General features: G+C 46.3%; 1 protein-coding gene across 5 annotated transcripts; it reads left to right on the top strand.

Annotated features, from left to right (window-relative positions):
- Positions 1–35813: 35813 nt before the first annotated feature.
- On the top strand, positions 35814–133055 carry LOC308272683 (transducin-like enhancer protein 1; the record flags this gene model as incomplete). 5 transcript variants are annotated; one of them, XM_080709585.1, is made up of 20 exons in its annotated part: positions 35814–35837; positions 36539–36639; positions 38076–38139; positions 38255–38299; positions 69883–69945; positions 71842–71916; positions 86399–86600; positions 87324–87340; positions 101344–101460; positions 105279–105332; positions 106233–106385; positions 107023–107167; positions 108158–108348; positions 109692–109768; positions 124293–124542; positions 126303–126550; positions 129309–129456; positions 131523–131673; positions 132774–132850; positions 132948–133055. In XM_080709585.1, 20 exons carry the CDS (start codon positions 35814–35816, stop codon positions 133053–133055), a joined length of 2310 nt encoding a protein of 769 aa, XP_080565711.1. The 5 variants fall into 5 exon arrangements, with proteins under 5 accessions (XP_080565711.1, XP_080565712.1, XP_080565710.1 ...); XM_080709586.1 differs by having other exon boundaries at positions 86396–86600; positions 107023–107122; XM_080709584.1 differs by having other exon boundaries at positions 86396–86600.
- Positions 133056–143398: the final 10343 nt, after the last annotated feature.

The raw sequence follows: 143398 nt of genomic DNA, 5'->3' as shown, positions 1-143398 counted from the left end.
ATGAGAGATCTGATCCTGGCAGGTGGCCCCCAAGGCGCTTTGGGCACCATGGCCAGCTCCTGGCCCAGCATGTTGACCAGCTGATGCCCGTGGTGACGGCCGCTCTGGCCCAGCTAGGGATATGAAATGCACAGGCAGGGGGCGCACAGGCCAAGTGCAAGCCATAGTAGGGGGCGAAGGCTCTCAGCAGGACCAGGACCCCAAGTCACCGAAGATTAAGTCGGGAGGAAAAGAGCCTGTGAAGGTCAGCCACAGGCAGCTGTGGTTTGATCGGTTGGCGGCAGGATTGGGAAAGAAAATAAGATGCCAGCCCAACAACGTGTACCCGGCGCTCTGGTGGCAGCTTCGCTCAAGCCAAAAGCACACCCCTTTTCCTCTGAAAAGGCCGAGGGAGTAGCTGGGAAATACATGTGACTCACTTTCTCCCAGATCAGGGACTTGACGGGGTCCCCAGCTGGTGCAGGAACTGGCTAACCTGAGACCTCATGTGGAATTAACTGTGTATTAGTCCCTCTTCATGGGCAGTGTGTCCTGGCTCCAGCTGATACAGGAGCAGACAGCACCCTCCTCTTACACAACCCAAGCAGATTTGCCGGACCTAAGGCTGCCAGAGAGGATTATGGGGGGGCGCCTCACGATGTTTCAGCGTGCCCCACTGACTTTGGGAACCGGAGGTCTGCCTCCGAAGCAATCTGACCTGTATACATCCTCAATATTCAAAACATAAAAATAAATGAGCAGCCACGCCACACCGGGCGTGTGTGTGCTACTACCTTAGGTAAGGTAGTAGCAGGAATGCCCCACACTTTGAAGGGAACAGGAAGCTGGGGAACCCCAGTTGTGACCAGAGGAAGGAGCCTCTTACTCTGCCCCTAAACCCTTGGCCCCGGGGCAGCAAAACATCTGGGAGTGGCCCTGGCACCTGCAGGTGTCTCAGGACCTCTGGGTGCATTCCTGGAGCCATGGGGCCAGGACAGAAGGCCCAGTGACAACTGGACCCATGGATACTGCCCGGCCCTGCCCAGTACAGGTCACACCTTCCCCACAGTGGAAGGCGTGATTGTGAAAGGCAGGCAGGTAATGAGCTGTGGCCTATCAGGTTGTATACTGTGGAGACATTTCTAACGCCTTCCCTCCTACGAGGGTGCCTTGGTGTCGTACTATCACCCTGGAGCAGCCACTGTTCCAGCCACTGCTCTCTCTCAAGACAAGCATGGTGCCTGTATCCTCCCGAAAGAGGACTTACCTGTGATGGTCTCTCTTTCTGCCCTGTCCTACAGTCCAGGTTAATGGCAGGGAAGAGCCAGCTTTCCTGGGCACACACCTTTGCGAGACTGCACAATGCCCCCATTGCTGAGTCTGCACTGAGCTACCAGTGGAAGGCCTCCCATGGCAAATGGACCCACAGCTGCCAACAGCTGGATGACCTTATGAGCCTGGAACCACAGCAGCCCAGAATGGGGTGAACAACGCCGTGTCATAGAGGACCCTGCACTGAAACTGTAATAACGCCTCCCCTTTACTGGGATAAGCCTAAGAAAATGGGTGGGGCTGGTTAACAGGGGAACACCTAGAGCTGGGGAGCATAGCGCCTTTTTGTATAAAATAGGTGAACCAGTCTGTGACTCATCAAAACGCTGGATAGTTGCCCCCAAAACTATGTCGGGACATCACTCATTTACCAGATACCAACTGGTAGTGGAGTGGGTGGAAACTAGAAGGGACCAAGCCCACTACTTTCCTCCCAGATGGTTATCTCTGGGTTTGCAGGCATTATGACTGGCCATACCGTGCCTCCCTGCCGCTGGACAGGAACATGGACAAGGGAAGGACCAACACACTAAAACAAATGCTCCCAACTCTTCTCCATAAGCCTAATAATTGGGACCCCGTATATCACCTGGCACCGTGTGTGCTGGGCCACATGGTGGTTTCCCCTTACCCTACAGGGAGAAGCCTTAGCCGGACATGTTGCTGAAGCTTTAAATATATCCCATCAGGCTCTTTCCCTTTTCATGACGAGACCACTCAGATGGGGAAGGTGGTTTTGCAGAATAGCAGGCACTAGACGAGCTCAGTGCTGCCGAGGGCGGAGCATGTGCTCTTCCCACGTAGAGCGCTGCGTACGCATTCCAGACGACCGCACACTGCGGCGAGCTTTAGTGGAGATGGATGTGGAGGTGCAGGCTACGCAGGCCTTTCAGGAGGAGCAGCCTATGACCCCTGCAACTCACCGGGCTCCTCCTGGAGATGGGTGTTGGTGTCCTCGCCTGTGTGCTGGAGGACTAACAGTGAGCGGTTGCACCCTCCGCTGCTGGCATGGTCTCTGGGCCCAGTGCAACACCCTCTGGGTCAAGTCACACACCGCCATCCTGTGGGGGTGGAGTGTGGGGCCAAGAGGAAGTTCTGGCCAGCGGTGGAGACAGGACCCCGCTCACCCCACACAGCCACAGACATATGTAACTATATGCACGTGGTCATGACTAGGCAAGAAGAAACACGCATGCGCAGGTCACACTGGTGTGGACTTGCACCCCCAGCCCTATTTTTTATTCTTTATTGTATTATGAAACAGGGTCTCAGTGAGTTGCAAAGGGCCTCGCTAAGTAGCTGAGGCTGTTCATGAACTGCGATCCTCCTGTGTCAGTCTCCTAAGTACTGAGATTACAAGTATGAGCTACCACACCCGGCTCCCAGGACCTTATATAGTGGGCGAGTCTGTAAAATAAAGCTGCTGTCCTCTGGATGGTGACTCTGCCTGCTTTCTTCTCACTGAGGATCTCACTGTCAAAACCGCCCCTGCAGCCTCAGCTGGCCCCCAGCCCGGCCTCTGCCAGGGGGTGTGGTATGTGTGCTGCGGCTCCACTCTGCGTGACCTACACACCCACTGTCATCTCAGTGATATCCATATTGTTTAAGTAAACACAGGGCGATGGGACAGAAGATCAAGGCTATTAGTCAGAACTCCAGCCCCGAGTAGCACAGGCCACACGAGGAGGCACCTCTGCGACCATCCACCGTGCAGTTGTTGGGAGGCCATTTGTAACCACGGTGAAACGCAGCGGACGGTATCCAAGATGATCAGTGACCTCCTCCAGGATCCAGGGCTACCATCATCCTTGGAGGCTCCTGCTTCATTAGTGCTCATCAGGGGTTGCACCCACAGATGAACTGAGGACCTCTTGAAGGGGAATTTGTGATGAGTGTAAGGAAAAGATTATTTCTAATCAGGCAAGCCGAAGGCTCTAACAAGTGTCAAAAGCAAAACTGAAAACAAAACAGCAGGCCCCTGAAGTGGTGTGCTTTTAAAACTCATCCTCCCGCTCCCGGTGCACGCCAGCATCCCTGCCTGAAAGATGAGCTTTCTGGGAACAGCCCGATACATTGCTCTTCCCTTTCACATTCAGATGGGGTCCTCTGCAGCTTGGCTTCTGTCCTGTCCACACCAGGGCAGGTGCGCAGCTGATGGGGGGAGAGAGGGCTGGGAGGTAGCTCGGTGGTAACGCGCGTACCTTGCATGCCCAACACCCTGGGTTCGAGCCTCAGTATATAAAAAAAGCAACAACAAAAAAATCAAGCCAAAAAATGGGGGGGGGGACTCGAAGTGAGCAGCAGGAGCACACCATCTCCCCCTAGCTCAGCAATGCTCCCTCCTGTGTGGGAGGTGAGGAGTCCTAACCACTTGGTTGTTTTGAGGCAAGAGGTTAAGGGCATGTGCCAGGAGCCAAAAACCTTGAGTTTGAATCCTGGCTCAGCCATTTGCCTTGGATAATCAGTTTAACCACTCTGTCCCTCAGCTTCCCCATCCACAACTGGGGATAATAATAGGACCAATGAGTTAAGTCCTGGAAAACACAGAAAACGGGACCTAGCACATACTATCTGATGAATGTTAGCAATTATCACCATGGAATATTTCCAATTCATAGTTACAGTGCAACATTATCGTATTATATTGCCCTCCATCAAACCACCCTATAGGAAAAAATTGCCAAAGCCCTTTTGTTACTGTAGTTACTTAATATGTTTCTATAAGAACCAACACAAAACCCCTTGGGCTGATTTACAATTTTTATTTATTTATTTATTTATTTATTTATTTATTTATTTATTTTTCTGCAGGTCTGGAGATGGAACCCAGGGGCATTCTACCTCCAAGCTACACCCTCAGCCCTATTTTTGATTCTTTATTTTGAAACAGGGTCTCACTGAGTTGCAAAGGGCCTCACTAAGTAGCTGAGGCTGATTGCGAACTGTGATCCTCCAGTTTCAGCCTCCCAAATGCTGGGGTTACAAGTGTGAGCCACCACGCCAGTCTTGCTTATTTATTTATTTATTTATTTATTTATTTATTTGTTATTAATGTTATTATTTTGCAGTATTGGGGATTGAGTCCAAGGGCTCTACTTTCAAAGCCCTATTTTTTTCATTTTTATTCTGAAACAGGGTCTCACTAGGTTGATGAGAATCTCACTACTTGCTGAGGCTGTCCTTGAACCTGTGATCCTCATGCCTTCCAAGTACTGGAATTACAAATGTGTGCCACTCTGTCCGCCTCTACAGGATTCAATTTTACCAGTAAACCTACTTCTAGAAATACGTTGTAAGGGCAATTTTCAGATATGCAAAGAAAAGTTAGGACAGCATTATTTCTAGGGTGAAAAACTGTACACACTCAAGCCAAGTGTGGCACAATCTGAGGGTGATTAAATAAGTTACAAATACTGTCTAGCCATTAAGAGCAGAGCTTCTGAAGAATATATATATGATTTTTTTTTTTTTTTTTGGTGGTACTGGGAATGGAACCCAGGAGCCTTCTACCTCTGGACTACACTCCCAGACCTATTTTATATTTTATTAGGAAACAGGATCTCTTAAACCAGCTGAGGCTGGCTTCGAACCTGCGCGATCCTCTTGTCTCTGCCTCCCAAGTGCTGGGATTACAAGCATGCACCACCACTCCCGGCTTCTGCAGAATTTTTAATGTCTAGGAAATGCTCAGGAAACCCGAGTAAGTAGAAAAAGCAGGCTTCAAAGTTCTGTGTACAATGGGATCGCATTTGGTAACTACAATAAGCACATTTCAGAGAAAACAAATCCCTCCAGAGAAACACATGAAGATTTTACAATGGGGTTTCTGGGAGCAGAGGGTCATATACAAAGTTTCTGTTTAAATTTTCTTATTTTTTGGTACCTTCTACTTTTACAGACAAGCACAATCAATTTTTACATTTATGGAAACATTAACTTAGAAAATGAAACTTTTTTTTTGTGGTACTGAGGGTAGAACCCAGGGGCTTTTCTACCTTTTATACACCCAGACCTATTTTATATTTTATTTGGAAACAGGGTCTCACTAAGTAGCTGAGGCTGGCTTCGAACCTGTGTGATCCTCCTGTCTCAGCCTCCCCAAAGCGGGGATTACAAGATTAAGGCACCATCCCCCCGGCCTAAAATGAAACATTTAAACAAAGAAATGATCTTTCAGAAGACACACAGAAGGCTAACGGGAACAATGGTTTCCACCCGCTTCCTAAATTCTTTCTAGTTTTGTTTTGTTCCAAGCACAGAATATTTCCACATAAGAAAGGCAGGTGCTGCTGTTCTTCAATTTAGCTTTGCTTTGGAAAGAAAACCTATGCGAAATCTCTTGGTTAAAATATAAGCAGCCGGGCATGGTGGCGTATGCTAATCCCAGCATTTAGGAGGCTAAGACAGAAGGATTGTGGTTCGAGGCTAGCCTCAGCTACTTAGTGAGGCCCTTTGCAAGTCAGTGAGACCCTGTTTCAAAATAAATTTAAAAAATAGGGCTGGGAGCATAGCTCGGAGGTAGAATGCCCCTGGGTTCCATCCCCAGTACAAGAAAGAAAGAAAGAAAGAAAGAAAGAAAGAAAGAAAGAAAGAAAGAAAAGAAAAGATAGGGAGAAAGGAAGGAAGGAAGGAAGGAAAGAAAAAAAAATAGGGCTGGTGGTATAGCTCCAAGATAAAATGCCCCTGGGTTCCATCCCCAGTACCAAACAAACAAACAAATAAAAAAAACAAAAAAAAAAAAAACAAAATATAAGCTGGGCATGGTGGTATACACTTATGATCCTAAGACCTGGGAGGCTGAGACAGGAGGATGGCAGGTTTGAGACCAACCTTAGCAATTTAGCGAGACCTTGCTTCAATACAAAAAATAAAATAAAGCTAGAGATGTAGCTCAGAGGTAGAACACCACTGAATTCAATTCCAAGCACCAAAGATTACACAGATGAGGATAAATAGATATATCTAGCTAAGATAGATGACAGATATAGCTAGCTAGATGGAGTTGGGTGTGGTGGCAGACATCTATAATCCCATTACTTGGGAGGTTGAGACAAGAGGATCACAGGTTTGAAGACAGCTTCAGCAACTTAGAGAGCCCTGAGCAAATTAGCAAGACCCTGTCTCAAAAAAAAAAAAGGTCTGGGGGTATAGCTCAGAGGCAGAATGTCCTTGGGTTCAATCCCTAGTACCAAGTATAGATAGATAGATGGGATTGACCATAGTGGTACATGTCTGTAATCCCAGTACTTAAGAGGCTGAGATAGAAGGATCCCATGTCTGAGGCCAGCTTGGGCAACTAAACAAACCTAGGACCAAAAATAGATGACAGACAGACAGACCGACCGACAGACAGACAGACAGACAGACAGACAGACACGAGACAGTAGAGAGGACAAGAACCTCTTGCAGTTTGCAGGAGACAATTTAACATTGACTAATCATAGCCATTTGTTTTCACAACATTGGGAAGAAGCATCCTTGGCCCACAGCAAGATGGAAAAGAGCCATCCATCAGCTCTTTTGGAAGAAGTTAAAAGACAATGTGGTTATAAGAAGAAAAAGATAACCAACACAAACAGTACATCAGACAAGTCTAAATAGACAAGCACAGAATTCCCGAATTCTCACACCTCTGCACACAGAACCTTGGTAATAAACCCGCTCCAAGTTCTACACCGAAGGAAAGAATACTAAGAAGAACCCACACTTTGGAGGGCTCGGAACACATTAGGAATTCCAGTGTCCGCTGCAGGCCACCCAACACCGTCGGCCCTCGTCCCCTGCGGCCCGGGCCCCTTGTGCCCTGGATGAGAGGCTTCTTACACAAGTTATACCTTGGCTTGAGAGGCAAGAGTAATCAAAATAGGATCGTATATGATGCGGGAGTGATTTAATAATATCGGTCAAGATCCTAGAGGATTTATGTAGAGGAGCTGCTGTTTTAATAACTAAACCCTTTTGGAAGAACTCCAAGGTGAACCAGACGCCTCCTCTGGCTTCTGCCGGAGTCCCTCACCCTTCCCCTTTCCAGTGTCTCTTGGCAACGATCTCCTCTACCTTACTGGAGGGCGATGCTCAAGGAGACACCTTCCTGGCTGCTGCTTTATAGACCCAGATCCTCTCCAAATATCTATCTCTGGCATCTCTCTGTTCCTTTAAATCAAAGGAAGAGAGCTGGGCGTGGTGCGCATGCTCAAAAACCCAGCATTGGGGAGGCTGAGACCTGGAGGATCACGGTTCGGTGACAGCCTCAGCTACTTAGTGAGGCCCTCTGCAACTAAGTGAGACCCGGTTTCAAAATAAAAAGAATACAAAATAGAGCAGGGGGTGTGGCTCAAAGGTCAAATGCCCCTGGGTTCCATCCCCAGACCCGCAAAAAAAAATTAAAAATATAAATAAATAAATAAATAAATCAAAGGAAGAGTCAGGGAGATTCAAGAAAGATAGGACTCTCTCTCTCTCTCTCTCTCTCTCTCTCTCTCTCTCTCTCTCTCTCGGGATTAAACATTGAATCCAGAGGTGCTCTACCGCTGAGCTACAACCCCAGTCCTTTTTAATTATTTATATTTGAGACAAGTTCCCTGGGTTAGCCTTGAACTTGTGATCCTACTGCCTCCGCCTCTTAAATCGCTGGGGCTGTAGGTGTGCTCTACCTCAATCTTTTGCATTTAAAGCCGTGTAAACTGCACTTTAGAGAAATGAAGGGTCTGGCTCAAAGGTCCATTGCTGCAAGCAGTAAAGTGGGAGCTGACCGGGAGCCCGAGGCCGCACTGCTCAGCTGCCCTCTCCTCTAGTCCTCCCACTGGAGGTTAGACCCAAGGGCATGCCACCTCCAGCTGCACCCCAGCACCATGTATGTATGTATGTATGTATGTACTGCAAAACTGAGGGTTGAACCCAGGCCATTCTATCTCTGAGCTACACTCATCCCTGTGTTTTATTCTTTATTTTGAAACAGGCTTTCACTATGTTGCTGAGGGCCTAAGTGCAAACCTGTGATCTTCTGTCTGGGCCTCCCAAGTACTGGGATTACAGGTGTGAGTTTCCACAGTGTACATCACCATGCCCAGTCTATTTTTATTTTTCGCTAATTTGGTGAAGCTGGCTCATACCTGAAATCCTCCTGTGTCATCCTCCCAAGTGCTGGGATTGCACACGTGAGCCACCATGCTTCCCGCCACCCTACCTTTTGAGGAATAGGTCCTCATTGGACCCATCTAGTTCAGCCCTTCTCTCCCTGCTGTACCCCGAGATGGGACCCAGTGGGGTTTGCAGGGCTCTAATCCCGGTCACAGAAGGCATTCCAATGGGCCCAGAGTCACTGTCACGGCTCGGGGTAATCTGTGACTTGGCATTTAGCGAACTTCTGCTCTAAAGGACCAGACAGTAAATGTCATGGGCCTCCCAATCTCTCTTGCCAGTCATTCGACTCTGAGGCTTTAGCAGAAAATCACCCAGAGGTACAAATGAGTGGCATGGCTGTGTTCTAACAGCGCCATATTTATGAATTCTGAAATTCAACTTTCTTATAGTTTTACATGTCACAAAATCTTTTCCCCCAACATTTAAAAGAGGTTAGCTGCCGGGCGTGGTGGCGCACGCTTGTAATCCCCGCGCTTGGGAGGCTGGGACAGGAGGATCACACAGGTTCAAAGCCAGCCTCAGCTACTTAGTGAGGCTCTCAGCAACTCAGTGAGACCCTGTTTCCAAATAAAATATAAAATAGGTCTGGGAATATAGCCCGGAGGTAGAAAAGCCTCTGGGTTCCACCTCCAAATAAATAAATAAATAAATAAATAAATAAATAAATAAGAAAGAGAGTAGAGCTGTGCCCTGGTGCATGCCTATAATCTTAGCTACTCAGAAGGCTGAGGCAGGAGGCCAGTCGGTGCAACTTACTGAGCTCCTGTCTCTAAATAAATAATAAAAGGACTGGGGATAGAGTGCATGGTAGAGCACTTCCTGGGTTCAGTTTCCCAGCACTGCAATAAAAATGATAATAAGCAGACAATCGAGGTAATTCCAAGTGAAGCTTTTACTAGCCTAGATGACTAGAATTTTCCTGTATTCAAATCAGTGACTATTTCAAAGAAGGTTCGACTTTGTTTTTGGTTTAGTTTTGTGGTACTAGGGATGGGGCATTCTACCTCTGAGCTACAGCCTCAGCCCTATTTTCTTTTTTGTTTTGAAACAGAGCTTCATTAAGTTGCTGAGGGCCTCACTAAGTTGTTGAGGCTGTCTCTGAACCTGTGATCCTCCTGTCTCGGCCTCTCAAGTATTGGGATCCCAGGCATGCACCATCACACCCGGCTTGTATGGGTTTTAAAACAAGATTCATTCTTGGCTGTCTGTCTCCACCAGGCTTGGGTGTGGTCTTGTTGAAGGCCAGGGGGTTGGAGGATATAACCCTATAGGGTTTCTTCCAGCTCCGAGTCTCTGCTTCTAGGATATTTTTTATGCTCTGAAAGAAATCTTAATTAGGGAGCAGACATTATTGCCAGGGGAGTTTGGGTTCCAGCCCACAAGGAAGTATAGACTTTTTTCCCCTGTTCCTGAGTCTTTGCCAGTTTATATTCATAAAGGAGAAGGGCAGGACCTTTTCAGAAAGGTAACTGTTTGTTTTTAGGTCATAAAAATGAATCCTTGCTTTGTTTTCTAAGGAACTGCTCTTCATGCAATCTATACAAACTGCAGGACAAGCAGGTGAGGCTCCACATTGGACACATAAAACCTCACTTGTGGATTTGGGGCCCCCCGCGCTGAAACAATGGGACAAAGGAGTGGCTTGCGGCCTAAGCGCTCTGAAACACCACAGTATGAGTCATGTACACAGAAGAAAATAGGAGGGGCTGAATGAGACAAAAGACAGCAAGCCTCCGTGTTGGGATTAAAATATTCTGATTAAGCAAACACTCAAAGGCCCAAAAGAAAGGATAAAGGCAACAGTGATAACTTCAGATTGAGAAAACAATGGGTCCTTCTATCTGGACTCAGTTGACAAGGCCGGCTTTCAGAGGACCGCCAGCCAATAGCAAACGCCCATGAAGATCCTACTTTCCATAAAAAAAATCCTATGCTCCCATCTAATTGCTGGCACACAAAACCACACATTCTTTTCTTCCTTATTCTCTTCCCCCACCCTGCCCTTAGAATTGCAAAGCAATCCTAGGCCTGGGAAGGGAAAAATGAAAACACTCAGGTTTCTAACTCTATTTGCATTCTGAGATTTGTTGGCTTCTCTGCCAAAGTGTGAAAGGGCCACTGCTCTCAGGCCTAGGGAAAGAGCCATCTTAGCAACTATGTACCTGCGTGAACAGCAACTTTTTCTTAGCTGTCTGTATGAGGGCCTTTGCACAGCGGAAAGGGTAGCTCACAGATCAGTTCTGTTTCAACCAGTTGGGCTACTGGGTCTGGAATCAGCCTTCTATGGTTCTATATTTGTCTATATTAAAGTGTACATTACAGTGGTGAAGAATTCTTTTTTCTCCAAAATAGGATGGAAAACTTCTGAATGGACCACACTTCCATAAAAGTCTAGGCAGTGGCAGTAAGTGCAAGGTTAAATTCCTAGTATTAAATATATGATGAAGTCTTCACAGGAAGCTGGGGGTTGAACACAGGGGCATTCTACCTCTGAGCTACACTTCCAATCTTATTTTTATTTTGAAACAGAGTCTCCCACAAAAAAGAAAAAAAAATGGGTAGAGGTGTATGCCCTGAATTGAATCTCCCGAACTAAAAAAAAAAAAAATTAATTTGTGCTTATGGGTATATGTGTGCTAATGAGAATTTAGCCAAGAGAATTCCACCTTCGAGCTACACCCCAGCCCTTTTTATATTGAGACAGCATCTTGCTAAGTTGCTGAGGCTGTCCTCAAACCAGCAATCCTCCTGTCTTGGCTTCCCAAATACTGGGATTACAGGTATGACCGCCATGTTCAGCTATTAATAATAGATCTTATGTATTTATTTATTTATTTATTTATTTATTTTTACTTGTAAGAATAATGAAAAGTTTAATATAAAGAGACTGAAGTCACTTGTGAAATCAAAAGTATGACTATAAAAGCATCTACTAGGGAAAAAAGTGACTAAGAATGCACCGGGCATTTTCCCATTTCAGGTTTCCTTCTTCCTTCGCTTGGCCCCACGTGCCTTCAGTCCCCGGGAGTGTGCCCTTCACTCAAGTTCCTGAGGGACATGAGTGTTCGTGGATGAGAGGAGGTTAGGAAGGTGCTGGAGGTGAGCAAGCACTGAGGGCTCCAGAACAAGACTGAGCGTGGGAAAGAGTTTTATCATCTGAGAGAGCGCTGAGAAAATGTCTAAAGTCCTTGTCAATGGAAAATGCAAATTAGTGGTAGGATCTTCATGGTGGTCTCATTCTCAGCATATTTCAGAAGGTCAAAGATTTAATGCCTAAAAGTAGGCAGTTTACACCGTTAGCCATTAAACTTGTTTTAGTTTGTTTGCTTATTTACTCAAATGGGGTTTCTTGAGAAGAAACACGGTGTTTCCTTACCAGATTCTTGTCTGTGGCGAGCAAAGAATGACACCCACAGACGGCAGAAAGGGGGCAAGAGTTTTATTGGAAGCAGCAGGGAATAGGGAAAAGTGGCCGAACACCCCTAAGGGCTGTCGAGACTATGATGTCTAGCAGCTGCCTTCAGGACAATACTTGAGGGTATCCCAAGCCAAATGCCTTCAGTTGCAAGCTGCTTTCTCCCAAAGTCTACACGATCTGCCAGAAAAGAAGTGCAGGTCACCCCTAGGGACCCTGGTCGGCCTTGGTGTCCAGCAGAGGCCTTCAGGTCACTACCCGAGTGTAGCCCGGGCCAAGTGCCTTCAATTGCACCCCACCTTCTCTCAAAGCTAATGCGACCTGAGAGAGAGAGAGAGAGAAACTCCCCAATGGGGAGGGGTTCCCAGAGTGGGTAACCGTCCTGGTGACTGGTCTAGGGGTTTATATATCTCTGTATGCCCTCTGTTACTTGGAGTCTGGGAGGCAGTTCTTAAAATTTGCATAGGGTATTTGCATGTCCTTTGAGGGGTCTCCTTTCAGTAGAGGTGTCAGGCTTGCTCCAGGGATGTCTCCTGGGTTTGTTGATTAGTAAACAGATGGTTATGTGAAGCTTTGGTCATTCTTATCTCTGAACCTTGGAAGAGCTGGTCTCTTTTTAGGAGCCTTGGAAGTTAATTAGTATTCCTTGCCCCTCAGGAAATTAAGTTTTTTTTTTCTACCTAGGCCTCTTCCCTACCTGCCTACTTCTCTTCTACCTCCTCTGTACTAGGAATGGAACTCGGGAGTAGTACACCTTCAAGCTCTACCTCTAGTGTTTTTTTTTTTGTTGTTGTTGTTTGGGTTTTTTTTTTTTTTTTGGTGTGGGTGGTACTGGGGCATTCTACCTTCAAGCTACACCCCCAGCCTGATTTTATTTTTATTTTGAAACAGGGTCTTGCTAGATTGAAATGAGTCTCACTAATTGCTGAGGCTGTCCTCAAACCTGCAATCTTCCTTTCTCAGCCTCCCGAATACTGGGCACTCCCAGCTTTTTTATTTTAATTTTAGAGGAGGAAAGATTTATTGGGATTCATAAGTTTCAGAGGTGTCAGTCCATAGGGCCAGCTCCAAAGCATAATGTCAGTGGTCACGGTGATAAGTCGTGTGGAGGGAAAACCACTCACACCCTGGAGGGCAGAAGTCTCTTCCGCACCATGAAGGATGGAAGCCGCTCTCACATCATGGAGGCCAGAAGCTACTCTGACTTAAATAATGACAATAATGATAATTATTTTTGGGGGGAGGGGATTGAGGATTGAACCCAGGGGTAGTCTACCTCTCAGTTATAATCCAACCCTATTTTTTCTTTCTTTCTTGCCTCCTTCCTTCTTTTCCTTATTTATTTATTTTGCAGTACTAGGGATTGAACCCAGAGGCACTCTACCTCTGAGCTACACCACCAGCCCTATTATTTTTTTCTTTATTTTGAAGCAGGCTCTCAGTAAGCTGCAGAGGGCCTCATTACGTGGCTGAGGCCGGCCGGAAACCTGCGATCCTCCAGTCTCAGCCTCTCAAATCCTGGGATTACAAGCGTGCACCACCATGCCCAGCATAATAACTTTTAAAATATCAAAACTAAGCGGAGCACAGTGGCGAATTTCTATAATCCCAGGACTTGGGAGGTTGAAACAGAAGGATCGCTGGTTCGAGGGCAGCCTTTGCAAGTAGTGAGACTCTCATTAATCCCGAGAGACTCTGTTTCAAAATTTAAAAAATAAAAACCGGGCGTGGTGGCACAGGCTTGTAATCTCGCACATGGGAGGCTGAGACAGGAGGATCGCACAGGTTCGAAGCCAGCCTCAGCTACTTAGTGAGGCTCTCAGCAACTTAGTGAGACCCTGTTTCCAAATAAAATATAAAATAGGTCTGGGAGTGAAGCCTGGAGGTAGAAAGCCCCTGGGTTCCACCCCCAATACCACACAAAATAAAAAATAAATAAAAAATAAAATTTTAATTTAAAAAATAAAAAAAGAGTGAAGATGTAGTTTAGAAGTAGAACCTCTCCCTCCATGGGTTCAATCCCCAGTACCAACAAAACAAAACAAGCCTGCACATACATACACATTTTGGTTTATTTCATTCCACAATACAATATTTGTGTGTGTGTATATATATATATATATATATACACACACACAAATATTATCCAGTTCGATACTGTATTTACTATTGTGTAACCTGTGTTTTTTCAATTAATGATTATAAACATTTCTTGGTAATAAATTTTTTTTTTTTTTTTTGGTGGTACTGGGGGTGGAACCCAGAGGCTTTCTACCTCTGGGCTATACTCCCAGACCTTTCTTTAATATTTTATTTGGAAACAGGGTCTCACTAAGTTGCCGAGAGCCTCACTAAGTAGCTGAGGCTGGCTTCGAACCGTGCGATCCTCCTGTCTCTGCCTCCCAAGCGCGGGGATTACAAGCGTGCGCCACCACGCCCGGCTTGTAATAAAAATGTTTAAGTTTGCAAATTGGTTGCCAATAGAAAGGCCTGATTGGCTCACACAGCGTCCAGCGGTGTAGAGCTGGGGAGCAGGGATTCTGTGAGATGGTCTGGGTCTCCACTTCGCTGCAGGCCCCACCACACCCACCCGAGAGTGTCAGAGGCTATTAACAATTTCATTTAGGACTTCTCCTCCCTCCCTTCCCACTTCTTTTCCTCCTTCTTCTTCTGTACTGGGGACTGAAGCCAGGGCTGTTCTACCTCCAAGCTACATTACCAGGCTTTCTTATTTGTTTGTTTATTTATTTTTGTGGTACTGGGGATCGAACCCAGGGGCATTCTATTCCGAGCTACACCCCCAGCCCTATTCTTTTTTATTCTTTATTTTGAAACAGGGTCTCACTAAGTTGCAGCTGAGGCTGGCTTTGAACCTGTGATCCTCCTGTCTCAGCCTCACACGTATTGGCATTACAAGTGTGTATCAACATGCCTGCTTTATTTTGAAACAGGGTCTCACTAAGTTGTTGAATATGTTGCTAAAATGCTAAGGCTGGTCTCAAACCTGTGATCCTCTTGTCTCAGCCTCCTGCGTACTGGGACCACAGGTGTGCACCACCAAGCCTGGCTCACTGCTTTGTTTTTTGCTTGCTTTTGTTGTGTGTGTGTGTGTGTGTGTGTGTGTGTGTGTGTGTGTGTGTGTGAAGGGGTTAACTGGGAATTGAACCGCAGGGGCATTCTACTTCCAAGCTACTCCCCAGTCCTTTTTCTTTTTGTTTGAAACAGGGTCTCACTAGGTTGCTGAGAGCCTCTCTAAGCGGCTGAGGCTGGTCTTGAACCTGCGATCTTCCTGTCTCAGCCTCCCAAGTACTGAGATTGCAGGCGCGCACCACCATGCTCGGCCCCACTGCTTTCTTTTTTAAATGGTAGAAATAAGAAAGTGAAAAGGTGCTTCTCGCTCTGTCTCCACTTCACTCATTTCTGTTATTGTTGGCCATCCAGGTATAGAAACCTTTTAAAAAACAAGTTTTTGTTGTTTTGATTTGTTTCTGAGGCACTGGGGACTGAACCCAGGGGCATTCTACCACCAAGCCATACCCCCAGCCCTTACTTTTTGTTTTTGATTTGAATCAGGGTCTCACTAAGTTAATGAGAGTCTCACTATATGCCGAGGCTGCAGTTCCCATCTCAGCCTCCCAAGCACTTGGATTATAAACGTGCAGTCACCACGCCTGACTTTAAAACAAGTTTTATAGGCCGGGCGTGGTGGCGCACGCTTGTAATCCCCACGCTTGGGAGACAGAGACAGGAGGATCGCACAGGTTTGAAGCCAGTTGTGCTGGCTTAAGAAACCCTGTTTCCAAAAATAAAAAAGTATAAAATAGGTCTGGGAGTGTAGACCGGAGGTAGAAGGGTTTCCAGGAACCCCAGTACCACCAAAACAAAACAAAACAAAAAAAACAAGTTTTATAAAATACAGCCATATTCAATTTCCATAATTTATTTAGCCAAATTGCTGCTGTTGGACATTCAAAATGTTTCCAGTTTGTTGATGCCACCAATAATACAATAAATAATATCTCTTAGGTAAGTGTAAAAGATAAATTCTTAGGGCTAGGCTGTAGTTCGGTGGTAGAGCTCTCACCTAGTATGTGAGCCCCAGGGCTTCCAAAATCCACCGCACCAAAAATAAAAAAAAGATAAGTGCCTGGCGGGGCGTGGTGGGCCATGCTTTTAAACTCTGTATTTGGGAGGCTGACACAGGAGGATCAGGGTCAGGGCAGCCTCTGCAACTCAGTGAGACCTCGTTTCCAACACAAAAAAGGAGAGCTGGGGGTGTAGCTTAGAGGTAGAATGTCCCTGGGATTCAATACCCCCCAACACACACACACACACACACACACACACACACACACACACACACACGATAATTACTTTTAAGCATGCCAACTGCAGCAGAACTGTTCTCAAATGGTAAGTACTTTAAAACTTTTGATACATACTTCCAAATGTCTTTCAGAAAATATGTAACAACGGCTGAGTGTGGGGGCTCATGGTTATAATCCTAGCAAAAGAGAAGGCTGAGCAAAGAGTGTTGCAATTGCTAGAACAATCTGGACAATTTAGTAAGACTCTGTCAAAAATAAAGAAGATGTAAAGCTCAGTGGTACAGCATCCCTGGGTTCAATTTCTATACTACCCCCACCCAAAAAAAAGACACTTAAACTAAAAAAGACATTTAAACTAACAGTGAATTAATTTGCTCATTTTCCTGGTTCTCTATGCTTTTTTTTTTTTTTTTTTTTTTTGTAAAACAGTTGCCATTTGAAAAGTTAAAACTGGAATTTCTCCTGGTGTGATAGCACAGTCCTATAATCCCTGCACTTGGGAATCTGAGACAGGAAGGTCACCGGTTTGCAGCCAGCCTCAGCAACTTGGAGAGACCTTCTTCAACTCAGTGAGACCCTGCTTCAATATAAAGAATAAAATAGAACCAGGGGTGTAGCTCAGAGGTAGCGTTCCCTAAATTCAATCTCTAGTATCAAAAACAAACAAAAAACAGCCAGGCGTGGTGGCGCACGTTTGTAATCCCTGCACTTGGGAGGCTGAGACAGGAGGACCGCGCAGGTTCGAAGCCAGCCTCAGCTACTTAGTGAGGCTCTCAGCAACTTAGTGAGACCCTGTTTCCAAATAAAATATAAAATGGGTCTGGGAGTATAGCCCAGAGGTAGAAAGCCTCTGGGTTCCACACCCAGTACCAACCAACCAACAAACAAACAAACAGCATTTCATTTCATTTTTGTTTAAGAAATATTTCAGCTGGGCATGATGATGCATGTGTACAATCTCAGTATTTGGGAGACTCTTAACAGGAGGATCACAGGTTTGAGGACAGTCTCAGCAAGTAGTGATATTCTCATTAACCTAGTGAGACCTTTTTCAAAACAAAAATAAAATAGGGCTGGGGTGTAGTTGAAGGTAGAATGCTCCTGGGTTCAATCCCTAGTACAAATACACACACACACACACACACACACACACACACACACACATATACATACATACATACACACATAGATAGATAGATAGATAGATAGATAGATAGATAGAGACAGAGATATATAGCCAGGCATGGTAGCACAAATCTGTGATTCCAATACCAGGGAGGCTGAAACAGGAGGACTGCAGGTTTGGGGCCAGTCTTGGCAATTAATTTATTTTTTTTAATTTTTTATTGGTGCACTGTATTCATACATCATAGTGGGATACAAAAAACTTTTGTAGACATACATGCACACATCGCCCAGTCAGCCCCCACCGGATCCCCACCCCATTCCCTCCCCATCCCTCCTTCCCATGCTTGGCTTAGTGGTTGACATCTAGTATTATAGCAATTTATCCAAAATTAAAAATGATAATCTCACATAACAGTTTCATTTGTCTGATACCAAGCTTTTGATAACTTAAAGATAACATTTCAATATTTCTTTTTGCTTTCTTTCTTACCAGAGAATATTTCTTTTCTTTTCTTTTTTTAAAGTGAAACTATCATATATTTATATATTTATTTTTCAGAAAAAAAATCTATCCTAATATAGAATATGGACTCTAGATACCCAAAACAATCTCGAAAATGAACAAAGCTAAAAGATATATATTTTCTGATTTCAAACCATATAAAGCTACAATAGTTGAAACAGTGTAGTACTGTTCTAAAGGCAGATACATAAACCATTGGAGTTAAATAAAAGCCTAGAGTTAATTCTTTCATATATTGTCAAGTTATTATTGACAAGGTTTCCATGAACATTTGGTGGGGGAAATAATAATCTTTTAACTAAATATTGTTGAAAAATAATAATTACATGGAAAAGAATAAAATTGGACCCTTACCTAACACCATATACAAATATTAACTTAAAATAGGTAAAAGACCTAAATATAAATCTTAAGACTATAAACTTTTAAAAGAAAATCTGGGTCATAAAACCTCACAACATTAAAATTGGCAGTGATTTCTTGGATATGATTTCAATGGCACAGGCAACAAAAGAGTATACAAACTCCCTAAAAAAAAAAAAAATTGTATATCGAAAGACAATGTAAACAGAGTTAAAAGTTACTGATTGAATGGGATAAAATATTTCTAAATGCTATATCTGAAGGTATATTAATATTCCAACTAGAATTCCTAAAAATTAACAACAATAAAAGCAAACAATACAATTTAGAGATAGGTAAAAGACTAACATAAGTAATGAATCTCCACAAATAACTAATCTTAGTTGTCTGTTGGATGGAAAATCTTGTTTCTCTGGTTCTAGTGTGTGTTACCTATTTCTTCTTTGTAGTTAATCTCTTTGAGTATTTTCTCTAGTGCTGGTTTTGAAGACATAAATTCCTTCAGTTTCTGTTTGTCATGGAAGCTTCTTATTTCTCCATCTAATTGGATAGAAAGTTTTGCTGGGTAGGAAATTTTTGGCTGGAAGTTGTTTTCTTTCAGAGTTTGGAATATGTTACTCCAAGCCCTTCTGGCTCTCATGACTTGGTTTGGGAAGTCTGGAGTGATTCTAATTGGTTTGCCTCTGAATGTCACTTGGCCCTTTGTTTTTGTTGCCTTTAAGATTCTTTGCTTGGCTTCCACATTGGTCATTTTGACAATTATGTGGCGTGGGGATCCTCTTCTCCGATCCTGTCTAAAGGGAGTTCTATAAGTTTCCTGTTCCTGTGTATCAACCTCTTGCTCTATGCTTGGAAAATTTTCTGCTATTACTTCCTTGAAGAGATTGTTGATCCCTTTGATTTCACCTTCTTTTCCCTCCTCTATTCCAATTATTCTTAGGTTAGCTCTCTTAAAATGGGCCCATATTTCTTCAATGTCAGATTCCTGCTGTCGGATATTTTTTTCTAGATTAGAAACTATGCGTTCATTTTTGGATTACTCATCTTCTAAGAGCGAGATTCTATTCTCCATGTGGTCCAATCGGTTGTTTGTACTTTGAATTGAGGCCTTTACTTCATCAATTGCATCCTTTATCTCTTTTTGGCTCTCTCTGAATTCTTTTCGAAACACCTCTATTATTTCTAGTTATTTTCCTGATTTGATCTTCTAGAAATATCTGAATTTCTGTTTTATCGGGTTCTGATGTTGTGGGCATTCATTGCTCCATTGTTATTCCTCTTTCCCATGATTTCGGAAGTTTGTGCCTTCTCTGGGTTCTTCCCTTGGGTCACTAAGACTTCACTTAAAGTGCTCTGGATCTCGAGTCTGTGGTATCTCAGATCCCACTACTCCTTTACTGGGTTGTATCACAGAGTTTCAGACCCAGGGAGTCAATAGAGGCTGATTTAGACTATGGGGCGTGCCAGGTTGGGCGTTCTCCTATGGTGTGATATCTCTGCCACTGCCACTTCCCCACTGGGTCAAGTCCCTGGGAGTGCAGTACTGGGATTTCTCCTCTGGGGCCCGCAATTTCACTCACTGTTGTTGAATACGCAGATGGGGCTGTCCTGGACTCAGTGAATTCGCTGCTGCTGCCATTAGTGGCAATATGGCGCTGCTGCCACGCCCTTGGCCGTGAGGCTGGCATATTTCTTTTCTATTTTTGAGCTCTGCTGTGAGTCCCTGCAGGGTGTGCTGATCCCAGCCACTGGGAGCTTTAGATGCTCCCTGCGCCGAAAAATCTGCTGAATCCCACCGGGCTGTTCTGCAGCGGCTCACCTCGGCTCGCTGTCCGCTGCTCCTCTCTGGAGCCTGGTGGGCTGTAGAGGTTGCTGCTGCTGCTGGCAGTATGATGCTGCTGCTGCATCCTCAGCCGTCAGGCCGGTGTATCTCCTCTATGGCTCTGAGCTCTGTTATGAGACCCCCTCCTCTCTGGGGCTGGTGATTTTTTTGTTTCTCTGGTGATGGTGTTTTCTGGCTATGAAAGGCACTGATTTTGTGGTAATAGAGATTGGTTGTTAGCGGGGCTCTTAAGCCCCGCTTTTCTCGGTCACCATCTTCCCGGAAGTCCCTACCCCATGACCTTATTCTTTACTTTTTTATTTTTATTTATTTATTTATTTATTTATTTATTTATTTATTTGCGGGTCTGGGGATGGAACCCAGGGGCATTTGACCTCTGTGCTACACCCCCTGCCCTATTTTTTATTCTTTATTTTGAAACCGGGTCTCACTGAGTTGCAGAGGGCCTCACTAAGTAGCTGAGGCTGTCCGCGAACTGTGATCCTCCAGGTCTCAGCCTCCCTAATGCTGGGATTACAAGCGTGCACCACCACGCCCGGCTTATTCTTTATTTTGAAACAGGGTCTCACTAAATTGCTGAAGGCCTCACTAAGTAGCTGAGGCTGGCAATGAACCCATGATCCTCCTGTCTCAGTGTCCCAAGTATTGGGATTATAAACAGGTGCCACCATACCTGGCCCTTTATTTTTATTTTGAAAGAGGGTCTTGCTGAGTTGAAGAGTATCTCCCTATTTGCTGATGCTGTTCTGGAACCTGTGATCCTCCTATCTTAGCATTCCAAGTACTGGGATTACAGGAGTGAGCTACCCATTTCCAAATATGTAATCACTACCAAGACTTCAAGTCTGTTGTTGCCAGCATCATCTCAAAGCAGTATTAATCACATTTTTAAATGTCTTCCTTCCTTCCACCCCTACATATTTTCCTTCTTTCCTTCCTTCCTTCCTTCCTTCCTTCCTTTCCTTCTCCCCCCCCCCTTGTATTGGTGGCTAAACCCAGGGACATTTCACCTTTGAGTTATGTCCCTATCCTTATTTTATTTTTTATTTCAAAATAGGGTCTCAAGCTGGGTGTGGTAGTGTACCCTTATAATCCCAATATGTGGGAGGCTGAGACAGGGGGATTGATCACAGGGTCACAGCCAGTCTCAGCAACTCGTTAAGCCCTCTTCAATTTAGTGAGACCTTGTTTCAAAATAAAAAAGTTAAAAATAGGGCTGGGGTGTAGCTCAGAGGTAGAACCTGAGTTCTACCCTGGGTTCAACCCCAGTACTCCAAAAAGAAAGAAAAGAAAGAAAGGAAGAGAGAGAGAGAGAAAGAAAGACAGACATTGGGGAGGCTGAGACCGGAGGATCGTGGTTTGTGGATAGCCTCAGCTACTTAGTAAGGCCCTCCGCAACTCAGTGAGACCCGGTTTCAAAATAAAGAATAAAAAATAGAGCAGGGGGTATAGTTTGGAGGTTGAATGCCCCTGGGTTCTATCCCCAGACCTGCAAAAAAAAAAAAAAAAAAAAAAAGAGTAAATATTATATTTACCTGCCCTCTCCCTAGAGCACCTTACATGCAATTGATGTTCACAGTTCTAGCCGACTTTTATGACAATGTACAGAAAGGCTAAAGACAGCACAAAGTGAAGGCCCAACAATGTCATTAGTGGCTTAATTTACTCACTGGATGTAATAATGTGTATGCAATCTATACAAATGAAACAAGATTGTGTGAGCTGACACATATGTCCAAGTAAATTATACATTAGAAAATAAAATACTTACTTCAAAAAAATTCACAGCTAAAGTAGGAATGGCTGAATAAAATAAAGAGACAATGAACACTGAATGATTTTTTCCTTTATAAATAAAAGCTTATTGTTCAATTTATAGCATATATATATATATATATATTTTTTTTTTTGGTGGTACTGGGGGTGGAACCCAGAGGCTTTCTACATTCGGGCTATACTCCCAGACCTATTTTGTATTTTATTTGGAAACAGGGTCTCACTAAGTTGCTGAGAGCCTCACTAAGGAGCTGAGACTGGTTTCGAACCTGCGCGATCCTCCTGTCTCAGCCTCCCAAGCACGGGGATTACAAGCGTGCGCCACCACGCCCGGCAATTTATAGCATATTTTAAGACAGTACTTCTTTCTAGCTGTGGGTGACAACAGTTGCTTCAGCAAGGAATCCAGATAGATTAGGTCGAGATGGAATCAAGGGTCACCATCATTTCAGGAGCAAGAAACACATTATATTTTGCCAAATTTCTGAGTTCCACTTCTGGCCAGGAAACTTTATTCTTGGCCTTCCCTTCTGCTCCCCTTTTTTGTTTCTGCTTGGACTCCTTATCTTCCTAATGTATCTACTTAGCCTATTCCTTGGGCTGTTTCCGGGGCTACTTCTTGCCACATGTGTGGCTGGCTTTGACGCCTGCAATCCTTTCCCCAGACCCTGTTCCTTCTATTTATTTTTCATGTTTCACCTGTGAGCTCATAATCACTGAATTCGGTGAACTTGGTTTAGGCCTTTACTTCTTCACTCAGAATATGCCTTTACCCTTGACGTTTACTGAATTTTTTTTTAACCAATAGGGCAGTGTTTAAAGTTCTCCACTTTAGTTTTCTTTCAGATGCATATAAAAAATTCAGATATAAAATTATAGCAGAATTATATATTATAAAATATATAACAATTCAGTAAAGACCAAATTGTTCTTACAGATTATCGAGTTTTTCCCTCCTATATGAAAACTCCAAATTTAAGAAAATTAAGACAGTAGCATATTCTTATTTACATTGCTTTATTTTTTATATTCCTTTTTATATTAGAATGCCTTATTAAACTTCTAACTTACTTTCTCATCACTTTTTTTCATTAATTTCTCAAAGTTAAAGTTACACTCACCTGCTGTGGGCACATTCCCTTCAGATAAAGGCAGTTTGGGTGCAAGCTGCCCTCCGAATAATCTCATTTAGTTTGTTTCTGATCATCTTTATTTCTTTATTAAATGTGTTATGCTACACACACATACACACACACAAACACTATATTGGAAACTATTCAAGATATGTGTTACTCTACATTTTAAGTAATAAAAATGAGTGTGCTAACAAAAAAGAAAGGAAGGAAGGCCGGGCGTGGTGGCGCACGCTTGTCATCCCAGAATTCGGGAGGCTGAGACCTGAGGATCGCGGTTCGCGGACAGCCTCAGCTACTTAGTGAGGCCCTCTGCAACTCAGTGAGACCCTGTTTCAAAATAAAGAATTAAAAATTGGACAGGGGGTGTAGCTGGGAGGTCAAATGCCTCTGGGTTCTATCCCCAGGCCCACCAAAAAAAAAAAAAAAAAAAAAAGAAAGGAAGGCAGGAAGGAAGGGAGGGAGGGTTGGTCTCAAGTTGCTGAGGGTCTTAGCTAAATTGCTGAGGTGGACCTTCAATCTGCGATCCTCCTGTTTCAGCCTCCCAAGTACAGGGTTATAGGTAAGTGCCATCATGCCCAGCTAACATGTAGACCTTAATATGGTATATGGTCAAAGATAATTGAAATCAACTGATTCCAAGAGGGCTTTGGAGGCTAGAAACACATTCTTTCACATTCAAGAGGCCATGCATTTCTAAATAAGTTATCACTACCAAGTCTACAAGTCAGTTGTTACCAGAATCATCTCAAAACAGTATTAATCACAGAACTACATATATCATTTCCTTGTTTATTTCACTTTTTGCATTTGGAAAGTTGTAAATCAGGACAATGGCTTCTTTGCCTTCTTTGTGATTAAGACTTGCTGTCCGGCAGGGTGCGGTGACGCATAACTGTAATAACAGTACTTGGGAGGCTGAGACAGGAGGATTGCAGATTCCCAGGCAGCCTCGGCTACCTAGTGAAGCCCTGTTTTAAAATAAAATAATAAAATAGGGCTGGGGGCGTAGCTCAGAAGTAGAATGCCCGTGGGTTCAATCCCCAGCACAAAAGACTTCTGCTCTCCCCCCATCTGCCTGCTTTAACTGGCTAGGGAGCCCTTCCTTTATTTGCTAAAATGCAGTTTGGGGTATTGATTGGTTGGGAGCTGCCAGAAAGTATATGCCTGAAGGTGGCTACATTTTCCCATCGGCAGACACAATTCCAGAGCCCTCAGGCAGTGGTTAGTTCCTTCTGCAGGAATATAAATTTTTAAAGTATCACCTTCACTTCAAAACTACCAAGAGAAATAAGCTATACACACGTGTTTTTCCGATGAGATGGGGCTCGTTCAGGGTGGTGTGGCTGTATGTACATGTGTTTCTAACAGCAGATCTGTAGGGTGTGTGAAACAGCAAGGAATGGTACTGGATGGTAACTCAGCTGTGAATAACGGCTCGGCTGAGTCTCAGGAGCACTGGGATTAGAAACCAACTCTCTCACCAGTGACTCTGGAAGAGCACTAGGACTCCAGTCAGTACCTTTAAAACAGGGATGATGACGGTGTGGTGGCATACGCTTGTAATCCCAGTACTTGGGAAACTGAGACAGGAGAATCACCGGTTAATAGCCAGCCTGAGCAACTTAGTGAGGCCCACCACCACCAAAAACAATAAATAGGGATGATTAGGCAGGTATGGTGGCACATATCTGTAATCCCAGTACTTGGGAGGCTGAGACAGAAGGATCATAACTTCGAGGTCAACCTCAGCAAACTGGCAATATTCTCAGCAACCTACTGAGACCCCATTTCAGAACAAAAAATAAAAAGGGCTGGGAGTTTAGCTTGGATAGAGAATGCCCTGGAGATTATCCCAGTACACACATATACCCTCCCCCAAATGGATAATAATAGTTCTTACTTAATGTGGGGATCAAATAGGTTAACACAAATGTGAAAGGTATTTAGTAAGTGCTCAGTACAAAACAATGGTATTTACAAGCTTATGAAACAAATAGGAGAAAGACCAAAATAAAAATGGCAGATGAAAAAAGAAACTTCTGTTGGCTATTTATTTTGTAAAGGGGATGAAAACTAGGGGTGTTCTATCTCCGAGCTGTACCCCCATTCTTTTTATTTTTCCATTTTTAGATAGGGTCTCACTAAGTTGTCCTGGCTGGCCTCAAACCTGGGATTCTTCGGTCTCAGCTTCCCAAGTGCTGGGCTTCAGGTATGCATCACCATACTTGGCTTCTATGGACGTAAAAAAAAAAAAAAAAAAAAAAAAAAATGTAGTGGAGCCAGGGGCGGTGCATACGTGTAATCCTTAGTTCCTGGGAGTCTTAGAAGGGAGGACCACAGGTTACAGCCCAGCCTCAAAATGTGGCAAAAGAAACTTTTGGTGACCTATTGAGACCATTTCAAAAAATAAAAAACAAAAATGGCTGGGGGTGTAAATTCAGAGGTAGAATGTCTCTGGGTTCAATTCTGAGCACCAAAAATAAAATAAACATAACAAATCTTAGTACTTAACTCGGCTGAGTTTTGTTTTGTTTGTGATACTGGGGAGTGAACCCAGGGGAGCTTCACCACGAGCTCTACCTCCACCGCTTCTCATGTTTTAGTTCAGTCTGTGCTGACCTATGATCTTCCCGTCTCAACCTCCAAAGTACTGGGATTATCAGCATGCGCCACTGCCTGGTTTCTTGTGTGCGAGTGTGTGTGTGTGTGTGTGTGTGTGTGTGTGTGTGTGTGCGCGCTACTAGAGATTGAACACGGGCATTCTACTTCTGAGCTCTAACCTCCAGCCCTTTAAAATTTTTTTTGGAACAGGGTTTCATTAGGTTGCTGAGCCTCTAAATTGCTGAGGTTGTCCTCAAACCCACGAACCTCCTGTTTTAGTCCTCAAATACTAGGCTGATACATGTGTGTCACCACATCTTGTTATGTTTTTTAATTTTTAATTTTAATTATTATTGTTTTTTTTTTTTGCAGGTTTGGGGATGGAACCCAGGAGCATTCAACCTCCGAGCTACAGCCCCTGCCCTATTTTTTATTCTTTATTTTGAAACCAGGTCTCAATGAGTTGCAGAGGGCCTCACTAAGTAGCTGAGGCTGTCTGCGAACTGCAATCGTCAGGTCTCAGCCTCCCGAATGCTGGGATTACAAGCTTGCGACACAGCCTCCTGAATGCTGGGATTACAAGCTTGCGACACCACGCCTGGCTTTTTTTTTTTTTTTTTTTTTTTTAAAGAAAGGCAGACTGCCACACGCAGCGCCTCATTTGGATGTGTCTGGAGTCATGGAAGCCTGACTACCCTGCATTCTCCTACAAATGGACCTTGAGAGTTTGTTTGGAGGTTCTAGCAGGGGAGCTCAGCTACTCGTATACCCCTGACCGAAGACCGGTCCTCCTCTATCCTCTATCCTGGGAAGGTCCTCCTCTTCCTCTTCGACTGAGGGCGCAGCTTTAGGAGGGACACACATGGAGCCGTGAGGGAGGAAGGGGACACCGCCTAGCCAGCCAGATCAGCCGAATCAACCCTGGTGATCAATGGGGTGACAGATGTCGCAGCCAGATCACCCTCACATCCCCTCGTTCTGCTTCTTTCTTTCTTTCTTTCTTTCTTTCTTTCTTCCTCTTTCTTTCTTTCTTTCTTTCTTTGATACTGGGGATGGATCTCAGGGCATTGTACATTAATACATCATAGCCTTTTTTTTTTTTTTTGGTACTGGGGATTGAACCCAACTGGTTTTACCTCTGAGCTACACCCCCCGTCCTATTTTATATTTTATTTTGAATGCTAGGTTGTTGAGAGTCTCACTATGTTACTGGGGCTGTCCGTGAACCTGTGATCCTCCATCTTAGCCTCCCAAGAACTGGGATTACAGGTGTGTGCCACCACGCCTGCCTGGCACTCAGTGGCAATAAGTATATTTCATTGTTGGGATTTGTAATTTCAAAACAGAACTGCTTTGTCTTGCAAAATGGAAACTCCTTACCTATTCAACACCCCCAAAACACACACACACACACACACACACACACACACACACACACACACTCCCTTCTCCTATTCCCTGGCAACTCCCATTCATACAAGTGGAATCATCCACTCTCGTCTTTTTCTGACTGGCTTATCTCACTTAGCATAAACTCCCAAAGATTCATACACGCTATAGCACGTGTTTAAGACCTATTTTTCTTTGTAACTTGTCAACTTCTTTTTTTTCAAATTTTCAAAACTTTGACATGTCAGCCCTCTTTCTCCAGCAAGGTGAAGGACTCCTGCAGCCTTGAAGCCTGGAACTCCCTGAAGATCACGTCTCCGTAGAAATACCGATTGGAAACCCGTCTTCTTGAGAAAGGTATATCCCCGAGGCAAGCCGTTTACAGTCATCAGTGTTTCTCTAATGCTAGTCAGTGTTGTGTAACACTCTTTCAAGTACCAACTGTGGCTGCCAGTTCTTCTGAAGTGTGTAGGCTGCGGACGGGGAAGCCAGAATGGCAACTCCGTTCCCTCGGGCTGCTTCTGTCACCGTACAGCTTAGGTTCTTTTGATCCTTTTCACGTTACATAATCATTAGTTATGTGGATGATGACTCAAAACATTGGGCCAGCTGATTGGTCACCGTGTGCGAAGACTCCGGCCCACACTGTGTTTTCATACTCGCTTTCATTGAAAGCAACCCGCTTTTCTTTTTTCTTTTTTGGTGGTGCTGGGGATGGAATCCAAGGGCATTCTACCCCGAGCTACGCCCGCAGCCCTATTTTATTCTTTTATTTTGAATCAGGGTCTCACTAAATTGCTGAGGCTGGCTGCAAACCTGCGATTCTCCTGTGTCAGCCTCCCAAGTCCTGGGATTACAGAAGTGTGCCACCACGCCCTGCTTGCAATCACATTTTTCATCGAAAATTACGGGATTTCATTTATTTACACACAAACTGCAATCTGTTTACCAATGTCAAAGAAAGTATTCCCTTAGAAGGGCATGGTGGTGACACGCCTACCTCTAATTCCAGGACTTGGGAGGCTGACACAGGAAGTTGGTGTCCAGCCTGGGCACTTCAGGGAGGTCTTCTGCAATTTATAGTGAGACCCTTTTTCAGAATAAAAAATAAAATAGGGTGCTGGGTGTGGTGGTGCACACTTTCTAATCCGAGTACTTGGGAGGCTGAGACAGGACTGCAGGTTCGCGGCCAGCCTCAGCTACTTAGTGAGAACTGTTTCAAAAATAAAGAATAAAAAATAGGGCCAGGAGTAGAGCTCAGAGGTAGAATGCCCCTGGGTTCCATCCCCAGTACCACAAAAATAAATAAATAAATAAGTTAATTAATAAAAGAAGGCTGGGGTTATACCTCAGAGGTAGAATGCCTCTAGTTCAATCCCCAGTACCACAATCAATCAACCAATGAAAAACAATAAAATGAAATAAAAAAGGGGCCAGGCACAGTGGTGCATGCCTATAATCCTAGTACTTGGGAGGCTGAGACAGGAGGATCACAGGTTCGTGGACAGCCTCAGCTACTTAGTGAAGCCTCCGCACCTTAGTGAGACCCTGTTTCAAAATAAAGAATAAAAAAATCCTCAGCTTCTGTCTTGCTAAACATAAACTGACTGACAATTCAAAACAAAAGCATAGGGTGTAACGTTTCGTGTGTTTGGGTGTGGGGAGGAGGCTCGCTAACTTCCTTGAGACCCATTATAAGGGTCTGAATTCCAAGTAGTATTTGATAAAGTCCCCAAATACTAATTTTGCTTTTTCAAGACTTTTTTCCCCTTGTGCTGGCATTGAACCTAGGGGGTACTCTACCTCTCAGCTACATCCTAGCGCTTTTTTATTTTTTTGCTTTGAAACAGGGTCTATCTTGCTATTTTGCTGAGAGTCTCATTAAGGTTGCTGAGGCTGGTGTTGAACCGTGATCCTCCTGTCTCAGCTTCCCATATACTGGGGTTACAGGATTGCACCACTACGCCCAGCTTCTCCAGGACATCTTGCTGGGTATACCTGGAAACTTCTGACAGCCAGGCTCTCTACTTAAACTATTTCACAGAAACTAATCATGAATCTATTTTATTGGTGTGACAAATTCCAAATATATGCAAAAGAACATGATTCAATTGCATTTATATCTGCACCTTGATGACTGTTCGTAAAAACATTACATACCTGTAATCCCAGTTTTTGGGAGGCTGAAACAGGAGGATGACAGGTTTGAGGACAGCTTCAGCAAGTAATAAGACTCGCAACAACCCGGTAAGATCAAGACCCTGTTTCAAAATAAAAATAAAATAGGGTTGGGGCTATGGCTCAGAGGTAGAATGCCCTTGGATTTGATCCCTAGTACCACAAACAAACAAATAAACAAACCGCAAACATGTTATTTGGGCTTGATACTTCTTTGGAAGTATCATCTTCAATAAATAAAAGTTTAGCCCCAGCTGAGGTGGCGTTCTTTTGGCCTCAGACACAGTGGGGCGCGTCTAAAAACAGGATTGGCCGGCTAAGAAGTTTATCCTCCCATTGCCTCAAATTCTCAGTTTATTTGAATACCGAGTGAATGGCTAATCTCCGACAAGTTTTGGGGCTTTAACAAGGTAAACAAATGAATGGGCGGAGAAAGCAAACACTGTATTTCCTCCCAGGCACATCCCCCTTTAAAAATTCCTCTCCTCCCCTATCGGCATCCACGGGATTCCAGTTCCCAAGCTCGGTCTCGTCTACTCTGCAAAAATACTGAAATTGCGAAGGAGACATTTTTAATTATAAGTACTACAGTAATGAATTCAAGTATCCTCATTTATCATAAAGGGCTTTCCCATCTGTCTCTAAAGTATACTTAAAACTGCTGTGTATTTGATAACATTAGCGCCGAGCATCTTCTACATGTTAATGTTTCATGGTTTTCGATGTTCATTTCCCCCTCCCCACCCCCAAAGACAGCACAATGGTGGTCCCAGAAAGGGCGCGTTTATCTCAGCGCTGTCGAGCGCCTGTGTGGTCTTCTCCTAATTTATTTGCACTCCAAACCTTGGGGATCACATCACAATCCCTCCAGGCAAAGGGAGATTAGGGAAAGGGCCAGCGAGCTTCTCCCCACCCTGCCAGAGAGGAAAACAACTTCCCCAAGTCCCATAAATTCTCCTGGCCACTGTACAAACTGTTCTTGAGCGTGGAGAGTTTCCAAAAGCCCTAATTAGCAAGTCACGGCAAACATTTCTTTGCATTAGCTAATGATCCGGCTACACTTGTAAGCAAACAGAACCAACATATCTAATCAATGCTGAAAAACCAACCAAATGCCTATTAAACATCTGGATGCAATTTTCTAGTTAGAACAAAATGAAAACATATGCAGGTTCCTTTGATCTGGGTCTTAACAAAGAAATTGTTGATAAAAAAAAAAGCACACTGGTCAGTCAACGTGTCATTTTCATAAAGTCCGCTCGGTTCTCTTCAAATGGTCCCCGTTTAATTTAGTTGGTTTCCTGCAATCTCTAATTTTACCATATTGTGTGAAACCGCAAGAGATCCTTTGGATGTGATTTTATTTGAGGTTTGACTGCGGCATGGATCTGCTACTGATTTTTTTCCCTTCTCTGCCTTCTCCCCTCCACCTTCCCGCCTACCGCGTCCTTTTCTTTGGTAATGGAGTGGGGGAGGAAAAGGATATAAAGCAATGCTGGGAAAATTTCTTCTGCACCCTACATTCTTAGGTCTAAGAAAACTAAAAGTTTCAGTTAAAAAAAAAAAGTCAAATGTCTGAGTTATAACTCTCAGTGAAAGAAAAGAGAAAATGAGCAGGTAGGGGGCGGGCGTGACCAAATCCAGCTACTCCAAGCTGAGGCCCAAGGATCGCAAATTCGAGGCCAGCCTGGGCAATTCAGCAAGATGCTATTTCAGAGTAGAATACGAAAAGGACGGAGAATGGAACTTAGTGGTAAAACCGGCACGCGCAGGGTCCAGGGTACAATCCCTAGGACTGCAAAAACAACAGTAACAAGAAAACTATAATTTTTATGATTAGCATCATATATTTTTCTATTGTGTCTAGTAGCTACTGAACGAAATTTGGTTTTTGTAATTACTTAAACTATTAGTGAGTTGAAATTTTGATAATCAGCAACAGTGGAATGTAAATATATATGCATCAAGACAAAAGCAATGTAATACTAGGCATGGTGGAGCATGCATGTAAGACCAGTACTAGGGAGGCTGAGACAGGAGGATCCCAGGTTCACAGGCAGTGGAAGCAATGTAGTCAGACCTTCAGCAACTTGGTGAGGCCCTGTTTCAAAATAAAAGTTAAAAAGAGGTAGGGATGGAGCTCAGAGGTAGAATGCCTTGGTTTTAAATCTCCAGTACCAAAAATAAATAAATAAGCAAGCAAACAAACAAATAACCCTGACAATCTTTCTTGTTTTTTCTGCAAGTGATAAAAGTAGTACTATTGATTCCGAGACAATTTCCTATGGAAGCAGGGTACAGACAGAATATTATCTCCTGTAAAAGCGACACTGACATATAAATATGTTAAAGGTAAAGAGGACTATGATTAGCTGGGCATGGTGGCGCATGCTTGTAATCCTAGAGTTTGGGAGGCTGAGACAGGAGGATCACGGTTGGGGGCCAGCTCAGCTACTACTTAATGTGGCCCTTTGTAACTCAGTGAGACCTTGTTTCAAAATAAAGAGTAGGAAATAGGGCTGGGGGTGTATCTGGGAGATAGAATGCCCCTGGGTTCCATTCCCAGTACCGCAAAATAAATAAATAAATAAATAAATAAATAAATAAATAAAATTAAAGAGGACTATGGTTAACAGACTTTAAATAGACCAAGATTATAGATTTCCATGAGTAGGACTATTTTTTTAATAGGCTGTAGGCAATCTGCACATATATTATTTATTTAAAACACAAGATTAAAGCTACTTGATTGTTTAAACGCCATCATTTGTAACACAGTTTGATGAGTTTTGTGGTATAATTATTACAGCATGACAATCATGACCGTGGAAAAGAACGGTGCTTTCCCCCAGTCTCAAGGAAGATGCTCTGAATGAAAGGAGCCTTCAAAATCCAACCATCTTGCTGGGCGTGGTGGCGCACGCTTGTAATCCCCGTGCTTGGGAGGCTGAGACAGGAGGATCGCGCAGGTTCGAAGCCAGCCTCAGCTACTTAGTGAGGCTCCAGCAACTTAGTGAGACCCTGTTTCCAAATAAAATATAAAATGGGTTTGGGAGTATAACCCGGAAGTAGAAAGCCTCTGGGTTCCACACCCAGTACCACCAAAAAAAAAAAAAAAAAGAGACCCAACCATCTATATACACTCAATTAAAGGCCTTCCAATTTTAATATCATTATATGCTTCCTCCCCCCCCACACACATACTACATTATAAAGATATCACAAGGCCTAGCTAGGTTTTAAACTCTACTGGTAAGGAGGAATTATTTAAAAAAAAAAAAAAGAGTATTTCCAGTTTTTCCTCAGAGCAAATGGGGACTACAGTGAGTTGACGCATATTTTTTGTACAGTGATTAGAGAATATTTAAAGACAGAGTGTTAGAACTGAGTTTGAAGATGGTAGAGTAAGCTTAGGAGCAACACTTCTGCTCCCGTCCCCTACTGCTATGTTTGTGTCTGTTTGTACGTGTGCGTGTGCACGTGTGTTACCATGGATTGAACTCCGGGCCTTCCGCCTCGGTGCTACACCCCCAGTCCTGTTTTTAATTTTTGTTTTGAAACAGGGTCTTGCTAGGTTGCTGAGAAATTCTCTTAAATTGCTGAGGCTGGTCTTGAACCTGTGATCCTCCTGTCTCAGCCTCCCAGTTACTGGGATTACAATTGGGCACCACCACACCCAGGTCAAACACATTATTTTAATTTTTCTGTTTAATTCCCAGTGTTTGCCAGATAGTCAAAGCACACCTCACCCGGTAAAGCTTGGGGGAGCAAGGGAGGACTTTGGTCAGCTTTGGTTGTCTTAGCCTGAGCAAAATATACTTGTAGCATCCAAGCACCTTCTACCTGGTCCTGGAAGATTATCATCCGGCCATAGAGAGGCCTATGTGGCCCAGTGATGATTTCCAGGGATAACAGGCTGTTAAAGGACAACCCTTTGCTGCCCCTGGATAATGTGATTTCAAAATGTTCCGAATGTGAAGCAAGCCGGCTCTCATTATGACTAATTCCCCCAGTCCCCTCCATACTGAGGATGGAACCCAGGGACCCTCTAGAGCTGCGCTACCTCCGCATCCCTTTTTATGTTGAAACAGTCTAAGTTCCTAGGCTGGCCTCGAACCTCCGACCCTCCTGTCTCAGCTTCCTAAGTATTGGCATGTGCCATGGTGCCAGGCAGCATTACCAAATTTAACCAAGGAAAGTGGGGTAGCGCTTTCTTCCTTTTCATTCTGTTTGGTTACGAAAATAAAATGAATAACATAACTTTCCAATTCCACTCAATGAAAACATCCCAAAGCTACTAAGTCAAACTTGTTTAAGAGTTTACCAAAGCCTTGAGACTAGCTAAAACTGCTTTTAGTTCTATTTGTAATTGATATTTGGGATTAATGAGATAAGCAAATATAACAAACCAATAAATCAATACCATACATATTTAAAAACAACTCCAGCAGTGAAATGCATTATCTAAATGATTCTCTTAGCAGTTCAAGGAAAAAAGATCTCTGTAAGCGCACATCTTATAAATACGTAGGGCTGTTCAAATAAGCTTCTTCTCATAAGTCTCTTGAAGGTAAAATAATGGGAATGGGGGAGGATTAATAGCAAAAATGTGTCGAGGAGGTTCTAACATAAGATGAATGCTGGCCGAAGATAATGCTTTTTTTTTAGGAAGAAGTTACCACCGCTGGGCTAGGACAGCACCACGCACTTACTGCTTACTTGAAAATAGCTCCGACGAAGTGTTCTTTAAAGCAAAGTATACACGCGGCAACCCCGGAGGCTTTCTGCTGCGTGGTTTAGAGAAACATGCGAAACAGGGAGACCCTCACTATGACATCTCCAGCATGTTTCTTTGACTTAAAACCTCAGATCCCTGTTAACTCAGGTCCCACCAAGCCAGAGCCTCGGCCACGTCATTACCAACTGCTCCCGCAGCCCCGCGCGGCCGCTCGGGGTACCCCCGCACCCCGATGGGCGGGACAGGTTTTTCAGGTCTCAGTACTGGCTGATTCCATTGTCTTTGTTCCCAAGAATTGAAAACAGACTCCCGCCGAGGAGCCCCGAAGCCCGCGCCGCCTTCTCCTGCCCGGCGCGGCGCAGCCAGCCCTCGGCGTCCAGGCCGGGCCGGGGTCCTCGGGCAGGTGGGCCGGGGGGCGCGCTCGGCCTCCGCTCCGATCGCGTCCACCACGTGCACGGTCCAGTCCACCTCCGGCGACGCGGCGGCCGAGGTCTCCGAAAGCAACCGCGCTTTCAGAGAGGCGGCAACCCAGGCCAGCCGCGAGAGATGCCAACTGACCGGGAGGCGCCCCGCTAAGAAGCCGAGGCAGTCGGTCTCCGAGTTACTTTCCCCGAGATCTGAGGATTTGCATGACAGGAAAAAGTGAGCAAGTGGCAGGGTTTCTGCAAACTCGAGCCCCGCCGCCGCCGCCGCCGCCGCCGCCGCCGCGCGGGCCGGCCCCCGGGCTGGGCGCTCGCTCCCCGCCGGCCCACGTTACTTTGATTGACAGGCGGGCCCCGCCGCTCTCCTTCCCACCGACCTTCCAATCCTCCGTGCCAATCTCCGCGTCTCGCCGCTTCCCATTGGCTGGCCTCGGCGTCCCGCGGCTCCTCCAGGCACTGTTCCTCGCCGAGCCCGGGAGGACGCGGCTGGCGGAGGAGGGGCGGGGTGGGCGGGAGGGGGCCGGGGGAGACGGCGGGGATGGCGGCGGGCGCGGGGTGGAGAGCCGGGGGAGGGGAGCGGGCCGCGCGGCGCGGCGCTGCCATAGGCTCCGGGGAGGCGCGCGTCAGCGCCCCACGTTGGGCGCGGCGCACCCTATTGGCTGAGGCGGCCCGCTCGCCCCGCCCCGCCCGGGCCCCGCCCCCGGCTCCGCGCTCGCCGCCCCGCCCGCGCGCGGCTGGGCGGGGCCGGCGCTGGTTAGCTCGGGAGTGTGAAACCGCGTGTTAATGTAACCGGCGCGAGAGGCGCGGGCGGCGGCGGCTGCAGGCGCAGCGGCGGCGGCGGTGGGTACCCGGTGCCCCGCGTCCCCGAGGCGGCCGGCTGCGCCACCCCACCCCCGCTCGGCCGGGCGGGACCTCCGGCGTCCGGCGGCCAGCGAGCCCGGTCCCGCCGCGCGCCCCGACCACTCCGGACTCGCCCGCGGAGTTTGCCGGCCGGAGGGAGGGAGGCGGCGGCGGCGGCGGCGGGCGACTCCCGCTCTTCTCCCCGCCAGCTCGTGGATGTCGTCGCCCGCGGCGTGAGCGAACTTTGCAGCGGGCTGGAGCGCCCTCGGCGGAGAGCGAGACGCCGGGAGGGCGCAGAGAGAAGACCGAGGAGCGGGCGCTCGCAGGCGGGGTCCGCGGCGCCCTGATGCGCCCCGGGCGCGGGGAGCGGCGGGCGGCGGGCGCCCGCGCGCAGTAGCGGGCGGAGGAGGCGCTGCGGGCGAGCCAGCCGAGCCGAGCCGGCCGCGCCCTCCGCGCTCCCCGCCGCGTCATCCCGTCCCGGCCGGGCGCCCCCGCTCCGGCGCGACCTCGCCCCCGCGCGGCCCGAGACCCCGCCGGCCCCGGCCCGGAGGCGCGGGAGGGAAGCCGCGCGCGGGGCGGCCCCCGCCCTGCCCGGCCCGGCCGCCCGGCGGGATTAAAGTTGGAAATCGAGCGGAGCGTCGAGTTGTCCGGGAACCGAGCCGCGGCCGCCGCCGGAGCGATGTTCCCGCAGAGCCGGCACCCGGTGAGCGGCGGGGCCGGGGCACGGCGGGCCGGGCAGTGCCGCTCCCGGGCGGGAAGAGGATGGGGGGCTCCTGCTGCCCGGCGAGACCCCCGCCCTAGCGGCGCCAGATCGGGGGTGGGGGGGCTGGGCAGGCAGCGGCTGAAACTCAGTTTCCCTCCCGCCGCTCCGGGCCCCCTCCTACTTGACGTCTAGACTGGGCGGACGAGGGCGCCGGGGGAGGGGGCTCCCCTCCGCAGCCACGTCTCCCCCTCCCCCGCGGCGGGCAGGGGGCCCCCCTTTGTTTCTCGTTTCGTCCATTTACATGTCAATGCCGCCCTCGTTCCGGCGCGCCCGGAGGTGGCCGGGCGACTCTGGGAATGGGGCCGGCGGAGTTGTTTTCCTCCGCGGGTCCCCGGGTCATTATCACCCCTGGGGGAGGGGCGCGGCGGCCTCGGCCGTCCTGGCAGCCCCGGGGCCAGGGCCGGGCGCCCGGAGGCCGGAGCGGCTTTAAAGCCTCTTTAGAAGGGGGTGGGGGTGGTGTGGGGAAGGTTCATACTCTCCAAAGTGAATCGTAAACTCGAGCTTGGGGCTCGTTTTTCCACCACTTCTAACTTTTATTTTTTGTTTATGTCCCACCCGTTTCTCCCTCCCCGGACTTTCTGTTCTCTTCACCCGCCGGCATCCTCGTCCCTCGGTGGTGGCCCCTCGCCGGCCGGCCCCAGACGCCGCATCAGGCTGCAGGCCAGCCCTTCAAGTTCACTATCCCGGAGTCCCTGGATCGGATTAAAGAGGAATTTCAGTTCCTGCAGGCGCAGTATCACAGGTGCGTGTCTGGCCGCGCAGGTCGCCCGGGCGGCCCTTGGCCCCTGGTCTCCCAGCTGGGTGGCGGCGGCTGTACTTAGTACTTGCGTCCAGGCGGTGGCGTGTGGAGTCGCAGTTAAGACCTGTCATTCATGTTCCCCTTTCCCGGCTCTTCCCGGGCCGCCTCTTCTCTCTCGTCCCCTCCTCCTCCCATTGTTTCCCTTTTGCCCGTTTGCTGCTGTTCCAGAGAGTCCGTTTTCGTGTGTTTAGGAGTTGCATGAGAACCGTCAATATTTGCACTTCATTTATTTATTTTGCAGCAGGCTGAGCTGAAACATTGGTTCAATCGATGCCTCAGCCCTGGAGTGCGGGTTCAGGGAAGCAAGGCCATGTTGAAATCACTGTTTGTCATTCTAGAAATTGGGTTGTGTGAGGCAAAGTCCAGGAGGGGAGGCAGGATGCTCTTGGCTGTGCCTGCCCTTCCTTACTCACGATTGGGAGGAGGTGGGAGTGAGCAGGGGAAGGACACCTGCTCTGGTCTTGTTCTGGGTGGTTTGGGGGCAGGGCAAGGGAGTGGCATCGCATGTCTGCCAGTTAAGTTTCTTCTCGTTTTGATTCCTGCCTTCAAAGGACTTAGAAAGGGAACTTTTGGTAAAGTACCCTGGTCATAGTGAGTTTTCCAGAAAGGTTAGTCATTTGCCCTGAGTTCTGTGAGGTTTTGGCTTATTGGAGCTAATAAATAGCTGCAGTGACTACTTTTTACTTTTGGCTTGCTTGAGGAAGCGTGCACAGCTAAGGCTGAGTGGCTTGGGTGTGAATCTTCTGATTTTGTCCAGGGCTTTCTGATCACTGACCTTTCGTCGACTTGTATAGCAGCATCTCCAGAGCCCCGGGATGCTAGCACTCACTCTGCTTAGCCAGCAGGGAGAACTTCATTCAGCCCACTTCACTGCAGCAGCTCCTTGACATGTTTTGGCAGGGATTTAAAGCCCAGAGGTTTTGAAAGGGGCTAGCCATAGGAGAAATCTTTACAGCTGAGGTTTCCAAATGGCGAGACCATCTAAATTGGCAGAGGTGGTACAGCCTAGCCTGAACACCGAAGAGCGTGCCAAGGCCAACTTTTGGTGCAGTCTAGAGACACAAACTTTGGTGCAAGGACGTAGGGAACAGATGATCAGGAGGAGGGACCTGTGTTGACAGATTTTCTACTCTTGGCGTCTGACCAGGTATGCACCAAGACAGAAAAAGAATGGTAGTCGAATGGCTACCCTTCAGTGTTCAACTTTATTCTTTTTCGCTGTTCAGTGTAGGGCAAAGCTTTTGGGTGTTTACCTAGATGGATTATGGCTTTTCCAAATTGATCTTTCTTTGTTTTTACTTGAAGTGCAAATAAGTGAGGCAGATGTTAAAAACGAGTGACATAATGTTTACATTAAGTTGCCTGTTTTGTTTTCCTAGCCTTAAATTGGAATGTGAGAAACTGGCAAGTGAAAAGACAGAAATGCAGAGGCACTACGTGATGGTAGGTATCAAAGATGGGATGTCGAGCCTTTTCATGCAAATATTAGTGAGTGTGTTCTTAGCGTTGCCAAAAACGCGTGTTAATGAAACGCTGGGTTCTCTTTTTCTCTTTACAGTATTATGAAATGTCATATGGATTAAACATTGAAATGCATAAACAGGTAAGCTTTAGTTAAATCTCAAGCTGAAATGAGCACTCACTTAACATGCTTTTATAATACTGGCTTTGTCCTTAGTTGTGGGATCTGGGGATGGATGTTTGCCATATCTCTTCCTTGGTTTCTCTTCTTGTGACTTGGTGGCAGTATTCAGAAGAATTGCTTTTTGACCTAGGGTTTAAATGACTAGGTGGATGGGGTTTGGAAATATGAGCTAGCCTGTTATAGGCAGATAGGAACTGAGACTCAAGAGTTTACTTTTCGTCTTGGATAGATTGATTCTCTTGAAAAATCTGGGGTATCTGGTAGAATTATTGAAGTTCAGAATGGTTTCGTGCTGTTTGGGAAGAAGTGTGGACACGGGGTGGGGGCAGTAGGGTAGTTAGGGGTCTCTTCAGTCAGATTGAACAAAGTGTAGGACTAACTGTAGCTCTGCTAACTATAGAGTACCCTTTATGTTTGGGGTTGTATAAAGTGGCACTCAAGATTTGTGGATTATTAGCAAACATCTTTTTGCAAACTTTCTCAGTTGAGGCAGGTTCGAAGGGGACAAAAAAAGCATCTTTTTATGGCTACAGCATATGTTGGGAGTTGCTTCAGTCCTGGTGGTTTTAAAAGCATGAAAAGATTAGTGACTGGAAAGCTTTAGCTATGACTATGAGTTTGCAGGTTCCCATAAAATTCACACTTATGGCTACTATAATGCTGTATAAAAAGAGTATTGAGCTGGAACAAGGCACTAAGGACCTCATAAGAGAAGAAAAGCTAAATGATTGCTCAGCCCAAAGGACCCTCGATTGAGTAGTCATTGTCTGCCAAAGAAAGCATTAATGGCAGGGTGTAAGTATGCTGGAGATATGCTGACATTCACTTTTTCATCAAGACGCTGGTACAATAAGTCTTTTAGAAATCGATTGCCTCTTAAAAAATTATCATCAGATGGAGTTGCACAGTTGGACACATTTCAAAGTGCAACAATACAATTCTTACTTGATGTATATGTGCTATTTCATCTCAAACCCTTGTTTCATTAAATTAAAGAGCATGGCTGACCGGCTGGGGCACAGCGGAGAAATTGATTAGTTCAGCCTTCAGATCTTCCTTATATTCAAAGACTTTCATTAAGCAAGTGTGTTTCAGAGTTGAATTCTGTTTTTGTACCTCTGCACTCTTTGATTTTTAATTCATCATAGATTTCCTAATGTTAAGTTAGCATGTACATTAGATCTGTCCTCAGATACGTGTTTGGAAAGAGATGGCTTCGTTCAGGGCCTCTCTCATTAGTCATATAATTGGGCCTTTTAAAAAGTACCGATTCTACTCTTGATTTGCAAAGTTAGCGGCCTAGTTTGTATTGGGTTTGTGCCTTTGTTTTTGTGTGTTTCAATGGCTAGTGCCTTATTGAGGCAATTGTAACTTGTTGAAAGATAGTAAATGGACTAGAAGGTCCACGGCAGATGTCCGTGGTGGTCGTAGAAATTAATTATGTGAGTGAGCTTGGCCTAGGAGTTCTAACCTTTCTACATTTTTAAGTTACCCTGAAGGGCATTTTTTTTTTTTTTTTTTTGAGAAACAGTATTCTGGAAGAGTGAGAGAAGACTTTTATTTTCTTAAACCCATAAACTGGAAGGATTTGATAACCTCATAGAGTCTTTTCCAAGGGAACACCACCTCAGCGTGATGTTGTATGCTTGTGCTGTGTGTACTGGGGGAGCTAAAGAGGGGTGTCATTCTCCTGGGTGCCCGTAGGTTGCCTGGCAGGGCGACCTTTACCATGCAGGACAAAGGGAGAAGGCCAGAGGGGGTCAGGAGCCCCATGGTGTGAAAGCGGTTTTCCACTGAGCTTCTGTTCTGTGGTGGGCATTTGTGAATATACGTATATAGCACGTCCACGGGCTCGTATGCTTTGATAATATGCTGTGTATAATTGGCTCGGTAATTTGAAAAACGTGAAAAGCTCAGAGGCACCATGTTCTTCATAGTAGGGTATTAAGACCCCTGAAATTCAGTTTATATTGTAAATGGTGACAGACCCTTAACTAGAGTGGTGTGCAGAGGAGCGCCGTAATTCAGTTTAAAGTGGTCTTACATTTGAAAAACATCCTTCTGACTGTCACACATTAATAATAAGTTCTGAGGAGGCATTTGGTACAGCTAGTAATCATAATTCTTATTAAAACTGGTGACGTCTGGCCCCCAGGGTGTAGCCAGGCTCAAATTGATGCTTTTTACCGCCTGATCACCAGCATGGCCTAAGTGCTCATTATATTGTAGAGAGGGCCTTTGGAGTTCTCATTAGATTTGACAGGAATTCTCTCTAGGGGGAAACTGGGCATTAGCTAGACTCCTGACAGGCTGAAATTATTCCTGCTTTATGGCTTATAACCAAATGCTAGCAAGGCATCATCAGGGGACACAAAAAATTGTCATTTCTGACAACATCTTTGTTACCGAAAGAAAAAAAATTGCAGTGATGGGGAAACTTTCCGTGGAGAGAGCTTTAATGCCGTTACGATTTATCTCAATTCTGACGACCGCTCTTCCTTCACACCGTTCAGCGGGGACTGTCGGAATGAGTGAGTTTTAGAGATTCAGCGTCAAGTCTCCCTACCAACTTCTCGCGTCTGGATGTTTTAAAGTGGAAGCGTGTCCAAACCCAGAGTGGTATCATTGTGGTTTCCTTACTTGGTGTGGCACCCCAGTCCATGTTTGCGCAGTCAACACTTCCAGATAAGGTCTCACCTTATTTCCTCTGCTCTTGTTTGTGCTGGTTACCAAGACCTGGGGGCATTCTGTCCCCACACTGCACCCCAGCCCTTTTCATTCATTCATTCATTCATTCATTTTTGCGGTACTGGGGATTGAACTCAGGCACTCTTCTGAGCTTCATCCCTAGCCCTAATTTTTATTCTTTGTTTTGAAACGGGATCTCACTAAGTTGCAGAGATCCTCAGTAGTTGAGGCTCTCCACGAACCTGCAGTCATCCTGTCTCAGCCTCCCAAGTACTGCGATTACAAATATGCGCCACCATGCCCAGCTATTTTTTTATTTTGTGTGTGTGTGTGTGTGGTTGTGTGTGTGTGACTGAAGAATTGAACGCAGGGGCATTCTACCTTCAGTCTTCACCCCCAGTCCTATTTTATTTTTATTTTGAAATGATCTTGCTAGGTTGATGAAAGTCTCACTACTTGTTGAGGCTGTCCTTGAACCTGCGATCGGCCTGTCTCAGCCTCCCAAGTACTGGGATTACAGGCGTGCACCACCATGCCTGGCTTACTTAAGTCATTGTAGCATTGAGACATTTTCTCTGCCTAGGGCTTCTTTATAGTGCCCTACCTGAATTCACCTCTGTCCATGTAGATGGTGAGTTCTGGTTATTTCTAAGGAGGAGAGGTAAAGACTTGGCACAAAAAGGTGAGGCGGTTCTGACAGTGTTGGAGCACATTGACAAACAGCCAGCTGGCGTGAGTAGTTTCATGGCTGCGCCTCAGGGCCTGTGGTAGCCTGATCCTTAAAAATTGTCTGTCCTATGGTCTCGTATTGCCTCATTTGACATTTTTGGGAAGGGGATGTATTGTAAATGCATATATAACTTATTTATCTCACTCGTGTTTATTTTTGCATGCTGATAAAGCGAGGCTATGAATTGTCGTTCCTGGCTTCGATTTTACAGTGTTCAGGAATGCTCTGTCTCCTGGGCCCTCCACCGGCATCCTGCAGGGTAGGTGGGTGGCCGTGGGTCGTGATGAGTGTCTGTCTGGGTTTGCTTGAGGCCCAGCATCTGCTGAGATGAGGACTGCCTGGCTCCAGGCTACCAGGGCTGCCTCGTCCCTGAATTGCTCTTGGGCCTGTGTCTCGATCCTCATCTACCTACTTGTGTGTCTTGCGCTTTGTGTTCATCCGCTTCATTTAAGAGAAACATCCAGGCCAGGGGCGTGTTCTGGGAAAAAGAAAGAGAAAAAGGAAATAAGCAGTGCTGGTTTTGTGACCTGAGATTTGTGAGGGTCACAGGTCATGGGTAGGTAGGAAGTGATAGCCCACTGGCTGGTATTGTCCTATAGTTGCAAGAACAGAAGCAACACGTTCGGAATCCTGATGGAGACCCAGAGCTGGCATGAGTTGGAGCACTCCCTTGGGTGCCTGCCTTCAGGAGGGTGGGTGGGCGGGCAAGCACCTGCCAGGGTGTGAGGAACTGGAAAATAAGTTTAGGACTACCTCTGGAATGAATGCAGAAATGTTTGGGATTGGTAAGTAGAAAAAAGTTAATGTGTCTGAGCCCCATGTGATGTTCAGTGAGAACAGTATAGTGTCTCAGACCATATATATTTTGGAGTTAAACTGCGTTCACAGTTTTGATGTGTGCTTTAAAATTTCTTTTAGAAAATTAAATTGTTCCTTCCCTTGGTATGTGTGGGCGCGCACACATTGAACCCAGGGGTATTCTACCTCTGAGCTACCCCTCAGTCCTATTTTATTTATTTGTTTATTTATTTTTTATTTATTTATGTTTTTGATGGTACTGGGGGTGGAACCCAGGGGCTTTCTACCTCCGGGCTATACTTCCAGACCTCTTTTATATTTTATTTGGAAACAGGGTCTCACTAAGTTGCAGAGAGCCTCACTAAGAAGCTGAGGCTGGCTATGAACCTGCGCGATCCTCCTGTCTCAGCCTTCCAATCGCTGGGATTACAAGCGTGCGCCACCATGCCTGCTCAGCTATTTGTTTATTTTGAAACAGGGTCTCAGTAAGTTGTGGAGGGCCTAAGTTGTGGAGTGGCCTCGCTCAGCCTTCTAAATACTGAGATTACAAGTGTGTACTACCATATCCATCCTTTGGACATTTTAAAAGAAATATTTAGGTTAAATAATTCCCCTGAAGGTTAATTTCTTAGGTGTGAAGTTTTACCTTTCTTCCTTTTTTTTCCATGTTGGGGTTGAACCTAGGAGTGGTCTACCTCTGAGCCAGATCATTGGCCTTTATTTTATTTTATTTTGAGACAGGGTCTGTATAAGTTGCTCAGGCTGGTCTTAAACTTGAAATTCTCCTGTCTCAGCCTCCTGAATACCTGGGATTGGATTATAGGTGTATGCTACCACTGCTACCACACTACCTTTTTTTTTTTTTTTTTTTTTTTTTTTTTGGTGGCACTAGGGATTGAACCCAGAGGGATTCTACCTTTGAGCTAAACCCCCAGCTTGATTTTATTTCTTATTTGGAAACAGGGTCTCACTACGTTGCGAGGGGCCTAAGTGGTTGAGACTGGCGTCACACCTGGGTCCTCCTGTCTCAGCCTCCCAAATACTGGAATTACAAGCGTGTGCCACCATGCCTGGCTACACCACCTGTGTTTTGTCTTTTTTGTCTGTAGTTTCTCAATTTGAGGGTTTTTTTTTTTTTTTTTTTTTAATTTGGTGGTGCTGGGGATGGAACCTGTGGCCCCTTGACCATGCCAGTGCCTGCTCTGGTGGGGGAGCTGCACCCCGGCCCTGAGGTTTTCTTTCCCTTAAATCAAAACTCAGTAGCTGGAGTAGGAGCACTTAGAATTAGGCTCCACTAGGTGTTAGGTGCCTTGTAACTCAAAGAAGGCAGCTGTCATCAGGATTGGAGTGGTCTCCAACTTTATTTTCATTAGCTAGGCCTGGTCTTCACAAGCATAAGTCCAAAGAGATAAATATAAATAGCCCAGTGTTTTTAAAGCCTAGCTTTAAAAAGCCCCTGTTTTTTTCCTTTACTTATCAATAAGCAGGCCTGATTTTTCGCTACTTAACAGTCCTCTCCCTAAGCTCTTCAGTAGTTGGCTGATGGCTGGCCGATGTTGGGCCTGCCCTGGGGTAAGGAGCCTACAGAAAACTCAAGATTTAATAAATACACAACTATGTTTCTGCTTTCCTGGGGATTGAACCCAGGAGTGTTTTAACTCTGAATGACATCTCCAGCCCTGTTTTTATTATTTATTTGGTACTGAGAATTGAACTCAGAGGTGTTCTACCTCTGAGCTACACCCCCAGGACCCCCTCAAATTTTGAAAGAGGATTTCACTAAGTTGCTGAGGCTGGATCCTCCGGTCTTTGTCTCCCAAGTACTGGAATCAGGTGGGCTACCACACCTGCCTTATTTTTGTTTGTCATTTTGAGAAAGGATCTTGCTTATGTTGCTAAGGCTGGCCTTGAACTTGTGTTCCTCTTGAGTAGCTGGGATTATAGGTGTGCTTGGTTATGCTTGGCTTAGTAATAGTCCTTCACCTTCCCTTCCTTTCCTTTTTTTTTTTTTTTGATGACACTGGGTATTGAGCCCAGGGGTATTCTAACTCTACACCACACCCTCAGCCCTATTTTATTTTTATTTTGAGAGGGGTTTTGTTAGATAACGAGAGTCTCGCTACTTGCTGAGGCTGGCCTTAACCCTGCGACCCTCTCCTCAGCCTCACAGTTACTAGGATTACAAGCATGTGCCACCATTCCTGGCTCCACCTTGATGTTTTAAGCGGAGTCTGTGTGTACGTACATGTGTGCACGTGTGAGATTTTCTGAAAAATTTTCGGGTTCGACCTAAAGAATTAAATAAATTTATACCCAAATTTTAACATCAATGATGATGTTCATGTATTACCATTTACTTGACTTAAAAATGTTTCTAAAATTGTTTGAAAAGTGTGTTTTCACAATTGCTTAGTTTGTAAACTAGCCAGTTACTATGTTTTTGAAATGTTAATACATTGCTTTATCAAATAATGTGTGACTTAGCAAAATGACATATTTTTATTATTCAACATTTGTATCCCCCACTCCTGTGCTGGCTGGGGATTAAATGCAGGGCCCTTGCCGGGCGTGGTGGCGCACGCTTGTAATCCCCGCGCTTGGGAGGCTGAGACAGGAGGATCGCACAGGTTCGAAGCCAGCTTCAGCTACTTAGTGAGGCTCTCGGCAACTTAGTGAGACCCTGTTTCCAAATAAAGTATAAAATAGGGCTGGGGGTATAGCCCAGAGGTAGAAAGCCTTTAGGTTCCACCCCCCAGTACCACCAAAAAATAAATAAATAAATAAAATAAAAAATAAAAGCAGGGCCCTGCATATGTTAGGTAAGCCCTCTGCCACTGAGCTATATCCGCTATATCCTCAACTGTGTGTGTGTGTGTGTGTGTGTGTGTGTGTGTGTGTGTGTGTGTGTGTGTGTGTGCTGGGGATTGAATCCAGAGTCATTCTATCTCTGAGCAATGCCTCTAGCCCTATTTTGTTTTTTATTTGGAAACAGGGTCTAAGTTGGTGAATCTCACTTAAGTTTCTGAGGCTGGCCTCCAACCTGTGGTTTTCCTGTCTCAGCTTCCCAGGTACTAGGATCACAGGCATGTGCCAGCCTTAACCCTTTATCATTTATTTTGAGCCAGTCTCTTGCTTTGGCCTCCTGAAGTGCTGGGATTTTATGTCCATGCCCCCATATCCAATATAATATTTCTTTTTTAATAGTTATTGCTTTACTCTGTTTACCTGTTTTGAAGCAATATAGAATTGTAACGGTGAACATAATTGTTCTTACTTCTGCAAGCTCTCATTAGGTATAAAAACAATTCTTACTATTTTTTACTTTTTGCCTTTCTGGAGCTTGTGAACCCAGAGCCTGGGGCTTGCTACGCTAGTTCTCTACCACTGAGATACACCCTCAGCCCTACTTTGTCAGTTTTTTATCACAAAATCTGTTCGCAGAAGGAGGGTGGGGGTACTGGGCACTTGATTTTAAGGGAAAAACTGGGTGAACAAATTTTGAAGATTGTATCAGCTGAAGTAATTTTTATATCTACCTTATAGAAAAACTGTTACATGGTGGACGTGTACCAGTGGGTACGCAAGAAAGCATAGTGTATATACATACAACTTGCAGAGTATCCCTGTACTAATTCCCAGCATAGAAAAAGATTCGGTGGGGTCATTATGTTTTAGGTGAGGTGGAGTTAGTCTTTGAGAATGTAGGTGCCTTTGAACTTGTTGCATGCCAAGTCAGACAAAGGTTAATGCTGCTGTCTGTGCACTGTTAGACTGGTCTTGATATTACATCATTATTCCATATCTGGCTAGGTTCTTAGTGTGCGGTACTTTGGGTAGCCTATCAGTAAAAAGTGTGAGCACAAACCACTGGAGTTGTTTTTTTTACTTGCTGCAACTTATATACATATACAGCTGTATTAATATACTATATACATGTATAATGGATGGACATTTTATTTATTTATTTATTTATTTATTTATTTATTTATTTATTTGGTGGTTCTGGGGGTGGAACCCAGAGGCTTTCTACCTCCGGGCTATACTCCCAGACCGTTTTTATATTTTATTTGGAAACAGGGTCTCACTAAGTTGCTGAGAGCCTCACTAAGTAGCTGAGGCTGGCTTCGAACCCGTGTGATCCTCCTGTCTCTGCCTCCCAAGCGCGGGGATTACAAGCGTGCGCCACCACGCCCGGCTGGATGGACATTTTAAATGGAGAGGGTAAAGTGCTCAAATCTCAGTGCACTCCTTTGGCTTGTCCCTTGGGGTACACCCACTCCCTCAGACCACTGTCCATAGCTTGCACTCCAGCCCCGGGAGGGGAGCACATTCAAGACAGCGGCTGCAGCACACATCGGTTTCTCCCTGCGGTCTCCATTTCTCACTCCGCCTGCTCCTCCCAGCCTTCTGTGTCTGTCCCTGAGGACTTTTTCCCTCCGTTCTTTCTTACTTGGCCCCATCTTTTCCTCTTTCCTATGGTCCTGTTAATCCTGATTCCTTATGAAAAGTCAGGGCCAGCCAGGCTTGGTGGCTCAAGCTTGTAATCCCGGTACTTGGGAGGCTGAGACAGGAGGATCACAAGTTCATGGCCAGCCTCAGCTACTTAGCGAGGCTCTCAACGACTTAGTGAGACCTTTTCAAAATAAAGAATAAAAAGTAGGGCTTGGAGTGTAGCTTCAAGGTAGAATGCCCCTAGGTTCAATCCCCAATATTACAAACAAAAACGGGGCCTTCCTTTTTACCCGAGGCCACCTGCTGCCTTAGCTTCCTTCAAAGAAAATTTCATTGCACCCCTCCTGAGCCCAGGCCCTGTGGGTGCGCCCCTTCAGAGCCCAGGCCCCTGTGGGTGCGCCCCTTCTGAGCCCAGGCCCTGTGGGTGCGCCCCTCCTGAGCCCAGGCCCTGTGGGTGCGTCCCTCCTGAGCCCAGGCCCCTGTGGGTGCGCCCCTCCTGAGACCAGGCCCCTGTGGGTGTGCCCCTCCTGAGCCCAGGCCCCCGTGGGTGTGCCCCTCCTGAGCCCAGGCCCCCCTGGGTGCTCCCCTCCTGAGCCCAGGCCCCCGTGGGTGCTCCCCTCCTGAGCCCAGGCCCCCGTGGGTGCTCCCCTCCTGAGCCCAGGCCCCCGTGGGTGCTCCCCTCCTGAGCCCAGGCCCCCGTGGGTGTGCCCCTCCTGAGCCCAGGCCTCTGTGGGTGCTCCCCTCCTGAGCCCAGGCCCCTGTGGGTGCGCCAGCACGTTGAGCTATATTCCACCACAGGTTTTCTCATGGGCCTCTGTTAATATACCAGCCAGGTTGAGTGTGGTCAGAGCTTGCATTTGAGATGTATGTCTCCCCTTGTAAAGTTACACGGCGTGGGTGCCTGGCATGCAGTGTGTTTACTCTGTGTTTGGGGTAGTTGGAACTGCTTTTGGGCCCTGCACATTAGGAACTAGGTGAAAGCTACTTTTGGAAAAAAAAATGCTTGTTGCATTGCTGGTACACATCTCAGGAGCCAGCAACAAGTGCAGATTGAAAACTTGAATTAAGAATACCAATATAAGCCGGGCGTGGTGGCCCACGCTTGTAATCCCAGCATTTGGGAGGCTGAGACAGGAGGATCGTGGTTCGCAGACAGCCTCAGCTACTTAGTGAGGCCCTCCACAACTCAGTGAGACCCTGTTTCAAAAAAAAAAAAATAGGGTAGGGGTGCAGCTCGGAGATGGAATGCCCCTGGGTTCCATCCCCAGACCTAAAAAAGAAAATAATAACAGTACTGATATAAACCTGGTCAGATATGGTGTCACACACCTCTATGCCCAGTATTTGGGAATTTACGACAAGAGGATTGCAGCTTCAAGGCCAATTTCAGCAATTTAGGGGAGAACTTGTTCTAAAAAAAAATCCCAGTACCAAATTAAAAAAAAAAAAGATTTTATTTAACCACTTCTTGCTATGTTCATCATCACAATATTTGCTGAGGCTTTTTTCTTTTTCTCTCTTTTTTTTTTTTGTGGTACTGGATATTGAACCCAGGGACACTCTACTTCCAAGTTACACCCCTGGCCTTTTTGAGTGCCCAGGCTAGCCTTGAACTCGCCATCTTCCTGCCTCGGGCTCCTGGTGGCTGGAATTCCAGCTTTCTGCCCTTGCACCAGCTTCGCGGAGGTGGCTGCTGCTGCTGGTTTTTGTGTGTGTGACACTGGTGATCGAATCCAGGGACCTCTGCCAGTGAGCTCCAGCCCCTCTCTCCCTGCGTTACGTTTTGAAGTGAGTCTTGCTAAGGTAGCGCACACTGGCCTCGGGCGTGCGCCACCACGCCTGACTTTCACCGAGGCTTCTTGACGTGTTGAGGCTGGCCTCAGTCATGGAGGTTTCCTCATGAGTTTAATTGCAGTGATGCATTTTGGGTTTGGACTTAAAACAAGAAAAACAAAAGTCTTGGTGGGACCGAGCATGTGCTGCGTTCCTGTCCTGGGACCGTCCTCATGGCCGAAGGGTGACCGCAGCGCCGGCAGGGCTGTGGATAAATGGCATCACGAGCTTATCTCAAGGCATCAAACCTGATTTCGTCACCAGCTCTCTTAATCACATGGCGATTAGACCGCTGGTTATTTGCTTTGAAGTACCCCCCCCCCCACATTTTATTATGAAAAATTTCAAACAGAAGAGAAAATGCACAGTGAACACCTGTCTTAACACCCACTTGTATTATGCCTGGAGCCTATAAATGAGCATTTTATGATACCTGCATATTACATATCTTAAGAGGAAGAAGTAATCCGGAGACTCGGGAGGTGCTTGTTAGAGGAGCAGGCCTTTCTTCAGCTTCTGGCCTCAGATTTGCTGTGAAGGAGGCTTTCCAGGCTGTCTTCCTGCTAGACCTGCCCCTGTGTTTCTGCATGGCATAGGAGGTGCTCCACTGTCTGTCTACTGTCGCTGGGGAAATGGTGCTCTTTCTCGAGTGTCCCGTGGACTTGTGCGGAGCAGAAGAGCCAGACTCTTTACCACGCCCTCCGTCTGCCTGCCTTCCTTGAATCGGGATGCCCCTCTCAGGGTCCACCAGTGTGTTTTCTTGGGGCAGGCGGCGCCATAACCTGGGGAACGATTTCGCCACAGGAGCCTTGACTTCGAACCCTGTGTGCAGAGGCCATCCTGGTGCGTCCAGCTGTGGGAGGTGCAGCGGTGTGAAGTGCAAGAAGGCAGCCTGTCCTTGAGGCCCGCCCCCCCCCCCCCCCATGCAGAGCGGGTCCCTCCAAGGCCCTTTGTTCCTTCCCAGTGCCTCTTGGTGCCTTGAGCACCCGTACGCATAAGTACAGCACGGTGACCAGCCAGTGTATTGACACGCCCAGACACAATAGGAAAGCACAGCAGGAGGCGAGCCGTGGGGATTCGCAGTAAATACATTACAGAACACGAGTGACTTGCCGATACTGCTTGTTTAGCAGTTTGCAAGGGCAATGGCAGTATGGATTTTTGAATTAGAAGGGAAGGGCTGTTCTTTCTCCGTGCGGGGAACATCTAGTTGATGTCTGGGGGGAAAATTGATTTTGAGAACAAAACGCGGCTGCCTTTATTTGTGCCATTTGAAAGGCTTCTATGGATTAGTGAGTGAAAATAAAAAGGTCGCTCTGGGTTCAGGAAGGGGGGGGTCTTAATGTTGATCTTGCATCCTGGTCTGGGATGGAGAAATGAAAGGATGGCCACCAGGATGGAGGGAGGGCATCCTGCCCCCACGCAGCCTGCAGCTCCGGTGCCTGCTCCATTCTCAGAGCTGTCTTGGCCAGCCTTGTGTGTGTCAGTTTATGCCCCACATGGTGGCACATGCCTATAATTCTGGTACTTGGGAGGCTGAGTCAGGAGGATCGCAGGTTCGAGGCCAGCCTCAGCAAGTTAGCAAGACCCTGTTTCAGAATAAAAAAATGAAAAAGAGGGTTAGGGGTGTAGCTCAGAGGTAGAAGATCCCTGGGTTTAGTTTCCCCTTTAAAAAAAAAAGAAGTTAGCTTATTTTACTATTGTCGAATAGGCTTTTGGGGGGAGAGGAGGGCACCAGAATGAGTAGTCACAATCCCCATCCCTGGAGCTTCCAGAAACTGTTTTGCTGGAGCTCCGCATCAACCCTCCCAAATCCCCTTTCTGTAGATATTATTTTCCCCTTTAAAAGAAAACAGGCAAGTAGGGTTAGGGAATAGCAGCAGCCTCTACCCCGCCGGGGTCCTTCCCTCCGTGGAGCAGCTCCATTGGTCCTTGCGTGGCGCCTGCCCTTACCCGCTCCGGTAGTCATCCTCACTCCGCCTAAGCTCCAGCCTCGCCCCGTCCACACCCGTCCTCTTCCCAAGCCCACCTTCTCTCCTCTCCTGAATCAGCTCACTTTTCAGATTTCTTCCCATAGTTGTAAATTCGTACTGGTTTCCTTCTGAAAATCCTAAGCATTTATCTGTAGGCTCGAAAGAAAAAAAATGGAAAAGATATAAAAGCTATCCAGCCGCCGTAGGCAGCTTCTAGAAGAATGAGAATGCCTCACTTGGGCCAATAGCAAAGGGACTTGTCTGTGGAAGACGACAGTTTGAAGGAATTAATGTGGGTACGAGGGAGAATAAAGTTACCTTGAGTTTGACGGTCTAAGGGACGAGATGAACAACAGAGAGGTTTTTTGTTTTTTGTTTCTTGTTTTTGTTTTTTTTTGGTGGTACTGGGGTTCCCGGAAGCCCTTCTACCTCCGGGCTACACTCCCAGACCTATTTTATATTCTTATTTGGAAACAGGGTCTCTTAAACCTGCGCGATCCTCCTGTCTCCGCCTCCCAAGCGTGGGGATTACAAGCGTGCGCCACCACGCCCGGCTAGGATTTGTTTTTTTTTTTTTTTTTTTTTTTTTTATTGGAGTGAGTTTTGGCTGAATAAAGTGTAGGTTGTGCATTTCAAATTTGTTTCTGTCTAATATTAGCAACAGGGAAGCTGAGTGCGATAGAACATGCCTGGGATCCCAGTACTTGGGAGGAGAGAAAGGAGGATCACGGGCTTCGAGGTCAGCCTCAGCAACCTAGCGAGGCCCTGCTTCCAAATAAACATGGAGATGAGCTAGGAGGGTAGCTCCGAGGTACAATGCCTCTGGGCTCAATCCCCAGCACCAAAATAAAAAAAGAAAATATATGGAAAACGGCTCCTTAATTTGAAGGATTGGTCTTCCTGAAAATAAAGGGGCTGGTGTGGGATTCCAAGGTCCAGTTGTTGTAGGAGAGCAGGTGCGGTGTCCGCCATGGCGTGCTGGCCTTCCAGGTGCTGTGACATGCGGGTCAGGTCTGAACGTGGCTCTGTGACTCCATGGACCTGTCGCCTTCACAGCTGGCGCTCACTCCTGGGCCAATATTTAGGAAAGCAGGAACAAAACAAACCCTCCCAGGGGAGAAGAGCAGCCACTGAGGCCTGAACATTCTAGAAGCTGAGGCCTTTGCCTGCTATGCCAAGTACGGGGCGGTGGCGACGCCTCGTTAAGTGTTTGGAACGAAGGAGGGTCATCCTGCTCCCAGGAGCTTAGAGACCCCGTGCCTGCCGATGGCTGCCGATGGCTGCCGATGGCGTGCCTGAGACCTGGCCCCGCTGTCCCGAGCGCCGGGGGAAGCACTCGGTTGTTGACAGCTCCCTGGCCGGCCAGTTGGCGTGTGTAAGCAGGCTGGCGCTCTCGGCGCCTGGGCCCTGAGCGCCCTCGGATCCAAGGAGAGTGGAGTCGGACACTGAAATGTGTCCAGCTTCTGCTTTTTAGCTGACCAAAGACAAAATGGCACCACTAACTCGAAGGGGAAGTGGAACTGCTGGCTTTTGGATCTTTTAAGAAACCGTATTTCGTAACTCGCTACCTCTGATGATGTGATGTTCCTGAATTACTGAAGCATCAGGAGGTGTCAGGTTTTGACGGTGTGGATTTCTTTCTCGGAGGGTATAGAGGTGTATGAATCGGTTATGTGTGTCCTCTTTCTTTTTTCTTGATTGCTCTATTAAGAATGACTGTTAACCTAAAGAGCCCCAGACAGATCAGTGTCAGCGCCTTTCTAGAATCTCATTCAGCCATTGTTTGGGTTATTATTTTGTCACAGGCCAAATAGTCAACAGAGTTGCCTGTTTAAAGGTCTTTAAAATTTTTCCCCCTTTTTAGCTTTTGGGATTGCTCTCGTCCATTTTCGGTCAAAGTGCCACCATCGCTCCGAGTTGGTATAGTTGAGCACCAACTGTTGCTTCTTTAATTAAAGCAGCAGAGTGAAGGGTCTTGGAGTTGACTTTGCACTCTGCGAATATTGGCGTTGACACCATTTATAATTTGGGGTTTGGTTGGGAGGCCAGATTCTCCTATTTGTCGCATACTGGTTCGTATGGCTGTAAAGAGGAGATGAATGTGGCTACTTCTCCAAGTCTATTACTCAAGAGGACTGTAAATTTGATTGGCTGTTACAATTCTAGCAGAATCATTCGATTTGAGAGCAATAGAAAGATAAGATATCCAATTACCCAAATGATTTGCAGGGTTAGCCAACGTTGTCATGGAGACACGAGTTGGAACAAATTAAATTTTAAGCAATAAAATAATCTTAAAGCCCGTCTGGGAACAAGAAAATTTGGCAGTGGCACTTACCTGAATTGAATCTTCGCTTGACACGATGTTGTTTGACGTTGATAGACTGTGGGGGCCTAAACTTCTATATGGCACAACATTATCTTAAAAACAGCTGAGCCAGACCAGTGAAGGGGGATATTGGTTTAAAAATCAAGGGATATTAACATTTAGTCCATGAGTTGAATAATCACTGGGCCCTAGGTTCCCAAGAACGTCTTGTATTTAGGGACTGAAACGCCTTAATGATGAAGCGGCAGCTTTAGCTGGACATTGGGGGAGATTTTCGGAGCAGCAGCATGCAGTTCCCGGCGCTGCCGCTCCCCTTTGTGTGCCTTAGCAGATGTACTAGGGATCGCGTGGATTCTTTGCGGGGAGGGGGTGGTGGTGGGGGTGGTGGTGGTGGTGGAGGTGTAAGCATGCATAGATTTGCATGCACAAGTAAAGAGATTTTTGGCACACGTCCCCAGGCTGCAGAGGATTCTCTGTATTAGTTAAAATTTCTACTTTGCGGAACTGCTTTGCAGACTGGAAAATTGCATTCCCAACTTGAGCAGATGACCTCAAACCTGAGTAAGTGTTGGTCTGGGGCTAAGAAGGTTATTTCCCCCTTTCCTAGTATATTGTTTAACTGGCTTCTGGCTGGTGCCTCCTATTTGAAAACAGCCGAGTGGCCCAGAAAGAGGGTGGGCTTTTTACCCACACGTCTATTAGACAGATGGAGATGAAAATCGGTCTGAGGCCAAGCCATTTGCAGCGTTCTCACAGCCTTCGATTTTCCTCTCGTCCTCACCACGGATCATCTCAAATGATTCAGTAATGACCAAAAGTGCAACATTGACCTTTACTCCCCGGTGGATTACTGTGTTTCACAGACCAAATGGCAGGAAGTCTATTCCCTGCTTCCAGAAGGAGCTGGCCTCACTGAGCCAGCCCAGCCCTGTGGGGACCACACAGGGGCAGACCAGTGTGAAGAATATGTGGGCTAAATTTGGTCTCTGGTGCTCTGGGAAACGGGAATTGAGATGTCCTAGAACCCACATAATTAATGGGGGAATATCTAGGATGTTTTCTGGAAACACACACGAGCACATAAATTGATTTATCTACTTGTAAAATGACGCGTGCGGTAACTTCTGGCGGCCCCTGGTTTATAGACGCTTTCTACTTTCATTACTCTCAGGTGCTGTTTCTTTTGATTTAATGCTTCTCTGTCTTAAGGCAGCATTGTTAACACTGTGTAGTTTAAAAAGTATACATTGGCCAGGCGTGGTGGCGCACACTTGACATCTTCGCGCTTGGGAGGCTGAGACGGGAGGATTGCACGGTTCAAAGCCAGCCTCGGCCACTTAGTGAGGCTCTCAGCAACTTAGTGAGACCCTGTTTCCAAATAAAATATAAAAAAAGGTCTGGGAGTATAGCCCGGAGGTAGAAAGCCTCTGGGTTCCACTCCCAGTACCACCAAAAAAATAAATAAATAAAAAATAAAAAGTATACATCGATAAGCCTGGGCATAAGGGCAGTGGGCTTTTTCTTTGGCATACTTTTAATTGCATATATTTTTGGTCAATCCATGTAACCAATAATAGAGTCTCTCTCATGCAACACATTTTTTCCTCTTGGAAGCAGGTTGATTGCTGACTCGCGGGAATGCTGATAGTTCTTTTGCTTGGATTTCTTTGTAGATTGTATTATTATAATGCAGTGATGGAAAGGCTCGGGGGTTTAACCCGGGGGCACTCTACTTCTGAGCTATATCCCCAGCCCTATTTTATTTTTTATTTTGAAACAGGATCTTCACCAAGTTGCCGAGGCTGACTTTGAGCCTGTGGTCCTCCTGTTTTAGCTTCCCAAGACATGCGCCACCATGCCTGGTACTGGGGGTATGAACTGGGGCTGGAACCCACAAGCACTCTCCCTCTGAGCTACAACCCTCAGCCCTGTTTTTTATTCTTTCTGTTGAAACAGGGTCTCACTGAGTTGCAAAGGGCCTCACTAAGTAGCTGAGGCTGTCCACCAACGGTGATCCTCCTCTCTCAGCCTCCCAAATGCTGGGATTACAAGCATAATTTAAAAGAAAAGCTGACTTTTCTTTTAAATCAATCTCTCCAGGGACATTCTGCCTCTGAACTACACCCAGCCCCCCCCCCTGGCTTTTTTTTTTTTTTTTTTTTGCGGGTCTGGGGATGGAACCCAGGGGCATTCGACCTCCAAGCTACACCCCCTGCCCTATTTTTTCTTCTTTATTTTGAAACAGGGTCTCACTGAGTTGTGGGGGCCTAAGTAGCTGAGGCTGCCTGTGAACCATGATCCTCCGGTCTCAGCCTCCCGAATGCTGGGATTACAAGCGTGTGCCACCACGCCCGGCTCACCCCAGCCCTTTTTAAGTTTATTTTGAAGCATTCTTGCTAAATTGCTGAGGCTGGCTTTAAACCTGCAATCTTCCTGTATCAGCTTTCCAAGTACTGGGATTACAGGCGTGTTGGTGGCACCTGGCTAAGTAATCATTGAATTTGTATTTAACATATTATTCTTGTTTGCCTCCCCACACATAGCTTTGTCAGTATCTAGTGAATCTATACTATGGCATCTGTCATCTAGGGTATTTGTGATTATTACCAGATTCTTTTTTTTTTTTTTTTTTTTTTTGTGGTACTAGGGATGGAATCCAGGCTATACTCCCAGACCCTATTTTAGACTTTATTTGGAAACAGGGTCTCACTAAGTTGCTGAGTGCCTCACTAAGTTGCTGAGGCTGGCTTCGAACCTGCGTGATCCTCCTGCCTCAGCCTCCCAAATAGTGGGATTACAAGTGTGCGCCACCACGCCCGGCTCTTCCAAATTCTTTTTTTTTTTTTTTTTTTTTTTTTTTGGCACTAGGCGTGGAACCCAGAGGCTTTTCTACCTCTGGGGTATACTCCCAGACCTATTTTATATTTTATTTGGAAACAGGTCTCACTAAGTTACCGAGAACCTCACTAAGTAGCTGAGGTTGTCTTTGAACCTGTGCGATCCTCCTTTCTCAGCCTCCCAAGCACGGGGATTATAATTGTGCGCCACTGCGCCCGGTTCCAAATTTTCAGTAATAAAATTGAGCTTTCCCTGGGGTTTTACTCTGAAAATATTAGCATCCCCTATTTCATTTGAATCATGTTTTAAAATGCTTTTGAGAAAATAAATTTTGCCTGGCACTGTGATACATACCTATTATTCTAGCTACTTGGGGGGCTGAGGCAGGAGGATTGCAGGTTTGAGAACAGTGTCGGCAACATAGGGGGACTCATCAACCTAGCGAAACCCTGTTTCCAAAAAAAAAAAAAAGGGCTGGAGGTGTAGCTTTGATAGAATGCCAGTTCTGTCCCTAGTATCTGAAAACACACACACACACACACACACACACACACACAGGCAAACGCATATATAGATAGGTACTGGGTGCTAGGGGTGTTCTACCTCCCACCAACAACCCAAGCCTTTTTTGTTTGTTTTGAGACGGGGCTTGTTTAATTGGCGAGGCTCGAACCTGCAATTCTCCTGTCTCAGCCTCTCAAGTACTTACAATGTGCTACACCCAATTACAATGTGCACTACCATGCCCGGCTAGAATAAATGTTTTCTTGACTGACTTAACAGTTCACAGGTTTCTCAGCGGCTCCCATCCTTGAACTTGCTGGGTACAGGATGGCTCTGCTCCTGAGGGAGACTCTGGTAGTTTATTTTTCTTTTTGGATGGTACTGGGGGTGGAACCCAGAGACTTTCTAACTCTGGGCTATACTCCCAGACCTATATTTTTTTTCTTTTATTTGGAAACAGGGTCTCACTAAGTTGCTGAGAGCCTCACTAAGTAACTGAGGCTGGCTTTGAACCTGTGTGATCCTCCTGTCTCAGCCTCCCCGGTGCAGGGATTACAAGCGGTGCAGGGATTACAAGCGTGCGCCACCACGCCCGGCCTCGGTAGTTTATTTTTAAATAGAGTCCTCTCTCCCTTTTACAGATTGATGCTGGATCTTTCAGGCTTCTTGGTGGATGATGTTGATTGAGATTTCCTTGTGCCAGCTGGGAATCCAGGAGCCTTGCCTTCCTTTCCAGAGGACAGACAGCCTCTGGCCAGCAGCTCAGCCCGGGGCAGTGAGAATACAGCTCCAGGCTGGGGCTTCAGCTGGAATTTCACCCCTGAGTTTAGATCTCTGGGGGCGACTGTCCTGTGGGTTTCCTACGGACACATCCACTTCTCACGCTTGCAGTCATTCTGCTGCGGCGCCGCTTGGGCTTGCTGGCCTGGATCTGCGTTTCTTAAACAGCTGTTCAGGAGGATTGGTGGCAGCTGCAACCATGTGTGAGGGTCAGTCAGCTGTAGCATGGCCAAAAAGTTAGGGAGCCACTGGCCCCTGGCAGCTTAGCGTAAAACGGGCCTCTCTGCCATCTGGAATGGCTAAGGATTTTTTTCGTATTAGGTCATGCTGAACAGCTTCTCCAGTGATCTCGAAACATGATGTTGGCCGGGGGCCATAGGAACCACTAAGGCTAACGAGCAGCTAGCCCTTTAGAGTTGGGCGCAATGGATGCTGGCTATGTCTGGGAATCTTGCCCATCCATTGCTGGTCGTCAGTACCAACCAAAGAAGTTTCTCAGGCTTAAATAGTAGCTACAGGTGGAAAGCAATGTTTTAGGTATTATTCAAAGAAAGCAGTGTTACAGGTGCTGTGAAAACGTCATCAGCTGGCTTTGAGCCGTGAGTTGCATTTGCGTAGTCCCCTGCGGTCTTGCCTTCACGTAGACATGCTTGCTCTTCACCGTTGCCGTTTCTACCTTCATCCTCCAGAGATGATGTACTTGCCTTTTACTTCAACGATTTCTGCTTGTGTGTGATGTTACCCAATTTCTCACAAGCTCCCTGCTGACTGGGATCTGCGGAGCCGGAAGGCAAGGCGTGGGCTTGCTGCTCTGGGGCGTGTTCAGGGAGAGGCAAGCTCTTTCCAGTGGAGAATTATGGGCGCGGCGGTGATGTTCCGTGATTCACCCCCATGGAGTTTGTCTTGAAAACCTTCTGTGCCACCAAAGAGTACATTTTCCTTTAAGGCCATCAAAAGCTATCTTTTTTCCCCTCCATTCTGGGACAAGTCAACTGGGCTTCCTGTGAACAGGCCCTTGCTAAGCTCCGTAACAAGGGTTTCTGAATAATGGAAATGTGCTAGTTAGGAATTGAAACAGCTGCGATGCTTTTGTCAAAGATGCGTCCTTACCAAAATGACAAATTAAAGCCCAAATGCTCTGCTTGGCAACAGTTGGGTCAAAACATTTAAGTCATTAATTAGAAAGAATGGGGGGGGGGGTTGCACAAATACAGAGCCTTGCAGACTCAACCTCATCTTGGAAAATGCAACTGAATTCTTTGGTGGGGTGGGGGGTGAAGGCAGCCCTCGAGTGGGGCCTGGCAGCCTTGTCATTTGCAAATAAATCAAAAGACCATCTTTGCAGGAAGGAGAAACAGTGAATGGAGTTGCTTTGTCATTCTTTGATGGGCCCCACACTCAAGCCTGCTATTAAAATGAATGCATTCAAGAGGCTCTGCGTTAAGACCATAAACAATCAAGGGCACTCAGAGTCTCTGCTGAGAGCCTCTGCGAAGATAGAGCTTGCTTTCCAGCTTGCTTTCGGAGCTTTCTCTGGAGATGCAGGCCCTGCAATCTGCCTTAGGAGCCAGAGAATGGGAGCAATTAGTGTTACTATCTCTGCCCAGGCAGCCTTGGGCATGTTTTGCCTCCCCCCTTCTTTCTTTTAACGCTCCATGTTTTCAGAGAAGCAGTGAGTGTGAAAGATGAGCAGGGAAGGGTAGATAAGAGTCTGGGGCCCAGTTGGAAAGGTTTCAGGGCTAGAAGGCTGTAGCAGCCGCCAAGTGTGGGGGGAGAGAACATAAAAGTTATTATCTGCCAGTAATTGGTGACTTATATTCTGATTAGTCACTAAAGGTTTCTGTCATCTGGTACCCTTTGTTTTCTTGTAATCATGGTTTTGGAAGGGGTGAGATTACGTTGCCATGGGTCGGATAATTTCTGTGAATATTGTCTGAGGTTCCCCACAGGAGGCACATGTGTGCCTGGTCTGCCACCCTGGGTTGCCCTCGTCTTGGCCTGAGTTTGTAAGAATGTGTGGAGAAGGCCCCATTGTGTTGCCTGGGCTCTGGAGGGAGATGGCCTGACTTCTAGCTTGTTTTGACCTTCGGCAGGTTATTTTAACCTTTTGGTCCACTCCCTCAGGGGACTTGGTGTCCCGAAGATTAGAGATGTCAGAAGACCTGGCAAATGCCACATGGCTGCCGCCATGTGCATAGTGGTTTAGAAATGTGGCTCCCAGCTCAGCAGCTGCAGGGGCACCTGGGGCCATGTTAGGAAAGAAATGTAGGTCCAGACCTCCTCAGTCAAGCCCCAGGGCTGAGGCCCAGCCAACTATTTTAACAAGCCCTGCAGGTGATCTCTGACCTGCACACAGCTTAGAAGCCACCTGGAACCTCGGTTACCACACAGGTACCACCCCTTGTGCTAGGTGGAGGCGTGCTTAGCCTCTGAGAGGCTCTAGGTTCAGTTCCCAACACCAGAAAAACAACACATCCCCAAACAACGACAAACTCCACACTATTTATTTATTTATTTATTTATTTATTTATTTATTTATTTATTTATTTATTTTGGTGGCACTGGGGTTCCTGGAAGCCCTTCTACCTCCGAGCTGCACTCCCAGACCTATTTTTACATTTTTATTTGGAAACCGGGTCTCCTAAGCCAGCGCGCGCGGCTGGCTTCGACCCTGCGCGATCCTTCCGACTCTGCCTCCCAAGACTCTGCCTCCCAAGCGCGCGGATTACAAGTGTGCGCCACCACGCCCGGCCTCACTCTTTATTTTTTATCAGTGCCATTGTATTTTAAGCAAAAATCTAATCAGTTGTATCAGAATTTAAGATCCACTTAAGCTTCCCTTTCAATGAGTGTATTTGTGAAGCAAAGTCCAGTCATGTTGTCACCAGCAGCACATGTTCTGAAGACTGCCTCTTGGGAAAGGATCTTTTCTCCTTTGAAGGGGAAGGGAGTTAGAGATTATTTGCAATACTTCACCCCCATCATTTTTGGTACAGTTTTCCTAAATGTGCCCTGCCTTTGCTTGAGGGATGGATACACTGACGGCATCTTCAGAAGCTAGGGATGTGTTTGTGGAGCTGGCTGCACTGGTGGGCAAGATTGATGATACAGATGGTTCCTAATTCTCTCTGCCTGTGAAGGAGAACATGAAAGTAGAGTTTGGCTGTAATTTGTTCACTTAAGATTTGGAATTTTGCTCAAAGCCCCATGTAAAATGCTCCTTTTGCTTGGGCCGCAAGGAAGGGCACCGAGTGATGCTGACCTTGACAGGCAGTGGGCCACTTCCTGTGGTATCGTCTAGGGCGAGGGCCCCATGTCTCACAACCGCTTCCTGGAGAAAGGACCAACTAGCATACGTAGATTCTAACCTTGTTTAGGATCTCGAGTAAGTCATTTCCGCTTGTGATTTGAGGATTGTTTGAAGGTCAGATACCCAAATGATTTCAGGGTTTGCTGGCATTGTTGCATTTGAGTCTTAGTGGGCCTACCTCCTTTTACTTCCTTTCCCATTTTAGTCATAAATTTAAACAATAAGCCAGGCACAGTGGCACGCCCCTGCAATTCTAGTACTTAGTAGGCTGAGGCAGGAGGATTGTAGGTTCTAGACCAGCCTCAGCAAATTAGGGCCTCAGCAACTTAGTGAGCCCCTGTTTCAAAATAAAAAATATAATAAGGCTGGGGATGTAGCTTAGAGGTAGAATGCCCCGGGGTCCGATCCCCAGTACCAAAAATAAGTAAGTAAGTAAATAAATGGCAGTGTGCTCAAGGTCACTGAAGGAAAAATGTTATGAATAGCCTTACTGCGAACGTAATCACTATTTATATTTTGGATGTCAACTTCAGTGCCTGGCCACATGCACATATTTACACACACACACACACACACACACACACACACACACACAGAGAATAACACCATGCCTTTGTTCTTTCTTTCCTGCTTAAATAAGTGTGTTGACCATTCAGTATCATTGTGAGTGTGACTTAACGGTTACTTGCCATACCTGTGGATTGACGTGGTATGTTTAACTGTTCTCTAGAATGAGACAGGAAGGCAAATGTTAGGCTTTTCTGGAAGTCAGTAGATGAAAGTTGTACGTTGAACTGCTGTTCCATCTTTGAAACGAGTGCTGCAGTGAACAGCTTCATGCATGGAATGCTTCCATCTAAACTCTTAGGATCCTTAGGATAAATTCTTAGCTGTGGCAGCCTCACCAAGATGACCATACCAATTTATGGACAGTCCAGTTTCCCTGAGGACTCATCATCACTGGGTTTGATTAATTTCTCTTTTTTAAAAAATTTTTTTTGTGGTGTTGGGGATGGAACCCAGGGGGCATTCTACCTCCAAGCTACACCACCAGCCCTATTTTTTATTCTTTATTTTGAAACAGGGTCTCACTGAGTTGCAAAGGCCTCACTAAATGGCTGAGGCTGTCCTTGAATCATGATCCTCCTGTGTCAGCCTCCCAAATGCTGGGGTTACAAGTGTGCACCACCACCCCCAGCTTAACCATTTTTTTTTTTTTTTGGTAGTGGAGATGAAACCCAGGGGCATCTCCCCCCAAGCCCTATTTTTTAATCTTTATTTTGAAACAGGGTCTCACTGAGTTGCAAGGAGCTTCACTAAGTTAGTTGAGGCTGTCTGTGAACCACTGTCCTCCTGCCTCAGCCTCCTAAATGCTGGGATTACAAGCATGCACCACCAAGCCTGACTCTAAAAAAACTATCTTGCTGGGTGTGGTGGCCATGCTTGTAATCCCTGCGTTTAGGAGGTTGAGACAGGAGGATCGCGCAGGTTCGAAGCCAGTCTCAGCTACTTAGTGAGGCTCTCAACAACTTAGTGAGACCCTGTTTCCAAATAAAGTATAAAATAGGTCTGGGAGTATAGTTCGAAGGTAGAAAGCCCCTGGGTTCCACCTTTACTACCCCCCCCCCACACACACCCATCTTAACCAGTTCAAATTACCCACCTTTCTTATAACAAAGTTTGCCCTTTGTTTGATCGCTGGTGAGCCTGAACTCTTCCCCTCCCTCCGCATTTTAAGACCGTCCTTTTATAGATTTAGAAACTTGTGGTCAAAAGGGATGTGGAGGTTATCCATTCATACCTGTTGGTTTTCATGGTCTGCAGCTGTTCATCATTTGCCAGACACTTCTTCCCAGTGTCCCACTGTTTGTCTCTTGGCTTTCTACTTGGTTCCAAGAAACCAGCAGATAGCTTGCCAGCCCTCAGTCTAAGCCCCCGCTTTTATGATCCATTACTTTACCATCTAGTCCTGGGGGGGCTTCCCCTCCCCGAGCTGGCTCCGGGCAGGGTGCCGTTGGTCTGCTTTGAGACCCGTGGGCAGTCACCCTACCGTGGACCTCGCCCTGCTGAGCTTCAGGCAACTGGCTGTGCACCCCCGTGGACGCAGTGGGGACGCGTGGGGACTTAATTTGGGGGAGCACAAAAAGGACTGAACCTGCTTTCTCACAGGGTCTTTCTTTCTTTCTTTCTTTCTTTCTTTCTTTCTTTCTTTCTTTCTTTCTTTTTTTCCTCTTGTGGGTCTGGGGATGGAACCCAGAGGCATTCAACCTCTGAGCTACACCCCCTGCCCAATTTTCTATTCTTTATTTTGAAACAGGGTCTCGCTGAGTTGCAGAGGGCCTCACTAAGTAGCTGAGGCTGTCCATGAACCGCGATCCTCCTGTCTCAGCCTCCTGAATGCTGGGATTACAAGCGTGCGCCACCATGCTCGGCTTCACACAGGGTATTTCTGAGCCTGCATCTCAGCCCCATGTCCATGAATATTTTTGGGGGGGTGGGGGTTGTGCTGGGGGTTGAGCCCAAGGACATTCTGCCTTCAACTTACATGCCCAGCCCTATTAATTTTTCATCTTGAAAAAGGGTCTCAGTAAATTGCTAAGGCTATCCTCAAACATTCTATCCTCCTATCTTAGCCTCCCAAGTATTGGAATTACAGGTGTGCACCACCATGGCTGGCTCCATGTCCACAAATCTTGACCTATGCTAGTGTGATTTCTTATGTAAGCAGCCTTAACATAGATTCCCAAACTTACTTGGCTTACTACCCCTTTCCAGGGGGAAAAAAAAAATTTTTTTGGCTCAAAAAAAAAAAAAATTTGCTCAGTCCTTAGACCCGAAATCTACCTTTTTGAAGTGAATTAAGGAATGGAAAGGTAGGGCAAAATTTCGCATTCTTTGATATTGTCTGTATTTTGGTTGGGTAACACCCAGTGCGCAGTGGCTCCCACTTTGGTAATGGCCAACATGGTTGTGCCTTGGCTGTTGAGTACAGAGATGACTTTACAGTCCGATGAAGCTTGATTCTGAACACACGTAGGATGTGATCCTGGCACCGCAGCACACGCCTATAATATGGGGAGGTCGAGGCAGAAGGATCTCAGGTTTGAGGCCAGCCTCACAACGTAGTGAGACCCTGATTAAAAAATAAAAAGGAAGCTTGGGCATGGTGGCACGGGCTTGTCGTCCCAGTACTTGGAAAGCTGAGACAGGAGGATCATAGGTTCACTGCCAGCCTCAGCAACTTAGTGAGGCCCTGGTTCACAATAAAGAATAAACCAGGGTTGGCAGGTGTAGTTCAGAGGTAGAATGCTCCTGGGTTGAATCCCCGGCACCAAGGGCAATGGATAGATGGAAAATAATAGAAAAGGACGTATGTGGACGTGAGCCTGTGGGCAGCGGCAGTGGGGGGGTCTGGAGAAGCAGTAGGTGCAGGTATCGAGCAGGAACCGTGTTCTCACTTCTCATCTTGCGTCGAGGACTCGCCGCAGTTAGTGGGAGGCAGCTTCTTAGTTCGTAGTGTCCTTAGTTTATCAAGTGAGAAGCGCCGTGCCAGTCCCTGAAGAGAGCCTGAAGAGAGCGGTGAGTGTAGCTCCTTGGCGTAGTCTCCGTGTGTCCGCCACGCCAGCTCGCTTGCTTGTGCTGAGGCTCAGAGGCCGGCTGGTGGGGTCCTGTTGCCCAGTTAGGGGTCCTGCTTCCCCGGGGCTGGAATGACGTAGCCAGGACACTCGCACTGACTTGGATGGTGAGGGCCAGCGCTGTTGGCTTATGTCAGTGAGGGCAGTTGGCCGGGCAGCGAGCACAAGGATTGTTCTGGAAAGGCAGTTTGCACCCCGATGCCCGCGTTGAGTGAGGCTTGACGGGCGACGCCCGCCCAGCCCCTCACACCGCCGGGTTGCAGCGGTGCTGACAAGTGGATTTACTTGGGGATAACTCTTGCGTGCCGAGGTATTGGTGTTGCCTCTTGTAATAGCAAAACTTCAGGTTCAGGGAAGGTTTATTGTAAACGTCGTGCCGTGGCAGGTAGCAAACTCACCTTCAGCTCTGAGCAGGAGAATGATTTCTTGGTGGACAGCCTGCAGTCTTTTCCTGGGCATCGTCTGTAGAGGCTTCAGCAGAGGTGGAAGGCAGTGTGCAAAGGCGGCAAGCCCTCTTTACGCTGCTGAAGCACGGCCCGGAATCCAGGGCTGCAGTGCAAAGAGGGGCAGAAAGCTGTGCTCCCTGTTACTGTGCGCTGCAGGAAGAGCCCATGCTGCAGCGAGAGACGATGCTAGGAATTACTGTCTGCGGCGTTGATGCTCCTGCTACCAGACCTTGGAGGGATGGGGCTGTTGATGGGACCTCCCAGGCCTCCTGGAGCTCCCGCACTGCGCCGCGCTCCCTCCCGTGGCCCAGAGGCCCGGAGGCGGCTGCCCTTGCTCCCCTGCACAGTGGAGGAGCCGCACTCCAGCTTCCGTCCAGGGCAGAACAGCCTGTGGTAGGACAGGCAAGACTTGAATTAGGTCTTTCCACTCCAGAAATCAAGGTCACTGGTTAATATAGTTTTAAAAGTGAGGTTTAAGCCGGACGTGGTGGCGCACGCTTGTAATCCCCGCGCTTGGGGAGGCTGAGACAGGAGGATCGCACAGGTTCGAAGCCAGCCTCAGCTACTTAGTGAGGCTCTCAGCAACTTAGTGAGACCCTGTTTCCAAATAAAATATAAAATAGTTCTGGGAGTGTAGCCCGAAGGTAGAAAGCCTCTGGGTTCCACCCCCTGTGCTACCAAAAAAAAAAAAAAAAAAAAAAAAGTGAGGTTTAGAGACCTGGGGAAGAGAGGAGACAGCTTGAGTAAAACCCTCCCCTCTTTTTCTTTTCTTCCCAACAGCATTTATTTAGAATTTAGAAGGACAAAAGGTATTTATACCTTGATGTTTGCACGTCAGTTTTGAGCTGTGATCTGTGACTTTCTTCCTCCTGTTCAGGTCTTCCCTAGTCTGACTCAGTTTATGCTGTCTTTGCTTTAATCTTTGCTTCTTTTTTACTTTTTGATCACTTTACTATAAAGGTTTGCGGTACAAGTTCATTCTGTTAAGAATGGGTCTTTAACTGTCCTTTTTAACCATGTTCTGTTCTAACTTGAATCCATTCTATACACCACATAGTGACTGTTATTAAAGATGAGGGTATCTTTTCTTTTTCTTTTTTGTGGTAGTAGGGATTGAACTGGGAGCATTCTACCTCTGAGCTTCAATCCCAGCCCAGTTTTATTTTTATTTTGAAATAGGGTTGAACAACCAGCAATGCTCCTTTCTCAGCCTCTGAGTACATGGATTACTGGTGTGCACCACCACACCCGGCTAGAGGATCTCTTTTTACTAAACAAAAATAGATTACAGCTAGATCAAGTAATTAAGTATATAAAAGGTATACTATTGCACCACTCAAACAAAGGAAGAAAGGTGTGTTCCAAACCAGGAGCACGGGAAGAAAATTCTTCAGTTTGGCTGCAGAGAAACTTAACTTACTATACAGCAAAAAAGCCTTATTAGCAAGGCTGAAAGACAAGGGGCAAGCTGGGCAAACTGATGAAGAGGCAGTGTTTGTTTTATGTAAAGAACTACTACAAAAAGAACAGTGATTAAACACCAGCTGAACATGGCGCTAGAAACAATAGCGAGAGGACCGGTAAATATGTGAAAAGATGTTTAACTTCAGGAAGAGCCCAAGCAATGCAAATAAAAATGAGGTCACTTTTTAATTTGCTACATGGATAAAGATTAAAAAAAGGTCAACAAAACCTAATGTTGACTCTGGGTGGGAGAGCAAGCACGGAGCAGAGAGGCAGCCGTGTAAATTGGGGCCGTTTCTCCGCCTGGCCCTGTGGCAGGATGTGTTACAGTTTGAAATGCGTGGACACTTTGACCCAGAAGTTTTACTTCCCGAGATTCCTTTTAGAGATCTGTGTGGAAGGCTGTTTGACATAGAGTTGTAATTGTGGAAAATTGGATGAAGCATAAATGCCTGCTGGTATCAGGAGTGCTAAAGTACCAGCAGTCTTAAGCGGAATACATTAGCAGTGTACTCCTTCGTCTCATTCATATTTGCATGTATTTTTTTTATTTCTGGTACTGGCGGTTAGACCCAGGGCCACTCTACTCCCCTCCAGCTCTTTAGAGTTTTTTATTTTGAAACAGTTTAATTGCTGAGGGGTTCATTAAAGTGTTGAGGCTAGCTGCAAACCTGCAGTCCTCCTTTCTCAGCCTCCCAAGTACAGGGATTACAGGCATGCCTGGCATGGCAGAGAGTGTGTGTGTGTGTGTGTGTGTGTGTGTGTGTGTGTCTGCGTGTCTGCGCGCGCACGTGTTTGCACACACTTATTACTATAGGTGGAACCCGGGGGCCTTCTACCTTCTGTCTATACCCCCAGACCTAATTTAGTTTTTATTTGGAAACAGGGTCTCTCACTAAGTTGCTGAAGGCCTCAGTAAGTTGCGGAGGCTGGCTTTGAACTTGAAATCCTTTCTTAGCTTCCTAAGTACTGGGATTACAGGTGCCCACCAGGCCTAATATATGCCACATTTTTTTTTTTTTTTTTGGTGGTACTGGGGTTCCTGGAAGCCCTTCTACCTCCGGGCTACACTCCCAGACCTATTTTTACATTTTTATTTGGAAACAGGGTCTCCTAAACCAGCGCGCGCGGCTGGCTTCTAACCTGCACGATCCTCCTGTCTCTGCCTCCCAAGCGCGGGGATTACAAGCGTGCGCCACCACGCCCGGCTATATGCCACATTTTTAAGAGAAAAACAGATTCTAGAAAGGCGGTATGTGTAAGAGGATCCCTTGGTATTAAAGTGTATTTTCTCATCCGAGCTTCTGCAGGTAAAGTGAGAGCCTGAGATGATGGGGTCGCAGGATCACCAGAAGGTTGTCCGGGATGTTCCCGATGATGGACTTAGGACGATTTTAGCTTTCTTTTCTCTTTCTCTGTCCATATAGATCTGTGTACATGTGGGTGTGTGCTCAAAGGTGGTATATATCACTTTCATTTTTATTTTATTTTGTGTGGTGCTGGGAATCCAACCCAGCACCTCATTGTGTGCTGGGCAAGTGCTGTAGCATTGAGCTACATCCTCAGCCCAAACAGGTATCACTTTTAAAATTGAAATATCTTAAGTAGAGCTGGGCGTGGTGGTGCACACTTGAAATCCCAGTACTTGGGAAGGGAAGCCGAGATGGAGGATCACAGGTTCAGAACCAGCCTTAGCAAATTAGCGAGGCCCTCCTCAACTTAGTGAGAATCTGTTTCAAAAAAATGAAATAAGGCTGGGTGTGGTGGCGCACGCTTGTCATCCCAGCACTCGGGAGGCTGAGACCTGGAGGATCGCGGTGTGCGGACAGCCTCAGCTACTTAGTGAGGCCCTCTGCAACTCAGTGAGACCCGGTTTCAAAATAAAGAATAAAAAATAGGGCAGGGGGTGTAGCTCGGAGGTCGAATGCCCCTGGGTTCCAATCCCAGACCCGCAAAAAAAAAAAAAAAAGAAAAGAAAGAAAGAAATAAGGGCTGGGAGTTTAAAAAGGAAGGAAGAAAAGAACATCTTAAGTCAATTTTGGAGAGGAGGAAAGAACAGAAGGCAGTTGGAATATATAGTAGGTAAGGAGTGTGGAGACTTAAAACTAAGAGTCCACAAAGAGCATCCCTGACTCCTTTACGTGTGTGTGTGTGTGTGTGTGTGTGTGTGTGTGTGACACACACGCCTTCCATGGGGAAGGGAGACCTGCCCATGCTTTTCAGGAGAGCTGTGACCTTGAGCTAGCTGAGTGGGTGGCTGTGATCCAGTGACTGGGCGGGGCTGACCCAGTTCTGTTTTTGCACCTGGTGCAGTTGTACCTCTTGCATGTATATTTGCTCTGCTGGCTGTAGCAAGGTCATGGACTTGCTCTACCAGTTGAACATTTCCCCTGCTAGTAAAATTTCTTCATGGCATTGCTCTGTAATCCCATCTCAGGGCCGCCTAGAAGAATTGGTTTGGGTTGGCCTAAATCCAGACCCATAGAAGGCAAGACTTTTGTAACCAGTTAGCTGGAATCATCTTAGACGAGGAAAGGTGGCCCTTTTTTTTATATACTTACTTGTGAAGTTTCTGGGATTTCTACCTTATCTTTCCTGCTCTCTATTTCTCAAGGGCACAGCCTGCTTGCTCTGTAATTTTCGTTTCTTGGTGCTTTTCATTGTCTAATTCAGTCATAGAGACGGCCTTTACAAAGTAAGCAGGGACAGAAAACGATGGTATGAATACACAGTTTTTGTTTTCTCAAGCAGAACTGGTTCTTCAGTGTCAGAGGGAAGCTTTCCATGGCTGCAGGGTGTTGGCGGTGGCACGGGCATAACCTCTGGGCTGAGCATCCTCCATTCCCTCCCTTGACAGTTCGTTCCTGTAGCGGAGGGAATCATTCTGGATGTGTAGTTGAGCTGCTTGTTACACAGGCTGCTTGTTACATATTCAGCAAAACCATGGACTGAGAGCTTTGCTTTTGGTGAAACCTTCCAAATACCCAGGATATCATGACTTGACCATCATTCTGTGCCCGAGCTCAATTTTTACTAGTGTTTTCTTGGTTTGTTTGAACTTTGAGACAGTAAAGAATGCTGACGTGAAAATCCTTCTTTTAAGCTAAACATGACAGCCTTCTCCTGTACTCCTAGTACTTGGGAGGCTGAGACAGGTTGATTGCAGAATTGAGGCCAGCTCAGCAGCTTAGCAAGGTCATGAGTCAAAAAAGAACTGGAGGGTTTAGCTTGGAGGTAGAATGTCCCTGAGTTCAGTCGTGTGTGTGTGTGTGTGTGTGTGTGTGTGTGTGTGTGTGTACACATACATATTTATAAACGCACACATTTTTCTTTTCATTGTGCAGAAATTAGGACACCTGGGAAGGTCAGTGGGCTCCTTTTTTCTTTCCCCTACCTTTGGTCACATCTTTTGAAAGCCTGGTCACATTGATAGGCTGGCTTCTGACACCAGTTTGGATGAACTTACTATAAGTACACAGGTATCCCATGGGCTACCATTGGGAAAATATAGTAGGGGGCTCGCAATCTCCGGATTGAAATGATCAGGTGCCGTTAAACCGGGTAGATTTTCCAACCCATTCAACTCCTTACTGTTTTTTATTAAGTAACCAGTGAAGTGTGCAGTTGTGCCTTTGCGAGGGGGCTGGGGGGCCTCCCAAGTGAGGGAGTAAGGGAGGGACCCGAGTGTGGAAGGATGAAGTTGTACCCTTTTGAACTGATGGTGAAGTATTCTAAATTCGTGTTTGGCTTTGTCTTTATAGACTGAAATCGCCAAGAGATTGAATACGATATGTGCACAGGTCATCCCATTTCTGTCTCAGGAAGTAAGTAAAACTGTTCAGCTGTTAAAGTGCAATTGCGTTGCTTCTCTGTTTGCAAATTAGCTAGTTTTAAGATGTTAATTTTATCACAAGGAACAAGTGTGAAGAACATCTGTTACAGTTTTGAAGTGTATAGCTCCCCGTCTGACACATTTGAGGGCTCACGTGGAAGCAGGGACAGTAGTTCACCCTAGATTAATTTTTTCTTATGGAAGACTGCAGAACGATTTACTGAGCTTCTGTTCACTCTGAGTACGTAAGCTTGAGAGCTACTGATGGTTCAGGTACTCTCTTTTATCTTTTGAGTGCAGAGCTTTCCTTCTGCTGACTCTAAGGTAGATCCATCAGGGTCCCTGCTATGAAGCAGCTTCTTCGTTTGCACTTGGATATCAAGTTGGTTGACAGAATACTTTTCATGAAGAAGTCGACGATAATAGTCATGAGGATAAAGTAACGTCACGTTATGCGGCTTACTGAGTCATACACCTGGCTAAGCCATTACAGTTAGGTTCAACCTCGTTGAGGTTTACCTTAATACTTTGAGATGGAAAGCTCTTTATATGAGTAATCTGTATATTTTAGTTTTGCTTTGGAATTTTGCCTGCCTTTTGGACACAGGCTCCTTCCTAAATGCGGTGATGACGGTATCTGAGGCAGGGTGAAAGGCTTATTGGCCTGGGAGTACCCAGCAGGGCTCCATCAGCACCCGCTGCTCTGTTGCTCATTGGCCAGCCTTTACAGTCTGGTTGTTAGGCTTAAGTGATCTTGGGACTCTCATGCCTCTGACTTGTGGCTGTGTTTTTGTTTGTGGGTGGGTTGGAAAGCGTGCAGGGTAAGTTCCCATCCCGGGAACCAAGGGTGGGTCCTTTCTTTGCCAGAGTGAGAAATCTGAAGGCTAAAAGAACAAAAGGAATTCCTAGGATCTCCACAAGCTGATCAGTTGAGATTTATTTATTAGAGAAGTGATTATGGACTTCATATTAAATTTTCAATATTTAAATGGGTGTTTTAAAATCATCAAGAACTTTATCTGCCCAAATTTATCATTGCAAAGCTCTTCTTTTTTTGGGGGTGTGGGGGGGTTCTGGGATTCTGAACTCAGGGGCATTCTGCCTCTGAACTGCATCTCCATTCCTATTTTGTTATTTTTTTAAATTTTGAAGCAGGTCTTACTAAGTTGTGGAGGGCCTCACTAAGTTGCTGGCACTGCCCGTGAACCAGTGACCCTCCGATCTCCAGTCTCTCAAGTACTGGGATTACAAGCATGTGCTACGATGCCTGACTGGCAAACTCCTTCTGTCGACCGGGGCGTCTTCCAAATCCCAACTTCTTTATTGTCTTAAATCCTGAAGTTACTATTCTTTCTGTTATTTTTGGCTTTCTACTATTCTAAGCCAAAAATTACCATCAGTAGTGAAGTGGTAACTGGTGCCCTTTAGAAATAAAGGGAGGCTGGATGTGGTGGTGCAAGCTTGTAATCCCAGCATTCGGGAGGCTGAGACTGGAGGATCAGAGTATCACAGTTCCTCAGTTATTTCCCCAGACCCCCCCCCCAAAAAAAAAAAAAAATCTCAGCCACTCTGGAGGCTGAGGTTGGATTGCAAGTTTGAGGCTGGCTTGGATAGCTTAGCAAGATCATGCTGGACATGTAGTTTGGTAATAAAGTGCCCTGGGTTCTATCTTCAGTTCTGGGGGTGGGGGGTGGGATGGAAGAGAAGAGCACCATTTTGGTTTTTCTTTTCCTATGTTTGTAAAAATACCCAACAAAACATGTGCTTGAGAAAGTAATTAAGTTCTGTATTTCCGCCTGCACTGCGTGTAGCATTTGTCTTTTTGTTGTTGAGGTGCACAGGAAAGTTCTTGGCTATTGCTGACCATTTCTTGTCTTTGTTTTCAAAGCATCAACAACAGGTGGCCCAGGCGGTCGAACGTGCCAAACAGGTGACCATGGCCGAGTTGAATGCCATCATCGGGGTACGTGGCCTGCCAGGGCTACCTCCTACAGTGTGTATAACCAGCTTTCATTTCTTAATAGTTTGATGTCTTAATGTGTGTCTGTATGAGATTGTGTAGCTTAATGTTGACCTGTCTGCTAAAGGAGGGTGGAAGGGGTTTGGGTGGGTGCTGAGAAGCACAGGGGAAGAGGCTTAGCATAAGGAAGGTTAGAGGAGAAACATTTTAGGATGGGGAGAGCAGTAAATCTGCTTTTCAGTGGGAAAATAAATGTGGTTGATCCTGTGGCACTCTCACCACGGCTGCTCCACTGGGTGAGTAGAAGCTTTAGGTGAGAGTGTTAAAATACTTTTTTTGCTTCTGTCTCCCAGTGTTCCACCACAGTGAGGTCAGGCCAGGTCTCTGAATTAATCATTTCGTGGAGTTAGTTCTCTTTGCTTTTGCCCTGTACTTTCTAGGGCATAACTGTTTGCTCCTTTGCTTTTTTGTGCCTCTTTCGTGAGCTCGTAAGTGGCCCGCCAGTGAGGGGACCGCTCTCTTGCCCTGGAAGAAGTGTTCATTGTCTGCCCCAGTGCTGGCTACCCTTTCAGCAGGTTCCTGCACTCTGCCCGTGACTGGTTGTCAGTCACAAGTTACTGGCTCCGGCATTCAGGAACCTGGTGACCTCTGCATGAGTTCATCCCTCCACCCACCGTGGGACGGGCTGGTTCTCATGTGCTCCGCCCAGGCCAGACTAAGGGAAAGGAGGGTCTGTTCTGATTTTATTCATATGTGAGTGCCTTGAGCGGATTCAAATCACTCATTTATCAATTTATGTTAATTGCTTGTGAGAAGATGCCCTGCTGGTCTTTCTAGTTCCCTCAGACACTTTGTAATGATAATTAGACATGCTGCTGGACGGATTAAGAGTGCCATAGTCCAATGACGCCACAAACAATGGGACCAGTTAATCCATCAGGGCTTAAAATTACATCCCAACTGGAGATGGTGAAAAAACATAAGAGCCAGGGAGGATTAAAGAGTGAGCCTCAGCTTGAAAACTCTCCTTTCATCAGCTCTCAATTGCAGATCTGCAGTTGGGTTGCCCGTGGTAAGCTATTGGCAGTCAATTAGGTGAAATAAACTGGGAGGGTGACCTTCATTTCCTTTTAATAGCTTTTTCCTCCCCGAAATGGGGAGCTTCAGTGGATTTTCAGCTTAAATTTTATTCAAGCTGCTTTATTACACTTGACAGCTTAGCTCTGCATAAACAATTCTCCCTCCTCCTCCCCCAGAGCAGGCTCTGCCTTTCGTCCCCTTCAGTATCACATTTTTGACTGTTACTTAGTGGGCTCTCTAATCACATTCAGCAAAAAACACAATTACATCTGCATTTGTCTGCTGCCTTCTGTACCCTCTTCTTGTGTAATGAATTGCTTTATTTTAGAGATCAAATCAAATATTCACTGGTACTTTTGCATGTACTGTGTTTGATTAGCAAAGACTAATAGCGAATTGTACTTGTAGCTCGAGCACGGAATTTTTTAACCCAAATGAATGAGGATGGAGAAGCCTGTTTTGATGAAAGGAAAACATATGCAAAGCAGTCCTCAAGTACCCAGTTCAACTTTGCAGAACATGTTTGTTTTTTGATAGGCTCTACGTTTTTACATGTAATTTTTCCAGTGGTAAAATCTTACATTTAAATGATCAGAAGGACTGCCCCGGCCCCGTGAATCTCCTTTGGACCTATATTTTAGAAAGAAGGAAATTACATTAACCACATGTTCACAGGTAATGCCCCCTTTGAGTCCAAGCAGAAAATAAAAACTAGTCATTTTCGAGCACAGATGAATCGCTAATTTTATGAATGGCTTTAGTCCAGGAAAAAAAATATTGTTGAGATTATAGAGGCACATTAGCTCTTAGAGCGAAGCAGCAGTAACCAGATTAGTGAGTCGGGTCCAGCCCAAGATGTCTGGCCCTTGTGTGTCTAAAGCATCCCGGCATGGGGAGTTTTGATCACTGAAGTTTTTGGATCAGTACGTTATGTCAGAAGAGTCTCTTAATGTTTGCAGTGATCAATAATTATACCACACTGTGAGTTTCATGCTTTAGCAAATGCTGGGGTTTGGCTCGAAACGAATTGTGTGCATCCTGGAAAATCGAAGTAGCATAAGATTGGGTGGACAGTTCAGTGGACCTTTGCACCCTTCATTGAATATGCAGTGTGTCAGCCTGGCCCCGAGGGAGGAGGTGCCGGGAGACTGTCTGTTCCTACAAGCAGCAGCTGCACGCAGAGTAAATGCAGCCTGGCTTGATAGCAGCTGTCAGTATTGTTCAGGGACCAACTTAGGGTAGAGAACAATGGGAGAGGCCACGCTCTTAGTCTGCATCGACTTTCAGGCTAAGAAAAGAAATAGTAATTTAACGGTTTAGACATCTATTACTAGTGTGAAAGATCATGAAAGGGTACCCTTTAAAATGTAAATGAGCCGAAGCATTCTCATTCCTGTTAAGGTACAATCAAGGCGTGGACTGCTTGCTTGGCAGGGCTTAAGATATTTCTCTTTAGCGAACCTGGGAAAAGTGAAATCTTCTCAAGCCCAGCAAGCCGGCTCCTGGCGAGCCCATCTGTGTCCAGGCCCGCAGGTGCTCTTTTAGAGGGAGAGAGCAGCCATGCCCTCTCTTGTCCTGTGTCCTTGTGGAGGAAATCAGTGGTGCCCACTTCTCACCAGCAGAGAAATCTTAGCTTTTTGTCTCACAGAAAATACTGAAGTTCAGTTTTTACAGAGTGCTGATATTTAAGAGTTAATTTTCTTACCTGATATTTGGAGAAACGACCATTTTTTCCCTCTGCTACTGGGATTGAACCCAGGGATGCGCTTCTACTGAGCTATACTCTCCAGGCTCTTGACTCGTTTTCATCAATGAAACGTGAGCAGTCATGACCAAAGCAGAGTCTTCCACAAGGTCAGACAGCTTGGGTTGACGACCTCTTGCGCGCATGCGCCCTCCCGCCTGCCCGGCCGCCTTCCTTCCTTCTTTCCTTTTTCTTTTTCTTTCTTACTTTGCCATATTAATAATGTGACTGAGCCAGTACTGCTGAGAGCTGCACCTCCAGCCCTTTTTGTTTGTTATTTTGAGACAGAATCTCACTTTGTTACCCAAGCCGGCCTTATACTTGAAGTTTTCCTGCCTAAGCCTCCCAAGTTGCTGGTGTCATTGTGACCAGCTCAGTTTTCTTTTTTAAAGAGAACAATTGAGTAGTTGTTTATTCTAACCACTTGTTGCCCTTATTCATGGTGTTTGTGGTCTTGTGTGTGTGTGTACATTTGTGTATATGTACACATTGTGTGCGCATGCGCGCACACACACATTCAACATTGTTTACATGATGTTGTCTTGGACAAAAAGCATGGGTCCAGTATCAGGTGGTCTTGGATAGGATGGATGCTTGGCTGTCACTTACTACCGTTGTGACCTTATACAGTTGACCTCTGCCTGGGACCCCATCTGTAGGTGGGTAATAGATTTACCTTGGTGGATTTTTGTGGTAATAGACTTACCTTGGCTGGCCGCCTTCACACTCAGCACGCGGTCCCAACCCCATGCACTGCATTTTGGCCAGCCTCGTTCTCAAGATGCCTATAATAGCAGATCTGTGGGTCCAGTTGGGCAAGTCCTTGCAGCACAGCTGCCCTAACAACAGGTCACCTCTTCTTTTGCCTTTTCTAGTGGTTTTCATGGATGTGGGGGTTTGAGATTCGACCCAGCCAGATGCTCCGCTCCTGCCATTAGTCGTCATGCATGAATGCCTTTTAATAAGGACACGGCAGTGAAAAGGCAGTGCCATTTAGCGTTTGATGAGCAAACTTTAAAGTTCCAAATCGAGAGGAAAAAGTTAAGTTTGGAGAACAGATGGAGACAGAATTGAGGGCAAAAATATGACATAAGACATTGTTGGTTTCCTTATTCCACCTGAAGAAGGGGTGGGTTCAGTGGGGACGGTGCCTTTGCTGCCTCTGAGAGGTCCGTAGACTCTTGTCATGGAGTTGGAGGAGGAGTTCGGATGGATGGCCAGCTAGATGACTGGTGGAGATTGTCCTTCCTGCCTGCAAATTGCCAGACTTGGAGAAGTGGCCTCGGTGCCGACACTTAGGTATAAGAAAACTGGAGCAGTTTTCCCATATCACTTTTACCTTTGTCCTTTGGGAACTTGGAAAATTTGGGGTTCATCTAGGCAAACTTGTGTTTCTTTCTCATTTATTTGCATGTAGTTTGGCTTATTTTCCCTGAATATAACATCTCTCCGAGCTTCCGGTGGCTCCCATGGTTAGATTTGTCTATGACTACTTCATAGACACATTTGTAACTGTGCTTTCAGAGAATTTAGTATGAGATAAAGCAGCGCAGGGCAGTGTGTGCTGTCTGACTGTGTGTTTGTGGAGGCCAGCACCCTGAGTGTAAGCGCCCAGTATATTTTCAGGAGGTGACTGTGTCCTAAGAGATTGAGTTGTAGACCTAAAGGGCTCTCCACTGTTGCATGAGATGATTGGTTTAAGGATTAGCAAAATGTTGGATTATTTTCTCCTCTGGCTCTAGCTGTCAGCTATCTATGGGATTGTAGTGTGTGAAGTTTAAGAGGATGAGGTTAGCCTCTTATTTTTATGAGTATGCAGCTAATCCCTGGAAAGCCCATCAATAACCCAGCTGTAAGTTTCTTTATAAAACAAATTCACCCAAGGAGAATAATGCGGATCTTGTTACCAAGAGAAGACTAAAGGGCTACAGTAAACATGGATCTTGTAGCTCCACCAACTTCTGTTTAGTGACATACCTTTCACAGCCTAGTCGTCTTATTAAATTTCCAAAGGGAAAGAGCAGTGTCATAGGGGAGTCTTCTGTGCAGCATCTTTCTCCTTTGGCTAAATTAATACCTAAAAATTTCTTACAGAGAATACAAGTAGGTATCTTTGATGAAAGCAGGTTTTGGCCTTTTGGATTCTCCTAGTCATCGTGTCTTTTAACAGAAGAGTTCCTAGAGTATTCTTTTCAATTTTCATTCAGTTCTTTGGAACAAGACATTTTGTATTTTCCTTCTTTTTTTTCAGAGGGAGAGAACACTAGACTTGAAAGTAGAATGTCCCACTTTGTGGTTTATTTTTATTGAGATATAATTAGTTGCATACCATTAAGTCTTTTCTTTTAGCTTGCAATTCAGGGTTTTTTGGTGTATTCACCAACTTGTGCAGCCATCACCATCTATTTCTAGAAACGTGTTTCCCTCAAAGAAACTTCCCACACCCCTCCTCTAACCCTCTGCAACAGTCTGCTTTCTATCACTGGATTTACCTATTGTGGACATTTTATATATGCAAAATAAGATTTATTGCATTTCGGGGGGAGGGCACAAGCACCGTGTGAATGTATGCCATTTTCAGTATGATCCACATAAAAATAAAATAATAAGCCGGGTGTGGGGGCGCACGCTTGTAATCCCAGCATTTGGGAGGCAGAGACCAGAGGATCACGGTCATGGACAGCCTCGGCTACTTAGTGAGGCCCTCCGCAACTTAATGAGACCCTGTTTCAAAATAAAGAATAAAAAATGGGGTAGGGGGTGTAGCTTGGAGGTAGAATGCCCCTGGGTTCCATCCTCAGACCCCCCCCCCACAAAATAATAATAATAATAATAAAAAGATTTATCGCTTCTGTTTTAATAAGTAATATTTTATTGCATCAACATATACTATTGTTTATCCACTTGTAAGTTGATAAACATTTAGGTTGCTTCTGCTAGTTGGCTTTTATGATTAATCTTCCAGTGAGCGTTGTATTCAAGTTTTTCTGTGGACAAGTTTTCTTTTCTCTTGGCACTATACTAGGAGTAGAATTGCTTGGCCATATTACTTTTTTTTTTTTTTTTTTGAGATGGAATTGTTATGTTACTCAGGCAGATATTTCGTTCTGGGCTCAAGTGATCCTCCTGCCTCAGTCTCCTGAGTGGCTGGGGCTACAGGTGCTTCACACTGACCTGGCTAGTAACTTAACGAGCGGTCGCTAGGCTCTTGATTTCTAACATTACTACACTATATTTCCACAGAACATTTGAAAATTCTAATTTCTATGCATCTTTTTTTTTTTTTTTGGTACTAGAGGTTGAACCCAAAGACATTCTATCTTCAAGTTACACCCCCAGCCCTATTTGATTTATTTTGATTTATTTTTTTTTTGTGGTGCTGGAGATGGAAACCAGGGGCACTCTACCTCCAAGCTACACCCCCAGACCTATATTTTATTCCTTTTTTGAAAGAGGGTCTCACTGAGTTGCAAAGGGGCTCACTAAATAGCTGAGGCTGTCTGTGAACCACAATCTGCCTGTCTCAGTTTCTCAAATGCTGGGATTACAAGTGTTCACCACCACGCCCAGCCCTATTTTAATTTTTGTTTGTAAATAGTCTCACTAGGTTGCTGTCCTTGAACCTGCCATGTCTCAGCCTCGCAAGTACTGGGATAAGAGGTGTGCGTGTGTCACGATGCCTGGCTTCTCTCCATCCTTCTTCTACTTCCTGCCCATTATTTTTATTCTAGCCATCCTAGTGGGTGTGAGGTGGTATCATTCCTGTGGTTTCAATTTGCATTTCTCGATGGCTAATGAAGTCAAATATATGTTCCTCCAGTACCTGTGTGGTTTTTGAGGAAGACCTACCCAATACGGTTTTTAAAAACAATTCACACCAATAGGGTCTAGGGGCGCTGATGTTTGTCATAGCTGTGAGGGTCTGCAGGGAAGGCGGGCGAGCCTGGATAGAATAGCTAAAAGGCAGGTGGTAAAGATGAGCTTAAATCCTGTGGTGTAAGAGCGGAGTCTCCGCGCGGGCCTGCACGCCTCACATCAATTTTGTCATTTTTTTCTCTTGGTTTTTTAGGCCTATTGAGGTTTGTTGACAAATAGCAATTGTATTTAGTTAAAGTGTAAAGCTGGATATTTATACACACAGGCGCACGATCATAAAACACAAAACACACACACAGATCACCATAGTCAAGTTAGTTAGCACGGCTATCACGTCACCTCTGGTACTTCTTGGCCATCGTTTTTGTTCTAGCCATCCTAGCATGTGTGTGTGTGTGTGTGTGTGTGTGTGTGTGTGTGTTGAGGACACTTAAGATCTACCCTCTAGCTGGGCATGGTGGCACATACTTGCAATCCTAGTACATGGGAGGCTGAGACGGTATCACAGTTTCGAGGCCAGCTTCAGCAATAATTTAGCTGGACTCTTAATTCAAAATGGATGGATGGATGGATGGATGGATGGATGGATGATGGCTATGGCATAGTGCTGTGCCCCTGGGTTCAATCTCCATTAACCAAAAAACAAAAAAGATGGCACATACAGATGCGCTCATCGGTATTTCCTTCTGAATCTGCCATTTAGCATCATGCCCTTGAGGTTTATCCACATTGTCACAGTGGTAGAATTCCCAGCCATTCAAAGGTTGAATAGTAATTGTGCACACGTATGTTTTTTTATCCATTGATTTATCCATGGACCGTTTCCATTTTTTTTTTTTTTTTCCTTTTTACTTTTTGTGCTATTAGGGATTGAACTCGGGGGCATTCTTCTTCTGAGCTACACTATTTTTTGACTTTGAAACAGGCTCTTGCTAAGTTGCTAAGGGTGGCCTCAAACCGGTGATCCCCTATCTCAGTCTCCCAAGTGTTGGGGTTACAGGCTTACACCTTACTGGCCATTATTATGTCTTTTGAGAAATGTCTGTCGGGATGTTTGGCCTCTTTTGGTGGTGGTGGGGACAGGGGCTGTGTTACAGATGAAACTCGGCAAGCACTCTTAACACTGAGGTATGTCCCCACACATACTTTTTTTTTTTTTTAATAATAGCACTGGGGAATTGAACCCAGGGGCATTCTACCTCCAGCCCTATTTTATTTTCTTTATTTTATTTTATGGTACTGGGGATAGAACCCAGGGACCTTCTATCTCCACCCAGCCCTATTTTGTATCCTTTATTTGGAAACAGGGTTTCACTAAGTTGCGAAGGGGCCTCACTAAGTAGCTGAGACTGTGAAGCGTGATCCTCCTGTCTCAGCCTCCCAGATGCTGGGATTACAAGCGTGCCACCATGCCTGGATTTTACTTTTATTTTGAAACAGGGTCTTTCTAGGTTGATGAGAGGCTCACTGCTTCCTGATGCTGTCTTTGGACTTGCCATGTTCCTGTGTCAGCCTCCCAGTACTGGGATTTCAAGTGTGCCTGCCCTCCCCCCGGGCTTTACTCATCTTAAAATTGGAGTATTTTATTTTTTCCCCTCCTGTTGTTTGAGTTCAGATGTGTGCTTTGCAAATGTTTTCTCTTGCAGCCAGCATGTCATTTTCTGGGCACTTGTGCATTGAGATGAGGCCATTGTACTTTGTTTTTATTATTATCTTAAGTGACTGTAGAATTCTGGGCCAGGTGAGCAGTTTCTACCTGTGAGTCTCCCTTGCCCCTCTTCAGGAGAGGCCATTCACTGATGGGAACTTCCCGCCAGCTCTGGGCCAGTGTCCTCAAAATGCTGCTGCCAGAGACCCTGCCCACCCCCGTGCGCTTGTGCAGTGCAGTGTGCCGGTTCTCTTTCTTAAGATAAAAACTCTGTGTGATAAAAACCAGGGACTTAGCCGAACTCAAGGAAGAGTGACTTAGAGAGAACTGTCAGCAAGTGTTGCAGTTTACATTTCTGCCCCCTTTTTAAAGTGTTTACATACATGGGTGCTTTAAATGCCAGTTAGCCTTTGAGCTGCCATTTCGGGGCATGGTTTTCGGTCAGTTTAGCTCAAACTTGTAATTTTTGTGACAGTTTCTCCTGAGGTTATAGAGTGGGTACAATGCAAGTCCTTTCAGAGTAGGACATGGTGGTCACACATTTGTACTCCCAGGACTTGGGAGGTAGAGAATGGAAGGTTGCAGGTTTGAGGCCAGCCTCAGCAACTTTGTGAGACTCGGTTTCAAAATGAAAAATAAAAGGAACTGGGTTATAGCTTGGAGGTAGAACACCCCTGGGTTCAATCTCCATCCCAAACCCCCCAAAAAAGTTGATTGGGTGGTTGGTGTGGAGGTGAGCACCATCAGGTGGGCAAAACGTGGGCATTGCACTTCCTTTTCATACTCCGTGTCCTTCTCACATGTGTAGGCAGCTCTGGTAGTAAACGGTGCGCTACACCTGTGTTTTAGAAACCGAACTGTGGAAATGACCACACCATTCCGTCACAGCTCTGAGTGCAGACAGCAGAGTCGATCTCATGGTAGGAACATCAAGGCTGCACTAGGTGAAATGCAAGTTAACATTCCGAATGCATGGCCGCTGTTGGGCATGGTGAGGCTTCTTTATTCCTCGTGGGCTCTCGGTATCGTCGACTCAGGGTTCGGTGTTTGCTTCTCTTGCCTCACCCAGCCCGTTTCACATGGTATCGGTTCGAGCAAGTGCATTCATCTGTCCTCTAGCCCGGACCTTTTCAGAACCTCCTTCGAGGCCTGGAACTCTGTGAAAGCTCCCAGTGTACTTCTTTCCCACATTGCTTTGTACAAGATATGAAGGTGTGGTTTTTTTTTTTTTTGTTGTTGTTTTTGTTTGTTTGTTTAATTTCAAAATTGCTAGTGGAGTGTGTTTTAGGAAGGAGATGTTCCGTTTTTGGAGTTGCGACAGGGGACTCGGTTAGTGACGAAGGGACAGTCAAAGCCTGAATGCTGGGAAGTGATTTTATTTCTTAAACAGCAGTCTGGCACGTTCTGGGTGTACAGGGACACCGACTCGCCTGTAACGGGTCCCAAGTCCTGCCATCTTGACTGCAGTTTCCCATGCTCTGTGGGTAGCACCTTGGGTAGCAGTTGCTGGTCCTTGGTGGATCGCAGCTCTGTGCTGTGAGATGGTGAACCGCATCCTTGGCCTCTGCCCTGCCCTGCCCGCTACAGCCCCACTGCACCCCCCACCCCAGCGGCAGCCATAAGTGTCTCCAAAGGTTCCCAGCACAAGGAGGGACGGGGTGTAAAGAACCACTGGTCTAAATAGACAGACTGAGAAGCCACCACTCCCCATCAAACACGGTTTTCCTAGTAGCTACACAGACTTTTGCTTTGTGTCCTGCACTTTGTAAATCTTACAAGCATTGTCTTTAAATGTAGTTTTCTATCTGGGTGCTATGGCACATGCTTGTAATCCCAGTAATTGGAGATATAGATATATCTATATATCTATCTCTCCCTCTCTTTCTCTCTCTCTCTCTCTCCATATATATATATATATATATATATATATATATATATATACACACACACATATATACACATATACATATACATATACACATACATATATATATACATACACACACACACACACACACACACACACACACACATATATATATATATATATATATATATATATATATATATATATATATTCGATTTTACCTTGCTGTCAGATTGCAAAATGTCTTACAGTTTTCCAAATGGTAGGTGCGGAGTTTCGTCTACAGAGGATAGTTCTTGGATCCACTGGGCTTTTGCCTGGGTAGCAGTGTCTGTATCATTTTTGTCCTAAAATGGGAGTATGTAACTGGCACTCATGCATTCCCCTTGTGGTGGAGGTGGTGGGCATCACATTGTTTTGGGTAGGGTATGTTGTAAGAAAGCCTTCGTCCAAGGGCAGAAGGGGTAGGTGGCTGCCCTTTTGAAATTAGCTCTTTAGATACGGGCTCTCTTCATTTGAACAGTTTGTTTGTTTGTTTGTTTGTTTGTTTATTTAGTGGGTCTGAGGATGGAACCCAGGGGCATTCTACCTCCAAGCTACACCCCTGCCCTATTTTTTATTCTTTATTTTGAAACTGGGTCTCAGTGAGTTGCAGAGGGCCTCATTAAGTAGCTGAGGCTGGCTGTGAACCGTGATCCTCTGGTCTCAGTGTCCTTGAATGCTGGGATTACAAGCTTGGGCCACCACCCCCGGCTTAAACTTTTATTTTAAAGTGATGCTTTTAGGCTAGATGGTGAAGGTGGGTTTGTCCCCTTGGTATGTGGGATTACATGCTGTGCAGGGAGAGAATAGGAAGCCTCCAGTAGAGGAGACTGCTCTCCCTCTTTCCTGCTGGTGCTGGGAATATGACTGGCTGGGAGCTGCAAGAAAAAGTGCACTCTAGAACATTCTATGGAGTTTTTTTTTGTACTGGGGATAGAACCTAGGGACATTCTACCTCTGAACTACACACACAGCCCTATTTTTAAAAATATTTTTAAATTTAAAAATTTTTTTTTTATTGGTGCATTCATATATCATATTGAGGTAAAAAAAAAAGAAAAAAACTTGTGTGGACTGCATGTACACATCACCCGTTTAGCCCCTACCCAGTTCCCACCCCATTCCCTCCCCATCCCTCCTTCCCATGCTTGGCTTAGTGGTTGACTTCAGTATATTTAAGTACATTGTGTGTTTTAGAGATTTTCCTTCTTCCCCCCTCCCATCCCCTCATTTAGGTTGTCTTCTTTGCTCCTCTATAGGATTTTCTTTTTCATCTAGAGTTCCTCCTATGACCCATTTCTTCTTAGCTGAGTAAAGACTAGAAAACCTTCTTAAAAAACTCCATAGTGGGATAGGTACACTATGGAGTTTTTTAGAAAGTTTTCTAGTCCTTATTCTTGGCTCTGAACCCGGGGCCAGCCTCTTATCTTGGAGCCAGTCTCATCTGTGAAATGGGAGCCCAGTTTCTCTGAACCCTCCGAGCTCAGGTTGGAGAATGGACACAACGGCGCTCTTCCGGGGCCTGAGCACCGCCTGGCAGGTGGAGTGGAGCATGGAGGGTGACTCGAGCCATGCCACTCAGCTGCTGCTTAGTTCGTTCTAGTTTGAGAGGCACTAAGGATGAAAGAACCTGGTACCCGATTTCCTCTAATAACAGACCGAGCGCTGTTCCTCTGGGGGCCTTGGGCGGCCAGAGCAGGGTACAGTGGGAGGTGCACTGGCCCGTGAGGCTGTTGAACGGCCCTGGTGCTAGTTATTAGCCTAACTGTTAGGTTTGGCACATACATTACTTCACAGCTGTGGTGAAGCCCTGTGGTTTTGTAAGCTGGTCCTCTTTTCAGTCACGTAGCTGAGTCTGCTTGCCAGCGCCTCCTTTTGAATGGTAGCATCTTTGGGGGGATCTGTGCTTTCTTGTGTATCCAAACACCACCTGATAAGAGATTGCTTCCACTTCAACTCCTAGCTGCGATGGGCTCTTCTGCTGGCTCCCCTCTGGATTTTCGGAGGAGTGAGAATGCAGGGAGGGATGAGAGCAGTGTCCTCCACCCTGTGTTACATCCCTTCCCCTCTGCTTAGCCTCTCATCTTTTCAATCAGTGCCGTGCTTAATTACCCCGCGGCACCGGCTGTGTATGCATCACTGCCTCCCCCAGCAGCCGGACGTCGCGCTGACTCTCCACGTAATGATAGTAATTGCTGGGGGCCGACCTGCTCCTCAGCCTTCTCCAGCACATTTCTTATGGCAGGTGTCTAGTTCCTAATTAAGTGCTAATGAGCATGCCTAGTGGACCGTGGTGCCGCTGCCAGCTTCTTCAGTTTTATGTCTCACTATTGCTGAGCCCTTACGAGGTGACAGAGCAAGAATTAGTGTCTTTGGGATGACAAGAAGGTGATTCTACGTGTAAAGAAATTGTTATTATTGTGAATGGGTGGTTTCTAAATACTTTCCAAGAATACCATTGATATTGGTGCTGTCCATTCTGACCTCATTCCCCTTTCCTATTTTTCCATCTAATCTCAGCTAAAACAAATAGAAGTTTAGAGGAAGTAGATTCTTAGGGGTGCTTTTTTTTTTTTTTTTGTAAAGGTGCCAGGAGTGGTTGGAAGTTTATTCTAAAATCACAGCTGACACTGATTTTTTTTTGGGGGGGGGTATTATGGTGATTGAATTCAGAAGCTTTCTACCACTGAGCTACACCCCCAGTGTTTATTTTGAAATAGGGTCTCTAAGTTGCATAGGCTAGTTTTGAACTGCCACCCTTTGTATCAGCCTCCCAAGTACTAGGATTACGGCTGTGCGCCACCATGCCTGGCTATTTCTGAGTTTAAGATGGTATTTTTTTTTCTTACTCTTAAGTGGCAAGCATGGTTGAGACTCAGTTTATAAAAGTCAGTGTCTGGGTGGAAATTCTTGAAATTCTTGGTGTGAAGATTTTAATATATTCAGTACACGCAAGGGGGTGATAAATAAAACAAGTAATTGAGTCCCAGGGAAGGGAGCACAAATCAGAATCTTTAGAATTTTCTAACATACCTTAGAAATTGAACTTTAATCGTTCTTTACTGTCTCATAAAAGATGAGTTTCATGTTGGACAGCAGAAATGTGTACAGATTTACAGTGCAGGGCCCGTTTCTTGGATACTTTCTCATTTCATACATGCTTTTAAATATAATGAACGAGAGCGCAACGATTCTCTCTAATGTGAACAAAATTATAACTTCTGGAATGGGTTGAGTGGTGGAGGCCCGGAGCTGTAGTGGGAAGGGCCGTGGGGACGGGGACTGGAGCATCCCGCTGGAGTCCCAGCCGGTTCGGGAGAGTGCTCTCCTCTGCAGGGTTCTTCACTTCACTGGGTCTCAGGGGTTTTTAATCCGTGACATAGAAAGTGACTTTGGGGCGTAGGGCCTGGGAGAAAGGACTGGGTGAGCACAGCTTCCTCCCCGAGGCTTCTCAGCTGTCAGGAGCCCTGCTCCTAACCGCAGCTCCTCTTAGGGTACTGCAGAGCAGAGAGCAGCTGTGGGGTCACTGGCAGTGACTGTCTGCCCTGCTGCCTGGTGGCAAAACACAGGAGTTTACTCCGTGTCCCCCAGCCTCGCTTCCTCCTGACGCTCACACAAGGCCCTGGGTGGTGCTGCAGACGCCAGGAGGCTGGTCTTCCCTCTTTTGAGTTCTGCTCATTAAAGGTAAAGCTGTGGTTTTGTCTCCTCACACCACTGTGGTAAGTTAGTGCAGGAAGGGAGCATGAAACGCCGCCCCCCCCGGACCGGTGGAGGATGCGCTTACTACATTGTAGGTGCACATTAACCCCCCGCCCCGACTTAACCACACTGCTGTTGGGATTCGGCCTAAAATATGTCAGGGACATCCTGGATTTCATCCCTGGAGCCTCTTAGAGATGAAACTCGTGTGGGTGCTCACTAACTTAGCCCAACTTAATAAGCTCTCTGCTCGCGGGGTGGGGGAGTCGTGCTGGAAAGTGAGTGTGGGTCTGAGGGTTAGATCTCTGGGATGGTGGGGAGCAGTAACTGAAAGGGGGAAACTTTTGACAAATTGAAAGCAATAATCTCTCTCTTTTTTTTACCCTTTCCCTCTGTCTTCACTCCCTGTGTGTGTGTGTGTGTGTGTGTGCTCATCGACTTCTGTTCCTTGTACCCTCGCATGTCACGTCTAACTTCCCCTGGGTGACCCCCCCCCCCGCCTTCCCGCCCTCACCACCGTCCACAGCAGCAGCAGTTGCAAGCGCAGCATCTCTCCCACGGCCACGGACCCCCCGTCCCCCTAACGCCTCACCCTTCGGGACTGCAGCCTCCTGGCATCCCGCCCCTCGGGGGCAGTGCCAGCCTCCTGGCGCTGTCTAGTGCTCTGAGTGGGCAGTCTCACTTGGCACTGAAAGATGACAAGAAGCACCACGATGCCGAGCACCACAGAGGTGAGAGGCCGGGCAAACCCGATTAGGACTTTGCCCTCATACTCAGTGCTGCCGAGTTGTGCGCGTCGCGAACGAGAGCCCCAACCCATGCAGAGAGCAAAGAGTGAGATAAGAGGACCTGCCACAGAGCTCCCACTGACACTCGCCTCACCCAGGAGTGTGCAGGGTTTGCCGTGAGCGTCCAGGGGGCTCGCTCTCGCTAGATGGCAGGCATCTTGACATCTTGGCAGCTGGCTAGCTAATGCCAGTGGCCTGTACCATGTTATGGAAAACTGTTAACTGCTTAATTGGGTAATTTTCAAAGAAACCAATGTTGTTAAATGGGGCGAAATAAGAAGTTAAATTTGAAAGTGAATGTGTTCAAATGAAAGGTTGGATAATTGCATCTGTTACTACTTAGTTTCATAGGCTTTAATTCTAGTATGCATTAAATATTGGGCAAAATTGCACTTGACTAATTTTTTGAAGAAAAGTAATTTATTCTGTCAAGAAATAAAAAATAGGCTTTGTGTATGGTTAAACTGTAAATCTTATGTTTACAAAATACTGTAATTTTCAGGAAATCACTGTATTAGGAATGTGCAATGACTTATATAAATAAAAGCCATTTTTAAAACTGTTTGGGGCTTGTGTTCTAATTATTCCCCCCTTTTTTTTATTTCTGTCCTTGCCTCTGTGTCTGAACGGGCATGTCTGTGCGTTTCTTGGTAACCTCGGGAGCAGAGAGAGAGCCGGGCACCGTAAGTACTCCAGCGCCTGCTGTACACGAACACCGCCCACTGCCATGCGGCCCTTCCTCAAGCACAAACACAGGCAGACACGCACGCGCACCCCAGCCACCTGCCCTTTGCCCTGCCCTTTTTCTTTTAAAAACTGTTTGTCTTTTTTTTTTTTTAAATAACAAAGTTGTGTTAGAGTTGCATGATTGTGGCAATGAAGCCCTTTGCTGAAATTAATTGGAAATAACACTTTGGCCTTTGTCAGTCCTGGACCCATTTTAAACCTGTGTACGTCGTCACATGCTGAGTCTTGGTTTCGTGTCATTTAAGAGTATTAACTTTTTTTAATCTTGAATTAGCTTTGCAAGCAGGTCACCGTCTACATGTGAAGTTAGTAATGTCTTTCTACCTAAACCATCCGTTTTATGTGAATGCATCAGTTACTAGGTTTCCTTATCTCCTTTTCTTTGCATAATTATTCTTAGAGTGTGAACTTAAATTTATTTTCAGTCTTAGAACTAAACATATGAATATATTTTAAAACAAGAAAACTCAGTGGTACGGGGCTGTGTGCCTATCCAGTTCGTCTTTTTACCACCTATGTGGTGCCCATTTTATGTGACGCACATTTGGACTGTACCCGCATCTTCCAGTTAGCTGTGGGGAGACCTGTACTGAAAAAGCGCCTCTCAGATATTGCAAGTCAAATAAAGACAGAATTTGACCCCTGTTCACCTAGGATAGCTAGATTCTGCCCCCTTTCCTCTTCTTCCTGAACATACCAATATTTTGACCATCTGTAAACAGGGTAAAAAAAAAAAAATGGGACAGTGAACTTTTGAATTATTCTGATACTTGACCCCCCTCCCCCTTTGTGCGGTGCCAGAGATGAAACCCAGGGCCTTGAGTATGCTAGGAAAGCATCCTACCACTGAGTGGACCTCTAGCCCCATTCTAGCTCTTTTTTGTGTGTGTTTGTTTTTCGGTTAGACGTTTTGGGAGGAAGATACACAACTCTTTCCAATTTCAAAAGTTTAGCACTCCCTCCCCTTTCTTTGTAAAATAGTAGCTACTTTTCAAATTCTTTGAAGCAAATCTCAGTTGTGCTTCTTGTCTTGGAATGTGTTTGGAGTAGGGGCAATGATTAAAAGAACAGGCAGCTAGTTTTTAAATTCTAGCACTGTAAGTTTTCTCTGGAAAATATTTGGAGTGGGAAGAGAAGGATGAAAAGTTACCGCTAGGAAATAAACTACCCTGCACACAAAGTACCACTTTAAGTAAACTGGCTTTGATTTACGGAGGCGACCTTTATGTTTTGCAGTTCCAGTGTCCCTGTAGATCAGTGGAGTATCAAATTAAAAAACCTATCCTGGCTCAGAAAACACAGAGCAGAAGTTTTGTAGTGTGGGGAAAACCTCCCCAGCAGTTTTACTCTTTTAAACTTATTTCAGCTTCAAGACTTTATTTCTGGACTTCTTCTTCTTCTTCTTCTTCTTCTTCTTCTTCTTCTTCTCCTTCTCCTTCTCCTTCTCCTTCTCCTTCTCCTTCTCCTCCTTCCTCCTTCCTCCTTCCTCCTTCCTCCTCCTTCTTTCTCCTTCTTCCTCCTTCTTCCTTCTTCCTTCTTTCTTCTTCTTCTCCTCCTCCTCATTGGGGATGGAACCTCTGACCTACACCCTAGCTCTATTTTTTATATTTTTATTTTTGAAACAAGGTCTCACTGAGTTGCAAAGGGCCTCACCAAGTAGCTGAGAATGTCCGCCAACTGCGAGCCTCCTGTCTCAGCCTCCCAAATGTGGGGATTACAAGAGTGTGCCACCATGCTCAGCTCGAGACTTCATTTCTAATCTAATTCCCCCTACTACTCTTTTCTCTCAAATGACTGTATTCATGGGATGCTCAGTACATGCAAGGCAGTGTGGGACCTGTTTCGTATCTACCGTTAGATACCTAGGCAGACAGCACAAGCACAAGCCCTTCCTCAGGAAACCAAGGAGCGGTGATACAATACTAAGACTCTAAGGTTTCAGCAAAGGTTGCATAACATGTTGGCATTCCAATTGTGGAACTGATACCCTGAGGTTTGTGGCTCTGAAATGCTAGGTGTCTGTTTAAACTGTTGAGGCCTTTCCATACCCTGGGCGTGTCTGTTTCTGAGCGTGTCCAGTAACCCGACTTGGGTTTTTGGCTGAAAAACGCATAGAGCACATAATTCTTTTGGGGAAGTGAGAGTGGATGATTAGTTGTATCTTTGAAGAAATACAAGGTAGTTTTTAAATTTTAAGCATTTGTGAATTGTTTCGAAGTCTACACATTAGAATTTGTACTCCATGAACTTCCTAGTCAAATGCATGGATCATTGCATAAGCCACTCTATAGAAAATAATGTCAACCAAATGGCGATTTAGATGTTGGCCATATCCTTTTCTCTATCAAGTTTTTGACAAGTTCTAAAGGTCATTTTAGTTAATATGTTTAGAGTCAGTGTGTCCACTGTGTTTCCCGTTTAATCAGTACAAGAACTCTTGGGTGGTGATGACATATAATGAGACCACTATACCAGTTGTAACCTAAACATTTAACTTGGTCTGTAAGCAGGAGTCAACTTCTTCACTGTCCACATAAAATTTTTGGCAGTTACATAAAATTAAGTAGCTCCTCAAACTTGGCATTGGGTAATGAGATGACGTGTACTATTAGTGCCTAAATATTATAGTACTCATCTATTTAGTAAAATGGTTTGTGTCATCAAGTCTAATTTTGCAGATAAAGTCAGCCAGTTGCTCTGCATTGCTCTCGTTTTTTGTTTTTGGTCAACAGAGGGCCGAAGGGCAGTTGCTGTAGGCCAGTGGCTTTCAGACTTTCACAGGACTTTTCTGTTTCTACCTTTTGAATTAAAATTGCTGAGTACCCTTAAGAGTTTACTTCTCTCATATATAGGGTTAGAGATAAAATCAATTTAAAAAAATATAAAGATCTACTTAATTGTACCAATATAAATAACATCATAAATCACTTATCTAAGACAAAAAATATTTACAACGGTGATTGACATTTTTTGCATGTTTGCAAAGTTTGAATGCCTGGTTTGAAAGGATTAATAGGTCATTATGATCCAGTTCTGTAGTCTATCTGTTGTACTGCAATTGTGTTGACATTTTGGAAGAAAATCTGCCCTCCATTGAGATCAGGGATCTTTGTGGCTGTCAAGGTTTTTAGACCAAACTCTGAGAACCTCAGCCCTCAGTAATGCTGTCTTACTGTTTTTCTTGTTCTTCTATGTTGAACATATTAGTTACATCAAGTGCAGAAAATCAGAGACCTTAGTGAATCTAGTTGTAATGTGGAGGTCTCTAGATTTTTAGCTGTGAGCCTGAAATTGATAGTTTATTTTTTGTGTGGGTGACAAAATGATTCAGTTCAAGCTCTTATGGCAGAGAAACAAATGAACCTTAATATAAGCAAATTACTTAATGTTGAATCTAGAAAGTGAAAGTAAAATAGAATGAAAATATGAATACTTCCTTTGCTGAAGTAGGGATTGGACCCAGGGGCATTCTGCCTCTTAGCTACACTTTAGTCCTATTTCTTATTCTTTCTTTTGAAACGGGGTCTCACTGAGTTGTGGAAGGCCTACTAAGTAGCAGAGACAGGCTACGAACCTGTGATTCTCCTGGCTCAGCCTCTCGAGTCCTGGGATTACAAGTATACACCCCCATGCCTGGCTTGAACACTTTTTAAATTCTTGCTTCTGAAAAGATAGATAAGACTAGTAACTTTTTAGGGTTTGTTTGCTGTTTGTTAGATTTTATATTTGTTTCTTAATTCTCACAAACTGCTTTCTTTTACATTTATAAACCTTATGAGAGTATAGCTGTTGAGCAAAGAAGTGAAATGACCCAAGATAGACTTATTAATTCTCTAGCTGAATACAGTAGTAATTTAAAAAAATTACTATTAAATACTTCAATTAATTAAGTTTTTGATACTGAGGATTGAACCCAGGGGCATTTTATCTTCAAGCCACACCTCCAGTCCCTATTATTTTTCATTTTGAAATGTTGTCAGTTTCTGAAGGGCTTTCCAACTTGCTGAGGCTGGCCTCAGACCTGCAATCCTGTCCAGCCTCCCAACCACTGGGCATGTGCCAGCACACCTGGCTCATGTTCAGTTTATTTAAAGATGAGTTGTGTTAAATTTTGGTGGAAGGGAATGTTACATTTAAGTACATTTGCCTGCATGACTTGCAACTAGAGAATGAACAGTTATGTGGCTTTTAAAACATGGGAATGTGTGTTTGGTTCCCATCACAAGTGCTTGTTGAGCACTTGGTACATCTCAGCCATTGCTAGAGGTTGTGCTGTATACGTGCTGTGGTTTTGTAGATAACATTATCAATTGTATAACGTGGACACAGTGATTGATGTCTGGGAAAGGGAGGGACCCTGAGTGTGGGGATATCCCAGAGAGGCCGTGAGGCCTGCACAGGGTTCGTGGGTGGGCTCTGCGGCCGAGTGTGGACTGCGGTGGGTTGCTGTTCCTTTTGCATTCATTCTGGGAAGAGATCCAGTTTTCCATATTACCAAGGAATTCCTGTTCACCTGTCTTACCAGTCACAAGACACATCACTATGACCCGTCAGTGAGGCAGCAAGGTCAAGGCGCCCAGGGCCTCAGCACTCAGGTTTACTTAGACGGTGGAGGTGAAGACTTGGGTCATCTGCTTGAGGTTGAGACTGTTTGAGGGACTGTGTTGTCACTCTGTAACCGACTTGGAAAATTCACGCCTACAACACTCCGCATTGTCCAGGTTCGACAAGTGTTTGGCCTAAATATTGGTGAATTAATTTTGACCTGTCAAGATGGCCTGGGCATACAGGTTACTTGAGTGAGTCATCGAAAATTTCAGTGTTAGGTGTGGTAGAGAATACTTGAGTGTTCCTAAGCGGTTGGTTGTCTCTGCAGGTTTCTCTGTGGTACGATGTTAAACTGCATGCTTAAAAAATAGATTCTCTTGGGAAAAAATAGCATCTCTGCTGAGTCGAGGGAACCCCTGGAGAAAGGAAAGGCCTGGCCATCCCTGGTGGCTGGGTGTGCCTGTCCCAGGTGGAGAAGGACCTGTTGCTGAGGGCAGCCACTCAGCAGGGGCTCTGCGGCCTGACTGCACGAGGAGCCAGGCTCAGCTCACTGGTGACAGTGAGAACAGCATCACTGTGCCAAAGACAGAGGACAAGGACATTTCCCCCTACACAACCACATGTAGACTTGTTTGCCATCTGTATTAGAAAACTTAAGTGCCCACTGTCTTGAGCAATTGTTTGGTTTTTTTTTTTGTTTTTTTTTTTTTTTTGTTTTTTTTTGGCCTCATGGTCAGTTTTTTCACTCCCTCCCTGGAATATCGGTAAGCAACAGACTTGACACCTCCATCTTTGAGATACGGAGATGTGGATGTAAGTGCTATCAGATATTCAGACGGTTTATTCGGGTATTGATCTAATACTTTGTAGTTTTAGGCCCTTTTTGTGCATTAGAAAGTACAGGTTGAGGCTGACTATGACAACGCCCTCCTGTACTTGGGGGACTGAGACAGGAGGATTGCAGGTTGAAAGCCAGCCATGCCAATTTACAAGGCTCTCAGCAATATTGCAAGACCCTGTTTCCAAATAATAAAATAGGGTTTGTTTAGCTTGGAGATAGAATGCTTCTGAGTTCAATCCCCAGCACTACCAAAAATAAATAAATAAATAAATAAATAAATAAATATATTTGATATATGTATAATAAAAATACAGGTTGAATATTCTTTATCTGAAATGCTTGGGGCAAAGTATTTCAGATTTTTTAGTTTTTCAGATTTTTTTGTGTGTGTGTGGTATTGGGGATTGAACTCGGGCATTCTACCACTGAGCCACACCTCCCAGCCCTAATTTTTATTCTTTATTTCAAAACAAGGTCTCACTAAGTTGCCTTACTAAGTAGCTGAGGCTGGCCCCGAACCTGTGATCCTCCTGTCTTAGCCTCCCAAGTACTGGAAATACAAGCTTGCGCCACCACGCCTGGCAAATTTTTCAAAAATTTTAATACATTTGCAGCCCTAATCTGAAAATTCAAAATCTAAAATGTCCAAAGACCAAACAGGCACTCGAAAACTCTGGTTTTGGAGATCTTTGGAATTTGGATTTCCAGATTAGGGATATTCAGTAAGTATCTCATCAGGGACAGGAGAACTAAGGCACAGAAACGTCCTGTTAACGCTAAGAAAACATGCTTGTAGAAAAGGTGTGATGAGATCCAGGTGTGGTAGTTCACGCTTGTGATCCCAGTACTCGGGAGGCTGGAACAGAAGGATCCGGATTCCGGGATAGCCTCAGCTACTTAGTGAGTCCTCTCACAACTTAGTAAAAAATAGGGCTGGGGTATAGCTCAGAGGTAAAACATCCTTGGGTTAAATCCCTAACACCACACACACAAAAAAAGGTTAATGAAGCCCGGCATGGTGGTGGTTATCTGTAATACCAGTACTTGGGAGGCTGAGATAGAGCTGGGACGTGACTTATAGGTAAGAATGCCCCAGGGTTCAACCCCACGACCATGAAGAAGAAGAAAAAAGTTTGATGTGATACGCTGACATACATATTTGATTTTTGCTGTGACCAGGTCCTGAATTGCGGAATGATTTTATCACGAGGTTATTTTAGAACATTTTAACCAGGTACGGTGGCACACTCCTGTAATCCCCAGTACTTAGGAGGCTGAGACAGGAGAATTGCAGGTTTGAGGTTAGCTTCAGCAACTTAGTGAGGCCCTGTTTCCAAATGAAAAAATCAAATTGGACTGAGGGTGTAGCTCAGAGGTAGAAAGCCCCTGAGTTCGATCCCCAGTACCACTAGAATTAAAAAAAAAAAAACAAAAAAACTTCTTTTTGTTCTTGTATAGTGGATCAAACCAAGGGGAATTTCTTCACTGAAATCTACACCTAACGCTTTTCAATTTTTATTTTAGAAATTTTTATTCTGGAAAACTTGGGATTTCCTTGCCTCAGCCTCCTGTGTAGCTGGGATCACATTGTGTCCAGCTTAAAAACTAGTTTTAAATAATAAGAGTTGGCATTTGTTTCGTTTTGCTCTCCCCAGAGAAGGGAGGTCGCAGGGCGGGGCAGGACAGGACAGGAGGGTGCAGCTTGATGAGCCCGCACCCGCACACCCCGTTTCCTGGGTGTTCTGCCAGCCACATTCCTTGCCTCGGGGCCTCCTACCTAATCCCCCTCTCAACAGTGCTCAGCTCCTGTCTCTGGGTGCAGGGGCATGGTTCTTCCCTGTACTTGGCATGTAAACTGTAAAACCTAAATGTGTACCTTGTAAGCCTGCCGCTGGGCCCAGGTCCAGAGGCCTGATGTTGTTTGCTGGGATGGCATTTCCGCTTTCTCCGTGTTGCTGACGAGGGGGGGGGGCTCCCTTGGGTTTGACAGGTTACTGGGGACTGCCGGCCTGGCCGCCAGCACCCTCGCCCCATTGGTACTAGGTGTCACGGGCGCAGCTCGCAGATGTGACGGGTGCGCCGTCACCTAATTGTTTAATGTTCACAGGGAAGTTAATTGTCAGTGTAGAGAGTGCTAGCAAATTAGGTTCCCACTGTCTTAACGATAAATGAGGTGCCATGAGTTTCCAGTCTGTACCTCCGGCACAAACACCCTTCCTGTGGGGAAGGGAGAGTTCCGTGGGGAATCAGTGTGACAGCTGAGGAAACCCTTTTGAATCATGTGTATTATTTTCAATTAGGGAAACCTTTCTGGCTTTTGCTGAATCCATGAGTGGGGTTTCCTCTCAGATTTGTGGCTGTCAAAGGTTTCAAGGTTTAAGCTTGTTGGCAGAAGAGTTGATCAGAGGTCTCAAGATACTCAAAGGGTTCTAGAACTCCTGCTCAGTGGGGACGTAGCCCTTCGAGTGTAACAGTTCATTAAGGTTCTAGAATGATCCCAGTAGACGGGAACAACCACTAGTTTAAAATTGCTTAAGAAAGATAAGATTCTTGGAACGAGACCCATGAAAGACTGGTTTTATCCTTACTGAAGCGGGGTCTTTGCCCTAAGTCTTGAGAAGGTGTTGAGCGTGAAGTGGGTACATCATTGTCCAGAACAGTCAGGACGAAGGTGGTGCCACGTCCAGATCTTGGCAGTTCTTTTTGAGCCACTGGATGCTCTGGAGCTGAGTAGATCGCACTTGAGTATAAATTCCTATTTGGAGGTGGTTTGTAATTGCACTAGAATATTGTAATGTTTGTTTCTTTTTTGGTTGGTTGTTTTTGTAGTACTAGAGATTGGACCCCTGGGCATTCTGCTTCTGAGCTATCTCTGTCCCTGTTTTATTTTATTGTTTATTTTGAAATAGGGTCTTGCTAAGTTGCTGAGGTTGGTCTCAAACCTGTGATCCTCCTGTCTTCAACCTACCAAACACTGGGATTACAGGAGTGTGCTAATGTCCCTGGCTGGATTTTTTTTTTTTAATAGACTTTATTGACTACTTGGTCCTGTTACATTGTAGAGGAAGAAGAGAGTCCTGGTTAGGTCTTATTCTTCCTCCTCTTTCTTCTTTTCTTGGTATTGGTGATTGACTCCAAGGGTGTTTTACCTCTGAGCTCCCAACTCTCTTTTTATTTTGAAATAGAGTCTCACCACGCTGCTGAGATTCTGGCTAAGTTGCTGAGATTTAGGCCTCAAACCTGAGACCCTCCTGTCACAGCTGCTGAAGTTTTAGGGTTATAGGTGTGCGCCACCAGGCCCCGCCTGGCTTTGGTTGTGTTTAAGAAGCGTGGCTCCCACAGTAGGAATTGAGAGAGCGAGAGACAGAGACAGAGACAGAGAGAGAACCCACAGGTTGCATCATGGGAAAATCTCCCAGCCTCTCTTCTGGCTGGGTCACTGTCATAACCATTCTGTGGTACCATCAGATGGATGTGACTCTCATGGAATAATACCTAAAGATCCAGAATTTAAGAGGCAGAGGCCCTCTCACTGTGGGACATGCCTTCACTGTCCTTTGACCACATCTTCATGTGAATGGAGAGAAAGCCGGGCCAATGGTGCTAACTTTGGGGCCCCTTTTCTGTTCCGGCGCTGAACGTTCTGGAAGGGTCTCTTTTTGGAACTTGTCAGATCTGCCTCTCCCTGTAGTGTTTTTCTTGGCTCTGCCTCCGCCAGCGTGCACAACACATAAGGTGTAGAAAATCATTATGGTTTCAGGATTTTGGTTTGTTTTGCAAACATTGTGTTTTCAAATCTTGAGTTGCTCAGGTTTACATTATTCCCCCTAGGCTGTATAACTCGTATTTTGAGCTCTTGTAGAAAACAGAAGGTAAATAAGACAATTTTGTTTATTTCTTAACAAAATTTTAAAACAAAGGAAAACTTATATACAGTCTGGAAATCCCAGTGCTTTGGGACATTTGTGGTTGAAGTCTGCCCAGTGTTGACAGTGTTTGCAAAGCCCTGGCAGATATGTAAATTTCACCAGCTGCAAGGTGAAAGGAAGCGCCGAGTCCTTGGCTGGGATGCCAGTCTGTCAGTGTGGTAACACTGGTTCTCATGTTGATCAAGAAGACGAATCCACAGGGAAATATTTATTTGGCAGATAAATATTTGAAAAATGACTTCTACTTGATGCATGCTCTCTGGTAGATGAAAACCTTTCAGAATGTGGATTCTGGGATGAGCTGACTGGCTCCGGGTCTGACGCGTGCCCTTCAGGCCACAGCGCCTGCAAGTCAAGCTGGTCATCACCGGGCTGCCGTGGCTCTCCTGTTGGTTGCCAGTCTGGAGTTATGGGTAGAAGGCAGGACTTTTGGATTATACTGTTTGTTTAGTTTTTTTAAATATATATTATCATTTTTAGAGACCTACTTTTTTCCCCCCCCTGGTACTGGGGATGGAACCCCCCCCCCCCCAGAGGTATTCTATACCCCCAGCCCTTACCATTTTTTAATTTTGAAACTGGGTCTCCGTAAGTTGCTGAAGGCTTCACTACATTGCTGAAGCTGGCCTCAAACCTGCAAGTCTCCTGTCTCAGACTCCTACGTACTAGGATTATAGGCCTCTACTACCACACCCAGCTACTTTTTTTAAAAATCTGTTATCCAGATTGGGCAGTTCATTTTATTTTTAATTTTTAAATTTTTTTTTTTTTTTTTTTTTTTTTTTTTTTTTTTTTTTTTTTTGTGGTACTGGGGGTGGAACCCAGGGGCTCTCTTTCTACCTCCGGGCTACACGCCCAGCCCTATTTTATAATTTATTTGGAAACAAGGTCTCACTAAGTTGCCGAGAGCCTTACTCAGTAGCGGAGGCTGGCTTCGAACCTGTGCAATCCTCCTGTCTCACCATCTCAAGCCCTGGGATTACAAGCGTGCGCCACCACGCCCGGCAATGGGCAGTTCATTTTAAGAGAGATCATGAAGTACTAATTTTTTTTTTTTTTTTTTTTTTTTTTGCGGGTCTGGAGATGGAACCCAGGGGGCATTCGACCTCCAAGCAACATCCCCTGCCCTATTTTTTATTCTTTATTTTTTGAAGCCGGGTCTCACTGAGTTGCAGAGGGCCTCACTAAGTAGTTGAGGCTGTCCGCGAACCGCAATCCTCAGGTCTCAGCCTCCCAAATGCTGGGATTACAAGCGTGCGACACCACGCTGGGCTGAAGTATTAATATTTTTTAATTGTAGGTTCACATGTTTGGTATGTTAGGCATATGGCCAGATGATCAAGGGACTCTGATGGTTGGTGGGAGAGGATCATTGTATGTTACGTATAACGTTAATCATGGAAGCCTAAAGAGCCAGTGTGGAGTTGGAGTGATTCATATTTGGGTGCTGGTGTTCTGTATACAGAAATGGAGCTTAGAAGCCAGTCAGCGATCTGGGAAGGAATTTTTTTTTTTTTTTTTTTGACATAATGGGAATCTGCAGGTGGTAGGAAGAACTACTTGACTTTAGGAAATTCACCTCCTCTCTGTACATCCTCCTAATAGAACAAAGGGGCTGAAAAGTATGTCTTTTAAGTGGCTTAAAACACTTTTTCCGTGAGTTAGTCTCAGTTATCGTTGGTGTTTAGAACATGTGACTTTTAAAATAATTTAAAGGTAAAGCAGCCTCAGTTTTGTGACGTATATTGTAGATGCTTTTTAATAACCCTAAGTTTTGAAAGCACAAAAGGAGATTCAGTCAATGTTAGATGTAATCTCAGAATTCTTAAGATATGGCCGGTGGCTCTTACTGACCATTAAAAAGACGATGTCCCATAAGCTGAGCCTGAGGGTGCACGCCTGTAATCCCAGTACTTGGGAGGCTGAGACTGGAGGATTGCAGGTTTGAGGCTAGTCTGTGGCAACGTTAGGAGACTCTGTTTCAAAATAAGAGTGGCTGGGAATGTAGCCTGGAGGTAGAGCAGCCCTGGGTTCAGTCTCCAGCACCTCATGAAAACACACAGGGGTGCTCAAGGCTGTTCCGTCAGGCACACGCAGCAGTCGGTGCGCGAGGAAAGAGACTTTAAGTGTCTCTAGACATGCAGCGATGCCCATGCAGTCACTTTGGGTTTCTGGAAAACAAATGACGGAACCACAAAGATTAAGATCCCCTTGGCAGTAGTTTACAACCCAAAGTGCTTGCTGTTGCTGCCAGTGCAGCCCTTTAGGCTGGAACTGTTTGCCCAGATCCAGAGCAACCACCGACGCAGTGTCAGGGCTGCAGGGCTGGCCAGCTCTCAGCGCTGGGCTCGTGGGAACAGGGTCCAGGGACTGGTCCGTGCCGGGCCGGGCGGCAGTGCGCGCTGGGAGCCCGGGGTCTGACCGCGCCCAGGCCCTTCTGTCTCACTCAGGCCGCCATCTTTTATAACAAGGGTAGGAAGAGAGAGCTCGTTTTGTAACTTGGCGAAGTTGAAGTCTGCCAGTTGAAGGAGGCCCATTTTCAGATAAGCAGGGTGGCTAATTACTAGCCCAGTTCAAATTTAGAGAAACTTTCCAAGCTTTTCAAAACCCATTCAGATTATCGGCCTCATTTAAGCTGCTTGAGTGGAAATGACAGTAGTGGTTTCTAACATGTAGAAACCAAAGCCTCAAAGCCTGACAGCCTCAAAGAGCCAGCCTTAGAAATGTTATTGTTTCTAATAGGAACTGTATCGTTCTTAACAGAGGCGGGGTGTACTTGTACATCCCCAGTTCTACTTAATATTATTTAAAAAATTAAGACGTTAAAAAGCCACCTTGGATCGGAGAGTGGGACTTGTGACGCGGTCCTAAGGGGAGAGAGCGGCATAGCAGCAGACCCGGACTCCACGTCTTATTCTCCAAGGCACCTGAGCGCAGGTCAAGTGGAGTGAGACGCGGTCCTGCCCGTGAAGCTTCGGCAGGGTCTCGAGGCGCCTCAGCTAAAACAATTGAGAGCAGAGTCAAGTGTGTTCAAACTTTTTTTTTAATCTCGAGTGCATGTTGGCACCCTGCGGGAATCGAGTGGTTTTTCTGCTTTGTCAGGTGTTGGGGCTGGGTTCAAGGGGGAAGTTTTTAGCAGACATGTATCAGGGCCATTAGTTCCGGGATGCAGCCCGCTCACCTTTCGGCACCAGCCACTGAAGTAGACGTTTACCGCTTTGATCCCTTCCCTACCGATTCCATGGGTCCCGCCACCTTCTTTTATCTGAGTCCCCTGGTATTTTGTGGAGCTTGAATAGTCATAAATAAAAGAGCTGGGCTCACTTTAGACTCAGCCCTGCAGTGGGCCGAGACGCCGCGGACTGCCTTCTGGCCCCAGTTCTGATTTCTTCCTGTGCTTGGTTGAGCCGGGAACACTCTCACGGTGGGGTCTGGGTCTTTCCCAGGGGAGATTTGAGAGCCAGCAACCTGGCTGATCACCTCTGGCTGACGGATATCAACTCACTGCCTCACAAATTGTACCGTAACGTACTTGCTCTTGGTACATACCCTAGCATAAGGTGTGGTCTGACTTGGAGGTTTCCACACCCACTTCTATTGTAAATTATGGCAGAGAAAGGTAACGTCATTTGAATTGTCTATTGGCCCCGGGCACCCCCCACACCCTCTTCATTCTCAAACATCTTTCAGAAGTTGGGGTTATCTGGGCTTTGCCAAAGGAGGTTTCACACAATTCATTCAGCATCGTTCAAGTCAGTAACACATCACTGAACAAATTGCCCCTTGCATATGCTAATTCCGCACGGAAAAGAACTCATTGTAACGCGTTCTCATGCTTAGCCTGCCGGAGATGGGAATTGGAGGTATGTCACGTCATGTCCCGTGACCCCACAGTATCTGAAATGCCTGTTTTCTTTGGGTCAACAGTTCTTCCTGAGCATATGCCAACAAAAGTATCCTGTATGGTTTGTGGAAAAGATTAGTCCTGGCTCCTGCTTGTGTGTGTGGGAGCTGCTCTTGCTATTGAGGATTCAGGGGCTGAGATTTCCCCTTTGGGACTTAAATTTCAGCACTGTTGGCGAGCAACACCAAATCTTATTTTCAACCATACATGTAAAGAATTCAAAAGTCCCTTCATTGTTGCTGTGGAAAATATGATTTGCCTTTTAGGAAAGCATGCTGGTAGTCGTACCTGCTCCCATTGTGTCTCGTAAAGGGCACACAGTGACTCGTACAGTTAGTTACGGAACGTCCCTGGGAATCTCAGGATTTGCTCCTGACTAGGAAGTGGGACAGAGAGAATAAAACACACACACAGTCACATACAAACAACCGACTAGCTCCTATTTCCCGAACGCTACGTAGATCAGAGGCACATTTGGAGCGAGTAGGGCCAGAAAGCTACGCCAGGGTTTGGAGGGCTTGATAGGCAAGTCAGGCTCCTTTGGAGTGTGGAAACCTTCATACGTGTTTGCCATGAAAGTCTTTAGACAACTCAAGTGGAGTGAAGGGCTGTGTAGGCATCACCTTTCTACACTTCTCACATCCACGTTGGTTTTTTGTGTGTACAAAGAGGCCTGGGAAGAAATCCGTGATTAATATATATTATTTTGTCTTGCAGAGTAATTCTCTCTTGGTCCCTGACAGTCTCAGAGGCACAGATAAACGCAGAAATGGGCCTGAATTTTCCAATGACATCAAAAAAAGAAAGGTGGATGATAAGGATTCCAGCCACTATGTAAGTAAATAAAGGACTTCAAGTATTTGTTTGCTTACTGCTCACCTCCAAGTGAGTAGCATAGTGTACGCTGAGATCTCTGGTAATTCCACATCCCTTAACATAATACTATAAAGAGGGTACGCTCAGAGCTAGGCATGGTGGCACATGTTTATAATCCCAGCAGCTGGGGAGGCGGAAGCAGGAAGATCACAAGTTCAAGGCCCATCTTGGCAACTTGGAGAGACTCTACCTTCTGCATTTTCATTTTGTCCTGGGCCTTGCAAATTTGGTAGCCACAGGAATGACTGAAATAGAACAAAAGAATTTTTTTATTGATTATTTTTATTTTTATTTTTTTGTGATATTGGGGATTGAACCCAGGGGCATTCTACCTCCAAGCTACACTCCCCGGTCCTTTGTATTTTTTATTTTGAAACTATTTCTCCAAGTTACTGAGGCCAGTCTTGAATCTGTGATCCTCGTGTCTCAGCTTCCCAAGTTACCGGGATTACAGGTGTGTGCTACCACATGCGGCTAGAGTATAAATTTTGGTGACACAAAATGCCTTTGGGGTGCCGTTTGGATAAGATATTCTGGCATGTATTAGGTCTCAAAGTGGAGCTCATCATCTTCTGCAGTGAGTTATCTAAATACGCACTAAAAATGGAAGACACATCACAGGCATCTAGTTCATACCCTCTGGACGAGATCCCTGGCCTAGATGGTGGAGTGAGAGTCAACACCAAAGCAGCTAAAACCACATTCAGAGTCAGGCCACGTGGCCATTGGCTCTGGCCTCAGAGTCCTAAGCAGTATAGCCGATGTGTAACTTGGACTGAGCGCATGCATGTCTGAGTCTGTCTCGGGCTGGACGCCCTCGCAGGCACAGTACCATAGAATGCTGAATCGGGCCACTTGTCACCCTTGGAGGAAGAGGTGTCCGCTGTGCTTATGCGAAGTCTTCTGCTGGCTTGCACAATCCCATCGCTAAGGATAGGCAACATTTCTTGAGCACTAGGTTAACACGGTGCCGTGTTTTTACGTGGGTTATTTTATTTAATTCTTACTAAAACCCAATGAGTCAGGTGCCATCACCTCCATTTATAGACAAAGAAAATGTGTACCCCAGCCTTCAAAGTGATTTGCCAGAGGCCATGGATAGTGGCAGATCCTGAAGCCAGTCAGACTTCAAAATCCACGCTCATAATCACGATGTGAGTTTCCTGACCTTGTCCGAAGACTGGTGTTTTGCCAGAGCTCCACAGTTTGCACTATGGCTTAATAACATACTAAAAACCAAAGTCATTGGTTTTTTTTCCTACCCCAACCCAAGCTTTTTTAACACACATTTCCATGTTTCTTCTTGCCTTATCTCTTGCCGAGAGCTGGCTTGCTTGCTTTCCTCAATACTGGGGATTGAATGGCAGGGGCATTCTACCTCCGAGCTACACCCCCAGCCCTATTTTTTATTCTTTATTTTGAAACAGGGTCTTATTATGTTATGGAGGGCCTCAGTCGCTGAGGCTGGCTGAGAACCTGCGACCCTCCCGTCTCAGCCTCCCTAGTACTGGGATTACGAGCGTGTGCCACCTTGCCTTGCTTGGATGTACTTTCATTTGAGACCTTAAATATTAATAAAGAAGTAGGAAGTTCATGGTGTTCAGAAACTGGGAAATTTACTGATACACAGTTCTGAGCTGTCCTTCATGAGGGTCATGTGTTTAATAAGTTATTTAGCAGCGAGTGACCTAGAATCCGTAGTGTGGCAAGGTGGGGTTTTTCCTGCTTGTTTTAGGGATGTCCGATTGGGTAGTTGATAATGTATTGAGGCTGTATTTAGATACTCTAAGGGAAAGGCCTCAGATCATAGGTGTTTGAGGATGGACACTTCCTGTACTGTGAGGGTTTATACTTGCAGAAAGGAAGGTGTGTGTTTGTGTGTGTGTGTGTGTGTGTGTGTGTGTGTGTGTGTGTGTATGTGCTCGTGCGTGCGCGCGCATGCGTGGTACTGGGAGTATTCTACCTCTGGGATACATCTCAGTCCTATTGTATTTTTTGTTTTGAAACAGGGTCTCACTAAGTTACTGCACACTAACTTCAAACCTGTGATCCTCTTGTCTCAACCTCTCAAGTACTGGGATCGCAGGCGTGTGCCACGGTGCCTGGCCAAAGTGTTTCATATGTATTGATGCATATGTGCATGTGTGTGTGTGTGTGTTTAATACGCTGTTTGGCAGTGAGTGACCTCGAATATGTAGCATGGCAGGTGGTTTTGTTTCCTGTTTGTATTAGGTATATCTGGTTGAGTAGGTGGTGATACATTGAAATTGCATTAGAGAATTTAGGCCCAAAGGCTTGCATATACATAAAGACATATGTGTGTGTGTGTGTGTGTGTGTGTGTGTGTGTGTGTGTGTGTGTGTGTGTTTGTCCCTAGAAGGGAAACCCTTTTAGTTGATATTCTCACTGCTGCCAACCTCAACACCTTAGAACATTGTGTTTCTCCGTGGGCTTTACTAAGAGAAAACAAATATTCTTTATTACTTTTTTTTCTTTTGTATGAAAATATTTTTCTCAGTAGACTGTTATTTTGGATTACCCTGGCTTCCTTAATAGTTGTAATTTTATGTTGCTACTGGTGAATTGCACGTTGCCTTTGTATCAATGACTAAAGTGTATCTCATAACACACTATTGAAGAAAGTAAGTCCGGTCTCCTACGTGGAGTGCGGTACTGTGGCTGTGGGTAGGGGCAGAACCCCAACGTTTAAGAGCTGAATTCAGAGTCGAAGGCAAGCTGCCGACTGGGCCCACAGGGGGCCTTTGTGGATAATATTTGCACTTGTCCATACTAATATTTCTCAAACAGTATCTATAAATTTAATTGATAGTGACATCAAAAAGGGTTTTTTTTAGATCCTAAATTCGGAATCTACTCCTTTTCAGGAGCTTGGACCCACTGGGATGGACTATTTTTTCCATATGTGTGTTGTATTCTTTGCACCAAAATATGCAAGACCTTTTGGCTAAGAAAATAGACTTTTTTCAGCCTGCCCCAAACTTTGATGGAGGAATGATCACATCATTACATTGAACAGCTTTCCTGGATCTTTTCCAAACTCAGTCCAACCTTGGAGTTTCTTCTTGCTTCACATTTTATGGCTGTATGAAGAAACAATAAAAGCCCTATTGCAGGATGGCAGTGCCTTCCAAATATTGCCATTTATCTTTCTTTTATCTCTCCAAAAATATTCCAAGCTGATTGCTAAAGAGGTTTATTCTTAACATGTGATAGGATTTTTTTTTTTCTGTAATTAGTAACCCCATGGGGAAATGGTTCAAGTAATTTTGTCTTTATAATTGTGAGTTGCCTGTGAACACCAGATTGGCTGGCCGTCTGTCTTCAAGGTGACACATAAAAAGGCAGCGATACAAAATTGAATACTTAATTCAGAAATAAAGTGGAAAGAAGAATGCTGATACACAGGTGTGCAGCTTTCAGATGACCAGAGGGATTCAGCGATGGAAACATGTATTGAGCCCTCACAGTGTGCCCTGTCTTCACATAAGTAAATTCTGATTGGATAGCGCGTTTGCTGCTGCAGCAGAGTCCCTGCAAGCAGCTCTGCTCCGCCTGGGCTCAGGAGAGAAGACAGAGGAGTGGTATTAATCGCCAGGGCTGGCCACTGGAAGGAGCCTGCAGGCAGGTTCCAAGAAGTTGTTTTGTTGTTGTTGGTGTTTAGCATGTCTGGTGCAGAGAACTACAAAAAGAAATTTACCTGTGCTCAAACTCATTCTTATCCTTTATTAAAGAGCATTACCATTTTTTCCCCCCAGGACAGCGATGGTGACAAAAGCGATGACAACTTAGTTGTGGATGTGTCGAATGAGGTAACCATCCTCTCCATCAGAGTTTATCTAGAGCTACGTGTGGGAGTGAAGTGGAGCCACAGTGTTTTGGTCTCAGTATACACTAGAAACCTAAGGGTTGTTCGTGAACTCTGTGTGTGTGTGTGTGTGTGTGTGTGTGTGTGTGTGTGTGTGTGTGTGTTATAGCACTGGGGATTGAACCCAGGGGTATTCTACCTCCAAGGTACACCTTCAGCCCATTTATTTATTTATATATTTATGTATGTATGTATGTATATATACATATTTATTTATTTATTTATTTATTTATTTATTTTTGTACGGTAGTGGGGATGGAAACCAGGGCACTGGAATATACCCCCCCAGCCCGTTTCATTTTTTTATTTTTTATTTTTGTGTATGGCAGTAGGGATGGAACCCAGGGAATACCTCTATCTCCAAGCTATACCTCCAGCCCTTTTAGAAGCTGTCCTTGAACCTGTGATCCTCTGTTTCAGCCACCCAAGTACTGGGATTGCAGGAGTGCACCATCACACCCAGCACAATAATAGTCTTAATTGGCAAGACCTATTATTTTCTTTTAAAAGAACAGAATCAGAGCTGGGAATGTAGCTAAAGTATTTGCCTAGAATTCACCAGGGCCTGGCTTTGATCCCCTGTACTGGGGCTAGGGGACCTGTTTACCTGTTTTGAATTTATAAGTTGGCCGTCTAGGTCCTCTGTCTTTCCAGTACTTTCGGGAAAGTACTTGGGCATGAGGAGGTAGATATGGTCGTTTGCTTTGTGATGTGTTCACGGGTGTGTTGTAGGTACCATCTTGTTATGCCGCCCTCTCCCACTCCCCAGTCTTAAGGACTTTCGGTATTCTCCTGTAAGATTGGTCTGGTGAAGGCTAAAATATGGAAATTCTTATTACTTTAGGACCCTTCTTCTCCACGAGCAAGCCCTGCCCACTCACCCCGAGAAAACGGAATCGACAAAAACCGGCTGCTAAAGAAAGATGCTTCGAGCAGCCCTGCATCCACTGCCTCCTCGGGAAGTTCCACTTCTTTGAAATCCAAAGAAATGAGCTTGGTAGGTAAAGAGAACTGACCCTTGTCCGTCGAGCCAATTGTTTTTGTGGGATAGAAAATCCCGGAATAGTTGAAGTATTGAGACTGGCTGGTCCACATCGGCCAGGTGGGCGAGTGGGTGGTGACTGCTAATGCAACACTTACTGTTTGAAGCCTACATCCTGGGGCTTTTGCCTCTGGGTGCTGGTTTGCTTCGCAGATAGTCGGGGGTCTCTTTGCTTCTCTCTCCACTGCTCTCAGTTGCGGGGCTACTTGAGGGCGACATCAGAAGGGTCTTCCCTTGGCGGCGGGGCTGGGCCTCAAAGCGACTGGGGGCTGTGCGCTGGGTGGTCATCGCTGTAACTTGGCCCAGCGCCAAAGTCCACAAGCCTGATGGAAAGTTCTTTTTAAAATAAAATCTGCGGAGGAAGAGGTGTGATCATGTTCCACGTCTCTAGCTCAGGCTTTAATTCTGGCAGGAAGAGGAAAGGTCAACATTTCTCGCTCACAAGTTAATGCTGGCAACATTGTGTGGATTTATGAAAATTGGCTGAGGGAGTAGCTAGAAGGTGCCCAGTGTCCCAGCTGCTGTTGTGATAAATTGTGTAATATGGCCTGGATTAAAAATAATACTCATTTAATTTGTTTAACGATACCAGCATGAAAAAGCCAGCACGCCCATCCTGAAACCCAGTACGCCGACGCCTCGGAGCGACGTGCCGACGCCGGGCACCAGCGCCACTCCAGGGCTGCGTCCAGGCCTCGGCAAGCCCCCAGCCATGGAGCCCCTCGTCAACCAAGCGGGTAGAGCGATGCCCCCTGCTCTCTTCTCTCTCCCCTTCCCAGCGGGACAAGTCAAGTCCTCTGTTTCACCTCCGGGCATGATTTCCCCAGGAACATGAAACGCACTCGCAGCCACCCTCCTTCGCATCCCTGCAAAAGGCACATTAAGAGACAGAGTCTCAGCAGCTGCACCCTGTTTGGCCTCCAACTGTTTACTTTTAGCTTTTCTTTTATTTCCAAATAATCCAAATCCTAGGGACTTCAATAAAGTTTCTGATAATTATCCCCAACATAAGCTCCTTACCACACACTAGCCCTGTGTGTCTGACTTCACTGATATTGACGGAAAACGGCTGGTTTTGCAGCCAAAGCGTGCTCCCAGCTGACTGTGGTTGGCGGATATTTTTTTGTCCCGGCTGTTCCAGGAATCCATAGAAACCCAGAGGGCTTCGCTGAGACACTAGCCCTCGAGTAAACTCCTAACTTTCAACCTAATCGTCTTCCCTGGGCATGGCAAAAAGTAAGAGCCGGAGTCAAGGGGACGTAGGCGGCAGAATTCCTCCTAAATCCATCCTTTGGTTTACATAAATCTAGGGTTTGGTTTTCATTTGGAATTGGTGCCAGGGAGTGGAAAGTTCGGACTGAAGGAGAAATCTTGGATTTTATCAAGAAAATCTTCTTTTGAGATTAAGTCAGGTAAACACTTAGTGTCTGTGCCTTGGTTTGCCCTCAGAAAATCGGGTACATGGGTGCTGGCTAATTCTCCTGGCTGCCACCAATGAGATACTCTGTGGGTTGTGCTTCTTTGGGGTTCTTCTCGGCCCAGAGGTGAACTCAGCTCCAGGGAAGAAGGGACCCAGCGTATAAACTGGAGGTGATCTCCCTGCTGCCTGAGAAGCCGCCCCTTCTTTTTCCCCATCACAAATGACAGTAACAGATGTCGCCGGACTTGCCGTGCTGGGCTGTCTGCAGCGGGCAGTTGGATGACGTGTGGCTTGTGTTTCTTTGCAGCTGCTGGTCTGAGGACGCCCCTGGCAGTGCCCGGCCCGTATCCTGCCCCCTTCGGGATGGTCCCCCACGCCGGCATGAATGGCGAGCTGACCAGCCCCAGCGCCGCCTATGCCAGTTTACACAACATGTCTCCCCAGATGAGCGCGGCCGCGGCCGCGGCTGCTGTGGTGGCCTACGGCCGCTCCCCAATGGTAGGCTGCTGGGTGGGCCCGTGGCGGGGCGGGGCGGGGGGGCTCAATAAAGCGCCCAGTGTTCCCGGCTCGCCGCCGCCTGTTGGCCCTCGTCAGCATGCTGCTTCATTAACCCAGGCCCAAACGCTTTTTGTTTTACTGTTTTTGTGGATGAAAAAAGGCAGTGTTAGAAGCTCCTTCAGGGGTCCGGGGACATCTGGTTTTCTCCCACCAGAGTAGATTTTTTTTTATTTGAAGGTGATGAAATGACTGCAGAGGCTCACAGAAGGCTTTTTATTCCATCTTTTTACATCTAACTCCCCCCCCCCAAAAAAAAAAAAACCCTAGGGGAAAAATATGTGAGAACCTGTAGCTTTCTCTTTTTAGGCCCATATATCCTCTAAAATTCAACTGTGGGTCATGTGTATAAAATAGCAGTTTGTGTGTAACAAGTAGGACAGTTGTGAAGCCCTGACGCCAGGCTGCCTTGTCCCCTGGACCTGCCTGGTGCCGCTCTGCAATGTCCAGGTTTCTACCAAGATAACAAGTAACTGCATCTGAAGGGGAACGTGGCAGCAGGAGAGGGAGCGAATATCACCCGGAGCCACACACGTTCCGAAATCTTTTTGCTGGCTGTTGAGGATAGGCCGTGTGACTTCTCTGCCTTCTCCCTCTCTTGACTTTGAAGTAGCCTTCCAGAGCCCTCTATAGTTCCGGGTGATGTCAAAGTTCATTGTTCTTTCCTGATGTTGCAGTTGTAGGACGGGCGGTGCAGCAGAGGAAAAGGGAAATCGAATTAAGATGGGACTAGACGCTTGTGATTGACATGCACAAAATAGGGGATTTGCATGTGCACCTTTAAGCATCAACTTAGATAAGGGCTACTCGGGCTGAGTAGTATTGCCCCCTGGAGACATTTTTTATTATCACAGCTGTGGCTAAGGGTAGAGGCCTTGGATGATACTAAACACCCTGAGCGCCCAGGACAGCCCCCAACAGAGAAAAGCGCCACCTGGCCAGGGCGGCAGCAGTGGGAGGTCAGTCAGTGTACAGCTCTCTGCACCTGCTGGAGAAGGCAGACCGTCTAAGTCTGTGGGAAGTCTCCACTTCCCACTGTGGGAAGCTGGTTCTCAGGGTCCAGGTAGCGCGCACCCCCTCCACCGCTCTAAGGCAGTGAGCAAGCGTGTCTGTGGTATTTAGACGTGGCTATGTTCCTGATCCCATTATGCTTTCTTTTGGGAAAGTGCGATGCGGTTCCCATTTATATACCTTTGGGGAATATATGCGTTTCTGATAGGAAGTCAGTATTCACAAAGTGCCGACGTTGTGTAATCTGAGTGTGCCTCCCCTTATTTTGTTTCTAGGTTGGCTTTGATCCTCCCCCACACATGAGAGTACCTACCATCCCTCCGAACCTGGCAGGAATCCCTGGGGGGAAACCGTAAGTACCTCAGCACCTTGCTTTGGGCTCGCTTCAAAGGCGGGTACTCAGCCCCTGGTTTCAGCCACGCAGGACTCCAGAGGGAGCACAGGCTTGGGTGTTTCCAAGGAGACTTCTGGTGTCTTTCCCTGAGGAGTGTTAACACCTTCTATAAATAGGCAGCTTGTAGGTGTCGTGCCTCTGCTTTCTCCCTGTGGGTGATCTCATACGTTCAGTTATTTCTGGAGGGAAACCGTTGGGCTGGGGACGAGGTGGGAGGAGGAGCTGGAGGTGGCTGACCCTTCTTGCCCGGCCCTGCAGAAAGCTGATGTGCTGCGCCGTTTGGGGGAGGTTCCCCTGGCGCTGTGCTGTGCCGTGGGTGGTGAGCTGTCAGGAGCTCATGAATTGTCAGAGATTTGAAACGTGTCGTGTCTTCACCTGGCTCCAACTACCTTCTCCTTATTTTGGTGGAAATGAGTTATTTAAGGGTAGGTCCTAGGGTGCCAGTGTCCCAGGTTGATCCCCAGTTCTAGTTTTGATGAGGGCTCCACTCCTCTCAGAGATCTGCTAGGAAAGTGGCTCTGTGGGAAAGTGAGAACGAGGTTAAGGAGCAAAGAGCATGAGGAATGAAAAATGAGTTGGCTGTGCCCTGTGGGTCCCTTCCAGAGAAAGCCACTTTTGCTTTCCATGATGTGAGCCATTGCAGGCACAATTTTAAATTCTCACGTTTTATACAAACAGAATTGAAATATGGGGGCCTTGTCTTAAAAAGTGTGTGGCGCTAGAGATTGAACCCCAGGGAGTCCTACCTCTGGGCTACACCTCTTGCCCTGTTTTATTTTTATTCGGAAGCAGCCTTGCTCAGTTACTGCATGCTGGCCTTGAACCTGTGATCCTCGTGTCTCAGCCTTCCAAGTACTGAGGTGTCAGGCCCACACCACTGTGCCCATCTGGGGGTCTGTCTGAATCTCAGCCAATACGCCCATGTTTTTCCTGAGTGGAAATGGCAGAGGCCTTTTGTGCTGAGGGTGTTTCTCGGACTTCTGGTTTTTCTTTGCCTCACCCTGTGCTCCCTGTGGCTGCCTTCAGCTTTTATCTCTGCGTCACTTTAGGTCACATTAGAGTGTTGTCTGAATGTCCATTCCACGTCTTGGTCATCCTTATGTGGTTTGTATTGGAGCCTTGTATGGAATAAACCATCAACCTGAAGAAAAACCAAAGTCCACTGAGCCCATCATCTGCCCGTTAGCAGGGCAGAGTCCCCTGCTTCACTTTTCATGCGTTATAATGTCTATTTCATGGTAACTTGATTCATGATGAAACGAGGCTTTGGCTCTTCTGGGAATGAGTGGGGTGTTAGGAACTTAAGGTGCAGTCCAGTGGGCAGGATGGGCTGGACCAGGCCGTGCAGCGAGCGCTCACGTAGCTGGCGGATCTCTCCCAGGAAAATGCATTTTACTGCACTGTACATTTCCCTGGAATAGCCACCTGCATGCAGCCTGGAGTGACCTCCAGGAACTTGGGGGTAGTTTTTGTTCTATGGTGATTGCTAGGCTCATATGCATAGGTCCATTTCAATGGCAATTCTCAGAATCTGGCCATAGGACACAGATAGGGCTCTACCCTATGGGAAGTCTTCAGACCTGTTTTATTGTAGGAGGGGAGTCCAGAAAGTCCTCCCTTCCTAGGCGTAGCTACCTTTTCCCAGTCGCCTCCAGCCCAGAGTAATATGGTAAAGTGGTATGTTTTGGGGTAGCATGTTCTGAGCTCCCTCAGGGGGATCACATTAGTTATATAGTCACAAAAATAACTGTAGCAGTCACAAGATCCATGGCAGAGGGACATTGCTCTCTGAAAGCATATGGAAGGGCAGAGGGGCTGATCTCCCTGCAGAGGGCCAAGTGGAATCCCCTGTGGTCCTGTTTCCAGAGCTCCGTGATCCAGTAGGGCAGGGAGTGAGGCTCTGGGCGGAGGGACGGCACATGCAAAGGCTCTGTGGCCCACAATTTTATCAGAGTGAAACAGCACGACACCTGCGTGGCCCCAGTCCACATTCTTGTCTTGGGGTCAGAATGACCTAATCTCAGTGGAGTTGCCAAGCCCGGCCATTTCGCTCCCCCATCCTTCTCACACCCTGTGTCCTCACGTCCCTGTTGTTGTGACAGGCACCACGCTCTGACATCCGGGCCCAAGCCCTAGCCTGGGGTCCTTCCTCAGCTCCCGCTGTTCAGCGCGTTGTTCTCTTTGTAAAGGCCTCACCTGTCATGGCCTCTGTCACTCAGCGCCTGGATAGATTCTCCCACTGCTCTCCCACAGCTGCGTAGCCCAGGCTGTGCTCGACTCCTGGGCTCCGTGGTCCTCCCACCGCAGCTTCCTGAGTGGCTGGGGCTTCGGGCGCTTGCAAACATATCTGGTTCTTTTTTTTTTTCTCTCAAAGACTTTCCAGTGTTAAATATAAAATGAGCTTCGTTCAAGGCCCACTCGTAATGAAGCGCAGCCTAGCTTTCCAGCCCCACCTCCTGTCTCCTTTGCACCTGGGGCTGACCGGATGGGGCGACCCTTTATCCCTCTTACTCTTTCCTTCAGCTTGGGGTACCTAATCTGCCTACTGTTGTCTTGTTTTTGTGGTGCTGGGGTTTGACCGCTGAGGTCTGTCCCGAGCCCGCGTCTTCCCTTTTCACAGTCTTCACCTCTGTCTGTTGGTGTTGGTCAGCTTTCCATTGCTCCAACAGAGTCCCTGAGATAAGCAAAAGAGGGAGTTCTGTGGGCTCACAGTGTCAGATTTCAGTCCATGATCATTGGGCCTCTTGCTCTAGGCCTGTGCTGAGATAGAATATCATGGCAGACCGTGGAGGAGGGGAAGCGCAGCGCAGGAAGGGGCCAGGGCTCCAGTGTCCCCGTTCAGGGTCCTCCCAGCCTACCCTCCTTGCCACAGGCCCGCTCCTCATGGCTCCACCGCTTCCCAGGAGCCCCTCAGCGATCTGGCCATTTTGAACTCGTGGGCTTTGGGCGTGCGTGTGCAAACCACGGCACTGTGAAGTGTTTTCAGCCCTTCAGTTGTTGCCTTTTCGTGAAGTTCTGTGAGCGCCTTCCCGTGCCCGATGTCTCCGGTAGCACTTAGTGACGCCTCGTGACCTCGCATCATGATCACCGTGCGAGTCCTATTCTAGTGCCTTGTGCCAGTAGAATTTATATTCCTGAAGTTTCCTAGTCCCCTTGAGCAGAGATACTCAGTAAACAAATATGTATTGTGTTGTTGGTGGGAGAAGAGACCAGGATGGTAGGTATAAGATCCCATGATTTCATTCTATTTGAAAGGAACTTCTTTTTTTTTTTTTTAACACTTTAGAAATAAGTAGTGTTGATTTATAAGAGATAACCCTCACTTTGTCTTTAAACCCTCAAGGCTAGATTTAATTGGTATTGTTCAGTCAGCTTAACTTGAATTCATTTTTAGTGTACGAGACATATTCCCCTGAGCTCCAAGGAGATCATTGGTAGACAAATTTGAAAGTTTACACTGTTATTTTTCTGGCTCTCTAGCATTACTCTTCTCCCTATAAATAAAATACCTGAGGGCTGGGTTCTGCCTGCCTCAGAGAGTAGCACCTCGAGGGCAGCAATAACACAGACTAATAACAGCTTGGCCTCAGACTCTAGGTTAGTTCCAGGTCCCTTGACCCTGTGTTTTAACGCCAGACATGTAATTCAGAAATCTTCTACCCACTTGTTTGGTGTCCACAGAAACCTTTAAAGTACGTTTTTGGATTTAGATCCTAAAGAGGGTGGGGGCAAATCTTGACTGCCTTTGAGGCAAAATTGCCTCCTAGGAAAACATGTTTTGCAGCAGTGACTAGAGACCATCCCCAGCTTCCAGCCAAGGAGACGGTTCAGCGCCCCGCAGCTTCCCCTTTCCCTACTTTTCCATTCCTCTTCTGGTTCCTGTTGAGGATCCTAGAGTCCACAGCTCGTTTATTTAGCAGACTTAGAAAATCCGATCCTCTTTATATTTGGTAGGATAGTAGTAGGGTTCTTAAGAGAAACAGAACCAATATGATGATGACAGATGAGAGAGAAAGAAAGAGAGGGCTTGGCTCCCCTCCCTTGATTATGGAGACGGAAATGGCGTGATCTCCCGTGTGCAAGCTAGACGCCCAGGGGAGCCAGGTGGAGGCCTGAGAAGTGGGGCGGGCACGCTGACCCCCCAAGTGGAGGCCTGAGAAGTGGGGCGGGCACGCTGACCCCCCAAGTGGAGGCCTGAGAAGTGGGGCGGGCATGCTGATCCCCCAAGTGGAGGCCTGAGAAGTGGGGCGGGCACGCTGACCCATCCTCTAATGTCTTGTTCTATTCAGACCCTTAGAGGCAGGCTGACGCCAGAAGACACTCATTGGAGAGGATGGGCCTTCTTTACTCAGACCACTTGACAGTGTTAGTGTCAATCTCTCTCTCCAGCCCTCTGGGCATTTGCTGGCCTATTCAAGTTGATACATAAAGTTAACCATCCGGACAGTGGGTTTGGGTGGCCCATCAGATGCTAAAAGTCTGAGCCTATCATGCGCCTTGTTATTGTCTTGGGGCTTTGGTTTAGTGTGTGTCTTTCTACCCTCTGATGATCTGGGAATGGGTCGCTGATTGCCTGAGGCTCTCTTGAGGCCAGGTCCCATCTTAGATATCGTGTATCTACCACATTCCCTCCCTCCATTTCTCTTTCCCCCTTCACCCACCTAAATACTTGAGTGTTTGAGGTACAGATGTAGCTTTTACTTTTCTTGCTTGCGTTTGCACAGTTGTCTATGACAAGTGGTTGCTTTGCTAAGGTTTTTAAATTATGATTTGAAAACAGTCTTTTCCTTCTTTGTGGTGGAGAGGTATGTGCTGGGGAATGAACTCAGGCGTGTTCTAACTCCACGTTATACTCCCAGCCCTATTTCTGTGTGTGTGTATGTGTTGGGGAGGTCCTGGGGTTTGAACCTAAGGAGGTTCTATCTCTAAGCTACACCCCAGCCTTATTTTATTACTTGAAAATAGAGTCTAAGTACAGAGGGTTTCACAAGTTGCTGCGGCTGGCTGAGAACCTGTGATCCTCTTCTCTCAGCTCCTCAAGTATCGGGATTACAAGGGTGTGCTGCCACACCTGACTCTTTTTTTTCTTAATTTGTAAACAGGGTCTCACTAAGTTGCTGAGAGCCTTACTCAGTTGAGGCTGGCTCTGAACCTGTAACCTTCCTGCCTCAAACACTCCAACTACTAGGATTACAGGAGTGCACTACTATAGCAGGTTGACAATTTTTTCTTTTTCTCTCCACGAATCTGAATGTGTGTGTGTCTTGGCTTTGCATAGCAGCCTTGTTCCTGCCCCGGCACGTTCAAAAGTTTGTCAATATCTCATGGCTTCGCAGTGTTTAACTCATTTTTTCAGGCAGTGGCAGGAGCTTACTGGTCTATTGACCACGGGTTGAAGTAGGTCCTAGAACATAGAATCTTAAATGCTGACTGGCTGGGAAAACTGTTTATCCAATGGGCCATTGCTTTTTAGTTTCTCTGCTTATAATCTCTTTCATACCTACTTTAAGAAGTTTCGTATTTGCCTTTAATAAATGAACATTGAAACATTCAGCTAAACAGGGAAAGAAAAAGTCTCCTATTCTAATGCTTGCAATCTGTTATATAGCCCTCTATCCATTGATAGAGAAGTGCTGTCTTCCAAATAAGGAATTGTATCCTATGCCAACTGGAAAAATCTTGCCAGATGTAAAGAATTCTACAGATGTTATGGGTTAGATGTGCTGACTCGACCCTCCACACACCCCGTAAATTAACAGTAAAGACTGTTAGCTGGGCATGGCGGGCACGCTTGTAATGTCAGTACTTGGGAGGCTGAGGCAGGAGGGGTGCAGGTTCAGGGCCAGCCTCAGCTACTTAGTGAGGCCCCCTTGCAACTTGGTGAGACCCTATATCAAGATAAAGAATAAAAGAAAAAAAAAAACTAGGGCTGGGTTGTAGCTCAGAGGTAGAATACCTCTGGGTTCAATCCCCAGTACCACCAAAATAAAAAAAGTAAAGACTGTTATACTAACAAGATTTTACTCATAAGCAGGTGAATTCAATACCTAAAGACCTATTTTTTTCCCCTTGAAATCCTATAATAAGAAAGCTCCTAGTTTCTTTTTTATACTTTCACTGATGTGTTGTAGTTCTGTAGAGGGATACATTCATACATGCACAAGGCTCATCATTTTCTTATGATCCCCACATCATCGTCCTTTGCTCCCTTCCCACTCTCCAAATCATAAGTTCCATAATCCTTATCTATTTAGAGGGAGCCAGGTGGCCCCAGTCCTCAGCGCTGTCTGCGTCAGGCAGGCTCCCAGAGTGAGGCAGTGACTACGGTTGCTTGCCTGACATTGCTCGTTACTATGGGAAGGTGTCTCCCTCCCTATGGGACTCCCATCGGCGTCCCCTTATTATTACTTTTTTTTTTTTTTAAATTGAACCCAGGAGCGTTCTATCTCTGAGCTATATACCCAGCCCTATTTTGTTTATTTTAAATGAGGTGCTAAAGGTTTTGCTAAGTACTGAGGCTCGTGTTGAACCTACGATCTTCCTGTCTGGGCCTCCCAAGTACTAGGATCACAGGCAGGTGCGTGCCGCTGTGCCTGGCCACGTTGTCCCTCTTGAGGGGCCATCGGAGGTGGCAGTGGGGAGGGGCTGTGCTGTCATCGTGAGTCACTTGGTGCCTGTTGCTCGCCTCTCCCACCTCTGCCTAACGAGGGACAGTACGCCGCCCCCTTCGAACACACGCTCTTCTTCACACTTCTCTTCCAGTGCTTCCACGTGTGGCTTCAGGTACTGTACACTCAGCAGGCCCGCTCACAGTCTGAGTTTTATCAGGACCCATTTGTAAAATAGGGAAAGGAGGCCCCGGGCAACACGCTGTGGGCCCCGCATCCCTGGTGCCTGCCCTGAAGCTGTACCCTTGACCTGCACCTCTGTGCTCCCCTGAGCGGGCCGGGCTGCACCGTCCAGGCACGGCAGGAGCCCGTCCCGGGAGCCGTGGTTGGGGAGCTCCCTGGGGGAAGCCTTGGTTTCCCCTCCTCGCTGTGGCTGCTCTTGTCTTTTGCCCCCCAGGGACTGCCTTTTCCCTTGGGCACAGGCAGCACCTCTCAGCCACAGTTGGCTCCGCTGCTGGACTTTCCTTTGGAAATGGCAGGTGTGCCCCAGCTGGTCTGCCTTCTTGCTGGAGCTTGTCTTCCTCACCAGAACCACGTTTCCTACCTCAGTTTCTAACGAGCAGAGAGCAGCCCTGAACTGTGGCCTTCTGAGCCACTGCGTGAGCGCCGGCTCTACCTAGGCCGGTGAAGTCATCCCACATGTCTCTGAAGAATTCTGGAAGAGGACGAACAGAAATGTCCAGTGTGAAAAATGCTGTAGCAGAGATTCGTCGGAAGAGCCAGGACCCTGGAGAAGTCGCCCTGCCTGGGGACACGGACCCAGGAGAGGCGCTGCTGTTGTCGGCTGGAAGGAACAGTCTGTGCAGCTCCAAGATGGGGCGCATGCCACATCTTAGGGGACCGGCCTGCTGTCTCGCTTGCCTAGGAGTTGAGGGTCACATCAAGCAAGACTTGTGGATACTAAGATGTAAAGGGCCTCGGGAGCTCCGGAGAGCTTGGAGATCGAGTGGAGGTTTTCGACGTGATGGGATTTTTGAGACTTGTTGAGACAGCGGTGCCGAGTCCCCAGACACTTAGAGCTTGGCCCCGGTCCTCCTTCCCAGGGCCGGCGAGTCTTTGTTACTGTGGACTTGCTTCTGCCACCGCAGTTCTATTTCCAGCAAACTGACAAGTCTGTAAACACCTGTTTTCCTCTGGCCGCAGAACAGTGTAGTTTGATTAGCAGCAGCCAGTGTGATCCGAAGAACAACCTGCTTCCTCGCGGCAGTCTCTTCCTCCAAGCCCTTCCCCTCTCATGGAAAGTCCCCGCTCCCAACCAGGATCGATTGCGTTCCATTTTTAGATCTGTGAAGTGTGCCAAGCTTTCTTCTTTCAACTTCTCATTCTGCCACCAGATTCCAGAATGAGAAGCCATCCATATCTCAGGTTTGGGGCAGGCTCACCCGCGGGGCTCCCAGGAGGGGCAGCTGACCGTCGGGAAGGTGGCCCCTCACCGCGACTCCAGGCGCGCCTTCCTGCCCCACGGCGCCGCAGTCCTGTCGGAGCATCCTCTCCAACAGGGTGCGGTGCGGGAACAACGCCTCGCCTCCCGCTCCCCGTCTGTGATGAATTTTGTGATCTTGCCTCTTCCCGTGCTTTCCCAATTCCCACTGTGCATCTTCCTCCCCTCCTGTTTTCTCTGGCGCTCACACCTGCCCAAGGTGGAGATAAGAGCTCCGATCCAACATAGCCTTACTTTTCTTTTGTTAAAGTCCTGGGGGTCTAATGACATTACTCATTTCCTGAGGCCCACTGCGGGCGGCAAGTGCTGTGCTGAAGGTCGTGCAGCTGCTATCTCAGTAATCTGTGTAACGCTGTACTTACTAGAAGGTGATGTTGACATTTTGGTATTATTTCCGTCTTACAGATCAGGAAAACAGACATGTTATCCGCTGCAGGCTGGCCAGTCAGGAAGGCCGGGGTTTGGTGCCGCTGGCGAGTGGGACTGGGCTTCGGAGGCCCGTGCAGTGCCAGCGTCAGGGCTCCCAGCGTGGCTGTGGACCTAAGCTAGCGCATGTGTTGCTCAGAGGGCTTCCCTCCACTTTGTCTCGAGTAAATCAGGATGCTAAATTTTAGGAACTGAAATACAGTGCATGTACAGAAAGGTCCGCCTTCACATGTTTGTAGCTCAGCTGCTTGGCACCAAGGGAGCCAGGCTTGTCGGCTGTCCCCGGACGAGGGACTGAGCAGGACTCACACTACGGAAGCACCTCTCGGAGGCCCCTCCCAGTCACCAGCGGTAACCTCCACCCTGGGCTGGGCACAGTGATGGATTTTTCTGGTGCCTGAGCGTGTGTCAAGGCACTCATTCTCTGCACAGTCTTTTGTGTTTGGCTTTATCCTGAATTCTGGTGTGAGGGATATTTATGGAGACTCTAGGCTCCCTTGCATAATCTGCACTTTTATCTTGCGTGGTTTCAATCACCCATGGTCAACTGCAGTCTGAAAGTGTTCCAATGCAAAAATAAATTAATCCCAGGATTTTAAAGTGTGTGCCATTCTGAGTATTATGATGAAGTCTTGTTCCATCCTGCCTGGCACGTGAAACTCCCCCTTGCCACAGTGTCCACGAGGTATGTGCTACCTGCCCTTAGTCACTTGGTAGCTGCCTCAGCGATCAGGTCAGCTGTTGTGGTATCGCAGTGTCCCCACATCACAAGAGGGGTGGTGCTGGTGGTGCAGACACAGTCCAGAGAAGCTCTGACGTGCTTCCCGTAGGCGAAAAGCGAAATGCTGTTTTTCTGAGAGGTAGTGATCACATTCACATAAACTTAATTAGTGTGCATTAGTAGAGTTCTGCTTTATTACTGATTGTTGGTAATCTCTTAACATTCCTTCACATGTCTTACATTTTATCCTAGGCATGTGTGTTCAGGGAAGAACATAGTAAGCACATACAGGGCTCTGTGCTCTGGCTTCTGGCATCTGCCAGGAGTTTGGAAATGTGTCTCTGTGGATAAGGGAGGAGGGCTGACTTATTCACTCTGTTTATGGATTTCCCTCCCTGGTTGCTTATACTTCCCCCAACGCCTCAAGACGTAGAAAAGGCAAGTTTCCTTCTGGGATTTCTCTGGCACGGTTATGAAGAGCCAGCAGTGTGATCTTTTCTTAGGCACGTTTGGTCTTTGTAGGTGAGTAAGTAATGCCCGGTGATCTGCTTTGCTGCTCTCATTCCTTGGCGCAGACCCCTCCTTGAGCCCCTTGGCCCTCTGCTCCACTTTGTTCATTTGACGAGGCTCTCCAGCCCCGCGGCAGCACCGCTTCCCGGGAGGCCCCCTGTGACTGATGTATTAACATCCACCCTGGCTTCCCCTGAGACAGACAGATGCTCGCGGCTTCTGGCAGCAGTTCACTGCTCTGCGAATCAATTTTAAATCGCCCCAGCACGCTGATCGCAGGCCTCCTGTGCTGTTGAGAGGAGAGGACACCCGGGAGAGGGTGAGTGTCTTCCAGAGACCAGTGCACACATCTCCGGCCCGCACTCTGGGCGACTATTTTAATCTGGAACATTCCAGCTTATAATAAGCAGGGCTCCAGTTGAAGCAAGATAAAATTTCCTTCCCCTGAAAATCGGGGATCACTGCAAGGGCTCCCGATGAGCCCTCTGCCTCACCTAGAGACACTCGCCTTGACCGGTGGTTTACAGAGGGCAGAACCCCACTCCATCGCTCACAGCGAGAGGGCTTCGGGAAGCCGGCTCTCCCCATCCTGACCGTCATTCCTACAGAGTGCGCGTAACCCAGTGGTTTTGTTCTATGAAAACTCATTTGTCGTCCCTTCAGTCACCTGGGAAACTTGTTATTTTCACACTCGGTTCCTGGTACCTGTCTATAGGCTTTGTCCTGCCGCAGTTATTGAAAGCCCAGAGTTCTCGTAGAACGTGAGTAGACTTCAAGTGTGGCCCTGTCTTCAAGAGCAACCAAGTGGTATTTGGTTATAACCCCAGGTGCCCCGTGTTAAGGGCCATAGGGAACCTTCACCTCGCTGTGAGAGGGCGTGTGGACTTTGTAGATTGCTGAGAGCACCAGCGGATCCTGTGGGGTGAAAACCCGTGAGACTTAGCTAGACACTGTGGTGCTCGCCTGTAAGCGCAGGACCCAGGAGGCCGAGGCAGAGGGATCAAAGTTCAAGGCCAGCCTGAGTAACTTAGTGAGACTCTGCCTCTGCTTCAGAATAAAATAAAAAGGCCAGGGATTTAGCTCAGTGGTATAGTATTTGTCTAGCATGCATGAGACCCTGGGTTCAATCCTTCAGGTGTGTGTGTGTGTGTGTGTGTGTGTGTGTGTGTGTGTGCACGCACTTGTGTACACACACACACACACGAAGATATGTGGTGCTTTAGTGATGTGAGGGCTCTCAGGTAGACTGTTTCATGTACATATTTATTTCCCAGACCATTCTGTGTGGTTTCTTATTACGTGTGCTCACTTACTCAAATTAAGGGTAACAAATATTTGGGCCAAACAGATTTTCCAGGAGATAACAGATATCTAAAATTGTGTCCTATTATGTGTGCTCAGTTATTCAAATTAAGGCTAAACATTAAATATTTGGGCCAAACAGATTTTCCAGGAGGTAACAGATATCTAAGATCGAGACCTTGGGTTGGGAGGAGGGGAAGTTTGAAAGTCTTTATGTATTTGGTATCCGCATTTTCTTTCCAAGTTAACACAGGTGGATTTCAAATGCAGGCTAGTTGAGACTTGTTTTTTTTTTTTTTTTTTTTTTTTTTTTTAACCAGTTTTCAGTTTTGTGCCTGCTAATTTATTTCACAAAATTTGAGTTGGTATTAAGATGAAAATTGAAATTCGGTGTTAGCTCATGGTGTTTGCATATGTAGAGGTGTCGATGACAGGTTCCAGGAAGGGCCCGGATGGATGTCCCGGGGGCTCCTGGGAAGGAGGATGTTGTGTGCTTTATTTCTTCTTTATGGTGTGAACTTCTTGCTCTCCTAGGGCTACTCAGATACAGCAGGGAAGTAGTGATTTCCAACACAGAGCATGGAGTAAAAACATCCGCACTTCTGTTTCTACCATTCTCTAAGGTGTCTTTTTCTGGCGAATGTTTTATATTGTTCAAATATGTTATATCTTGGAGCTTAAAAATAATTTAGTTTATTGGAACTAAAAAAAAAGTGTCGAATTTTGGTATGGTAATAGATTTGTGCAGCTAGGTTCATTCTCTTTAACAGGGGAAGTCAGTAGCTTAAGTAACGTGGACACTTATTTTTGATCTCTGTAAGACACTGGCTCTGAGCAGCCCACAGCAGTGTATGGCCCTCAGTGTCACCGAGCCTGCACGTCCCATCTTTCTCTCTACCTCCCTCAGCACTTGATTTCCATCGCCAAAGTGACCTCACAGTCCAAAAGGGCTGCAGGAGCTCCAGTCATCTTGCTCTGCTCAGCGCAGGCAGTGGAAAGGAGAAAAAAAAAAGAGAGCAGGCATATCCTTGTCCTCTTTGTTTCTTCCTTCTTTCTCTCTTCTTTCTTTCTTTCTTTCTTTCTTTCTTTCTTTCTTTCTTTCTTTCTTTCTTTCTTTCTCCTTTCACTGGAGATTGAACCCAGGAACCTTCTACCTCTGAGCTACATCCACAGCCCTATTTTTTTTTTTTTAATTTCTTATTTTGAAACATGGTCTCACTAAGTTGCAAATGGCCTAAGTAGCTGAGACTGGCCAGGAACCTGCGGTCCCAAGTACTGGGATTACAAACGTGCGCTGGCACGCCTGGCGTACTTTGTTTTTGAGTGCAGTTTGAGATACACAGCAAAATTGAACAGAACGCAGAGTTCCTGTGTGACCCTCTTTCCCCTCCGACCTTCAGGTGAAGATCCTAAATTGCCACCCAGCAGCTCCCGACCCTCTCATAGGGTCAGGACGCAGGCCTGCCTGTAAGGTGGAGCGGGGAAGGGCAGTCTTTAGCTGGGGCCTTGCTGCCTTAAGTTAGATGGGTTGGTGATCAAGGTGGGCACGGAAGACTCTTGAATAGGAAACTAAAATATGGTCACATTCATCTCTTTAAAAAATCAGTCTTGGTGGCAACAGTGGTGTGCACCTGTAGTCCTAGCAGAGGTGGAAGGTCACCTGAGCCCAAGGCAACATACCAAGATCTGTCTGAAAAATTAAATCTCTGCCACAAAACCACTTGATGTAAGAGAATCTCCTTTTTTCTCTTGGTTATACTAAAATAAAATAAATTTGGGATCCAAGCCTTAAATTGATGAAAAGCTATTTTTTTTGTTGTTGTTGTTGCTGCTAAAATATAGTATTTACCAATTTATTATTTTTGTATACATATGTGTGAACGGGGGGGGGGGCTGGGGTTCTACCTCAGAGCTACACCCCCGGCCCTATTTTTTATTTTTTTTATTTTTTATTTTTTGGTACTGGGGATGGAACCCCGGGGCATTCTGCCTTCAAGCTACACCCCCAGCCCTGTTTTTCTTTATTTGAAACAGGGTCCTAATAAGTTGTGGAGGGCCTCATAAATCGCTGAGGCTGGCCACGACCTGCGATCTTCCTGTCTCAGCCTTCCAAGTACTGGGATTACAAGCGTGCACCACCACGCCTGGCTTATTGTTTATTTTGAAAAAATAAAATAGGGTCTTGCTAAGTGGCAGAGAGTCTCACTGAGTGCCGAGGCTGTCTTTGGACCGCTGATTCTCCTTTCTCAGCCTCCCAAGTACAAGGATAGCAGGTGGCGGCGCCATCGCCCTGGCTACGGTGCTGGGTATTAAGAGTATGTGAGGGCCTCATCTTAACCCAAAGGGATTATGGTATAAAACTAGGAAATCACAGTACTATACGAGATACTAGGAAATCACAGTACTATACGAGATACATGGGAGAAAGAGTTTTCTTTTAATTTGGAAGCACATTTTATGCTGGGGTTTGGTTATTCTAAAATGAATAACCATCATTTTTTAATCTTTGGTGGTGGTACTGGGGATGGAACCCTTCTCCGGGCTATACTCCCAGACCTATTTTATATTTTTATTTGGAAACAGGGTCTCTTAAACCAGCGCGGCTGGCTTCGAACCTGTGCAATCCTCCTGTCTGCCTCCCAAGCGCAGGGATTACAAGCGTATACCACCACGCCCGGCTTTAATCTTAATTTTAAATGGGATTCAGTATGGTTATCTTTTAACACCACCAATATTCTTGTCTTTTTCCTTCCTTCCTTCCTTCCTTCCTTCCTTCCTTCCTTGTGGTACTGGGAGTAGAACCCATTGGCTTTTTTACCACCAGGCTATACTCCTAGACCTATTTTATACTTTATTTGGAAACAGGGTCTCACTAAGTTGCTGAGAGCCTCACTTAGTAGCTGAGGTTAGCTTTGAACCTGTGCGATCCTCCTGTCTCAGCCTCCCAAGTGCTGGGATTACACCTGGTTTACCATTTCTTTATTGATATATTTGTTATTTGTTTGTTTGTTTTGTGGTACAGGGATTGAGCTCAGGGGCTTTCTACCTCTGAGCTACACCCCCAGCTTTTTTGTTAATTTCAATTTTTATTATTTTATTTTTTGTGGTACTGGGAGTAGAATCCAGGGACATTTATTCTTTTCATTTGAGACAGGTTCTCACTAAGTTGTGGAGGGCCTGGCCAAGTTGCTGAGGCTGGCTGAGAACCTATGATCCTCTGTCTCAGCCTCGCAAATACTGGGGTTGCAGGCGTGTGCCACCACGCCCAGCTGTTTATTTTAAATTTGTCCCATAAGTTTGGCTTTTGCTGGTGTGAATTTCAAGAGGGAAACCATTGTGGAGAAAGGTCTGCCCTAGGCAGGGCTGAGGCCACGGCTAATCCCTTCATGTTCGCTGGGTTTCCTCTCTCCAAAGTGCCTACTCCTTCCACGTCACCGCAGACGGCCAGATGCAGCCCGTGCCCTTTCCCCCTGACGCCCTCATCGGACCCGGAATCCCCCGCCACGCCCGCCAGATCAACACGCTCAACCACGGGGAGGTGGTGTGTGCAGTGACCATCAGCAACCCCACGAGGCACGTGTACACGGGCGGCAAGGGCTGCGTGAAGGTCTGGGACATCAGCCACCCTGGCAACAAGAGTCCCGTCTCTCAGCTCGACTGTCTGGTGAGTGAGCGGCCCTGGGGCACCGCGTAATTGCCCCTGGGGACTCAGAAGGCAACTGCATCCGGGCCTGGGTTTTATTCCTATTAGGAGGAGATGGAAGCCCCTCTGTTTCCGGTTAGCCGCTCAGCAACCCACCCCCGCCCTTAAGTGGGGTTTCATCTGTTGCTGTGGTTAGGGCCCAGCGCGGATGGATTTCTTTTTCTAACTGCTCTACAGCGGTTCACAGAAAGCTCTCCTTGTACCGTGAAAGCGGGTTTCCCCTGGACAGAGGAAGGCACAGCCAGGCCTGGACTCTGACCCGCAGCCCCGTCCGCTTTTCACTTCCGCGGCTCAGTGGGGGCCTCGTTATTAAGGGGGCCCTGGAAGAAGAGCTGCTTTGGTTTCACTGCCACAAGGTCATCGGGGAAGGGCTACAGGATGATACTGCGGAGACCCAGGGCCACAGTCAATAAGCCAGGAGCAATAGGAATGCTTTCCCGGGGCAGGTGAGCGCCTTCTCCCAGAGTCTGAGGAGACCAGTTTGCATTTTTTTTCTAGGACATAGAGCATGCTCCGGGCTCTAAAGTGTAACCCCAGGATCGACAGACCACACACCACTGGCCTTTGCACGCTACCTCCGAGCTGCCCCGCCGGCCCAGCTTGCCCTCTGCAATGGCAGATGGTGCAGTTTACCCTTACTGCCTGGAAGAGTAGGATTCCAGAGGCCGTGCTTCCAAAAAGCAGAGTAGCAGTGTTTTTAAGACAAAAAGATTTGGGCAGGGGGTAGTTATTAGTGTGGTTTAAAAAAAAAAAAAAGTCAAAGAACTTTAAAATTGTATTTCCTTTAATGAAATTTGTAATTCGGTGTAGCCCGATATTCTGTGGTAGTTAGGAGTATTCGCTTTGGAAGTTGTTTGATCCCTGAAAGACAGGGCCTGTTAGTGCGTCTCTTTGTAGCTCTGGAAGTGTGCCCCTCCTTGCATATGTGTTTGTCTCATGGAGAGGAGCCTTCTGACCAATTTCCTTAGACTGAGCAGGCTCGTGTGGGGCAACAGCTGCGTCCTAACTTGAGAAAGCAGTTCTGTTAAATTTTTAGATGAAGAATTTTTCTGGCAGATACACAATGAGTTTGTAGCTTCCAAAGAGTAATAATGGAAAGTGAAGAGATAAAAGAAGCCAGGCCAGGAGGCACACACCTGTAATCTCAGTACTTGGGAGGCTGACACAGGAAGAGATAGCAGGTTTGAGGCCAGTCTCGGCAACTTAGCAAGACCCTGTGTCAATAAAAAAGAAAAATAGGGCTGGGGTGTACCTCAGCGGTAGAATGCCCCTGGAATCCTCAGTGCCACCAAAAAAAAAAAAAAAAAAGAGGAAGGAAGGAAGGAAGGAAAAAAAGAGATAAAGGATTCATAGACCAGCTTTGAAAAATGGTTCTTCATAGAACTTCACATCGTATATGCAGTGTGAAACTATAATGTAACAATATAAGCATATTAAAGAAAAAAAGTCTATGCATTAGCTTCACCTGGGTGGTTTCAGGTCTGCCCGTGAACTGGCAAGGCGTCAGGAACAGCTGGCCGAGCTTTCCCACATGGCTGAGCAAGCCTGTGAGTTTTGTTTACTGTTTTGAAGGAGGCAGTGGCCGTTAGGCCCTGACCTTTACAACAGAAGAGTGGCCCTGAGATGCCAGTCTAGAGTAAAAACCCAGGCACAGGTACAGAACGCAGCGCTGCCATTGCGTGGTAATGCGTTATGACAATTGGATCCTGCTGATTTCACAGAACCGGGATAACTACATCCGTTCCTGTAAGCTGCTCCCTGACGGTTGCACTCTCATCGTCGGAGGGGAGGCCAGCACTCTGTCCATCTGGGACCTGGCGGCTCCAACCCCGCGCATCAAAGCAGAGTTGACGTCCTCGGCCCCCGCCTGCTACGCCCTGGCCATCAGCCCCGACTCCAAGGTCTGCTTCTCGTGCTGCAGCGACGGCAACATTGCCGTGTGGGACCTGCACAACCAGACCTTGGTGAGGTGAGCGCAGGTCGAGTTCTAAGGGAGGGCGCCCTCTGTGAGGGGGAGGTGAAATGTCACCTCTGCCCCTCACCTGCTCCCCGGGCTCCCGCCCGTGTATGAGAGGCCTGTGGTGCAAGAGGCTGGCTGCTGGGTGCTAGGGTGCAAAGCTGAGCTCTGTTGGCACCTGTGGGGGCTATAGCCCTGCCGCCCTGCCAGGGGCCACCAAGACTTTTAGCTTTTCCACACTGTCATTCTTCGGTGCATATAGACACACCAGACTTGGTTTTGCCAGGGAATGGCATAAAATGGGCTGCGTGCTGTAAAAAATGCCCTCCATTCTAGGGATGCTTTTGGCTTTGGCTAAGACCTTGTGCAAACAGGAGCTGAATGATGAAAGATAAGAGGAAAGTAAACAAAAGGATGTTAGAATAGAGAACAGTCCATGAAGCGAACCCTCAAAATGATTTGAAGAGACCCGTGTTTCCCAATGACCGTGTAAGGCACCCAGGTGTTCGGGGGTCATTCCCCTCGGGAGCGCACAGGGTCTGCCCAGCTTCCCAGAATCCTCCCTCCCAGTCCTGGCAGCTGCTGCGGCCCTGCGACCTGGGCCAGTGCTCACCCAGGAAGGCCTTTTAAAAGGAAGCGCCTACGACAGTCAGTAGTAAAGTCAAGGTGAGCCTGGCTCCTGTGACATTTCACCTCCACTCAGAAGCCATCTTGGTACGTGGCGCCTTTGAGGCTGGGGCGCAGGGGCGGGGCCCTCGGATGGCGCAGGCCGCGGGTGCAGAGGGCTGCCGAAGAAGGCATTGTGGGAGCCCGCTCTCTTCCAGCCTCCATGTTGAAATCCAGCAAGTGTCATTGAGCCGGGCCCTGTCCTTGCAGGAGAGAGGCTCTTGCTCCCTCTCCCCCTCCACCCAAGATATCACTTCAAGCACTTTTCAAACATCGCTCCATCTAAACCTCATAACTTGTGTGCTGCCGTTCTCCGTATTGTCTAAATGAGGAGCCTGAGGCTTATGGGCCTCGTCCGGGTCACACGTGGTGGGACGCCGTGGAGCCGCGGTCGGAGCCCGCACTCTCACTCTTGTCTGCGCTCTGAACCCGGCCCCCTTGAGCGAGGGCCTGTTAGGTAGAAGGGGCGAGGGTCTTACAAGCCTCTCGGTTGCCACTGACCATGGCGAGTGGCTGCTGTGTGACAGATCAATGGAAGTCCCCGGAACATCTCCCAGTCTCCTGTGACACGGCGTCGTGCACAGGGCAGGGCGAGGGGCGCCCCTCAGGCGCTGCAGTTAAGAAAGAGTGTTTTTAGCAAAGTCCAAGAGGTGAAGAGAAGTCAGGGCGGAGGGAGGGAAGAAGGAACTGCTGGGTGCTGGAGTACTGGGGACCCCGGGCAGCATCACAGTAGTAACAGGGTGGGGCCTCGTACCTGGCGGCGGGGGGTGGGCTGAGCTGGGCGGCGTCCTGAAGTGTACACACATCTTGGAATAACATGTGGGGGAAATTTATTGAAATAATGGCTCATATCTTGGCTCAGAATTTAGGCCGACAATGGCAGTCTCTGCTGCAGTTTAAAGTTGAGAGCTCTGTGGGAATGATGAGGCGTGGGGAATGGACGAATGAGAACGGGCCCTTGGTGATTCCTCGGGGGGTGAAATTCCCAGGTAGCCTTTGCTGGGTCTTGCCTGGTTCTGAAGGAGAGGCCTGGCCCTTCTGCTGCCAGCTCCCTGTCAGTGTGCAGAATGGAGACCCTGTGGGTCACTGCCATGCCCTGCGGACCACCAGCCCCCGTTACTCTCCCACTAGCCTCCCCTGTTGCCTCGCCCAGCATCTGTGCCCAGCAGGTGCCTGCTTCTGATTCACATTGGTGATACCTTTTTTTTTTTTTTTTTTTTTTTTTGCAGTATTGGGGATGGAACCCAGGGGCATTCTACCTCCGAGCTACACCCCCAACCCTATTTTTTATTCTGAAACAGGGTCTCACTGAGTTACAAAGGGCCTCACTAAGTAGCTGAGGCTGCCCGTGAACCACGATCATCCATTCTCAGGCTCCCAAATGCTGGGATTACAAGTGTACACCACCACGCCCAGCTGTAGTGATGTGTTTTGAACGCTGCATAAGCTTGCCCTGTGAGGAAAATATTGTGCTCAGCTTGGCCGGGTCTTGCAGAGGTACCCTCGGGTCTGCCTTGCCTTTTACCTTGTTTCTGCTCAGTGAGTCTGAGATCAGGACACCAGCATGACCCTTGGCATCCAGGAGTCCAGATTTCCTAATCCAGGGCTCTCGAAGTTAGTGAGGCCGAGCAAACAAACAGGCGAGCTCACTGCTGGCACCGAGGCCTTCGCCAGCTGGTCTCTGTCCCCACATGTGTAAGGCGTCCACTTGCTTCCCGGGAGCCAGCGCTCACCGTCGAAGGACAAGCCTTGATCCTTCCTTAAGGAGCACACGTGGGGCCCATGCCCGTGGTCCTTTGTCGTCTTTTACCCTTGAGGCCTGGGAGGAGTTTTGCTTCTAGTCAGGTTTATTCAAGAAGCTGTAGTAGCTCGTCTGACTTCTGGGTATCGACCTCCAGTGGCACCCCATTTGTTGAGCCCTTGGGTGGCGAAAAGAAACAAGATCTGCAGGTGTCGTTTCCCGTCCTCCTCGGGGGTAGGTTAGCTTGATCTTACACATGAGCAGACACTGACACGATGACACAGAGTCCAAAACTAACAACACAACAGTGTTTACCTTGAGCTCTGGCAGGAAATCATTATTCAATCTGGTTTGTTTTATCAGGCAATTCCAGGGCCACACAGACGGAGCCAGCTGTATTGACATTTCTAATGATGGCACGAAGCTCTGGACGGGTGGTTTGGACAACACGGTCCGGTCCTGGGACCTGCGCGAGGGCCGCCAGCTGCAGCAGCACGACTTCACCTCACAGGTGACCTGGCTTCTGCCTGCCCCGGCCTACGAGGCGGTGTGGGTGCGGCACCTTCCCTCCCCAGCATGACATCAGCCACACAGGCAGGTTAAGTTGAAATAACCAAGGAAAACAGGCACTCCAGCAAAACCCCAGAACTCGAGTGGTTCCCCAAGCCCTGCAGGCGAAGGCTTGTTACCTGCTTCATCTCCAGATGTGTTTGCTTAAGGAATTCACACAGTGAAGAGTATATAACGCAGTTTCCCTTCACTGTTTGGTGTGTTCTCTTCTTCCCATCTGACCCGATGATTTGATTACTGTTTCAATACAGCCTGAAGATCACGCAAGGATGGCCACTAGGAGCAGAAAAATCGCAGCAGCTCTGAAAGGTCATTCGTTTCCCTTGAATCAAGGGGCTTAAAAAACACAGTGGGCATGTCCACTTTATTACTTATCCCTTTAACAAGGGAATCATCGAGGTTGGCGAAATTTGTGGAAGGTTGAAGTGATACAGGACGGCAGCCCCAGGGGGTTATTGGGTTATGGAACGCCGTTAGATGCAGAGCGGCTGTCTCGGCTCACCGAGGGAGAGACGGTGGTCGCCACCTCTGAGTGCTTTTTGATGCCAGAATTTCTCTTTCCATCATTACTTGGCATGTATTTATTCTTTTTGTAATAAATGTATTTCAACTCAGAAAAGTAGGACAGAAACAGAAAGTACCTATATATTACTAATAAAGTTAATGCCCCTGTTGACATTTTGTTAACTTTTTTCGTAGTCTTCCCTGTTTCTTTTGTATATGTGTCTGTGCTACTAGAGATTAAACTGAGGGGTCCTCTCTCTCCAACCCAGTGCTGTGCTATTCATTCATTCATTTATTTATTTGTATTGGGGATTGAACGCAGAAGCTTTCTACCTCTAAGCTACACCCGCAGCCCAGTTTTTATTTATTATTTGGAAACAGGATCTTACTAGGTTATTGAGAGTCTCGCTAAGTTGCCAAGGCTGGCTTTGAACCTCTGAACCTCCTATCTCAGCCTCCCAAATACTGGAATTGTAGGCATGTGCCACCACACTTGGCTGTTTTCTTTCGGAAACAAGGTTTCTCTAAATCACCAACACTGGCCTCACCCTGCGATTTTTTGTCTCAGCCTCCCAGTACTGGGATTACAGGCCTGCTTCACCATGCCCAGTTTATTATTTAATTTTTGGAATGAGCTCACTATATTGCCAACACTGGCCTCAAACCTCTGATCCTCCTGTCTTGGCCCCCCAAGCCGTGGGACTGCAGCTGTGCTCCATTGAGTCTTCCTTGCTCTACCCTTCCCTGACATAAGTCGAATATTATTTTTGGTTCCCCCACCCTTTTTTAACTTCGAGCAAATCGCACATACATACGAGCACAGAAGATGTTCACTCCATCTGTAAGGACTGAGGACTGTCCTGCCCGTCAGCAGCTGTTGGTCCATGGCCATTCTTGTCTTGTCTGCCCTGTCTTCATCCCCAAGCACTGGATTATTTTAAAATAAATCTCAAACATCATAGCATTTTATCCAAAGTATTTCAGTTAATATCTTTCTTTCCTTTGTGGTAATAGGGATTGAACCCAGAGGCATTTTACCTCCAAGCTACCCACCCCCACCCCCACCCCAGCCCTTTTGATATTTTTTGTTTTGAAACAGGGTGATATTTTTTGTTTTGAAACAGGGTCTCTAGGTTGCTGAGCGTCTCAGGTTGCTAGGCTAGTCTTCAATTTGTGATCCTCCTGTCTCAGCCTCCCAAGTACTAGGATTACAGATGAGCGTTACCACGCCCAGCTGATAAGGACACTTCTTAAACACACAAACCATTACCCTTCTGTTTAAGAGTTGCGTAATTCCATTCATGGATGGAGTTGCAGTTTTTCCAGTTGTTCCATGAAGGTCGATGCTGCTTGGCTCATCTGGGCCGGGCCTCTTGTCCCACACACTTTCCTGCAGTCTAGGTTGTGCGTCCCCTGTTCCTGTCCCCCCATACCCCTTGATGCCCTTTCACTTCCTAAGTTTATTGAGGAAAATAACCAGGGGTCCTGTTCCGCTTCTTCCAGATCTTCTCCCTGGGCTACTGCCCCACGGGGGAGTGGCTGGCCGTGGGCATGGAGAGCAGCAACGTGGAAGTCCTGCATGTGAACAAGCCCGACAAGTACCAGCTGCACCTCCACGAGAGCTGCGTGCTCTCCCTCAAGTTTGCTTATTGTGGTGAGTTCAACTGAAAGGGAACTGGAGGCTGTTGATGGCCCGAATGGAAAATACTTATGAAAAAAATCTGGTTAGAGATCGATCCTATCTGGAAAAAAATGTTGTCCTCCAAGCAGCTGGGTGCGATCATTCTGTTTTAATATGTCCCTCAGAGCATAGCAACGTCTGGTTTGGTATGTTTTGCTAATTTGAGAAAAGTCAGCGGGCGACGAAACTGCCCAGTGCAAGGTTTGGATGCACGTTTGTTTTGAGTGGGAGTGCAGGGCTGTCGTTTCCACTTGTGGGTGGGGCTCTAGAAGAGAGGACAGGAACAACAGAAGTCACTATGACCTGGTCAGGAGGAGGAACCCTGGGTCAGAAAAGGGGACATTCAGCTGCACCCAGACTTTTTTTTATTTTTTATTTTTGGCTCTTTCTACTCTCCAGTGAGAATTGAGAGGGGAAAGTTTACGTGGATGCTGATCTCGTGCGCTGTGGGCGGTTATTCCAACAAAAGGATGATGGTGGATGGGTGGGTGGGTGGATGGTGGCTTGCACTTACTGTTCATATTCTTTATGTCATGAAACATGACTAGATTTTTACATTTATTTCTTCCTTTTCCCATTTTGTCATGAGGAGACTAGCCAAAATAGAACAATGCCCTTGACTCAATATCAGAATACCTGGTGTATGTTGGATATGTGCTACAAGTCATACATCTAGTGACTGATGATGCCAGTACCTCTGACCTCCCAGGATCATGTGGATAATTTACCAGAGAGCCTAGATTTAAAACCTCTGCCCAGAGCCAGGCGTGGTGGTGCAAACTTGTAATCCCAGGACTTGGGAGACTGAGACAGGAGGATTGCAGGCTCGAAGACAGCCTCAACAACTTAGTGAAACTCTCAGCAACCTAGTGAAACCCTGCTTCAAAACAAAAAATAAAAGGGGTTGGAGATGTAGCTTAGTAATGGAACGCTCCTGGGTTTTATCCCTAATACCCTCCCCTACACACACACACACACACACACACACAACTTTTTGATTAAATTGCAAATTTCTAAAAACATAGTAGGAATTTTAGTCTTGCTAAAACTGCATAATCCTTTGCTAATTGCAGGCAAGTGGTTTGTGAGTACTGGGAAAGACAACCTCCTCAATGCCTGGCGGACCCCCTATGGAGCCAGCATATTCCAGGTAGGGAGGCGTCCTGACCTGCAGTGGCAGCTTGGGAGGGAGCAGCGTATCCGCATCTGTTTCACGTTACACACGCGCCTGTTGTTTTCTCTTCCAGTCCAAAGAGTCCTCGTCGGTTCTTAGCTGTGACATCTCTGTGGATGATAAGTACATAGTCACTGGCTCAGGGGACAAGAAGGCGACCGTCTATGAAGTCATCTACTGAAAGCATTATGTGGTTTAACGTTTATAGTTGAATTGGGCCAAAACGTTTTGAATTTGTAGAAATAGAGAAGCTGTAACTCTTAAAAGAAAAACACATGAAAAACCTATTTCCAAACCTTGACACAAAACTACTTTGAGTCTACAAAGAGGAGGCTATGAGTTCATCAGCTGAAGGTCACCTGTCTACCTGCCACGACCAAACGGAGCACCGAGACCACACGGACGAGGAGCCGCGGCGCAGGACTGAGGGGCGGGACTGCAGCCCACTCGATCCTCTCTGGCACCTGTCGCCCGCACCTGCCCGTGTGACATCTCCTCTCTCCCTTGCAGTTCACCTCGCATTCTGTTCTTGTCACGCAGTGGTGTCTCCAGCAAACTTGTTTCCTGGTTTTGCATCTTGTGAATTTTTTTTGTGTATTTTTTGTTGAAGGTTAAACATTTGTATAAATTGTAAATATATTTGGTTTATTACAGTAAAGGCTTTAGTACCAATAAGTGGTTCTCCTTCTTTTATCAGAGGCTTGGGATCCTCCGCATAGGTTTTATAAGTAAAGTCCATACATTGGTAGAGGGAGCATTAGAACTGATTGTGAGTGTCTGCAAAAAACCAGGAACTCGTGCATTACCAGAAACTCAAGACCGGGGATTGTGAGTAATTGAAGGTAAATTAATAACAGTTTAATTTAAGAAGCTAAAATTACTTCATCAAAGCGCATTGTGTTTAAGGTCACAAATTCAAACTTTGCTTTTTCCTCGTGACATTGGAAGGCAGAATAGCTCTTCTCTAGAAGCCCAGTCTCTTCTCATCTATACTGTCTCTCTTTTTAAGCTTCGCATTTTAAGAAATGTAGGTGACTTTGTATTCCAATTTAGGGTGCCCAGAAAGCTGTGGAGTTCATTATCCTGTGAAAGAAAGGTGGAGAGTCGCTGCTTTTGTCTTCACTGATACTTATTTGATCTCTTATATTAATTTACTTAATCCAGCCATACCCAGCCTTTGTCCCTGCTCTTCTCATTAGGGCTGTCCCTGCGGCTCCAGCACCGATCTGTCGTTAATCTTTGGTCTTCATCTCTGTGGACATGCTTTTGCTAATTTGATTAGATGAAATCTATAACCCTGGGCTTTTAATAAGTTACCAAGCATGATTCCTCCTTCAAAGGCTTCATGAGCCTCATTCTTTATATACCTGTTATTCCTCTTATATTTTAGAAAAGAATAGCGAATAGTCTTAAACCAACTTTCCAAGCTATTTAAAAATAGCACCTAAGGAATTTTTAATGTTCTTGTTTTCTTACGATGCAGCGAGTTGTTGGCAGTTTGTTTTAATATTATTTGTCATTGAGACCATTTTATATATTTAAAGACAGTGACTTTATTTTTTACCCAAACTATGTTTACGTACAGTGTGTTAAATATTTTCACTTCTCATTAAGTGAATAGAAAACCTCTAATTAGCCGGGCGTGGTGGCGCACGCTTGTAATCCCTGCACTTGGAGGCTGAGACAGGAGGATCGCACAGGTTCGAAGCCAGCCTCAGCTACTTAGTGAGGCTCTCAGCAACTTAGTGAGACCCTGTTTCAAAAAAAAAAAAAAATAGTTCTGGGAGTATAGCCCGAAGGTAGAAAGCCTCTGGGTTCCACCCCCAGTACCACCAAAGAAAACCTCTAATTACTAGAGTTGATTTCTCCCATCCCTTCCTGGATTAATGAAATTGGATTCTGTACTGCAGATTCTGATGGTGTACATTTTCTGTTCTCTTCCTTTCTGACTGCCTTGTTTTTTTTGTTTGTTTTGTTTTGTTTTGTTTTTTGGTTTTGCACGGTTCTGGGGATGGAACCCAGGGGCACTGTTCCTCCAAGCTATACCCCCAGCCCTAGTTTTCATTCTATTTTTAATATAGTGTCTCACTGAGTTGTGAGGGCCTCGCTAAGTAGCTGAGGCTGGCCACGAACCGCCATCCTCTTGTCTTCACCTCCCGATTGCGAGCGTGTGCCATCACGCCCGGCCTGCCTTGTTTTTTCTAATATTAGGTCAAAGTTTCAGTTGACAGAGACAACAGTACAGTGGCTAAAGTGAAAGTGAGACCAGTAGTGATGCTAGTTAGTCTATTTGTGTTCAGTCCTAATGCACACCACGCTGTCACTAAGACCCAGGCACCCGGGGCAGCCACGTAGCTTTCTCTTGCAGGGTCCCTCCACTTGCCCTCACTTAGCCAGCAGTAGGGAAGGCGCACAAGTCTAGGGAAGAGGTGTGCTTTTAACCGTGGAAAGAGAATTTGACTCATTCCTTCCATTGACCAGTCCAGGGGCAGAGACAAGAGTCCCAGCCACATCTAGCCAAAAGGTGGACTGGGCATGTAGATTCCTTGCCAGGCAACCTCGGGCACACAGAAGGGAAGACACGTTTGGAAAGATTCTGAGTTTAAAAAAAAAAAAAAGGTCTTGTTTTCTGCTGGGGGGTCTTGTCTCTTTCTTTCATACTGGAGATTGAACCCAAGAGCATTGTATTTCTGAAACAGCGCCTCACTAAGTTGCTGAGGCTGGCCTCGATCCTGTGATCTTCCCGTCAGTCACAGATGTGTGTCACCGCACCCCAATGCATTTATTTTCTTTCTTTCCCTCCCTTTCTCTCCCCTTCCCTCTCCCTCTCTTTCTCGCTTTTTCTCTTTTTAATGTCCCTTTATGCTTTATCACTTTCCAGCTTCTGAGTTGCTTTTCTTAAAGGAGTGTTTTGAGGATCTGGGCTTTATTAACTCATAGATTATCTTGAATCTGATGAAGCCACCTCTATTGGACTTTGGATGAGAGATGGCTTGTTGGCCAAGCCCCCGGCAGAGGTTCTAGTGCAAACCCCACTGCTCAGGGGAATTTGGAATATTAGGAAATTGTCCAGACAACTGAGTATTTTTTGCTTGTGTAATGGGAATGACAGAAGTCCTTGTTCCTGCTTTTCAGAGTCCTGTGATCAGAAGGGAGCAGGAGCAGGCTTGTGAGTGGCAGCTCTCCTCATGGTGGGCATAGCTGGGAGAGAGATTTCTTCCCAAGCAGGGATTGGAGGAGTCGCCACTCCTGTCCCCCAGGTGGTTGGAGTCTTGTGCGTGTTGAGACCTGCTAATGCCAGTATTTCTCCCTGGTCTTGAACATGGATTGCCAAGCAGGGCTCAGCAATTCCAAGTCAAGAGCAGGATCGCTTCTATGGGCTCACGGGGTGTGCTCTAGGCAGTTTCACAGGTAATATCTGGAAATGGTTATCATTATCCCTGATATACTTAAGCTCAGGGAAGCTGTGTCCCCATGGCCTCAAGGACACAACCAATTCAGATTTTATCCTGAGCTGTGTGTGTGTGTGTGTGTGTGTGTGTGTGTGTGTGTGTGTTCAGATCTTATATGAGAAGTAAGCTGAGGGCTTTTTTTCCACTTAGCTCTTCAAACTTTAAGTTAGAAATATTTAGAATGCACATGATTCTGCTAATGTTCTCCCCATAAGCAGTAATGTAGATGTATCGATACATGTGCTATCATTGATTGGCAGTTTATGTAAACATGTTCAAAAGTGTATATCATATTTAATTGTGTGTGCATGTGTGGGGGGGTGTGTGTGTGTTTTAAATCCCTCGTAGTCTTGTTTCACACCGCGTACGTTGGTTTCTACCATGAGGCTCTTCTAGAATTGAGTTTAAAAAAAAAAATCAAAGTCTGGCCGAGTTGGGTGATGCACACCTGTCATCCCAGAACTTGGGAGGTTGAGACAGGAGATTGAGTAGCGAGATCTTGTTCGAAAATAAAAATAATAAAAAAGGCTAGAGTATAGCTCAGAGATAGAAAGTCCCTGGGCTCAATCCCCAACCAATACACGAAGTTCTAGAGAGAATGGTTCTGTAATACCTTGCAGTATGTATTAAATTTGTGTTGTTGGTGAGGCAATAAGGAAGGTGCCTGGTAGCTGAGAGCTGGGAGTTTTGGTGGCTAGTTTTTTAAAATGTCTTGACTAGTAAGTGGCAGCTGCCTCCGAAGCCCCGAAGAGCCTTCAACTGGGCATATTAAACATTGCACTCTCACGCACAGAGCGTGAGTTTCCCAAAGCTTCCCAGCAGACCACAGAGAGCTCGGAGTTAATTTTCGCTCATTGATCAATCCTATCAAGAGACTGCTGCCTTCCTCCATTCTGATTGGAGCGGTGCCATTTCAGCCCTCCTTGTTCCGCGCCCATGTGGGTTGGTGACTTCTCAGTAATGTCTGATGAAATTACTAGATCACCCATTTCTCAAAGAAGAGCAGGATGAAGCTTGTTGTCTTTGTCTGCAAACAGGGAACTTCAACTATCCAGATAGCCAAAGCTTCTTTGCTTACATATTTTATCCTAACACTTGGAAACAGTTAAATGTTTTTTAATGGGGTTCATATTTCTAGAGATACTGTTTACCTTTAGTCTGGGTTCTAGTCAAGAGTTCCTGATTCCTTGGGTTGGAGTGGGAACTGGCAATTTACATTTCTAAAACAAGTGCTCAGTGGTCCTAGGGCTGTCTGTGGACCATACTTAGAGAACTGCTGGTCTAGAGCAGTAATATTGCAATATATTCATCAATTAAAAAGTGATTAGCTCTGGGCATGGTAGCACACCCTTGTAATCCCAGTACTTGGGAGGCTGAGATAGGATCACAGTTTCTAGACCAGCCTCAGTGAGGCCCTCTGCAACTTACATCCTGTTTCAAAATTAAAAAAAAAAAAAAAAAAAATGGCTGGAGTTGTAGCTTGGAGGTAAAATGCCCCTGGGTTCAATCCCCAGTACTGCAAAAAAAAAAAAAAAAAAAAAAAAAAAAAAAAAAAATCTATCTATCTATCTATCTATCTATCTATATTCATTGAAGATGGAATCCTCCCATGTTTTAGACCTGTGGCTAAGTATTAAAATTCAAGATTTACTCTGTTACAGTTGCTTGATATATATTCTGGTAGACTGTTCTCAAAATCAGCTTTGGTACAGAATGTTCTAATAGGTCTTAGCTCAAATTGAGTTCTTTCTAGTCATAATGCAAAGCAATGAGTCTTCAAATGTCCTGGAAGACTCCAGAATGCAGTGTTTAGTTGGGGTAGAGATGTGTAGCTAAATTAGAAATTGTTCTTTGAGAGTTGGGAAGCAGCTGGACATAGTGGCGCACTACTGTAGCCCAGCACATGGGAGGCTGAGTTAGGATCTCAGGTTCAAGGCTAGCCTGGGCAACTTAGTGAAAATTTTATACAAAGTCAATGGTGGAGAACTCTTGAGTTTAATCTCCAGCACCGAGAAAAAGAAAAAATAAAAAAGGTAAAGGAAGAGAGAGAATTGGAATGTGTACTCTGCATAAGACATCAAAGCTGCTACTTTTACAGTATTTTGTTTTGTTTTGTTTGTGGTACTGGGGATGGAACCCAGAGGCATTCTACCTCCAAGCTACACCCCCAGCCCTATTTTTTTAGTCTTTTATTTTTGAACCAGTCTCACTGAGAGCAATCCTCTGGTCTTCGCCTCTCGGATGCTGGGATTACAAGCGTTCGCCACCATGCCCAGCACAGTGTTTTCATTCTTACATGATCCCATTCGATGCCACCAAGCAGGATTTACTAAGGGTGTGAAATCAGCAGGATGGCCTCTGGGCTGGTGACTCATGGATTGTTCCAGTGGCAAGCTTGGGGGAGAATCTGCTGGTGGCAAAGGAGAGGTGTGTGTGTGTGTGTGTGTGTGTGTGTGTGTGTGTGTGTGTGTGAGAGAGAGAGAGAGAGAGAGAGAGACAGAGAGAGCACGCCCCAAGAAAACCAACAGTTAGTGACAGGCAGGCAGCTCTCAGCAGCCTGGGGTATGAATTACCAATTTGACATTGGCCTTTGGCTAGAGTGCCCAGCAGTGCCATTCCAAGTGTTTGGAAGAACTGTGTGTATGCCAACAAGGCACAGTGCCAAAGGCTTCCATATTTTCTTGTGTTTATTTGCATTTAAATACTACATGTGCCCATTACTATGAAAAACTATCCTTTTTGTTTTTTGGTTTTTTTTTTTTTTTTTTTTCAGGTCTGGGGGTGGAACCCAGGGGCATTCGACCTCTGAGCTACACCTCTTGCCCTATTTTTTTTATTCTTTATTTTGAAACAGGTTTTCACTAAGTTGCGGAGGGCCTCACGAAGTAGCTGAGGCTGTCCGCTAACCGCAATCCTCTGGTCTCAGCTTCCCAAATGCTGGGATTACCACACCACGCCCGATTTATCCTATTTGTTTTAATTGGTACTTTCTAAAAATCACAAACATGCTAAACACCCGATTTTTTTTTTAATTTGGGAAATATATGCAGAGCAGAAAATGAAAACCAGCCGGGCATGGTGGTGCACGCTTGTAATCCCAGCATTCGGGAGGCTGAGACCGGAGGATCGCGGCTTGTGGACAGCCTCAGCTACTTAGTGAGGCCCTCTGCTACTTAGTGAGACCTGGTTTCAAAATAAAGAATAAAAAATAGGGCCGGGGTTGTAGCTTGGAAGTCAAATGCCCCTGGGTTCCAGACCCACAAAAAAAGACAAAAAGAAATGAAAACCACTGCACCACCTAGAAACTATCATTTTTATGGCTGTCCTGTCGGGTAGGATGCAGGTACTGCTAATGGCTTGCATTTGTTGTGTGTCCTACATGGCCGTGGACAGTTGAGCACTTTGTGTTTCCTCGCTGATCTTCACAAGAACGCAGTGAAGGTCCTCACTGGTTTCATGCTCATTGAACAGTGAGAAAACTGAGAACCGAGGCTCGTGGACATAAACTTGCTCAAGGTCACATGGCTCGTCATTGGTAGAATCAGATTTTAACCCAGGAGACCATTTTTTAAGTTTATTATTTTTGATGTGCTGGGAGTTGAACCCAGGGCCTCACAGAGGGTAGGCACGCGCTGTGCCCTTGAGGTGCATCTGCAGCCCAGACTCCAGAGATTGCATAGTTAAAAGCTAGAAGTCACTGTTCTACCTCCTTGTCCACATGACTTTATAACCTCACTTTATTTTTCTTCATTATTTATAAAGTTAGGCATATAATAATTTGTCTAGTTCTCATTCGTATTAGATATGGAGGCTATCTTGAACATCTCATTATAGTCCTTGTTAAGGAAATAAATGTTCATGTGTCATTTTCTCTCATTCCTCTTCTAGTCATTAGGATTAATCCCCAAAAATGAAATTACTGCCTCAAAAGATAAAATATTTTAGACTTTTGATATTACACACTACCAAACTGCTTACCTGAAATACTGGGCCCACTAATACTGCCCTCAGCAAATCAGGGCCATGCTAGCTTATCTCGGATCAACCTCATTAATGTTCTTGCTCTTAAAAAAAAAACAAATTTTATATATACATATATACTATCTATCTATATAATATATATATATATATATATATATATATATATATATATATATTAGTGTGTCTGTGTATGGTACTGGGGATTGAACCCTTCTAAGTCCAGGCTACACTCCCAGACCTATTTTATATTTTATTTGGAAATGGTCTCTTAAGCCAGCGTGGCTGGCTTTGAACCTGTGTGATCTTCTTGTCTCTGCCTCCCAAGCGCGGGGATTACAAGCGTGCACCACCACGCCCGGCAAAAATATTTTGCTAATGATAGGCAATAAACAATATATTTTCTCATTTTGTTTTGTTCTAGCTTAGACTCATTCTTCTAAAGGATCCTGAAGAAGTCAGCTTATTGGCTGTCTGTCCCCATCCTTAAGAACAATAGATGTTTGTCCTAACAATTCCTAGAAAACCTTTCACTGATTCTTTTTTTTTTTTTTTTTTTTGGTGGTACTGGGGGTGTTTTGGTGGTACTGGGGGTGGAACCCAGAGGCTTTCTACCTCCGGGCTATACTCCCAGACCTTTTTTATATTTTATTTGGAAACAGGGTCTCACTAAGTTGCTGAGAGCCTCACTAAGTTGCTGAGGCTGGCTTCGAACCTGTGTGATCCTCCTGTCTCAGCCTCCCAAGTGCGGGGATTACAAGCGTGCACCACCACGCCCAGCTCGCTGATTCTTAATGGCTTCTTTTAGACAAAGCGAATGTCTAATTTTTTTGATGGGTTTTTGTTCTATAAACTTCTGTATGCAGTGTTAAGTATATCTAGTTTTCAAGAATAAAACATGTTAATTATTTTTCCATCATTATCTTTTGCTTGCCTCAAAGGAGTAATTTAGTGCGTGAGCTCTCCATAAACAAGAAGGGCTCATTTTTAGGCTCACAGTTTTGGAGATTCCAGTCCATGATTGCTTTTTGACCTGGTGTGGAGGGGTAGCACATCATGGCAGGAGGGCTTGGAGCAAACCATTCACTCCATGGTCAGTACAAACGGAGAAGTGGGGGCTGGACCCATGATCCCCTTCAGAGACTTGCTCCCGTAGACCAGGAGACTCTCACTAACCTCTACCTCTTTAAGTTTTCCACCACCTCCCAATAGCCTCCAGGTGGGGACTAAGCCTTTTAATACATGGGCCAGTGGGTCTTTAATACAGACCCATCCTGTATCTGTGAGAACCCCTGATGATGGTAAATCTTAATAACCTTCTGTATTGTTATTAAAAATAAAAAGCTCTTCTGTAGTCGCGTAACTAACACGCCTCTTCATAGTAAGAATGCCAACTAGAACAGCCCAGCGCGCTGGTGTGTTAGGAAGCGCATGGCATTTGGAATCCAGCCCAGCCCGGGGATAGGTCTCAGGTGTGGTATGTATTTATCACTTCTGTATCGCTGTGGGCAGCTTCTTTGCCCTTCTCAGGATCTTTCTGAAGCTGCAAAATATGAAATAAAATTACTGACCTCACAAGGCTGTCGATGGGATTAGGCAGAATGATGTGCTTTGAGAATTTTAACATGTATTTTTTGGAGGAGTCGCCAGTTCGTCTTGGACAATGAACGGATGCTTACAAAACCTTGCACATCGTGTGCAAACTAGCACCATCAGTGGCCCTCGTTTTAGGGCATCAATCAGGGGTCTGTAGCCTCACCTCCATGTCTGGGGTTTCCAAGCTGGCTTCTCTTCCTAGAAGTAACTCACACGTTACCTATTGTCTCGGGAACTTGTCGTCTTTGCCGCAGACCCAGGTGCACAGGAGCTCCGTGCCTGCTTCGGTCCAGACACCACCCCTTGACACCTAGTGTTTGTCCACTCTGGGCGCAGCTTCCCTTGGCTCTGCTGTCAGTGAGTGGATCACTTAACAGGTTGAGTTGGGAGGGTGGCCTTCGTTTCTTAGAACAATGATCATTCAACACATTCTCCCTAGGGCGGAGAAAAGGTGTTTCAACATCCCTAAGAATCTGGGTGGCCAGTTTTTTTTTTTTTTTTTTTTTTTTTTGGTGGTACTGGGGTTCCTGGAAGCCCTTCTACCTCCAGGCTACACTCCCAGACCTCTTTTTACATTTTGTATTTGGAAACAGGGTCTCCTAAGCCAGCGCGCGCGGCTGGCTTCGAACCTGCGCGATCCTCCTGTCTCTGCCTCCCAAGCGCGGGGATTACAAGCGTGCGCCACCACGCCCGGCATGGGTGGCCAGTTTTTAAGGCTTTACAATTCATTTTGCTCAAAAGGAGAGAATTCTTCTACAATCCCCACCTGCTTTTTGAATTGTCAGAATGTAAGCATGTTTTATTTTTTCTCTGTGTGTGTGTGTGTGTGGTACTGGGGATTGAACCCAGGGGTGTTCTACCTCTGAGCTACACCCCGAGCTCTATTTTATTTATTTATTTTTAAATTGTGAAACAGGGTCTCACTTCGTTGCTGAGTCTGGCCTCAAACCTGCGATCTTCCTGCCTCGGCCTCCTGAGTTGCCAAGATTACAGGTGTACATCATTGCACTGGTTTACGTGGTTATTTTCAACCAAGTTTTATCTATAAGAACTAATACTATATCAAACACTTGAATATGTAAAATGTTTTCTTTTTTCAAATTATCACCTTGGTAGTAATCTCAATATTGGGATTACCAAGTTATACAGTGTGAATATTATAAGCTTTTTTCCCCATATTTTTCCCAACAAAACTCTTTTTTAATTTTTTATTGGTGCATCGTAGTCATACATCTCAATGGGGTACAAGATGGTGGAGGCATACCTGCACACGTCACTCATTTAGCCCTTCCCCAATTCCCACCCCATCCCCTCCCCCCCTCCTTCTTATGTTTGGCTTAGTGATTGGCTAAGATATGTTTGTGAATGTACATCATGTACATACATTAGGGAATATCAGGGAATTTTCCTCTTAGAGCATTTTTTTTTCTAATTGCTTTTTTTTATTTTTATTTTGGCGGTACTGGGGATGGAACCCAGGGGTGTTCTACCTCTGAGC

This window comes from Muscardinus avellanarius, assembly GCF_963383645.1.
Source record: "Muscardinus avellanarius genome assembly, chromosome: 13".
Classification (NCBI taxonomy): Eukaryota; Metazoa; Chordata; class Mammalia; order Rodentia; family Gliridae; genus Muscardinus; species Muscardinus avellanarius.
The sequence above is the reverse complement of the archived record's forward strand: the minus strand, read 5'-3'. Positions and strand labels throughout refer to the sequence as shown.